This window comes from Podarcis liolepis (genome assembly GCF_965112155.1).
Source record: "Podarcis liolepis genome assembly, chromosome: W".
Lineage (NCBI taxonomy): Eukaryota > Metazoa > Chordata > Lepidosauria > Squamata > Lacertidae > Podarcis > Podarcis liolepis.
The window spans coordinates 30486006-30630184 of record NC_139568.1 but is presented as its reverse complement, the minus strand read 5'-3'; positions in this window follow the sequence as shown (position 1 = coordinate 30630184).

Below are 144179 nucleotides of genomic sequence, written 5' to 3'. Positions count from 1 at the left end.
TACGAAGAAGTTTCTGATGACCAATCCGCTGGATTACAGCTAACAGCTGTGGAGAAAAAGGAGAGAGCTCGTGCAAATTACTATCAATAACAGAAACAGTAGGGTGAGAAGGGAGCACCACCAAATGCGCCCAGGACTCACCCTTCTTTAACTGCATGGGCATGTGGCTCCAAAGTTGAACCATTATTGTGCCCACATAGTCAGGATCCAGAACTCCTGGAATAACCAGGATTCCTTCTTTTGCCGCAGAAAATTGGGGTAAAATTAAACCTGTGACTTTAGGAGGTAGTGGGCCCGCCAATTGGGTGGGCATAAGCACAATTTCACCAGGTAAAACAGTGTCTTTGGTTTCTTGATTAGTCGATGGTAAAATCAGAGCGTGTATCCTTTGAGATGGTTTTAATAGTGGAGACTAACGGCGGAGGGCTCCCTATTTGTCCTGGCCCGGGAGTGGGGCCCCTAAGGAGTTTCCCGAACCCCTGCACTGATTTGCCCAATGATAGCCTTTACCGCACCTCGGGAATTTCTTGGAAGGATTGGCATCACCATTCTTGTTTGCACCCCCGCCAGGGGCTCTGCATTGTTTAGCAAAATGACCTGGGCGCTTGCAGTTGAAGCAGTTCCCAGTGGGCTTGTTGCCAGCCTGGATGGCACCGGCAAGCAAGGACATCGCATGACTCTGGCTTCCAACATCTGCACGGGCTTGAATCATATCGGCCAGGTCATATTTAGGGTGATGTATGATCGACTGCAAAGCCTTTTTGCAGTCAGTACTTGCATTTTCGAAAGCCAATTTTTTCATCAATTCATTTTGAGCTGTAGTGTCATCAATCTGCCTAGTGACTGATTCTTTCAATCTATCTATAAATTGATGGTAGGGCTCCGAATGTTGTTGCTTAATATTAAGAAAGGAGCTAAGTGGTTGTCCTGAGACAGGGACTTTGCGAAAGGGGCGTTGCACACAGGTCGCGGTGCGACTAAAATGTAAAGGTGTTAATTGCGCTTGGGCTGGTATATTATCATACGGACCAGCAACAAAAAGTTGGTTGGCTGAATGCTGTGGATCAGCCAGGGCTACTGCGCAATGCTTAAATTCACTTTCAAAAACTACATACTGAGCCGGGGATAACAGCATGCGCATCAGATCTTTCCAATCTTGAGGTAGCATTGTATAACCAGTTGCTATTCCCTCCAGCATTCCTGTCACATAAGTGGATTTTAGGCCGGAATCAGTAACGGCTTTCCTTAATTCTCTCAGAATAGAATAAGGAAGCGTCTCATACATAATTTGTTGTTGCGCAGTGCCAGGGTTAGTATAAGAAATAGGGAAAGCAGACGGCAGTTCCCCGGCCCACCCTGCCTCCTCCTCCAAGGAAAGAATTCCTTCCTGTCTAGCCTGAAAAAGTGCAGCACGCACAGCTCCTGTAGGAGCAGGTGAAGGAGGGAGGGAAGGGGGTGGGGGGATGTGGGCTGAGGTGAAGGGGGGGTTAGAGAAAGTTGCGATGGAGGCAAAAGCTTTGGGTAAGGAGGTAGATTGTCTGTTGCGTCTAAAAGGGCAGGTGGCAGGGCAGTTGATGGGGAATTGTCTGGTGCGGGTGCCGACGGAGACACCTGGGGACCTAATCTAGCGACAGCATCCGCACACTTCTGCCAAGTGAGCAGACAATGAATCGGAGCCCTTGGTTCTGCGAAGAGGGTTTTTCTGATTTTTTGCCAAGTCTCCATCCCCAAGGACCCTATTTCTGGGTACCAGGGGCACTCACAAGCAATATGACATAACAATCGTTCAATTTCTTTCAAGGAACTATGCGCACCTGTTACTCCCTGTCTGACTAAATGAAACAGTTCTTTAGCATGCTCTTTTGGGGACTTTGTAATCTTCCCCCCCATACTCACGGTGTAGCGCGCTGAGACTTTTCCAGTCGAGTGAAGTATGAGGCTGCGTAAAGGGATCTGGCACGTCAAGGGTCACCAGATGTTGGGTTGAAATGAACGACAGACGAGTAGGTAGGTGTCATACGGGAGGCGTCTCTCGAGCAAGCCTCGGAGACTCCCTTTTATTGGATATTATACAGCGTTTGCCACGTGTGTGCTTGTTGCTGATTGGTTAACATAAGCACAAAGCAAGAGTTGCATATAAGACATTAATTATTGCATATAAGACATTAATCATAGACAGGTTAAAGGTTGGGAAAAGGAACGGGGAGTTTACACAGGCATGGTTTCGGACTGCCCGTACCAGAGTGGTACGAAAAGGAATGTACAAGGAGGGGTAAGTACAGATTGATATGGTGTGAACTCAAGGTGAACAGAACGTACCAGGGTGATGAGGGAATGTCTTAGCATCAGCACGGTTTGTGCAGCATGAGCAGAACAAAGCTTAGAAGCAAGACTTCCCATCATGCCACAGTTATGTGCAGAAGCAATGCTTCCCATCATGCCATGGTCATGTGCAAAAGCAATTCTTTCCTTCAACACCCTTTTTGGGTGGCATGGCCATCTTAATTATGGGAAAATAAAGACGCATAGGAGTTTTTCAAATCATATAATAAGAAATGCTATATATAAGGTATGGGCAAAATACAAAAGATATTTGGAACAGAAAACCCCAAGATGGAACTCCCCACTAGAAGCAATCGCTGTTAAAAAAAGCAACAACATCAAAGAGAACTGGATAACGTATAACACAATATTACGGGGGGAGGAGGAGGGTCAGCTAATATTGATAAGTTATGAGAAAATAAAAGATCACTTTTCTAGTTGGCTAGATGACTTCCAGGTGAATGAAGTGTTCAGACAGGATAAGCAGATAGGTTTTGAAAAGGAGCCTTCAAGATTTGAAAGAGAACTACTGAATAGTAAAACCAAAATAATCGCAAAAATGTATAGACTTCTTTTAGACTACAAAGTAATGGATGTGGAGGTTAAGGCTTCAGTGATAAAGTGGGCCCAAGATGTGGGCCATCCAATTATGCTAAAAGATGGGGAAAACTGATGGAATGTGTCAGGGAACTGCCATCGGAGGGACAGTTGGTGGAAGGGCTCACGGAGGTTGGGAGAGACCCAGCAGCGGAAGCAGGAACCAGCAGGGGGAGAGGTGGGTGTCTGAGGGAAAGCGAGCAAGAGGGAGGGCTCAGGGACACGTCCAGCGAGAACAGTGGGGAGGTTTCTGGACCTCCCATAGGGAGACCCACTCCTCGCCGGAAACTGTCACACCGTGAGTCCAGAAGACGTGTTTCCGTTAAGGAGCTTTTATGTTGGAAGCGATTCCGAAAGCAGCCACTGTCGGAATCTGTGAGTGACTAGAGGAGCCATGTCTGAGGGGCTCCGTCACAGACAGAGGTTTGTGGACTTGAACAAACTCTGAGGGACTACGATTTTACGCACAAGCAGCTCATCATCCCATCACAGCATTCCGACAGTCTTTGAAAGCAGCTTGTGCAGGAGAAGGCATCATGAGCAACCCAGCCGGAACCGGAGAAGCAGGAGCAGGGGCGAGTCCAAGCCTGGAGGAAAGGTACCGGGTGTTGGAGGTCCAGCTAGCGCTGCAGACGGCGAGGCTTGAGGAGAGGAGGGCTCAGGATGCAGACAAAAAGGGGAAAGCCACCCAGCTCGCCAGAAAGGTACCAGGATTGGTGCAGAAGTTTTGGGGGGAGCCCAAGGACTATCATGCCTTTTGGACAGAGATGCAATATGCCCTCAATCTGCAGTTTGATGAATTCCCTGACGAGGAATCACGAGTGGCTTTCGTGATTGGGCATCTTGAAAAGGGGGCGAGAGACTGGGTTAGACCCCTGATGGCAGCGAATAGTGACGTCCTAAAGGACACGATGAAGTTCTTTCGCGCCATGGATCTGATGTTTTCCAGCGATATTGAGCAGGGAGTGGTGCGCAGACAGTTAATGGCTTGCAAACAGGGGAGCCGATCTGTCCGTGAGTACTGGACTGAGTTCACCATGCTGGTTTACAGATTGGGGTGGGACTTATCGGCGGAACCCATTCAAATGCTATTTGAAGAAGGGCTTTCTTCGGCTGTGAAAGACGAACTTTCCCGGGGCCCCAGGGCGGATTCTATGGACCAGCTGACCAAATCTGCGCTGACCATAGGAGCGCGCCAGGAGGCGAGAGCATTGGAGAGGCGGGAAGGGAAGGGGGAACGTTGGAAGGAGTTCCGCATTCCAGACATTCCAGAGCCAACTTTCCCGCCGGCAGAGCCGATGGAAATCGGAACAGCGCGCGCGCGCGCAGTTTCAAAGCCCAGTAAGGGGGGGAAGAAGGAGGGAAAAGGCGCCCAGAAATGCTATCTCTGCCAACAGCCAGGTCACTTTGCCAGAGTCTGCCCCCAGAGGAAGGAATGGCAAGGGATGGTGGGAGCTGTGGAGGGAAGAGAGGAAGAAATACCGGAGCAAGTAAAAGCCAACGCCTGGTTGCCACCGTCGGGGCACAGCAGCCAGGCCAAAGAGCAGTGAAAGTGCCCACGCCAGAACCTCCTAAACCCGCCCTAGTGATAGAAGTGGCGCTAGAGCTGCCAAACGGACACCCTCTAAAGATAAAGGCGCTGTTGGACTCGGGCAGCTCCTGCAATTTCATGAGCAAAGAGTTTGCAGCTGAACACCAGATACAGACGATCCCTTTAAGCAACCCCCTGCAGGTGACCACGATCGATGGCAGGGAGCTGTTGGGAGGAGAAGTCAGCTTGCAGACCGTCCCAATGATAATGAAGGTGGCAAGGCACACCGAACTGATAGCGTTTAATGTGGCCACCTTGGGAGGAGCTCCCATTATATTGGGGATGAGCTGGCTAGCGTTACATGATCCGCTGGTGGGCTGGCATCAGAGAGTGGTTTCCTTTGGTTCAGCACATTGCTTAGAACACTGCAAAGAGGGAAAGGGTTTGGCAGGGGCCCAAGCCACCCTAGCAGGGACTGAAGTAACGGAGAATGTGAAGGTACCACGACAATACGCAGATCTCCGCGACGTCTTCAGCGAAAGGGAAGCTGACCAACTACCCCCGCATAGACCCTTTGACTGTCAAATCAATTTACTCCCTGGGGCACAGCTCCCAGTAGGCAAGTTGTATGCCATGTCAGACAGGGAGATGTTAGAACTAAGGGAGTTCATTGACAAAAATCTGAAGAGGGGTTTCATCCGAGAGTCCAGAGCGGTGGGAGGCAGCCCAGTGTTTTTTGTGGATAAAAAACACACGGACAAGCCGAGGCTGGTGTGTGACTTCAGGGCCTTGAACGCAGTGTCAGAACCAGTGGCCTTCCCTATGCCCAGGATTGACGACATTTTGACAAGGGTGCGGAAGGGAAAGATTTTCACAAAGCTGGACCTAAGGGGGGCGTACAACCTGATACGAATAAGGAAGGGGGATGAATGGAAAACCACCATGTTCACCCCTTTAGGGGCATTTGAATATCTCGTTATGCCCTTCGGCCTACAAGCAGGCTCCGCGTGCTTTCAATCGTTTATGAACCACGTCCTGGGGCCTTTGCTTTACAAGAATTGTGTGGCCTTCTTAGATGATGTGTTGGTGTATTCTGAGAATGAGGAGCAGCATGTGAGAGACGTCAGAGAAGTGTTGAGCAGGCTGCAAGCCAACCAGCTGTGGGTGAAACTGGAGAAGTGTCAGTTTCATACCAAGGAGGTGGAATTCCTGGGGTATCGCCTGTCAGACAAGGGATTGGCCATGGATCCCGGCAAGGTCCAGGCGGTGCTGGAATGGAAAACACCCAAAACAAGGAAGGATGTGCAGAGGTTCCTAGGGTTTGGGAACTTCTATCGTAAGTTCATCCGAAACTTTGCCCACCTGACGGCGCCCATTACGGACTGTCTCAGCAGTAAGAAGAAGTTCGTTTGGACTGAGGAGGCGGAGCGAGCATTTGAGGAACTAAAAAGGGCCTTCGCCTCGGAAGAACAACTCCTGCATGTGGATTTACAAAAACCGATGAGAGTGGAAACTGCCGCATCAGACAGAGCGATTGGGGCGGTGCTTCTGCAGCCAGGGAAGGAGGAGTCAGAGTGGAGACCGTGTGCCTTTTTTTCGCGAAAGCTGAACAAATCTGAGAGGAACTACACGGTGTATGACTGAGAACTACTTGCCATTCATGAGGCGTTCCGGAGATGGAGGCACCTGCTAATTGGCGCACAACATAAGGTGCAAGTGTGCACTGACCACAAGAACCTAGAGTATTGGAGGACGGCACGAGTGCTCAACCAACGGCAAGTGAGATGGGCCCAGGAGTTCTCCAAATTTAACTTTGAGATTTGTTACGTGCCAGGCCCAGAGAACATTAGGGCGGACGCTCTCTCACGCAAACCTGAATATTTGGAGGGGGAGGGAGCACCCGAAGAGAGACATGTCATTCCAGAGGACCGCTGGGTGTGTGGGGCGGCATTGGTGGGACAAAGAGAACTGGTAGAGGGAACGGAGAATTATGAATATGCCCAGGACAAACTCAGGGGTCTCAGGAGGGAGGGAGACAAACCCGGAGGTTTTGAGGAGAGAAACGGGGCGTTGTATTACAAGGGAGCGCTGTATATACCTGAAGGAGAGTTGAGGGGGAAGGTACTCAAGCAGCTGCACGATAGCCCCACAGCGGGGCATTTTGGGCAACACAAAACTATGTGGTTGGTTACCAGGGAATTTTGGTGGCCCAAGGTCAGGGAAGATGTACGGGAGTATGTGAGAGGTTGTGACCAATGCCAGCGAGCCAAAGGGGAGAGGCGGGCGCCGGCGGGGTTATTAGAACCGCTACCCACACCTGAAAGACCATGGGAAGCAGTGTCAATAGATTTCATGACTGATCTGCCAAAGTCCAGAGGGAAAACAGCCATCATGGTTGTGGTAGACCTGTTAACCAAAATGGGCCACTTTATAGCCTGCTCACATGCTGTCACGGCAGAAGAAACAGCAAAATTGTTTGTAGAAAATGTGTTTAGGTTGCATGGCGCCCCCTTGAGGGTGGTTTCAGACCGAGGGAAACAATTTACTTCCAGGTTCTGGAGGAAGCTCATGAGCTTACTGCATGTAGAGGTCAATTTTTCGACTGCCCGGCATCCTGAAACCAACGGGCAGGCGGAAAGAGCCAATGGCATCCTCCAGCAATATCTGAGGTGTTATGTCAATGACAGAGAGAATGATTGGGTGGAGAAGCTGGCGTTGGCGGAATTTGCCTACAACAATGCGGAGAACGTGTCCACAGGGATGAGCCCCTTTTTGGCTAATTACGGGTGCCATCCCAGGGCTTTCCCAGGGGGGGAAGGGGAGAGATGGAGCGTCCCGGCTGCCGAACAGTTCGTAGAAGAAATAGAAACTTTCCATCAGAGGTTCCCACGTAAACCTCAGCCTGTAGCGAGGTTCCGGAGGGAATACTTTGCAACCACAGATGAGGAAGAGGAGTTGGAGGGGTTCACAGATTCCGAGGAGGAGGATGATTCAGAGACCCGGAACAGCAACCGATGGAGGGAAATGTTCGAGACGTCTGAAGATGAAGAGGATTCCTTTCGGGGTTTTACCTCCTCACCGCCCAGAGGAGAGGGAATGGGAGGGGGTGACGGGGGCCCTGGAGGGGAGGTGGATGTCAGGGAACTGCCATCGGAGGGACAGGTGGTGGAAGGGCTCACGGAGGTTGGGAGAGACCCAGCAGCGGAAGCAGGAACCAGCAGGGGGAGAGGTGTGTGTCTGAGGGAAAGCGAGCAAGAGGGAGGGCTCAGGGACACGTCCAGCGAGAACAGTGGGGAGGTTTCTGGACCTCCCATAGGGAGACCCACTCCTCGCCGGAAACTGTCACGCCCTGAGTCCAGAAGACGTGTTTCCGTTAAGGAGCTTTTATGTTGGAAGCGATTCCGAAAGCAGCCACTGTCGGAATCTGTGAGTGACTAGAGGAGCCATGTCTGAGGGGCTCCGTCACAGACAGAGGTTTGTGGACTTGAACAAACTCTGAGGGACTACGATTTTACGCACAAGCAGCTCATCATCCCATCACAGCATGTAAATTTGAAATTTAGAGCCAGCTATAATATAAGAGAGAACATGATGAAAATGGCTCATAGGTGGTACCTCACTCCTTCCAGATGATCAAGAATGTATAAAAATTTGGCGAATGCTTGTTGGAGATGTGGAGCAGATAACGGTGACATGAGCCACATGTGGTGGACGTGTGAAAAGATAAAGATTTTTTTTGGGGGGGGGGGAATATACCATGAATGAAAAAAGATGATGGGGATAACTTTTACGAAAAAACCGGAGGCATTTCTGTGAAGTATTTTAGATAAAGAGATCCCCAAAAAATCTAAGAGAGGTATTCTTGTATGCAACCGCAGCAGCTCGTATACTTGTGGCCAAGGGATGGAAAGATCACGAGGCTCCAAAAATAACAGATTGGCAAATCAAATTACAGGAATTGGTGGAGACGGCTCAATTGACTAGGAAACTCAGAGGAATCTCAAAGCAAAAATTTGCAGAAAAATGGGATGGTTATACAAGATATGTTCAAAAATACAATAATAGTTTTGACTCCGTGCTAGCATTCGAGTGATAAAGGAACTAAAAGGAGGTGGACAACAATTAAGGATTTATTATGTTTTCAGAATGTATTGGAAAATTTATATAGAAAGGATTATTGTTTTGTGTACATTCCATTGTAAGAATGGAAACAGAGCCAGAGCCAGAGCCTCAGCCTAAGTCTGAAAGAGTCCTTGATAGAGTGCCAGAGCCAGAGCCAGAGCGAGACCCTGGATCAGTGCCAGAACCAAGCCCTCATTCAGAACCAGAGCCTGAGAAAGAGCCAGAACCAGAGCAACAGCCACAACCACAGCCTGAGTCTGAAACAGCCCTTGATAGAGAGCCAGAATCAGAGAATCAGAATCAGAGTCAGAACCAGATCTTCGGTAAAGAATGTGGAGTTTGGAACTGACAGGGTTAAAACTCCGTGGTGTCCTGTATCTGGGAGGAGCTTGTCGCAGAGAAGTGCGTCACAGTCTGTGTCACTGTTCAGACTTGCTTTCGCTTCTGCGTAAGACGCAGCTCAGCTCAGAGGCTGCGTGTGTGCTTTTGGAGCACAGAGAATGTCGGGAGTTTCTGATGGATTTACTGCTTGTAAATAAACGCTTCTAGAGATAAGAACCGAACTGTCTCCTGACGTGATTTATCCCTTATCTCACACGGACGCAGGACCGCTGCTACTCTGCTCTTCCTGCCAGGTCAGCTCCCAAACAGAGTTGCGCAGGGGAAGCCTGACTGGACGCAGGATTAATTTTCCCAAAAAGAGGTGGTCTGGTCTTAGCGCAACTGCTCCTCCCACCCGCGATAACAGAGATTGGGTGTTCCAATACATCCCCCCGTAGGGAATCTGCCCCAGCAGCCCTGACCCTTTCCCCATAAAATGCAAAATACAAACTATACAATAACCTAAAAAAATAGTAAAAGAAAAACAAAGCAAGAAACAATTATGCTAAACTTAAAATAATCCCCGCCCCAACTAAACATTTCTCCCACCCCAGAAAGAAAACAACAACAACAACAACAAACCACCGTTTGAGGTGCAACAGAGACACAGCCAGAGAGAGAGAGAGACCCTGAATCAGTGCCATAACCAAGTCCTCATTCAGAACCAGAGCCTGAAAAAGAGCCACAGCACGAACCAGAGCAACAGCCACAGCCACAGCCTAGAGCCACAGCCTGAGTCTGCAACAGTACTTGATACAGTGCCGGAGCCTGAAACAGAGACACAGCCTCAAACAGAGCCTGAGCCTGAAACAGAGGCAGAGCCACAGCCACAGCCTGAGTCTGAAACAGTCCTTGATCGAGTGCCAGAGCCAGAGCCAGAGTGAGACCATGAATCAGAGTCAGAGTGAGACCATGAATCAGAGCCAGAGTGAGACCATGAATCAGAGCCAGAGCCAGAGCCTCATTCAGAGCCAGAGCTGAAAGAAAGCCAGAGCCAGAGCCAGAAATAGGGCTTGATACAGGGCCGGAGCACAAAACATAGCTGCAGCCACAGCCTAGAGCCACAGCCTGAGTCTGCAACAGTACTTGATACAGTGCCGGAGCTGGAGCCCTTGATAGAGAGCCATGTTCGGTAGATTTATTGCTTTATTGTTCGGTACCCAGCCACGCTTCCCCTGGGAGCCTCTGTAGATCGTAAAGCAATTAGCAGAAGTACACAGCGGCGTGTGTCGAGAGAGCAGTAAACAAGTCCCACACGTTTCTTCTGTCCTACTATCCCCTTATTTGCTCAAATATAGTGTGTTTACAATTCACAAAGACCATCAGATTCAAGCTGCATTTTCTCTGCATCCTTCTCTCTCAGTGCAGCGGCTGAACTGCTTTCGGTTCCCACTCAGCTCACAGCACTCCAAGCTGCTTTCGTCACGTCCTGGCTTACTTCCCTTGTAAGCGCCTCCTCTCAGGCTTGAGGCACAGGAGGTTAACCCTTCACTACACCCAACAAGCCAGAATCAGAGAATCAGAATCAGAGTCAGACCAGATCTTCGGTAAAGACGTGGTCTGGTCTTAGCGCAACTGCTCCTCCCACCTGCGATAACAGAGACTGGGTGTTCCAATACATCCCCCCGTAGGGAACCTGCCCCAGCCATTCTGTTGGCTGAGGCCCCCTCCCAGGCAGCCCTGACCCTTTCCCCTTAAAAAGCAAAATACAAACTATACAATAACCTAAAAAAGTAAAAGAAAAACAAAGCAAGAAACAATTATGTTAACTTAAAATAATCCCCGCCCCAACTAAAGATTTGTCCCACCCCAGAAAGAAAATAACAACAACAACAAACCACCATTTGAGGTGCAACAGAGACACAGCCAGAGCCAGAGCGAGACCCTGAATCAGTGCCATAACCAAGCCCTCATTCAGAACCAGAGCCTGAAAAAGAGCCACAGGCCAAACCAGAGCAACAGCCACAGCCACGAGCCACAGCCTGAGTCTGCAACAGTACTTGCTACAGTGCCGGAGCCTGAAACAGAGACACAGCCTCAAACAGAGCCTGAGCCTGAAACAGAGGCAGAGCCACAGCCACAGCTTGAGTCTGAAACAGTCCTTGATAGTGTGCCAGAGCCAGAGCGAGACCCTGAATCAGAGTCAGAGTGAGACCATGAATCAGAGCCAGAGCTGAAAGAAAGCCAGAGCCAGAAATAGGGCTTGATACAGGGCCGGAGCGCAAAACATAGCTGCAGCCACAGCCTAGAGCCACAGCCTGAGTCTGCAACAGTACTTGATACAGTGCCGGAGCTGGAGCTGGAGCTGGAGCTTCGTAATCTCTTATGCTAAACTTAAAATAATCCCCGCCCCAACTAAAGATTTGTCCCACCCCAGAAAGAAAATAACAACAACAACAAACCACCATTTGAGGTGCAACAGAGACACAGCCAGAGCCAGAGCGAGACCCTGAATCAGTGCCATAACCAAGCCCTCATTCAGAACCAGAGCCTGAAAAAGAGCCACAGGCCAAACCAGAGCAACAGCCACAGCCACGAGCCACAGCCTGAGTCTGCAACAGTACTTGCTACAGTGCCGGAGCCTGAAACAGAGACACAGCCTCAAACAGAGCCTGAGCCTGAAACAGAGGCAGAGCCACAGCCACAGCTTGAGTCTGAAACAGTCCTTGATAGTGTGCCAGAGCCAGAGCGAGACCCTGAATCAGAGTCAGAGTGAGACCATGAATCAGAGCCAGAGCTGAAAGAAAGCCAGAGCCAGAAATAGGGCTTGATACAGGGCCGGAGCGCAAAACATAGCTGCAGCCACAGCCTAGAGCCACAGCCTGAGTCTGCAACAGTACTTGATACAGTGCCGGAGCTGGAGCTGGAGCTGGAGCTTCGTAATCTCTTATGCTAAACTTAAAATAATCCCCGCCCCAACTAAAGATTTGTCCCACCCCAGAAAGAAAATAACAACAACAACAAACCACCATTTGAGGTGCAACAGAGACACAGCCAGAGCCAGAGCGAGACCCTGAATCAGTGCCATAACCAAGTCCTCATTCAGAACCAGAGCCTGAAAAAGAGCCACAGCCCGAACCAGAGCAACAGCCACAGCCTGAGTCTAAAACAGTCCTTGATAGAGTGCCAGAGCCAGAGTCAGAGGGAGAACATGAATGAGAGCCAGAGCCAGAGCCAGAGCCAGAGCCAGAGCCAGAGCCAGAGCCAGAGCCAGAGCCAGAGCCAGAGCCAGAGCCAGAGCCAGAGCCAGAGCCAGAAATAGGGCTTGATACAGAGCCGGAGCGCAAAACATAGCTGCAGCCACAGCCTAGAGCCACAGCCTGAGTCTGCAACAGTACTTGATACAGTAACGGAGCTGGAGCTGCAGCTGGAGCCAGAGTCAGAGCCAGAGACACAGCCAGAGCCAGAACAAAACCCTAATTCAGAACCAGAGCCTGAAAGAGAGCCAAACCCTGAAACATAGCTGGGTGAGAGGCAGAGGAAGAGACATCATGAGACCCTGAATCAGAGTCAGAACCAGATCTTCATTCAGAACCAAAGAGAGCCAGAGCCACAGACAGAGCCACAGATGGAGCCTAGAGCCACAGCCGAGATGCACAGCCTGCGTCTGAAATAGTGCTTGATAGAGTGCTGGATCCTGAAACAGAGACACTGTCTGAAACTGAGCCTGATGCTTAAAGGTAGCCAGGGGCAGAGGGAGAGGCAGAGCCTGATACAGTGCTTGATACAGCATAGGAGCCTGAAGCAGAGACACAGCCAGATCCAGAGACACAGCCAGAGCCAGAACAAAACCCTAATTCAGAACCAGAGCCTGAAAGAGAGCCAGAGCCAGAAACAGTGCTTGATAGAGTGCCAGAGCCTGAAACAGAGGCAGAGGCAGATACAGGGCTTGAAACAGCATCGGAGCCTGAAACAGAGAAACAGCGTGAAACAGAGACAAAGGCTGAGACACAGGCCGAGCCTGAAATAGAGCTAGAATAAGTGCTAGAGCCAAAGACTGAGACAAAGCCTAATAAAGAGCTGAAGCCTGAGCCTGAAACAGTGCTTGATACAGTGCCAGAGCCTGAAACAGAACCAGAGCCACAGCTACAGCCATAGTGCCACAGCTTGAGTCTGCAACAGTGTTTGATACAGCGCCAGAGCCTGAAACAGAGACACAGCCTGAAACAGAACCTGAGCCTGGTTATTAGCATGGCAATTAAAGAAGAGAGAGGCAGAAAGGCTTATAAATAGAGTTAAGTGCAAAGGCAAAATAATAAACAACCCTAAAGAAATAGAGAAACGATTTCTCGAATTCTTTAGAATAATCTATAAGGAAGGAAATGAAACAACAGAAGAAGTTAAAGAACATTTAGAACAGAACTGTCTTCCGAAACTTAATAAAAAACAAAAAGAACTGTTGAATGCCCCTATTACATCGTACGAAATGCAAAGAGCAATTAAGGAAGCAAAGATAGGAAAGCCACCAGGGCCAGACGGCCTACCGGCAATATATTGCTTAAAAGACGGAACCATGCCGGATTCTTGGAAAGACAGCCTTATTGCATTAATACCAAAACAGGGAACGGACAATCTACTTATTAACAACTATAGGCCTATCGCACTTCTAAATAACGATTATAAATTCTATGCAAATATTTTAGCCGAAAGATCAAAAAAAGGCTTCCAGATGATGATACACAATGACCAAGCTGGCTTTTTGCCCGGGAGGCACACTTATAGCAACACTAGAAACATTATAAACTTATTAGCGTATTTAGACTTAAGAATAGAAAAGAAGGCAGTCTTAATGGCTATAGATGCAGAAAAAGCTTTTGACAGGGTATCCTGGAAATTTATGAAAGGTCTATTACACCATATGGATTTTGGTATACAGTATATAAAAGTGATTGAAGCAATATAATCAAAACAAAAAGCTAAAATCAATGGAAATTTATCACAGGAGTGTGAAATCAGTAAAGGGGTCAGACAATGTCGCCCACTATCCCCCTTAATTTTCATATTAACATTGGAAGTTTTATGTAAACAAATTAGGGAGGAAAAAGAAATAAAAGGTATTATGCTGGGAAATAGAAGTTAGAAAATGAGGGCATTTGCTGACAATTTAAATATAACTATGGAGCAACCAAAACAGAGTTTAAGAAAGGCGTTGGAAATAATATATGGCTACGGTAAAGTTGCGGGGTTCAAAATGAATTTAAACAAGATGAAACTATTAGTTAAAAATATGTCGCCAGATGAAAAAGCAGAATTAGAACAAATAATACACATTAAAATCTACCCCAAAATCAAGTATTTAGGTTGGCAATGTCAGGTATTCTTGGACCTTGTTGGTCTGACGTGACTCCCGCTAATTGATTTGCGATCCTCAATTAGCGATTTATGGCCGCCCGGCACACTTCCGCTCCGCAGCTCTCAGTCACGCCTCAGCAGAGTTTCACACAGCGGTGTAAAACTGTCACGTAACTTGGCTCAGCTTTCAGACAAACACACAGAGTACAGGTTTGTCTATTTACAGTCGTTTATTCCAACATATCTCCGGAAAATCCAGGACTGCTTGCAGCCATTACAAAACTGCTCCTTTCCCCTCACAGCATAGAGTGAGACTGACAAACTCCTCCCAAACTCCTCCCAGCTTCGAAAACTGACGTCAGAATGGTGTGGCATCATGGGAACAACTTAACCTGTTAAGTTCCAAATCCAACACCCCCCTTTGCCGCACATTCTGACAAGACCCTTTTGAGTTCAACACCTTCCCCTTTACCTTGTGCCCCTTCCCGGCATCTTTCCCAGGCACCTGTTGAACCCCTTCAACACTCCCAGAATCACACTGTGTGAATCTTGCCCACGCACTTGTTGCCTGGTATCTTTCAGGTGGAATGCCCTTTGTTGTGCGACTAGACCTTCTGGGCACAAACTCAGATGTTACCTCTGACTCACTGCCACCAGAAAATGTGTCCTCAGCATCACGGGATTCCCCCTCTGACTTAAAACGTTTTCGAATCCTCTCCATTACACTCACAGGAGAACTGGGCTCGCTTTTGGGTGTTCTCTTAACATCTTGTGGAGAAACTACAGATACCTCCTCCTGTTCCTGACTTTGGTCAGTTACCTGATCGTCATCATCGGATTCTGAATCCTGATCTTGGACCTGGTCCTCATCACTGGGATCAGCCTCTTCCTCCCTTTCCTCCTCAGAATCAGATAGACATTCTGAGAGCACATCACGCATGACAGCAGTTTGTGACTTTTTATCCTGCTCATAGAACTCAGCGTGTTTACTGATCAGTAACTTACTCTGATCACCTGATGGAAATGCAAACCTCCATGCACGTGCTTCTGGCTCATACCCGCAGAAAATCATTTTCCGGAACTTGGATCCATCTGGCCCCTGCAGAGCAGCAGGTACTGGCACAGATGCACCTGACCCAAACATACGCAAAAAATGGATCTGGGGTTTCCTGCCATGCAACAACCTAAACGGTGTGTCACCTACCATGGAATTGTAGGTACGATTCCAGGTGAAGCTCACATACTTGATTGCCTCCAGCCAAAACCTTGGAGGTAACCCAGAATCTTTCAGCAACACCTGTGCAGCCTGGACCAGAGCCTGACGTCTCAGCCCTGTCACCTCCCACTGATTGGGTGAAGTCACTGTGTGACGTATCCCTTTCTTGCGAAAGAACTTTTGCAAAGCAGAACCTGTAAACTCAGCTCCTCTGTCACTTGTGACAGCTTGCACTTTGGTGGAAAACCTTTGTTCCACCTCCTCAATCCAACCTTTGATCAGCTGTGCTGCATCTTCCTTGGATTTGAGACCGTGCGTCCAGGAATTCTGTGTAAAATTATCCTGCATCGTCAGCAGAAACCTGGCCCCTCCCAGACTTGGTTCCTTTACAGGACCCCACAAATCTATGTGAACCAGTTCGAAAGGTTTTGTGGCTACCCTCTCCACTTTTGGATAACTGCATCCCTTTACCTTTGCCAGTTTGCAAGTTTCACAACTCATGGCACATCCACATTCTGCAATGTGACAACCTTTGGAAACCTCAGGCAGCACCTGTAGTTCTTCTAGAGAACCATGAGCTGTTCGTGCATGCCAAGCATGGACACATGAATCATGATTGGGAATTGTAGCACGCAGTGCTTGTGCTTTCTCAACCTTCCCATCACCCTCCAGAGACGTTTTAAGAATGAAGAGATCATTCTGCCCCTTTTTAACCTTGACAAGCATCCTTCCTCCTTTGGAGATTGTGCAGATTTCATCCTGAAAACAAACCTTAAACCCCTTTTTCAGTAAATAAGGCACAGATAAAAGACAGTGGTGCATCCCAGGAACAGTACAACACTGCAACGTCTCCTGTAAAATAGAAAAATGCACATTTACAGCATTAGTCACATTTCTTTTCTGTCCATTTGCGAAAAGTACAGTCTTCCCAGCCGGAATTGCCTTGCAATTCCACATCTCGACAGCAGGTGTCTCTGGAATCAAATTGCAATTAGCTGCAGAGTCAATAACAAAACTTAGCTCTGAGCTTGTCTCACAGCTGTCTTCAGACAAAGCTAGACTAGCCGTGATCTGATACGTCTCCTCACGTTGTTTTCCACGTCCTTCTCTTGCGTTCCCACGCTGGCCTCCTCTTCCAGACTGGTTCCCATGGAAACCCGACTGATTCCCATGGTAGGTGTCCTTGAAGCCTTCCTGTGCAGCTGCCCTCGCTTTCTGTGGGCAGTCTCTTTTGAAATGACTGTTGGATCCACACACGTAGCACCGACGAGTGGAAAAAGCCTGAACAAAGCTCTCATCTGGCCTGGCCCCCCCCTTTTTCCCGGTGGAGCTCCCTGCGCCAGACTTGCTCTCCCTGAGGCGCCTCTCCTGTTCGTCAGCCAAGCGTCCTGTGACGTACGCCAGAGTCAGATCCTGCGGACTCATAGACTCCAAAGTTAGACATAAATTGTCATAACTTTTGTCCAGAGAGCTTAGCAAAATATAAACCTTCAGCTCATCTGTAAAGTTCACCTGCAACAGCCGCAGCTCATTAAACACAGAGAGCATCTCTGTAACATGCTGTCTTATGTCCCCACCTGGACGCAGCTTCATCTCAAACAAACGCCTGGTGGTGTGGATTTTTGCACCAGCCGTGGTCCTGTGGTGCACTCTTTCAAGAGCAGCATAAGCTTCATGCGCAGTGTCCAAACCCTCCACATGGGGCAACTCTGAACCCTCCAAACTGAGCACTATAGCTCCCAGGGCTTTCTGATTTTTCCTCTGCGAAGCATGCGCATCTGCAATTGCTGCAGCTGCAGCTCCGGCGGCTGGTTGAGGCAGTGGAGGCCTTAAGACCGCCTCCCACAGACCCTTGGCTACCAGCCAGGCCTTCAGCTTTCGACTCCATTCCGCCCAATTCTGGCCGTTTAACTTTTCGAAAGGCACGGAGAATGAATCATGGCCATCCGCCATCTTCTTCCGTTCTCCCAAGGGGCCCCAAGCTGTACTCACAAAATCACCAGCTCCTCCGGCTCCTGTCCATGGAGAAACGATCCCCTGCTGCTCTCAGCTCTTGGCTCCACAGCATTCAGCAAACCTCTGCGTCTTTCAGCTAGCTTGCTTCAGATTCCGGCCTTCGCCTCCTGCCGTGCTTCTCTGCTCGAAACCGCAGATCAAAGCTTTCGACAGCCTCCCGTGACAGCTTTACGATCGGTGATTAAGGTTACCCATAACCTCTTGGACCTTGTTGGTCTGACGTGACTCCCGCTAATTGATTTGTGATCCTCAATTAGCGATTTATGGCCGCCCGGCACACTTCCGCTCCGCAGCTCTCAGTCACGCCTCAGCAGAGTTTCACACAGCGGTGTAAAACTGTCACGTAGCTTGGCTCAGCTTTCAGACAAACACACAGAGTACAGGTTTGTCTATTTACAGTCGTTTATTCCAACATATCTCCGGAAAATCCAGGACTGCTTGCAGCCATTACAAAACTGTTCCTTTCCCCTCACAGCATAGAGTGAGACTGACAAACTCCTCCCAAACTCCTCCCAGCTTCGAAAACTGACGTCAGAATGGTGTGGCATCATGGGAACAACTTAACCTGTTAAGTTCCAAATCCAACAGGTATCACTTCTGCTGATGGTCTAGTTTCCACTCCAACCACTTCTTTAAGAAGGTCTTCTTTGTTATCTCATAGAAATAGCTCCTTGTCATTCACAGATTTGATTTTTATTTTCCTTTCCTTATACTTGAAAGATAGGCCTTGAGGAAATTCCCACCTGAAAAGTATTCTGTTCTTTTTCAGTAGGTCAACCAGATCTCTGTAGTGGGCTCTGACATCTAAATTTTCAATTTCCAACGTCCTTTGATAATGCAGGTTCAATATTTTATCTCTTCTTTTGATCTTAAAGTTATCAGACAATCCCTTGGTTTCTTCTTGTTCTGTCTTCTACCCAATCTGAAAGCAGCCTCTATTTTAAATTCTTCTTTCCCCAGTTCCTGTTGCCAAAAGTCCAAAAATTCTTTTGTAAGAAAGTCCGCCAAGCTATCTTTCTCACTTTCAGGCACTGCTCTTATTCTCAAATTCCTCTCTTTCCTTTGCATTTCGAGCATAGACAAAGCAAGCTCGTGTTCTTCCAATTTCTTGTGAACTGGTGGTATCTTTTCCTGAGTTGTAACAGCAATCTCTTTAGCTGCTTCAGCAATCTTTCGAGTTGTAGCCGATTCGTCTAACAACTTCCCAATAGACTGTGTGTTAGAATTCACCTTCTCACCTAGGTCATTTATACTTTTCGTATTCAAATCAAGCTTTGCTGCAACTTCAGTCAATTGTTTCCTAGATTCCGCCAATTGTTTACTGGATTCCTCACCTTGTTTTGTCAAATGTTCCAAAGATTCATTTATCTTACAAAGAGCTTGCGTTACAGCATCAGTAGACATAGCTTTTGGTTTTGTCTGTTCAGCTACAGCTGTTACTGTACCAGAAACCGAGGCCCTTCTTCGGTGTGAGGCGTCAGTCCTCTGTTGTTTACCCGATCTAGTTCCATATGCCATAACACTCTCACACCAGCCAAGGTCGTTCCCACACTTGTAAGTTGTTTTCCAGTGGAAATTTCCAATGGCTTAATTTCTACAGTCTCATTTGCAGCTATTTCAACCAAATCCTCTAGAGGGGGAACTCTCCAGAGTTCTTGCAACAAAATGTCTCTTTAAAGTAATTCCAACTTTCCTGTTGTAACAATTCCCCCCAAGTCTTATAATCCAGTAACTCTGTAACTTTCACAAAGTTAAGTTAAGTTGAGTTAAGTTTCAGTTTAAACAAAGTGACAGTCCTCTGATTGGCTTCCCTGTCAAGGCAGTCCGTTCCCAGGGTTTTAAGAAAGCAAATTGTATTTCCAAAAAAGTTCCTTTTTCATGCAGGTATATCAAATAAATCTTCCTCCCCCTCTGCTCCTGCATGCATGAGGGGGATTTCAAATTCAATGTCAGGTTTGCTAATTTTCAAAGTAATCCTCTTAGGTTACGCTTTGCACTCTCTTTGCTTTGATCTCTCTGCAGTCCGGAAAGGCAGACTTCCTTATTTTTTGCCTTTCCCGTTTCCGGCCAAATTGTCCAATTTATTTGTTTCAATTTCAATTTGTTATTTGTATCCTACTCACGGGTAGTTGTTTTCAGTCCGAATTGCAGGAAGGAATCAGCGCTCTCCGACAATGGCGATGCGGCTTCACTCCACGGGCTTGAATGACGACTCTCAGCACCGCTCCTCACCCCGCTGCTGTTTCGGAGCCTTTAAAAAGGCTCCTTCGCGATTTCGAGGGGGGGCAAAGGTGCCCGCCGAGTCTCCTTGTTCACAGGCTTCCGTGCCTGTGACTTTTAAGGGTCTCCGCTTCGCCGTAGCGGTCAGACCTGAACTCGCGGAGCAGACTCCCTCCGGAGCTCAGAGGAGAATCCGCCATTAATCGCTGGCGCTGACCGGAAGTCCTCTATCATTCGGACTGAAACTACCGATTACTGACGAACAACTACTCGGAGCGGCAGGAGGGACAAGTAAATAACTGTAAGATGGCTCTGCAACTTCTAAGCTGGAACTGCAATGGTCTCAATCTTCCCCGAAAGAGGAGAAATGTGTTTCATATATTGAAAAAAGAACATTTGGACTTGATTTGTTTACAAGAAATGTATGTGACAATGTTACATAGAAAATTACTTATTAACAAAAGGTTGGGACAAGAATTTATTTCCTCTGACAAAGTTAAGAAAAGAGGAGTTGTGATTTATGCAAAGGAAAAATTGCTACCAAAATTGATGTTTAAGGATGAACAAGGAAGATTTCTGGCAATCAAAATTCAAGCTCAAGGAGAAAAATTTCTGATCGTGGGAATTTATGCACCAAATGAGGGGAAATCTGAATTTTTTAAGAAGCTGCATGAGATCCTACTGGAACATTTGGATTACAATTTAATTCTGATGGGGGACATGAACGGAGTAGTATCTACAAATATGGATAAAGCACAAAGACAGGTAATCTCTAAAGATGGGAGACTACCAAAGACTTTCTTTGAAATGACTGAAAATATGGACTTGATTGACATTTGGAGAACAAAGAACCCTCTCGAGAGAGAGGGAACTTTCCTTTCTGAAGCTATGAAGACATGGACCAGAATCGACCAAATATGGGTTACTAGTGGGATGGCCCCAAAGATAAAGAAAGTGGAAATCTGCCCAAAAACCTGCTCCGACCATAATGCTGTAAAGATGGAGATGAAGTTAACAACAGCTGGCTCCTTCAGATGGAGGATGAATGACACCTTATTTAGAGATGAAGAAGTTTACAAAAAGGCCCAAAAAACCTTGAGAGACTATTTTGAAATAAATTTAAAAACAGAGGTTGAAAAAAGAGTAATCTAGGACGCAAGTAAGGCTGTTATGTGAGGATTTTTGATACAACAAAATACAGTAAAGAAGAGAAGTCAAAATGAGAAAAAGGACAAGATTTTGGAAAAGATAAAAGAAGGAGAAAAGAAATTAAGATCTAAACCAAAGTCCCAAGAGATTTTGAGAGAAATTAAGTTATACCAGACACAATATGTGGAATTGATGAATCAAGAAATAGAATGGAAGATTAAACAAACGAGACAAAGGACATTTGAATCTGCAGACAAATGTGGTAAACTTCTGGCTTGGCAATTGAAGAAAAGACAAAAATTAAACACAGTTACAAGCCTAGAGGTTGAAGGAAAGAACATTTATAAGCCAAATGAGATTAGAAACTGCTTCCAGAGTTATTTCAAAAAATTATACTCACAAGGGTCGCAGAATGAAGGGGATATAGATGAGTTTCTCAAGAAATATGGATTACAAAAAATCTCTCATCAAAGGAAAATAGATCTAAATCAGAAAATAACTGAACAAGAGATAGAAGATGCCATTCAAAACATGCAACTGGGCAAATCTCCAGGACCAGATGGGTTGACTTCCAGATATTACAAAGCTTTGAAGGAGTGGCTGTTACAACCTCTGAAGGAAGTCTGTAATGAAATTTTGGAGGGGAAAAAGGCACCAGAATCGTGGAAAGAAGCTTATATTACACTCATACCGAAAACAGAGACTGAAAAGACTCAGCTTAAGAACTACCGCCCTATATCATTACTTAATGTGGATTATGAAATTTTTGCAGACATTTTGGCAAAAAGATTGAAAAAAGTACTGATGGAAGAGATTCATAAGGACCAAGCAGGCTTTCTCCCAGGAAGGCATTTGTCAGATAATGTGAGGAATATAATAGACATTTTGGAACTACTAGAAGTGAACATAAATACTAAAGCAGTACTGATATTCGTGGATGCGGAGAAAGCCTTTGACAATATTTCTTGGAGTTTTATGAAGAAGAATCTACATGGGATGGGGGTAGGACAAGGATTTGAGAATGGTATGGGTGCAATATATTCAGAACAAAAGGCTAAATTAATTGTAAATAATGTGATAACGGAAGAATTTAAAATAGAAAAAGGAACACGACAGGGGTGCCCAATTTCCCCATTACTTTTCATATCAGTCCTGGAGGTTTTGCTAAATATGATTAGAAGGGACCAGCTGGTTAAAGGGGTACAGGTCAGAGCTAAACAGTACAAACTGAGGGCTTTTGCAGATGATTTGGTACTTACGTTACAAGAGCCAGACACTAGTGCAAAAAGGGTTTTAGAATTAATTCAAGAATTTGGTCAAGTTGCAGGATTCAAGTTGAATAAAAAAAACTAAGGTATTGGAGAAAAACTTAACAGCTATCGAAAGGGAGAGGTTCCAAAATGAAACAGGGTTGACCGTGGTTAAGAAGGTGAAATACTTGGGGATTAATATGACATCCAAGAATGTGAATTTATTTAAAGATATTATGAGAAATGTTGGACAGAAGTTAAAAAAGATCTAGAAATATGGTCAAACTTAAAGCTTTCCTTGTTAGGCCGAATTGCTGTTATTAAGATGAATGTATTGCCTAGAATGTTATTTTTATTTCAAGCATTGCAAATTGTTGACAAGATGGACCGTTTCAAGAGGTGGCAGAAAGACATTTCGAAATTTGTCTGGCAGGGCAAAAAAACCAGAATAAAATTTAAAATTTTAACGGATGCAAAGGAAAGAGGGGGATTTGCCCTGCCGGACTTTAAACTTTACTATGAATCAGCAGCTCTTTGCTGGATGAAAGATTGGTTGCTCCTCAAGAATACAGATATTTTGGATTTGGAAGGTTTTAACAATGTATTTGGATGGCATGCATATTTATGGTATGACAAGGTCAAAGCGCATAAAGCTTTTAAAAATCATATTGTTCAGAAAGCATTATATAATGTCTGGATTAGATATAAAGACCTGTTGGAAAACAAAACCCCAAGGTGGCTGTCGCCGATGGAGGTGAAGGCAGTGAAAAAGATCAATATGGAGGCCAAATGGCCAAAATATTGGGAAATTTTGGAACAAGAGGGGGATAAACTGAAATTACAGAGTTATGAGAAGTTGAAGTTTAAAGTACGAGACTGGCTCCATTATTACCAAATAATGGAGGTTTACAAACAGGACAGGAAAATTGGCTTTCAGGTGGAGTAAACAAAATTAGAAACAGAACTGTTAGAACCCAATACTAAGAATCTGTCAAGAATGTATAACTTGTTGCTGAAATGGAATACGCAAGATGAAACAGTGAAATCAGCTATGATTAAGTGGGCACAAGACATTGGTCATAACATCATGTTTGCTGACTGGGAAAAGTTGTGGACCACCGGTATAAAGTTTACGGCATGTAATGCCTTAAGAGAAAATATTATGAAAATGATTTACAGGTGGTACATGACCCCAGTCAAGCTTGTAAAGATCTATCATTTGCCCGATAATAAATGTTGGAAATGTAAAGAATCTGAAGGTACTTTCTTCCACCTTTGGTGGACGTGCCCGAAGATTAAGGCTTTCTGGGAAATGATATATAATGAAATTAAAAAGGTACTTAAATGTACTTTCCCTAAGAAACCAGAAGCCTTTCTCTTGGGCATTGTCGGCCAAGTGGTGCCAAAGAAAGATAGAACTTTTTTTATGTATGCCACAACAGCAGCAAGAATACTCATCGCAAAGTATTGGAAGACACAAGATCTACCCACTCTGGAAGAATGGCAGATGAAGGTGATAGACTACATGGGACTGGCTGAAATGACCGGCAGAATCCGTGACCAGGGGAAAGAGACGGCGGATGAAGACTGGGAGAAATTTAAAATTTATCTCAAGAAACATTGTAAAATTAATGAATGTTGAGGTTTTTGAAAAAAGGGGATTACAGCTGTAAAAGATTAAGTAAAGGAAAAGAATAAGGGAAAATTTGATAAAATCAAGGGGCAGGATTTGCTGAAACAAATTTGGAAATTGGGATGCAGAAAGGGGAGGTATGGGGAAGTCGGTGAAGTAAGGTTTAAGAAAAAAGGATTTGAAATTATACATGTTTGTTTATGTGTTTGTTTGTTTCTATTGTGTAATGTTTGTGTTTATAAAAACTGTGAAAAACCAATAAGAATTCTATAAAAAAAAAAACAAAATCAAGTATTTAGGATTATGGATAACACCAAAGAATATTAACTTATATGAAGAGAATTACCGTATTTTTTGCACCATAACACTCACTTTTTTCCTCCTAAAAAGTAAGGGGAAATGTCTGTGCGTGTTATGGAGGGAATGCCTATGGGTGGCATGCCTTCGGATTTTCCTCCTCTAAAAACTACGTGCGTGTTATGGTCGGGTGCGTGTTATAGAGCGAAAAATACAGTATACCAATTTTTGGAAAGATATCAAAAGACAGTTGGAGACATGGACAAGGTTAAATTTATCATACCTGGGCCGTATTTCAGTAATTAAAATGATAGTTTTACCGAAGCTACTCTTTCTATTCCAAACGATTCCAATTACAGGAAAGACCAGCAGTATCAACAAGTGGCAAAAAGAAATTTCTAAATTTTTGTGGAAGGGTAAAAGACCAAGAGTAAAGCATAAGATATTAATAGATACTGTAGAAAGAGGTGGCTACGGGTTACCGGATTTGAAGCTATATTACGAAGCCTCATGTCTTCTCTGGTTGAAAGATTGGTATTTATTAAAAAATTGGGATATTTTAGATCTAGAAGGTCATGACACCCTGTTGGGTTCAAATGAACGACAGACGAGTAGGTAGGTGTCATACGGGAGGCGTCTCTCGAGCAAGCCTCGGAGACTCCCTTTTATTGGATATTATACAGCGTTTGCCACGTGTGTGCTTGTTGCTGATTGGTTAACATAAGTACAAAGCAAGGGTTGCATATAAGACATTAATTATTGCATATAAGACATTAATCATAGACAGGTTAAAGGTTGGGAAAAGGAACGAGGAGTTTACACAGGCATGGTTTCGGACTGCCCGTACCAGAGTGGTACGAAAAGGAATGTACAAGGAGGGGTAAGTACAGATTGATATGGTGTGAACTCAAGGTGAACAGAACGTACCAGGGTGATGAGGGAATGTCTTAGCATCAGCACGGTTTGAGCAGCATGAGCAGAACAAAGCTTAGAAGCAAGACTTCCCATCATACCACAGTTATGTGCAGAAGCAATGCTTCCCATCATGCCATGGTCATGTGCAAAAGCAATGCTTTCCTTCATCTCCCCCTTTCTTTTCTTATTTGCGAGGTGTTCTGGGTGAATAAGACAAAAATACATCGGGATACGTGGTATGCCAGCGCATGCCCAAAATAAGTTCGCCACATCTCCCCTAATGTTTACTGCTGGTGCTGCAATTTCGCAAAGTAGGCAGCAATGATTTTATTGGGTGGCTGAGTGGGAGAGAGAAGCCGAGACAAAGACTTATGAGTCCAGGAATGCATTGGAGGAAGCAACATAGCAAAATCAATATACATATTATAATAATGGCATATTGAAAGAGATCACGAAGCCAATTCAGGTTTGGCAACCAGCCAGTGAGCCACTGGGTGAATGAGTCCCACAGGCCAGAAAGTCCAACGTCCTGTTTAATGTGGTGTGTAAGATTTTGCAAATGAGAGATTTGCTTTTGGATGGCTTTGGAATGATCAGTAATATTAAAACAACACATGTTGAAGCATCAATAGATAATCGATAGCAGCGCAGTTCTGCAGAAGAGCATGCTGGAGTTCACTCTGCTCTTTATTTAGAAGATGAAGCGCTTGAGAAGTAAAATTCAGGGCTTTTGCTGCAGAACAAGCTAAAGATTTAATGTTCCTACTATTGCGTACAGCCAATCCAGGGACTCCTAGGAGAGAAACAGCTAAAGAGATATATTCAGACCTACTGGGAAGAGAAATTGGAAGAGGTTTGAGGTCCACCTACACCCCAAACTGCAGAGGCAGACGCAAGGGGCCACGTGGGGTCCCAGCAACTACTGGAAATTACAGAATTGTCCGCGCCTGTGTCAATCAAGCCTTCCAGAACCTTGCCATTTATCTTGTACTTACGGAGAGGTTTCTGATGACCAATCCGCTGGATTACAGCTAACAGCTGTGGAGAAAAAGGAGAGCGCTCGTGCAAATTACTATCAATAATGGAAACAGTAGGGTGAGAAGGGAACACCACCAAATGCGCCCAGGACTCACCCTTCTTTAACTGCATGGGCATGTGGCTCCAAAGTTGAACCATTATTGTGTCCACATAGTCAGGATCCAGAACTCCTGGAATAACCTGGATTCCTTCTTTTGCAGTAGAAAATTGGGGTAAAATTAAACCTGCGACTTTAGGAGGTAGTGGGACCGCCAATTGGGTGGGCATAAGCACAGTTTCACCAGGTAAAACAGTGTATTTGGTTTCTTGATTGATTAAGTCGATGGTAAAATCAGAGCGTGTATCCTTTGAGATGGTTTTAATACTGGAAACTAATGGCGGAGGGCTCCCTATTTGTCCTGGCCCGGGAGTAGGGCCCCTAAGGAGTTTCCCAAACTCCTGCACTGATTTGCCCAATGATAGCCTTTATCGCACTTCGGGCATTTCTTGGAAGGCTTAGCCTTATTGGCATCACCATTCCTGTTTGCACCCCCGCCAGGGGCTCTGCATTGTTTAGCAAAATGACCTGGGTGCTTGCCGTTGAAGCAGTTCCCAGTGGGCTTTTTTAAGCCTGGATGGCACCGGCAAGCAAGGACATCGCATGACTCTGGCTTCCAACATCTGCACGGGCTTGAATCATATCGGCCAGGTCATATTTAGGGCGATGTATGATCGACTGCAAAGCCTTTTTGCAGTCAGTACTTGCATTTTCGAAAGCCAATTTTTTCATCAATTCATTTTGAGCTGTAGTGTCATCAATCTGCCCAGTGACTGAGTCTTTCAATCTATCTATAAATTGATGGTAGGGCTCCGAATGTTGTTGCTTAATATTAACAAAGGAGCTAAGTGGTTGTCCTGAGACAGGGACTTTGCGAAAGGCGCGTTGCACACAGGTCGCGGTGCGACTAAAATGTAAAGGTGTTAATTGTCGGATCTCAAGCCTTATCAGAGGAACTGGCCACTCTCCAGGCACCCGGCTTGATCTCCTTGTTGACCTCCCCGTCTGCATTCCCGGCAGGATACAGGCTAAGTCACTATCGGCGATCCTCCTCAAGCGTGAGGAGAACACACCACTCTTCCCTGCTCCCTGCCTCCCCCAGGGAGGGGAAAGAGATAGACAGAAATGTATTTACATGCCTTTATTTCTGTCTTTGCAGCATTACAGGGCAAGTACAGATTGATATGGTGTGAACTCAAGGTGAACAGAACGCACCAGGGTGATGAGGGAATGTCTTAGCATCAGCACGGTTTGTGCAGCATGAGCAGAACAAAGCTTAGAAGCAAGACTTCCCATCATGCCACAGTTATGTGCAGAAGCAATGCTTCCCATCATGCCATGGTCATGTGCAAAAGCAATGCTTTCCTTCAACACCCGTTTTGGGTGGCATGGCTATCTTAATTATGGGAAAATAAAGAGGCATAGGAGTTTTTCAAATCATATAATAAGAAATGCTATAAATAAGGTATGGGGAAAATAGAAAAGATATTTGGAACAGAAAACCCCAAGATGGAACTCTCCACTAGAAGCAATCGCTGTTAAAAAAAGCAACAACATCAAAGAGAACTGGATAACGTATAACATATTATTAAGGGGGGAGGAGGAGGGTCAACTAATATTGATAAGTTATGAGAAAATAAAAGATCACTTTTCTAGTTGGCTAGATTACTTCCAGGTGAATGAAGTGTTCAGACAGGATAAGCAGATAGGTTTTGAAAAGGAGCCTTCAAGATTTGACAGAGAACTACTGAATAGTAAAACCAAAATAATCGCAAAAATGTATAGACTTCTTTTAGACTACAAAGTAATGGATGAGGAGGTTAAGGCTTCAATGATAAAGGGGGCCCAAGATGTGGGCCGTCCAATTATGCTAAAAGATGGGGAAAACTGATGGAATGTAAATTAGAAATTTACAGCCAGCTATATTATAAGAGAGAACATGATGAAAATGGCTCATAGGTGGTACCTCACTCCTTCCAGATGATCAAGAATGTATAAAAATTTGGCGAATGCTTGTTGGAGATGTGGAGGAAATAACGGTGACATGAGCCGCATGTGGTGGACGTGTGAAAAGATTAAGATTTTTTTGGGGGGGGATATACGATGAATGAAAAAAGATGATGGGGATAACTTTTACGAAAAAAACCGGAGGCATTTCTATGAAGTATTTTAGATAAAGAGATCCCAAAGAATCTAAGAGAGGTATTCTTGGGTGTATTGAGTGTTCCAATACATCCCCCCGTAGGGAACCTGCCCCAGCCATTCTGTTGGCTGAGGCCCCCTCCCAGGCAGCCCTGACCCTTTCCCCTTAAAAAGCAAAATACAAACTATACAATAACCTAAAAAAATAGTAAAAGAAAAACAAAGCAAGAAACAATTATGCTAAACTTAAAATAATCCCCGCCCCAACTAAACATTTGTCCCACCCCAGAAAGAAAATAACAACAACAACAACAACAACAACAAACCACCGTTTGAGTTGCAACAGAGACACAGCCAGAGACAGAGCGAGACCCTGAATCAGTGCCATAACCAAGCCCTCATTAAGAACCAGAGCCTGAAAAAGAGCCACAGCCCGAACCAGAGCAACAGCCACAGCCACAGCCACGAGCCACAGCCTGAGTCTGCAACAGTACTTGATACAGTGCCGGAGCCTGAAACAGAGACACAGCCTCAAACAGAGCCTGAGCCTCAAACAGAGGCAGAGCCACAGCCACAGCCTGAGTCTGAAACAGTCCTTGATCGAGTGCCAGAGCCAGAGCGAGACCCTGAATCAGAGTCAGAGTGAGACCATGAATCAGAGCCAGAGCCAGAGCTGAAAGAAAGCCAGAGGCAGAGGCAGAGGCAGAGGCAGAGGCAGAGGCAGAGGCAGAGGCAGAGGCAGAGGCAGAGCCAGAGCCAGAGCCAGAGCCAGAGCCAGAGCCAGAGCCAGAGCCAGAGCCAGAGCCAGAGCCAGAGCCAGAGCCAGAGCCAGAGCCAGAGCCAGAGCCAGAGCCAGAGCCAGAAATAGGGCTTGATACGGAGCGCAAAACATAGCTGCAGCCACAGCCACGAGCCACAGCCTGAGTCTGCAACAGTACTTGATACAGTGCCGGAGCTGGAGCTGGAGCCAGAGCCAGAGACACAGCCAGAGCCAGAACAAAACCCTAATTCAGAACCAGAGCCTGAAAGAGAGCCAGACCCTGAAACATAGCTGGGTCAGAGGCAGAGGAAGAGCCATCTTGAGACCCTGAATCAGAGTCAGAACCAGATCTTCATTCAGAACCAGACCCTGAAAGAGAGCCAGAGCCACAGACGGAGCCACAGACGGAGCCGAGAGCCACAGCCGAGATCCACAGCCACAGCCGAGATCCACAGCCTGAGTCTGAAATAGTGCTTGATAGAGTGCTGGATCCTGAAAAAGAGACACTGTCTGAAACTGAGCCTGATGCTTAAAGGTAGCCAGGGGCAGAGGGAGAGGCAGATACAGGGCTTGAAACAGCGTCGGAGCCTGAAAGAGAGAAACAGCGTGAAACAGAGACAAAGGCTGAGACACAGGCCGAGCCTGAAATAGAGCTAGAATAAGTGCTAGAGCCAAAGACTGAGACAAAGCCTAATAAAGAGCAGAAGCCTGAGCCTGAAACAGTGTTTGATACAGCGCCAGAGCCTGAAACAGAGACACAGCCTGAAACAGAACCTGAGCCTGGTTATTAGTATGGCAATTACAGAAGAGAGAGGCAGAAAGGCTTATAAATAGAGTTAAGTGCAAAGGCAAAATAATAAACAACCCTAAAGAAATAGAGAAACGATTTTAACTATTAGTTAAAAATATGTCGCCAGATGAAAAACAGAATTAGAACAAATAATACACATTAAAATCTACCCCAAAATCAATTATTTAGGATTATGGATAACACCAAAAAATATTAACTTACATGAAGATAAAGAAAGATTGGTATACTGGTTGAAAGATTGGTATTTATTAAAAAATTGGGATATTTTAGATCTAGAAGGTCATGACACCCTGTTGGGTTGAAATGAACGACAGACGAGTAGGTAGGTGTCATACGGGATACATCTCCCCTAATGTTTACTGCTGGTGCTGCAGTTTCGCAAAGTAGGCAGCAATGATTTTATTGGGTGGCTGAGGGGGAGAGAGAAGCCGAGACAAAAGACTTATGAGTCCAGGAATGCATTGGAGGAAGCAACATAACAAAATCAATATACATGTTATAATAATGGCATATTGAAAGAGATTACGAAGCCAATTCAGGTTTGGCAACCAGCCAGTGAGCCACTGGGTGAATGAGTCCCACAGGCCAGAAAGTCCAACGTCCTGTTTAATGTGGTGTGTAAGATTTTGCAAATGAGAGATTTGCTTTTTGGATGGCTTTTCTGTTGGAGATGTGGAGGAAATAACGGTGACATGAGCCACATGTGGTGGACGTGTGAAAAGATAAAGATTTTTTTTGGGGGGGGATATATGATGAATTAAAAAAGATGATGGGGATACCTTTTACGAAAAAACCGGATAAAGATAGGTAGCCGTGTTGGTCTGCCATAGTCAAAATAAAAAATTCCTTCCAGTAGCACCTTAAAGACCAACTAAGTTAGTATCTGAAGAAGTGTGCATGCACACGAAAGCTCATACCAAGAACTAACTTAGTTGGTCTTTAAGGTGCTACTGGAAGGAATTTTTTATTTTGAAAAAAACGGAGGCATTTCTATGAAGTATTTTAGATAAAGAGATCCCAAAGAATCTAAGAGAGGTATTCTTGTATGCAACCGCAGCAGCTCGTATACTTGTGGCCAAGGGATGGAAAGATCATGAGGCTCCAAAAATAACAGATTGGCAAATCAAATTACAGGAATTGGTGGAGACGGCTCAATTGACTAGCTAACTCAGAGGAATCTCAAAGCAAAATTTTGCAGAAAAATGGGATGGTTATACAAGATATGTTCAAAAATACAATAATAGTTTTGACTCCGTGCTAGCATTCGAGTGATAAAGGAACTAAAAGGAGGTGGACAACAATTAAGGATTTATTATGTTTTCAGAATGTATTGGAAAATTTATATAGAAAGGATTATTGTTTTGTGTACATTCCATTGTAAGAATGGAAACAGAGCCAGAGCCAGAGCCACAGCCTAAGTCTGAAACAGTCCTTGATAGAGTGCCAGAGCCAGAGCAAGACCCTGAATCAGTGCCAGAACCAAGCCCTCATTCAGAACCAGAACCAGAGCCTGAGAAAGAGCCAGAGCCAGAGCCAGAACCAGAGCAACAGCCATAGCCACAGCCTGAGTCTGAAACAGCCCTTGATAGAGAGCCATGTTCTTTTTTTAAAAAAGATATTTTATTAGAGTTTTCCAAATTATAACAAGAAAAATGAAAAATAATAAGAAAATACAAAAAAGAAAAACATACAAAATAAAAACAGTTAAAAACACATTAATTTTCATAACATATCTTCCATACACTTATTTTCCCAGACCTCCTCATACCTCCCTTTTTTGAATTCCAGTTCAATTTGTTAGTTCAGCAAATCCTTACCATCAAGTTTTTACCCTATTCCAATCTTTCATTACATTACCTTACTCTATTCTCCTCATTGTCCTATAAAAACCTTAACCTAAATCTTATTTTTAATAACTTCTCTTAACCATTATATTCTTTCCTAAGAAAGGAAAGAGGAAGAATTAGAGCAAGCCAGGCCAGAAGGAATGGCTGCAGGAGGGGATTCCCCCTCAGTACTTGATAAATTTTTTGAAAAATTGGAAGGCCTGAGCAGGCAAGTATCTGAACAATCTTCCAAAATTGATCAAAACACAGCTAGTGTTAACAATCTAACCCAACAAGTGGCTTTAAACGCACAATCAATTCGGAAGTTATTTGAAGCTACCACAGAAAATCGTAAAATAGCTGAGGAGGCTAAACAGAAAGCAGAGGCCGTACAAGAGGAAGTTAAACCCATGCGCAAGCAGATTGGTGAACATCAGGCCTATCCGTCTATGATAGAATTACGAAGCAAGGAGAATAATTTGAGATTGAGGTCAGTCCCAGAACTTGAAAAAGGGGACTTAATTGATTACTTGACAAAAGAATTTACAAAATTTTGGCCTTTGGAAGAAGATAAAGATTTTAAAATTGTAAGTGCATTCAGACTTGGAAAAGTAGTGAAGAAGGGCAGGCCCAGAGACTGCCTGATTTCTTTGAGAACGAAGGAGGAAAGAGATAAAATACTGAGTGCACATTTCCAAAAATCACTTGAAATTCAGGATTTGAGAGTGGAAATCTACAAAGATATTCCGAAACATCTACTGGAACTTAGATCTTGCTACGCAGACCTTGTTAAATTGCTGAGAAGCAACACAATCGCTTTTAGGTGGGAATTCCCCCAGGGACTATCTTTTACCTTTAGAGGGAAGAAAGTGAAAATCAAAACAGCTGAAGATAAGGAAAAGTTTTTGAGTGATCACGGAGAAGACCTTCAGAAAGGGACTGTAGAAGAACTGGGAGCCTCAGGTTCTGTGCTACCAAAATTGTTACCTACACCTTCGGGGCCTGAAGACCAGGAGAAAGAGACACCACCACAAAAGGGAGAATAGAACTATCCAGGATGTCTCTGCAGCTTTTAAGTTGGAATATTAACGGCTGTAATTCCCCGGAAAAAAAGGAGGAGGATCTTTCATTTATTAATAAAGGAACAATTAGATATTATCTGTCTGCAGGAAACACATGTGATCAGGCTCCACAGAAAAGTGTTAATTAATAAGAGACTAGGTCAAGAATTTATTTCATCGGACCGAGTGAAGAAGAGAGGAGTTGTGATATATGCAAAGGAGAGCCTGTCACCAAAATTCCTTTTTAAAGATGAGCAAGGAAGAATTTTGGCAATTGAAGTGCAAACACAAGGGGGGAAATTTTTAATTTTGGGAATTTACGCACCGAATGAGGGGAAATCGGAATTTTACAAGAAGCTGCATGAGGCAATGTTGGACTTTATGGACTATAACAACATCATTATGATGGGAGATATGAATGGGGTGGTGTCTACGAACATGGACAAAGCCCAAAATCAAAGTATAACAAAAGAGGGCAGACTGCCAAAAACCTTTTTTGAACTAACTGACAATATGGACTTGGTGGACATTTGGAGGACAAAGAACCCCTTGGGAAGAGAGGGGACATTCTTTTCTGAAGCCAAAATGACATGGACAAGAATCGACCAAATCTGGATAACTAGAGGACTGGCACCTAAGACTAGAAAGGTGGAAATCTGCCCAAAAACCTGCTCCGACCATAACGCAGTAAAGATGGAAATGAGACTAACTACAACCGGCTCCTTTAGATGGAAGATGAATGACACCTTATTAAGAGACCAGGAGATTGTTAAGAAGGCCCAAAAGACTCTGAGTGACTATTTTGAAATAAATTTGAAAACTACAGTGGAAAAAAGAGTAATCTGGGACGCAAGTAAGGCGGTTATGAGGGGGTTTCTGATACAACAGAATATGATAAAGAAAAGAGCTCAGAATGAGAAAAAAGATAAGATCTTGGAGAAAATAAAAGAAGGAGAGAAAAAGCTGAGACTGAAACCAAAGTCACAGGAGATTCTGAGAGAAATTAAACTCTATCAAGCACAATATTCAAAATTGATAAATCAGGAAGTTGAATGGAAAATCAAACAAATGAAACAAAGGACTTTTGAATCGGCAAATAAATGTGGAAAACTGCTAGCATGGCAGTTGAAAAAGAGGCAAAAATTGAATACGGTTACGAACCTAGAGGTTGAAGGGAGAAATATTCAGAACCCTGTGGAGATCAGAAAATGTTTCCAGAGATACTTTAAACAACTTTATATCCAAGGGCCGCAAAAAGAGACTGAGATAGACCAATTTCTAAGAAACAACGGATTACCAAAACTATCTCAAGAAAATAAGACAATATTGAACTATAAAATAACAGAACAAGAGATTGAAGGTGCCATTCAGAATATGCAACTGGGCAAATCTCCAGGGCCGGATGGGCTTACCTCCAAGTATTATAAGACTTTGAAAGACTATCTGATTCAACCATTGAAAGAGGTTTGCAATGAGATTATGGAGGGGAAGAAGGCACCGGAGTCGTGGAAGGAAGCTTTCATCACACTGATACCTAAATCTGAAACTGAAAAGACACAACTCAAGAACTACCGTCCCATCTCCCTTTTAAATGTGGATTACAAAATTTTTGCAGATATTTTAGCAAATAGATTAAAAAGAGTGTTAAATGAAGTGATTCACAAAGACCAGGCAGGCTTTCTCCCAGGTAGACATTTGTCTGACAATACAAGGAACATTATTGACATTTTGGAACTTTTGCAAATGAACACCAATACAAAAGCAGTATTGATCTTTATTGATGCGGAGAAGGCCTTTGACAATATCTCATGGAATTTTATGAAGAAAAATCTTAAAGGGATGGGAGTGGGACGGGGGTTTGAAAGCGGTATAGAAGCTATTTACTCAGAACAAAAGGCAAAATTGATAGTTAATAATGTGGTGACAGAAGAGTTTAAGATTGAGAAAGGAACACGACAGGGTTGCCCTATCTCCCCACTGTTATTTATTTCGGTCCTGGAGGTGCTCCTGAACATGATCAGAGGGGACCGGTTGGTTGAAGGAATTCAGGTCGGAGCTAAACAGTACAAACTTAAAGCTTTTGCAGATGACTTGGTTTTGACATTACAGGAGCCAGAATCTAGTATGAAAAGGGTGTTAGAATTGATTCAAGAATTTGGTCGGGTGGTGGGATTTAAATTAAATAAGCAGAAAACTAAGGTTTTGGAAAAAAACTTGACAACTTTAGAAAAAGAAAGGTTTCAGAAGGAGACAGATTTAAATGTGGTTAAAAAGGTGAAATACCTAGGGGTTAATATGACGGCTAAAAATTTGAATTTATTTAAAGATAACAATGAAAAATGTTGGTCAGAAATCAAAAAGGACTTAGAAATTTGGTCAAAACTGAAGCTTTCCTTGTTGGGTCGAATTGCTGCTATAAAGATGAATGTATTGCCAAAAATGTTGTTTTTGTTTCAGACCTTGCAGATTGTGGACAAGATGGAATGTTTCAAGAGGTGGCAGAGAGATATCTCTAGGTTTGTCTGGCAGGGCAAAAAGCCCAGAATAAAATTTAAAATACTAACTGATGCTAAAGAAAGAGGGGGGTTTGCCCTGCCAGACATGAAACTGTATTATGAATCAGCAGCTTTCTGCTGGTTGAAAGATTGGCTACTTCTAGAGAACACTGATATTTTGGATTTGGAAGGGTTCAACAATGTATTTGGGTGGCATGCATATCTGTGGTACGACAAGGTTAAAGCTCACAAAGCTTTCAAGAACCATATTGTCAGGAAGGCAGTGTTTAATGTCTGGACAAGATATAAAGATTTATTAGAAAGTAAGACCCCAAGGTGGTTGTCACCAATGGAAGCTAAGGCTCAGAAAAGACTCAATATGGAGGCCAACTGGCCAAAATATTGGGAGATAGTAGAAAAAGATGGAGATACATGGAGATTGCAGAGTTTTGAGAAACTGAAGGATAAAGTGCGGGATTGGCTACACTATGGTCAGATCAGGGAGGTTTTTAATAAGGACAAAAAAATAGGCTTCCAGGTGGAAAAATCGGAACTAGAAACAGAACTGTTAGAACCAAAAACTAAGGTACTTTCAAGAATGTATAACTTGCTGTTAAAATGGAATACCCAGGATGAAACGGTTAAATCAGCTATGATAAAATGGGCGCAAGACATTGGCTATAACATTATGTTCGCTGACTGGGAACAGTTATGGACCACCGGTGTGAAATTCACGGCATGTAATGCCCTGGAAGAAAATATTATGAAAATGATTTACAGGTGGTACATGACCCCAGTCAAGCTTGCAAAGATATATCATTTGCCAGACAATAAGTGTTGGAAATGTAGAGAAACTGAGGGAACATTCTTTCACCTTTGGTGGACGTGTCCCAGAATTAAGGATTTCTGGGAAATGATATATAATGAACTGAAAAAGGTATTTAAATATACCTTCCCTAAGAAACCAGAGGCCTTTCTTTTGGGCACTGTTGGCCAAATGGTGTTAAAGAAGGACAGAACCTTTTTTATGTATGCAGTAACAGCAGCAAGGATACTCATCGCAAAACATTGGAAGACACAAGATTTGCCCACCCTGGAAGAATGGCAGATGCAACTGATAGACTACATGGAACTGGCAGATATGACTGGCAGAATCCGAGACCTCGGAGAAGAGACAGTGGAAGAGGACTGGAAAAAAATTAAGGACTATTTGCAAAAGTATTGTAAATTGTATGAATGCTAGAATGATGCAGGATATTAAGATAACATAGCATTAGTGATTTAGCGGAAAGGAGCATGAAAATAACTGAACTATAAGAACAAAGGTGAATTTTGAATAATATTATGTCAAGCTTAAATATTCAAATATTTGATAACAAAGGGCAAACTGGAGACATAATAGTTGAAACGTATAATTTAAAATAAGTTTTGAGAGAAGGTGAAGTACTGCTGAACATGATTTTATAAATGGGAACACAGAAAAGGGAGATGTGAGGGAGTCAGAAAAGAGGGTTATGGAAACTTGGTTTATGAAGTTTAACTATGTTTTATGTCTTTCATATGATTTTTTGTCGGTTGTTTTTTCTTTTTTTGTATGTTTTTTCTCACTTTGGTGATGGTGTTTTTTATTGCTTTTGGGTTGTGTATGTGTATGGTGTTATATTGTTTAAAACCTTTAATATATATATATATATATATATATATATATATATATATATATATATATATATATATGCAGGTTTTGGTGTCTTCGGGTGTCTTCCCGTGTAAGAGTTGGGGTGTCTAGGCGACGTTTCGACGAGGTCTCACTCGTCATCTTCAAGCTGGAAGGTTTCCTCCCCGTAGAGGTGAGATATTTGCTTTCGTAGATTTTCACGGGTACAGGAATGCAGGTTTTGGTGTCTTCGGGTGTCTTCCCGTGTAAGAGTTGGGGTGTCTAGGCGACGTTTCGACGAGGTCTCACTCGTCATCTTCAGGCTGGTGCTTTCGGCTTCTTGTTACTGGAACAGAGCAGGATCTCAGTGTTTGAGTTCCTATAAATACTGTTGAGGGGGTGTGGTGTATAGCCTCCGACGTTCTGGGCAGAGAGGAAGTTCCCAGGTTAGTGTGACTTTTCTTCTTTTGTTCCTTAATTACTTGAGGGATATCTTGAGTGATTTCTTGAGTGATATTCTGAGTACCACTTAGGAGGGTCATTAAGTGTGGATTAGTTGCTAAAGCTTTCGTGTCTTGACCTCTTGAGCTTGTGAAGAGTTTTTCTGAGAAGATGGCTGTACTGCACTTAGTTGTGCTCTGGCTTGGCTTCGTGTATAGGGGCGAGCTGTGGTTTTGTGCCCTGTGCCAGCCAGATCTGTGTAGGGATTGCAGGGGGGTGCAGCATCCGGAGGTGCCACTATGGTTTGGCTACTGGATGGTGTCTGTAATTTATCTGTGGCACAAAACCACAGCTCGCCCCTATACACGAAGCCAAGCCAGAGCACAACTAAGTGCAGTACAGCCATCTTCTCAGAAAAACTCTTCACAAGCTCAAGAGGTCAAGACACGAAAGCTTTAGCAACTAATCCACACTTAATGACCCTCCTAAGTGGTACTCAGAATATCACTCAAGAAATCACTCAAGATATCCCTCAAGTAATTAAGGAACAAAAGAAGAAAAGGCACACTAACCTGGGAACTTCCTCTCTGCCCAGAACGTCGGAGGCTATACACCACACCCCCTCAACAGTATTTATAGGAACTCAAACACTGAGATCCTGCTCTGTTCCAGTAACAAGAAGCCGAAAGCACCAGCCTGAAGATGACGAGTGAGACCTCGTCGAAACGTCGCCTAGACACCCCAACTCTTACACGGGAAGACACCCGAAGACACCAAAACCTGCATTCCTGTACCCGTGAAAATCTACGAAAGCAAATATATATATATATATATATATATATATATATAATTTTCTTTCCTAATCCCTTAAACTTTTATACCAGAGCCAAGCAGTTTCATTTCATACATCCATCTAGTATCCATCAATTATGTAGGATAATCCTAATAGTAAAAAAGAAAAAAAAGAAAAAGAAAATCATCATCCAACGTCCCATCCCCCAGGTCCCGGGTTTGTCAGTCCATTTATCCCATTAAACTGGCACATTAACCTGGTGATCTTATATCCGAGGCTCTTAAATCTCTTCCACGTCCCTTCCACTGTTTTTCTTCATATTTTCTTTTCACTCGTGTGATCTCCAATTTAATAATGCTTTTGTCTCCTTCCAACCAAAAGGTCCCTTTTCCAAAGTCCAAACTGAGCTCCATGTAGTACTTAAAAGCATGTTTCAAAGCCCCTCCAGACTTTGGAATCCCCATATCTCCAAGCCTCTCACAGTCCACTACCAGACTCGGAAAGTCCATATGTCCCTGCTCAGGGGGGTCAATCCAACCCCCCATTTCCAGTCCAATCCAAACTTCTTCTTTCCGAGTCTGATTTTTTTGAAAGCCAGTTGCCAATTCCAAAGATTCATGTTCCTGCAGGGCCGCAACCTCCGTCTGTGGCTCCATTTCTGACTCCCAAGGTTCAGCAGAATCCTCTTCTTTCATCTGTTCTAACAAGGCACAATCTTGGTATACATCCTGTGTAAACTCCATACTTTTTTCTACTGCCTGTCCAAGATTTCCCACAGTCTGCTTAAGATTCCCAACCAAGTCAGTCATCAAATTCATTCCCTCATGGAATTCCTCCAGTAGAGCATTTGTTTTGAGAAAAGCGCACAACAACATTTCTGAGTACATTGTCCTTCAAGGTCACCATTCAATTCCCACAGGTTATACTGTAACGGCTGGAAAATCCCTAGTTACAGTTTCACTATCTCCCCCTAGAGGGAAAACTTCTGTTACAAATCCAGCCCCAAAGTTTCTTTTACTTTTAGATACTTTGTCAATCGTTGTTATTTTTAAGTTGCAAAAAGAAACAGTGGAATCGCAGCTTTTTTTTCTTCTTTTAACTATCTGTCAAACAGCTTCTGTCCTGGTCAATGAGCTTCAAATGTCAGTCCTGACACCCCGCTCCCTGGGTCAGGACAGTGGAAAATTACTTTGTTTTAAACTTACTTCTGCAGGATACAACAGTCCAAAGAAAGCACCCCCTTCTCCTTCTGCTGCCGAAGGGGGGGGGGTTCACCTATTTTAGATGATGAAATCCACTCCTTTAAAATGATTTTCAAAACTCTAGTTTACTTTGTCTTTGCTTTGTTCAAATTACAAAAAAAGGAAGGTTGACTTCCTGTTAGACCTTCCCGTTTCAGTACCGAATTGTAATGCATTTTTAAGTCCAATTCCTTTCTTTTCCCAGTTCCTTAAATTGTGGTTCGATTTCCCCTAGTTTAGGTACTCACGGTGGTTGTTTTTAGAATCCAAATTGTCCAAGAAGAAGGCAGCGCTCTCCGGCAGCGGCTGTGTGGCTTCGCTCCACGGAAATAGCGGTAGACTCTCAGCACCGCGCCTCTTCCCCCTTCTTCGCTTCGGAGCCCGTTATTGGGCTCCTTTGCGGGTTGGGGGGGCGCTAAGGGTGCCCGCCGAGTCCCAAGGTCACAGGCTTCGTCCGCCTGTGATTTCTAAAGGGTCCCCGCTTCGCCGTAGCGGGACAGACCCGTTTCGAGCGGAGTTTTTCCCTCCGTTTCAGAGGGGTCCGCCATTGCCGGTGGCGCCACCCCAGAAGTCGATAGAGAGCCATGTTCGGTAGATTTATTGCTTTATTGTTCGGCGCCCAGCCACGCTTCCCCTGGGAGCCTCTGTAGATCGTAAAGCAATTAGCAGAAGTACACAGCGGCATGTGTCGAGAGAGCAGTAAACAAGTCCCACACGTTTCTTCTGTCCTACTATCCCTTTATTTGCTCAAATATAGTGTGTTTACAATTCATAAAGACCATCAGATTCAAGCTGCATTTTCTCTGCTTCCTTCTCTCTCAGTGCAGCGGCTGAACTGCTTTCGGTTCCCACTCAGATCACAGCATTCCAAGCTGCTTTCGTCATGTCCTGGCTTACTTCCCTTGTAAGCGCCTCCTCTCAGGCTTCAGGCACAGAAGGTTAACCCTTCACTACACCCAACACCCCCTCTTGCCTCGCGCCTGAGGGGAGAATCGACCCTTGGTCGTCCCAAACCCAGACCTTCGCAAAACTCCCCATGTCTTTGGAAGGTGAGTGGCTTCGGGAACCCATCAGCTAGGTTCTTGGCAGAGGGACAATACTTCAGCGCAACTAATCCCTCCTGAACGCTCTGGCACACATTCCGAAAGCGAATGTCTAGGTGTTTAGTTCTAGCCTTGAACTTTGAAAAAGGAACACGCCAGGGGTGCCCCCTATCCCCCCTACTATTTATATCAGTCCTGGAGGTTTTGCTGAACATGATTAGGAGGGACAGGCAAATACAGGGGATCACGGTCGGAGTGAAACAATATAAACTGAAAGCATTTGCAGATGACTTAGTAATAACATTACAGGAGCCAGAATCTAGTACAAAAAGAGTTCTGGAACTGATACAAGAATTTGGTCGGGTGGCAGGATTTAAGTTGAACAAACAAAAGACTAAAGTTCTGGGGAAAAACTTGACGCCTTTAGAAATAGAGGGGTTTCAGAAGGAAACAGAGTTAGTTGTGGTTAAGAAGGTGAAATACCTGGGGGTAAACTTGACGCCTAAAAATTTGAACTTGTTTAAGGACAACTATGAGAAATGTTGGTCAGAAATTAAGAAAGATTTGGAAACATGGTCGAGACTGAAGCTTTCCTTGCTGGGCCGAATTGCTGCTGTTAAGATGAATGTTCTGCCAAAAATGTTGTTTCTATTTCAAACCTTGCAGGTCGTGGACAGAGTGGAATGTTTTGGAAAGTGGCAGAGGGACATCTCAAAGTTTGTCTGGCAGGGCAAAAAGCCCCGAATAAAGTTTAAAATACTAACTGACGCAAAAGAAAGAGGGGGGTTTGCCCTGCCAGACTTAAGGTTATACTATGAGGCGGCAGCCTTCTGCTGGTTGAAAGATTGGATTTTATTAGAGAATACAGATGTCCTAGACCTGGAAGGTTTTAACAATTCGTTAGGATGGCATGCTTATCTGTGGTACGGCAAGGCAAAAACACATGGAATGTTCAAAAACCATATTGTCAGGAAAGCAATTTTCATGGTCTGGCTGAAATACAAAGACTTACTTGAAAGTAAGACTCCGAGGTGGTTATCACCAGTGGAGGCTAAGGCGTGGAAAAAACCCAATATGGAGACCGGCTGGCCGAAATATTGGGAACTAATAGAAAAAGTTGGTGACAATTGGAGGATGCGGAGCTTTGAAAATTTAAAGGATAAGGTGCAAGATTGGTTTCACTATGCCCAAATTAATGAGGTTGTTAAGTTGGATAAAAAAATAGGATTCCAGGTGGAAAAATCGAAACTTGAGACAGAGTTGTTAGAACCAAAGACCAAGGTTTTATCGAGAATGTATAACTTGCTGCTTAAGTGGAATACACAGGATGAGACAGTTAAATCAGCCATGATAAAGTGGGCTCAAGACATTGGTCACAATATTATGTCTGAAGACTGGGAAAGGTTATGGACCACCGGTATGAAATTTACGGCATGTAATGCCTTGAAAGAAAACATTATGAAAATGGTATACAGGTGGTACATGACCCCAGTCAAGCTTGCTAAGATATACCATTTGTCTGATAACAAATGTTGGAAGTGTAAGGAGGCTGAAGGAACATTCTTCCACCTTTGGTGGACTTGCCCGAGAGTGAAGGCCTTTTGGGAAATGATCTACAACGAGTTAAAAAAGGTGTTTAAGTACACCATCCCTAAAAAACCGGAGGCCTTCCTCTTGGGTATTGTCGGCCAAAAGGTGTTAAAGAAGGATAGAACGTTTTTTATGTATGCTACTACAGCAGCAAGAATTCTGATCGCCAAATATTGGAAGACTCAAGACCTTCCCACGCTGGAAGAGTGGCAAACGCAACTGATTGACTATATGGAGTTGGCTGAAATGACCGCCAGAATCCGAGACCTGGGAGAAGAAGCCATGGAGGAGGATTGGAAAAAATTCAAGAACTATTTGCAAAAACATTATAAGTTACATGAACTATAAAAGACGCATAATTTAAATTTCCAGCCCCAGCAATGAGAGTGTAATATTTATGAAATTGGATAACAATATTGAAAGAATCAAGTTTAAATGTTAAAAACGCTAATATGGTATGTTTTTAGAGTAAATGGACAATAAGGGATTTAAACTTAAATTGCAATTGAAAGTACAAAGAAACATACGAAACAAGGTTACAATTTGCTGATAAATTTATTGTTAAGAATGCATTGTGCGGGAGATGCGGGGAAGTTCGCTGGAATGTGGAAATAAGTTGTTGGAAGGACATGATTTTCTTTATCTTTTTTTCTGTTTCTTTTTTCTTTTCTTGCTTTATGTCTGAAAAAATGCAATAAAAATTATTTTAAAAAAAATAATAGTTCTAGCCTTGAACTGACCTGACTCTGCCAAACGCAGGCATGGTTGATTGTCCTCGAAAACACGTATCGGCAGACAATCCACTTCGCAGAGTTCCTGCACTAAGCAAGCATAGAACTCTATTTCTCTGCACACCTCTGAAAGAGCACTAAACTCAGTCTCAGTGGATGAGAGCGCTATAAGACTTTGCTTCTTAGACCTCCATCCAACTACTGAGTTCCCAAACTTCACCACTAGGCCAGACACAGACTTGTGATCCTCAAGATTAGCCCAATCCGAGTCTACAAGACAAGTCAGTTTGACTTCTCCTTGTGCCGGCAACCTAAGACAAAAGTCTTTGGTTTCCTGCAAATACCTCAGAACTCTCTTGATGCCATTCCTAAAAACCTAAAAAAAATAGTAAAAGAAAAACAAAGCAAGAAACAATTATGCTAAACTTAAAATAATCCCCGCCCCAACTAAACATTTGTCCCACCCCAGAAAGAAAATAACAACAACAAACCACCGTTTGAGGTGCAACAGAGACACAGCCAGAGACAGAGCGAGACTCTGAATCAGTGCCATAACCAAGCCCTCATTCAGAACCAGAGCCTGAAAAAGAGCCACAGCCCAAACCAGAGCAACAGCCACAGCCACAGCCTAGAGCCACAGCCTGAGTCTGCAACAGTACTTGATACCGTGCCGGAGCCTGAAACAGAGACACAGCCTCAAACATAGCCTGAGCCTGAAACAGAGGCAGAGCCACAGCCACAGTCTGAAACAGTCCTTGATAGAGTGCCAGAGCCAGAGCCAGAGCGAGACCCTGAATCAGAGTCAGAGTGAGACCATGAATCAGAGCCAGAGCCAGAGCCTCATTCAGAGCCAGAGCTGAAAGAAAGCCAGAACCAGAGCCAGAGCCAGAGCCAGAAATAGGGCTTGATACAGGGCCGGAGCGCAAAACATAGCTGCAGCCACAGCCTAGAGCCACAGCCTGAGTCTGCAGGAGTACTTGATACAGTGCCGGAGCTGGAGCTGGAGCCAGAGCCAGAGACACAGCCAGAGCCAGAACAAAACCCTAATTCAGAACCAGAGCCTGAAAGAGAGCCAGACCCTGAAACATACCTGGGTCAGAGGCAGAGGAAGAGCCATCATGAGACCCTGAATCAGAGTCAGAACCAGATCTTCATTCAGAACCAGACCCTGAAAGAGAGCCAGAGCCACAGACGGAGCCACAGACGGAGCCTAGAGCCACAGCCGAGATCCACAGCCACAGCCGAGATCCACAGCCTGAGTCTGAAATAGTGCTTGATAGAGTGCTGGATCCTGAAACAGAGACACTGTCTGAAACTCAGCCTGACGCTTAAACGTAGCCAGGGGCAGAGGGAGAGGCAGAGCCTGATACAGTGCTTGATACAGCATAGGAGCCTGAAGCAGAGACACAGCCAGATCCAGAGACACAGCCAGAGCCAGAACAAAACCCTAATTCAGAACCAGAGCCTGAAAGAGTGCCAGAGCCAGAAACAGTGCTTGATAGAGTGCCAGAGCCTGAAACAGAGGCAGAGGCAGATACAGGGCTTGAAACAGTGTCGGAGCCTGAAACAGAGAAACAGCGTGAAACAGAGACAAAGGCTGAGACACAGGCCGAGCCTGAAATAGAGCTAGAATAAGTGCTAGAGCCAAAGACTGACACAAAGCCTAATAAAGAGCAGGAGCCTGAGCCTGAAACAGTGCTTGATACAGTGCCAGAGCTTGAAACAGAACCAGAGCCACAGCTACAGCCATAGTGCCACAGCCTGAGTCTGCAACAGTGTTCGATACAGCGCCAGAGCCTGAAACAGAGACACAGCCTGAAACAGAACCTGAGCCTGGTTATTAGCATGGCAATTAAAGAAGAGAGAGGCAGAAAGGCTTATAAATAGAGTTAAGTGCAAAGGCAAAATAATAAACAACCCTAAAGAAATAGAGAAACGATTTCTCGAATTCTTTAGAGAAATCTATAAGGAAGGAAATGAAACAACAGAAGAACTTAGAGAACATTTAGAACAGAACTGTCTTCCGAAACTTACTAAAGAACAAAAAGAACTGTTGAATGCCCCTATTACATCGTACGAAATGCAAAGAGCAATTAAGGAAGCAAAGATAGGAAAGCCACCAGGGCCAGACGGCCTACCGGCAATATATGATAAAAAAATGGAGGACTACCTGTCTGACCCATTAAGAAGTATCATGAACAACATCTTAAAAGACGGAAGCATGCCGGATTCTTGGAAAGACAGCCTTATTGCATTAATTCCAAAACAGGGAACGGACAATCTACTTATTAACAACTATAGGCCTATCGCACTTCTAAATAACGATTATAAATTATATGCAACTATTTTAGCCGAAAGATCAAAAAAAGGCTTCCAGATGATGATACAAGGTGTAAACAGGAAGTCCACCTTCCGTTTTGTATATAGATTAAAGCAAAGACTGACTAAGCTAAGACCGGGAGAGGTGCGTTAAAAGTCTCAAGCCCAAACGTCAAATAATAAAGAACTCCCTCCCTGAATTCAGAGGGGAGGGAAGAAGGGAAAGTATTTTCTGCTTGTAAAAAATAAGAGAGGAAGGAAAAGAAGGAGGGATATAAGGCCACCACTCAATCCCTGGGATCGGATTGCCAAGACAAATAGAACAGTCGTTCTGAGAACCGCACTATTTATGGACAATGTAACTTTTTGGACAGCTAACTCTGCATGTGAGACACTTTGGACTAGAAATTGGTATTAACTTTCTTGTAGGGGGCCTCTTGAAGAGCTGTGAAGTTACTTTATTGCACTATTTCTGACTGTTATTGTGTCCCCCTAGAGGCTCACTGAAATTGTTACAATTGGCTGGGGAATTTTCCACTTCTAACTACAAAACAAGTTCGACTGTGGGAGCGACCTTGACTCGTTGATAAAGTGTTATGGAGGAAAGGACAACAAGATCGGGCAAAGTTAGAATCCAACAGACCAGCGCAGCACTGCAACAGCGCAGAGCATCTGCATCTGGCCCTTCTGTTCCACAAGGGGAAGACCCGGCACAGGCGGGGGTAAAAGGTATGACATCGGAAGAAGGATTCACTTCAGTTTTAAGCAAAATATGTGAAACCTTAGATAAATTAAGTAAACAAGTTACTGAGGCGACAAATAAAATTGGCCAGAACACCATAAGCATTAACAATTTGGGGCAGAAGGTAAATTCAAATACAGAATCTATTGAAAAATTGCTGCAAGAATCTGCATCAAATCAAAAGACAGCTGAGGAAGCAAAAGAAAAAGCAGCCGCTGTAGAGGAAAAGATAACACCGATATGTAAACAGCTTGGAGACCACCAGTCACAGCTTGGGACCCACCAGGCACTTTTGTCTACGATTGAATTGAAGGAGAAACAGACCAATTTGAGAGTCAGGGCGGTACCTGAACTTGAGAAAGATAACCTAAGTGACTTTTTGACACAGGAATTTGCAGGCTTTTTGAAACTGGATGACAAGCAAGACTTTAAGATAGTAAAAGCTTTTAGACTTGGAAGAGGAGGGAGAAAGAACAGGGTGAGAGACTGTTTGATCACCCTTCGATCAAAAGAGGAGAGAGATAAAATATTGAGCCTGCATTACCAGAATACTCTGACAATACACGAATCAAGAGTGGAGATATTTAAGGATATTCCGAAATAGTTGCTGGACCTTAGGTCTAACTACGGAGATTTGGTGACACTGTTGAAAGGTAATAGAACCATCTTTAGGTGGGAATTCCCCCAAGGCCTATCTTTTACCTTTAAAGGTAAAAAGTTTAAAATAAGATCAGTGGAGGAGAAAGAAAAATTTCTGAGAGATCACGAAGAAGACCTGCAAAAAGGAGTGGAAGAAGATCCAAGGGCCTTACGACCAGGAACATTAGACAAAGTACCACCACCCTTAGGATTGGACAAGTTACAGAAAGTGATACCACCGTCAGAACAAGAGGAGTTACTGGGAGCAGTTGGAGGAAAATAATTCAAATACACCATGTCTCTGCAACTATTAAGCTGGAACATTCATGGACTTAATTCCCCGGAGAAAAGGAAGAAAGTTTTTTATTTATTGAAAAAGGAACAATTGGACTTAATTTGCCTACAGGAAACACATGTGATAAGGCTACATAGGAAAATATTGATCAATAAGAGACTGGGCCAAGAATTTATTTCATCGGACAAGGTTAAAAAGCGAGGAGTAGTTATCTATGCAAAAGAGAGCCTATCACCGAAATTTGTTTTTAAAGATGATCAAGGAAGATTTATAGCAGTTGAAATTCAAACACAAGGAGAAAAATTTCTGATAGTAGGAGTATATGCACCGAATGAGGGGAAATCTGAATTCTATAAGAAGTTGCATGAGACTTTGTTGGACTATATGGACTACAACATTATTTTGATGGGAGATATGAATGGAGTGGTATCGACAAACATGGATAAGTCGCAGAGACAGGTAGTCACTAAGGATGGTAGACTACCAAAACCTTTTTTTGAATTGACTGACAATATGGATTTGATTGATATTTGGAGAATTAGGAATCCCTTGGGTTGAGAGGGAACCTTCTTTTCTGAAGCCCAAAAGACTTGGACAAGAATTGACCAAATCTGGATAACTAGAGGACTGGCACCTAAGACTCGAAAGGTAGAGATCTGCCCTAAGACGTGCTCCGACCATAATGCCGTGAAAATGGAGATGAAACTAACACCAACTGGTTCCTTCAGATTGAGGATGAATGACACCTTGTTTAGAGATCAAGAGGTTGTTAAGAAGGCCCAAAAAACCTTGAGAGACTATTTTGAGATAAATTTGAACACTACCGTGGAAAAAAGAGTAATCTGGGACGCAAGTAAAGCAGTTATGAGGGGGTTTCTGATTCAACAGAACTCATTGCGTGGCAAGGCTCCCCCCCCCATGTGAAATGAAGACACTGGACACAATGTTTTAGGTTAATGGGCATAAAAAGGCCACAACTTTATTGATTACAGAATTGAAAGGTATTGGCTTTAGGCATTGGCTCCTATCGACTACCCGGCATGGAGACCGGGAAGGGTTGTCCACAAACCGTGGGGGTCCTGTTGAAGTACGCCAACTAGGATCCCACGGGTGTCACCGCTCGGGGGCGTGCCGGAGGCCCTTACCTCCCTAGGTTTTGGACAAGGCAACGCCCCCCGGAGTCCTCTACCGGACTACCCCTTTCATTGGGGGAAGGTGATGGCGCTTCCTTCCCCCCTTTCATTTGCATAACAATTCCCCGTGCCAATGCCTAACCGCCACCCGAGTGAAGCTCGTCGCCAATACCTTTAACCCTGCAACCAATTCCTAATCCCTGCCATGATGTCCCCCAACCAAATGTCGTTTGCCGCATCTGAGAGATGCACGCCATCACCTCTGTAGAGGGCCTCGTTGCTGTACTGGATGCTTGGGTGGCCAATGACGCCCCCGCCCAGAGCCGCCACTCTACGCTCCACAGCCCGCTCCAAAACCTTTCTTGCTTTATTTATCCCAACCGGGCTCACACAATCCCTCCATGTCCTCCTTTCAAGCAGTGAGGACCACAATATCGTAATGTTTGGGTAAACCGCCATCAAATCAGCCAGATCGTCAAATATATTCCATCTCAAGTCAATAGCTTTGCGGTATGCAAGGTCGTTTTCCCCCAACTGAATAACCAAAGCATCCGGGGGGCCCTCAAAGGCAGCTCTCGCCATCACAGCTGGCTTGAATTCGCTCCAGCGCATCCCTCTTCGCGCCATCCATGACAGCTCGACATTCGCAGGTAAATTTAAGTTTGGCCCCAGCCCGGTAGTCATGGCCCGATTCTTGGCCCAGTGCACAATGCTGTGGCCCACCAACTAAATGTGTACCTTTTGTAATTCTGAAAAGAAAATAAATAGAAAGACCAAGGTCAGGTGTATGCCACTATTCACAATTAGCTTCTTAAGTAGGCCCTGTATGCGTTAGACTTCCACCGGCCCAGATCCTTTATCCTTTCCATGGAGAGACCGAGGTGCACCGCGGTAGTTGCCACACCAATACGGAAGGAGTGGGCCGCGAATTCGGCCTCGGGCAGCCCACAAGCAGCCAAAGCTTTGCGCATCACTTGAGTAAACTGGTGTCTAGCCAAAGGTGATCCATCAGCATGGATTAGGAAGGGGCCTGGGCCACTGGGTCTTAAGTAGAGGAAACGCCTTGTATCCCTAACCGGGCAGGGGCCACTGCCTTGTGCGGCTGGTAACCGCAAGAGTGCCCCCCTGCCCTGCTGATCCGTCTTAGAGCTCCGCACTTGAACTATGAGCTCGCTTGTTGATAGGGTCAGATCACTTAGGAGGATGCCCCTCCGGCCGTGGGCAACCCCTACCTCGCAGACCACTTCCCCTATGCGGAGGGCACCAAAGAAGGCTATGGAATAGGCTGCCGAAAATAGGCGAGCCTCGTATTTTGACCAACAAATTGCACGTAATTTTTTATGTATCTGGGTCAGAACATCAAAAGTTATGGGCCTCCTCCTGTCGGAGCTGGGGGGCTGGAGCCGGCGCCACCCCTCTAAAGTCTTGCGCACTATAAACTTAGCACACGGGTCGGTGCCAAAAATGGTTTTGCAAAAATATGAAATCCCTGAGCACTGAATATTGAGAGTTTTAGGTGCCCTGCCCAGTTCCTTCAAGTGTGCCAAATAGTGAAGGACCTCCCTCGTAGAGGGGACAGAGTTCCGACTCGCGCTGGGTAATTTAATGCGGAACTTTAAAAAGTCGGCCCACGCTTTTTTGTAAGATCTCATTGTGGAAGAGGCGACTGCGCCGAATACTCCCTTCATCACTTCTTGCTCCCAAGACTCCAGAGATGCTCCAGGAAAGGCATCGATGACTGCTCTGCCTCCGGTGCTAACGAGCGGAAGCGCTCCATCTGAAGGCGAGACAGAGCATCCGTGATGTCATTATTAATGCCGGGTACAAATTTGGCTGAGAAATATATGTTCTGCTCGAGACATAGGAGGACGAAGGACCGTAACAAGCTTCCAACCCTGGGGGAGCACGCGGACTGTCTGGAGAGGACTGCTACCACAGCCTGGTTATCTGTGTTGAAACAAACTCTATGATTGCGGAACTGCTCTGTCCAAAGATGAACTGCCACTACGATAGGGAAGAATTCCAAGAACGTAAGGTCCCGAGAAATGGGCTGGCCCCGCCAATCTTCAGGCCAACTTCTTGCACACCATTGACCCCTGAAATAGACTCCGAAACCCAAGGACCCTGCCGCATCTGACTGGACTTGGAAGTCAGCATTGAGTGCCATGGAATCTTGCCACAAGGAAATACCATTGTATTTTTCGAGGAATTGTAACCAGACTTCCAAGTCTGCTTTGACCTCCTTAGAGAGGCGCACTCTATGCTGGGGTGCCCTAAGACCTGCTGACAGTCTGGCTAGCCGGCCACAAAAAGGTCTACCTGGTGCCACTACCCTACAAGCGAAATTTAGGTGGCCTAATAGTGATTGAATTTGCCTTAAGGTGACCTTCTTGAGGGGCAGTAGCTGTTGTATCAATTCCTTAAGGCTTAACAGCTTTTCCCGGGGTAGTTTGGAGGTTTGGGCCACAGTGTCTAATTCGATGCCTAAATAAACTAATGAAGTAGCGGGACCCTCCGTTTTCTCGGAGGCCAATGGCACCCCAAGCTCGCCTGCCAAATCATCGAGGTAATGGGAAACGCCCAACGATCCTGTCCTAAAGCGTAGGGCCCAGTCAAGAAAGGTACTGAAGCACTCGAAGGCTGAGCAAGCCACGGAGCAGCCCATGGTCATCGCCTTCTCAATGAAATACGCCCCCCCCCAAACCGGAAGCCTAACCAACGGAAGTCCGCTGGATGGACAGGAAGCAAACGAAACGCTGACTCAATGTCGCATTTTGCCAGGAGTGCCCCCTGCCCAAATCTGTGAATCATTTTTACTGCTTGGTCGAAGGAGGCGTATTTCACCGTGCAAAGCTCCTGGGGAATCGAATCGTTGACCGAGCCCCCCCCCCCCTTGGGTAGGAGAGGTTGTGGATCATGCGAAATTCCCCTGGGGACTTTTTGGTACGATGCCCAATGGGTATAAGTGAAGACCTAGTGGGGGCTCTGCAAAAGGACCTGCTACCCTACCTGCGCGGATTTCCTTCTCTATCTTTTTTTTGACAGTCTCTGGCCTTTCCCTAACTGATTTTTGATTTTGTGGGTCCCCGGTGTTAGGGGGGCAGCCACGGGGATTCTAAACCCCTTGGAGAACCCCTCCCAAAGGTATTGTGCCGCTTTTCGGTTGGGATATTGTTCCAGCAAAGTTTTGAGGGGCTGAAGTTTGATGGGGGAGGAGGCTAGACCCAGGTGCAAATTACTGGCGGTTACCTGATCTCTGGTGGGTGGATCCGGGGGCACCCCTGTTATTGTTGTGGAAGAACCCCCGCCCCCCGAAAGGGCTGCTGTTTGTTCTTGAAGCAGGCAGAGGCGGGGTGGTTACCCCAGCACCGCTCACATTCATGCAGATACTTACAGGAGGGTCGCGAGCATACACCCCTGTTGTACTCCCAGCACTGGCGGCGCCGCTTCGCCTCTGTCTTACCCGCCTTGGAGGATTCCTGATTTTTCTTTTCGATGTAGGGATTGACGTCCTCTCCCCAGAAATTAGGATCCGTTAGATCCCAGCGGGTGGAAGGTAGGAGAGATGCGTTTCTACGGAAATTCTCATCATACGTTAGAGCGGCATTTTCTCCCGAAAGGGCATGCGCCCTCCTGACGTGAGCCAAATAAGCAACCAAATCCATGGAGTGCCGAGGATAAGCTGCGCACACAACTCCCATGAAAACCTGGTACCCGTCCAACCAATTCTCAAAAGTGCGCTCCGCCCTAGGCGTCCTATACCTCCGCTTACCATAGGAGCGCCTCTTCTCCCCTTTCCCTGTCAACTTGGTCGGAGGGAGAAGGGTAAACATGTCCACGTAGTCCCCATTGAGGATCTTATTCCTCTTCTTCTGGGACAAATGGTATCCCAAAATAAAATCAGTGGATTGGTTGGTGGCAACTTTTACATCCTCCACCAATGCCCCATCCTTCCATGCCAGTACACCATTGAAGGTCTTGCGATGGGAATTGGCCCTCCTTTCATGAGCCCAAAGTGGGAGCCCATGATTATCCTCCCCTAGACCCCAATAGCTATCCATGGGGCCTTCTTAGCAGTGGCTGCCTGGGCACGGGTGTTTGGGCGACCTATATTCATCGTTTCTGACTGGTTGCTGTCCCCTGCAATGGCGGGGATGACCTGCTGAACTTGGCAGCTAGGAGGAGTGTCGGGTATCACCTCCTGCGAAGGTTCTGGGGCTGGCAGTGCCAAAGCCCCCCTAGACCTACACTGTTTGTAAAATGTTTCAAATGCCATGAAAAATTGGGCGAAGGCTTGTGGGTCGCAAGGCATGGCCGGCACTTGTGCGCTGCCATTGCCTGCGGGAGGTGCCTGCTGATTGGCGGAAGTGGATGCCTGCTGGTCTCCATCGGAAGCCATTTCGTAAAGAATTGGGAACTAACCACCAAGTTGTTGGTCTAGAAATTTAGAATTGCCCGCCTAGAAGGTCCGTGTACCCCTTTACCAGTTCAGATCACCTAGGCTGACTTAAGACCCACCGCTAACAGCAACACGGCCTCAAGTCGAACCCAGCTCGGGATTGTCAACCCTGTCTCAGCTTGCGCTTGACTCTAGAAATGCTGATCAACACTGGCCTAGCTATTACCTACCCTAGAAGGGGTTGCCAACGCTGTCTTAGCTTGCGCTTGACTCTAGAAATGCAGATCAACACTGGCCTTGCTATTACCTACCCTAGAAGGGGTTGACTAATCTTCTAATCTTCAGTATTATCCACACTGCCACGGTCAGTATTAACCACAATGACTTAGGGCTAGCTTAATTTTAACAAGGCTCGCTGTCCGTATTAACCACACTGACTTAGGGCTAGCTTAATTTTAACAAGGCTCGCTGTGATCTAATTGGTAATATAAGATATTCAAGCTCTAGAGGAAGAATCAAAATAGTTCAAATAATCAGACCAGTTCAACTGTAACCTAAACCAAATAGACTAATAACCCCACAACCCCCTCTTCTTCTTCTTCTTCTTCTTCTTCTTCTTCTTCTTCTTCTTCTTCTTCTTCTTCTTCTTTAATATATTATTTTTATATTTATTTTATTTTTTATTAGTATTTTTTGTATTTTTATATTTATTTATTTATTTTATTTTTAAAGTATTAATTATATAGATATTAATATTGTTATTAAATAGATTATTATTGTAATTGTTTATAGATCCTTATCTATTTTATGTCAATTATCTTGAAAATTCCAATAAATACCGCTTAGTTGTACGCTCCCTCTACCGACTGGTCACCCAGCAGCAGGAAGGCAACTTGAAAAGATTAAGAAATAAAGCACACCGCGCTTAGCCGACAGTTGAAAGAAACCAGGAAAAACAAGAGTAATAAAATCCCTCCACCTTCTGTTTAGCAGCCGAGATAAAGACACAATAGACCTGCTTAATTAAAAGGCTAAAGTAAAACGCTCTCGCGCGCCACACCTAAAATGGCCGCCGGGGCTTCAACACGTAGACCTACCAAGATGGCGGCCACTATCAGCCTTTTCCCCCTGCGTACACTAAAATGGCCGCTCACGGCACCACACGAGTGCCCTCAATGATGGCGCTTATTCTCTGCCCTTACCCGACCCCTTAACATAAATGGCGGCCACGGCTTCTGAGTGCTATGTCCGCAGCAACCCGGCAGAAGAATTCCGGCAAAACAACAACAATGAAAAGGGAAGCGCGATCGGCAATGCCCGGGAGCTGGGGGGGGGGGTTTAAGGATGGAGGAGGGCAGATCAGGGCTACCTATCTGCAGCTCTAATCCGGCGCTAGCAAGGAGGAAAATGAGGAAAAGCAGGGGAGGTAGCTGAAGAAAAGGGAAGCAGAGATGGAGGCGGGGGAAAGGCGGCCCGGGAGGCAAACAGCGGCACGCAGGGGAATGAAGGAGCGAAAGGTGGCTGCTCCGGTACTTTACCCCTCTTCCTCTCCTGGCGCAAGCGCGACGCTCCCGGTGGTGACCATGCCTCCGTTATTGGCTAGGGACGACTTGTCCGCTGCTCCGATCCCCCTGCCTCTCTGCAGCCGACCAGGTTGGAACGAAGCAAAAGCACAAAATTGCTGCGCAGCTGCTCGCGTCTCTCGGCCTTCTTTTGCCGGCACACCCCCGCGGCACCAGTGATTTCAGCTCGGGAGGAGACCGTGGTCTCTACAGTGATTTCAGCTCAGGCGGGGAGAGGCGCGTGCGGCTGAAGGTGAGGTTTGTAGCGGCTAAACGCAGAAGCGAAGAAAAAAAAACCTCTGTGCTGCCCAGGTGGAAAGAGGGCGGTCTCCGGGCGTGCCTGGCCTTAAATAGGCCAGGCCCCACCTCCCCGGCACGCTGATTGGGGGCCGGCTCAGTGACACGCCCGGGGATTCCCTGCTCGCGCGGGGGCAAAGGCCAGCCCCCGCACGCGTGTGGGAGGAGTCCGCCCGCAACCCCATCTCCTCCAAGGCGGAAATGGCTTTAAAGAAGAGAGCCCAAAATGAGAAAAAAGAAAAAATAATGGAAAAAATTAAAGAGGGCGAGAAGAAACAGAGTGAAACCCAATTCACAAGAGATTCTGAGAGAAATAAAGCTACATCAAGTGCAATATATGAAGATAATTGTCAGGGAACTGACATCGGAGCAGAGTGGAGAGGCTAGGCTCCCAGATTCTGCCGGAGAGGGAACCAGTAAGGGAAGAGAGAGAACGTCCTCTGGGGATGGAAGTCCAGGTGACACCAGGAAGAAGGGAGAGGCAGAGAGCACTTCGGAGGGGAGGCTCCGAGACTCTTCCAGTGAAGCCAGTGAGGAGAGTGGAGGACCACCGCGTGGCACGCCCACTCTGCGCAGAAGGCTTCTGCGCAGAGAGGCGAGGAGGAGGTTGTCCGTTAAGGAATTCTTATGCTGGAGGAAATTTAGGAGACACCCACTGACGGATTCTACCAGCGACTGAGGCAGCGGCGTAAAAGGGCTGCTCAGCCAGGGAAAGACGCAACCACCCCTAAGCAGTTGGAACAACTGGAGGTTTACACACAAGCAACCCCAATTCCCATGATAGCAATCCGTCAGTCCTTTACGTTGCTTGTGTGCAAGAGGACAGGGGCACAGTCATGAGTCAAACCGGAGGAGCCGGCGCAGGAGAGGGGGCCAAAGGAGGACAGAGTCTGGAGGAGAGAAACCGAGACTTGGAACAGCAACTGGCTCTACTAGCGGCGTGGCTGGATGAGAGGAGGACCCATGATGCCCAGGGGAAGATTACCCCCATCGCAAGAAAGGTACCGGGACTAGTACAGAAGTTTGGGGGCAACCCCAGAGATTATAACGCTTTTAAGACGGAAGTGCAGTATCCGCTGGATCTGCAGTATGATGACTTTGCCGACGATGGGGGAAGAGTCGCTTTTGTGGTGGGGCACCTGGAAGGGAGGGCCAGAGATTGGGTCTGACCCTTAATGGTGGCGGAGAACGCGGCTCTGAAGGACTTGAGAAAGTTTTTTAGCGCCATGGACCACATGTTCTCGAGTGATGTTGAGCAGAGTCTGACTCGTAAAGAACTGATGGGGTGCAAACAAGGGAACCAGTGAGTGAGAGAGTATTGGTCGAGACGAGATTTGCGATGTTGATCCATAAACTTGGGTGGGATCTGAGTTCCGAACCAGTACAAATGTTATTTGAGGAGGGCTTATCCTCTTGGGTGAGAGACGAACTTTCCCGCTCACCCCGCCCGGAGTCGATGGACCAGCTGACCAAGTTGGCGCTCGCTGTAGGAGTCAGGCAAGAGACGCGCGCTCTGGAAAGGCGGGAAGGGAGAGCAGAGCGTTGGCATGACGACCGCATTCCAGACACCCGAGGAGCCAATGGAGATTGGAGGAGCGCGCGCGCGCGGGTTTTCAAACTCCAGCGTGGTGCGTAAGAAGGAGGGGAAAGCAAGTAATAAGTGTTTCCTATGCCAGCAGCCGGGACATTTTGCCAGAGTATGCCCTCAGAAGAAGGCGTGGCAAGGAATGGTGGGGGCAGTGGGGAGTGAGGAGGAAAGGAAAGAGGCGCCGGGAAACGGCAGTGCTTGGCTGCAGGAAGGGGGGCACAGCAGCCAGGCAAGCAACCAGTAGAAGTGCCCAAACCAGACCCTCCCCGAGCAGCCATCGCCATATTTATTTCATCAGACAAAGTTAAGAAGAGAGGAGTTGTAATATATGTGAAGGAGAAATGGGCTCCAAAAATGATATTCAAGGACGAACAAGGGAGATATCTGGCAGTGGAGTTACAAATACAAGGAGAAAAACTTTTAGTGGTTGGAATTTATGCACCAAATGAAGGCAAATCTGACTTCTTTAAGAGACTCCATGAAACCCTCACTGACTATCTGGACTACAATATGATAATCATGGGAGACATGAATGGCGTGGTCTCCACTAACATGGACAAGGCACAAAGACTAACAGTTAGCAAGGAAGGGAGACTCCCTAAGACTTTTTTCGAAATGACAGAAAATATGGACTTGATAGACATATGGAGAACAAGGAACCCTCTGGAGAGAGAGGGAACTTTCTTCTCCCAAGCAATGATGACCTGGACCAGAATCGATCAAATCTGGGTTACTAGTGGAATGGCTCCAAAGATCAAGAAAGTGGAAATCTGCCCAAAAACTTGCTCCGACCATAACGCCGTGAAGATGGAGATGAAACTCACAATAACTGGTCAATTTAGATGGAAAATGAATGACACCCTCTTTCGAGATAAGGAGATTCTCACGAAGGCCCAAAAGACCCTAAAAGACTATTTTGAAATAAATTTGAGGACCGACGTGGAGAAAAGAGTGATCTGGGACGCAAGTAAAGCGGTTATGAGAGGATTCTTGATTCAACAAAATTCAATAAAGAGGAAAAAACAAAATGAGAAAAAAGAGAGGATTTTGGAAATGATAAAGGAAGGAGAGAGAAAATTAAGAACAAAACCAAAATCTCAGGACATTTTAAGAGAGATCAAGTTATATCAAACACAATATATGGAATTGATGAACCAAGAGATTGAATGGAAGATAAAGCAAATGAAGCAAAAGACTTTTGAATCAGCAAATAAATGTAGCAAACTTTTGGCATGGCAACTGAAGAAAAGGCAGAAACTAAATACAGTTACAAGCCTAGAGGTCGATGGAAAGAATATATCTAAACCTAATGAAATTAGAAATTGCTTTTTAAGTTATTTTAAAAAACTCTACACTCAAGGCCCGCAAAATGAAGAAGATATAGACAAATTTCTTGGAAAATATGGATTACAAAACATCTCTCATCAAAGTAAGATGGACTTGAACCAGAGAATCTCAGAACAAGAGATAGAGGCTGCCATTCAGAATATGCAACTGGGCAAATCTCCGGGACCAGATGGACTGACTTCCAGATACTACAAATCGCTGAAGGAATGGTTGACTCAACCACTAAGAGAAGTTTGTAATGAGATCCTTGAGGGAAAAAGGGCACCTGAATCATGGAAAGAGGCATATATTTCACTCATACCAAAGTCAGAGACTGAAAAGACCCAACTCAAGAACTACCGCCCAATATCACTCCTTAATGTGGATTACAAAATTTTTGCAGACATTTTGGCAAAAAGATTTAAAAGAGTCTTGATGGAGAAGGTTCATAAGGACCAAGCAGGTTTTCTCCCTAAAAGACACCTGGCAGACAATGTAAGGAATGTAATAGACATTCTGGAAAAGCTAGAGGTGAATATAAACACTAAAGCAGTATTGATTTTTGTGGACGCGGAGAAAGCCTTTGACAATATTTCTTGGAGTTTTATGAGGAAGAATCTTCATGGGATGGGGGTAGGCCAGGGTTTTGAGAATGGTATGGCTGCAATATATTCTGAACAAAAAGCTAAACTGATTGTAAACAATGTTGTGACTGAGGAACTTAAGATAGAAAAAGGAACACGACAGGGGTGCCCGATTTCCCCATTACTTTTTATTTCAGTTCTGGAGGTGTTGCTGAACATGATAAGAAATGACCAGCAGGTCAAAGGTGTGCAGGTCGGAGCTAAACATTATAAGTTAAGAGCGTTTGCAGATGACCTAGTATTGACTTTGCAAGAGCCAAACACTAGTACGAAAAAGGTTTTAGAAATAATACAACAGTTTGGCCAGGTAGCTGGATTTAAGTTGAACAAGCAAAAAACCAAAGTTTTAGGGAAAAACTTAACAGATATGGAAAAGGAGAAATTTCAAGAGGAAACAGGTTTGACTGTGGTAAAGAAGGTGAAATATCTAGGGGTTTACTTAACATCTAAGAATGTGAATTTGTATAAGGACAACTATGAAAAATGTTGGTCAGAAATTAAAAAAGATCTAGAAATATGGTCAAATTTGAAATTGTCAATGTTAGGCCGAATTGCAGTAATCAAAATGAATGTATTGCCTAGAATGTTATTTTTGTTTCAGACCTTGCAGATTCTTGACAAGATGGAATGTTTTAAGAGGTGGCACAAAGACATTTCGAAATTTGTCTGGCAGGGCAAAAAGCCCCGAATTAAATTTAAGATATTGACAGATGCTAAAGAAAGAGGGGGTTTTGCCCTGCCGGACCTAAAATTGTACTATGAGGCAGCAGCTTTTTGCTGGCTGAAAGAATGGATGCTCCTCGAGAACACGGACATCTTGGATCTGGAAGGTTTTAATAATGCTTTTGGTTGGCATGCATATCTTTGGTATGATAAAGTTAACAGTGCCTTTAAAAATCACATTGTTAGAAAAGCATTGTTTAATGTTTGGATAAGATATAAAGATCTATTGGAAAACAAAACCCCTAGATGGGTCTCACCAGTGGAGGCTAAAGCAGTGAAGAAACTCAATATGGAGGTCGGATGGCCGAAGTATTGGGAAATTTTAGAACAGGATGGAGATAAGTTCAAACTACAAAGTCAGGAGAAATTGAAGCATAAAGTAGAAAATTGGTTCCAATATCGTCAAATAATGGAATTTTTTAAACAGGACAGGAAAATCGGTTTCCAGGTGGAAAAATCAAAATTAGAAACCGAACTGTTAGAACCCAATACTAAGAATTTATCTAGAATGTACAACTTGCTGTTGAAATGGAACACACAGGATGAAACAGTTAAATCGGCTATGATTAAGTGGGCTCAGGATGTTGGACATAACATTATGTCAGCTGACTGGGAATGGTTATGGAACACCGGTATTAAATTTACGGCATGTAATGCCTTAAAGGAAAACATTATGAAAATGGTATACAGGTGGTACATGACCCCAGTCAAGCTGGCAAAAATCTATCATTTGCCCGATAATAAATGTTGGAAGTGTAAAGAGACTGAAGGTACCTTTTATCACCTTTGGTGGACATGCCCAAAGATTAAGGCCTTCTGGGAAATGATCTACAATGAAATGAAAAAGGTACTTAAATGTACCTTTCCTAAAAAACCAGAGGCCTTTCTCTTGGGCATTGTCGGCCAATTGGTGACAAAGAAAGATAGAACTTTTTTTATGTATGCCACAACAGCAGCAAGAATACTCATCGCAAAGTATTGGAAGACACAAGATTTACCCACTGTGGAAGAATGGCAGATGAAAGTGATGGACTATATGACATTGGCCGAGATGACAGGCAGAATCCGTGACCAACGAAAAGAGACGGTGGAAGAGGAGTGGAAAAAATTTAAAAGCTACCTTAAGGACTACTATAAACTTAATGAATGCTAAAATGTTGTGGTTTCCAGAAGCAAAAGGGTACAGGGATATAAGGTTAGACTATAAAAGAGGACTAAGATGATAGAGATTGGAAAGTAACAATTGGGAGTTGCTAGTTGAATTATGGACATTGGGATGCAGAGAGGGGGGGTATGGGGAAGTCCAAGAAAAGAGGTTTATGAAAATATGTTTGAAATTATACGTGTATGTTTGTCTTTTTTAGTGTTTGTTTGTTTTTCTTAAAAATGTTGTAAAACCAATAAAAATTTTATAAAAAAAAAAAGAGCAGCCATCGCCATAGAGGTGGTGCTAGAACTCCCAAACGGACACCCCATCAAAGTGAAGGCGCTGCTGGATTCAGGCAGCTCTTGCAACTTCTTTAGCAAGGATTTTGCGCTAGAACACCAGCTACAGGTGGTGCCTCTAGAACATCCCCTGCAAGTAACCACTATTGATGGGAGAGAACTCTTGGGAGGGGAGGTGACCCACCAGACCCTGCCCATGAAAATGACAGTTTCTAGACACACAGAGACAATTGCCTTTCACGTAGCCACCTTAGCAGGACCACCCATCATACTTGGAATGAGTTGGCTGGCACTGCACGACCCAGTAGTAGGGTGGCATCAGCGGACAGTCACCTTTGGGTCGGCCCACTGTGTAGAGCACTGCCATGGAGGGGAAAACCTGAGGATGGCAGTAGCCAGGGTGGCAGGGATGGCAGTAGGGGGAAAGGGGAAGGTACCACCTCAGTATGCGGACTTGGAAGAAGTCTTCAGCGAGAAGGAGGCAGATCGGCTACCCCCCCACAGGCCCTTTGACTGCCAGATCAACTTACTCCCAGACGCTCAGCTGCCAGTGGGTAAGCTGTACGCCATGTCAGATAGGGAGATGCAAAAATTGCGGAAGTTTATTGACAAGAACCTGAAGCGAGGGTTCATAAGGGAATCAAGGGCGGTGGGGGGTAGTCCAGTGTTCTTTGTGGACAAGTGAGACTCCAAGGAGCCCAGGCTCGTAGTGGATTACCGTGGATTGAACAGGGTGTCGGAACCAGTGACCTTCCCAATGCCCAGAATTGATGACATCTTAGCCAGGGTAAGGAAGGGGAAGATTTTTACCAAGCTGGACCTTCGGGGGGCGTACAACTTGATAAGGATGAGGGAGGGGGATGAATGGAAAACCACCATGTTCACCCCTCTGGGAGCCTTTGAGTACTTAGTTATGCCCTTCAGACTCCAATCAGGCTCTTCCACATTTCAAAGTTTCATGCACCATGTGTTGGGGTCCCTGCTCTACAAGAATTGTGTAGCTTTCCTGGACGACGTCCTAATCTACTCAGAGAACGAGGAGCAGCATGTAAAAGACGTCATGGAAGTGCTGAGGAGACTGCAGGAGCACCAGCTGTGGGTCAAACTGGAGAAGTGCCAATTCCACGCTCGAGAGGTGGAGTTCCTTGGCTATCGGTTGTTGGACAAGGGCTTGGCCATGGACCCGGGCAATTTGCAGGCAGTGCTAGAATGGAAGCCTCCCAAGAACAGGAAGGACGTACAGAGGTTCTTGGGGTTTGGAAATTTCTACAGGAAGTTCATCAAGAACTTCGCCCATCTAACGGCACCCATAATGGATTGTCTCAGTAGTAAGAAGAAGTTCGAATGGACGGAAGAGGCCCAGCGGTCTTTTGAAAAGCTTAAGAGGGCTTTCGCGTCGGAAGAGCAGCTTCTACATGTAGATCTGCGGAAGCCGATGAGGCTAGAGACGGATGCGTCAGACAGAGCGGTAGGAAGCATATTGCTCCAGCCGGGAGATGGGGGACAGTGGAAGCCGTGTGCCTTTTTTTCCAGGAAGCTGAACAAGTCAGAGCAAAATTACACGGTGTATGATCGAGAACTGTTGGCAATTCACGAGGCCTTTAGACGCTGGAGACATTTTCTAATAGGGGCACAGCACAAAATCCAGGTGTGTACTGACCACAAGAACCTGGAATATTGGAGAACGGCGAGAGTACTGAACCAACGACAGGTGCGGTGGGCACAGGAGTTTTCCAAGTTTAATTTTGAGATTAGGTACGTGCCTGGGAAGGAAAACGTCAGAGCAGATGCCCTCTCCCGCAAGCCTGAATACTCGGAAGGGGAGGGAGGGCCAGAAGTACGTTATGTCATACCCGAGGACCGATGGGTGTGTGGGGGAGTGTTAGTAGGGAGGCAAGAGCTGGCCGGTTTGACGAGGGATGACCAGTATGCACAAACCAAGCTTAGGGAAATCCGAAGTAACGAGGAAGATCAGGGGGGATTTGAAGTAAAGGGCGGGGCATTGTACTATAAGGGTGCATTGCACATACCTGAGGGGGATTTGAGGAGCAGAATACTCAAACAACTACATGACAACCCCACGGCGGGACATTTTGGGCAACACAAAACAATGCTACTGGTCACCAGGCAGTTTTGGTGGCCACGGGTGAGGGAAGATGTGAAGGAATACGTACGCGGGTGCCAGCGCTGCCAGAGAGCTAAGGGGGAGAGGGCAGCACCTGCAGGGTTACTGGAGCCCTTACCCACACCAGAGAGACCATGGGAGGTGGTATCAATTGATTTTATGACTGATTTACCCAAGGCCAGGGGGAAAACGGCAGTAATGGTGGTAGCTGACTTAATGACCAAAATGTGCCATTTTATTGCGTGCTCGCATGCGGTGTCTGCAGAAGAAACAGCCAAACTGTTTGTAGAGCATGTTTTCAGGTTGCATGGCGCCCCCTTGAGGATTTTATCCGACAGAGGCCGGCAATTTACGTCCAGATTCTGGAGGAAGCTGATGAGTCTACTGGACGTCGAGGTGAGTTTCTCGACGGCACGACACCCAGAAACCAACGGACAAGCAGAGAGAGCTAACAGCATACTTCAACAATACCTACACTGCTACGTCAACGAGAGGGAGAATGATTGGGTGGACAAATTAGCGCTGGCTGAGTTTGCATACAATAACGCGGAACATGTGTCCACGGGGATGAGTCCGTTTATGGCAAATTACGGGTGTCACCCCAGGGCTTTCCCCGGGGGAGGGGAGGGAAGGTGGAGTGTTCCTGTGGCTGAACAATTTGTGGAAGAGATGGAGGCTTTACACCAACAGCTTAAGATCAACCTGGAAAGGGCAAAGGAAGAGTACAAGAGGCAGGCAGACAAGCACCGCAGAGAGGGGGAAAACATAAGAGTGGGAGACCAGGTGTGGTTGTCTACCAAAGGGTTACCGTTCAAAGGAGGGTGTAAGAAACTACGGCCCAAGAGATTAGGACCGTTCGAAGTAGCCCAGCAAGTAAATTCGGTGGCCTTTAGGCTCAAATTGCCATCTCACATGAAACTGCACCCAGTGTTCCACAGGTCCTTACTCTCACTGTTCAGGGAGGGGAGGGAATTTCTGGGTCAGCAAAGTGAAACACCCTTGCATCCACAGATGGAGGAAAGGGAACTCAGTGGCCATGCAGCTGAAATTCTCGATTCCAGGTGGAGAGGGGGGCGAGTGGAATACTTGGTGGCGTGGGAGGGGGAGTCAGAAGAGGAAAACGCATGGGTCCCAGCAGAAGAGATTAGGGATGAGTATCTGCAGGAGGAGTTTCATAGCAGGTATCCGAGAAAGCCCAAACCACCCGAGAGGTTCTGGGGGGAGCAATTTGGCACCACCGATGAGGAGGAAGAGTTTGTGGGGTTTCCCGCCTCCGAAGAGGAGGAAGAGGAATTATCAGAAGGAGAAGAATCCGACTGGGGAGATTGGGGAGCGAGAAGAGACAGCAGTGTATGGAGAGAGGTACTTGAATCATCAGATGGAGGGGGGAGTTCCTTCCGGGGGTTTCCTGCATCACCGTCCAAGGAACGGACGGGGGAGGGTCCTGGGAGGGAGGTGGATGTCAGGGAACTGACATCGGAGCAGAGTGGAGAGGCTAGGCTCCCAGATTCTGCCGGAGAGGGAACCAGTAAGGGAAGAGAGAGAACGTCCTCTGGGGAAGGAAGTCCAGGTGACACCAGGAAGAAGGGAGAGGCAGAGAGCACTTCGGAGGGGAGGCTCCGAGACTCTTCCAGTGAAGTCAGTGAGGAGAGTGGAGGACCACCGCGTGGCACGCCCACTCTGCGCAGAAGGCTTCCGCGCAGAGAGGCGAGGAGGAGGTTGTCCGTTAAGGAATTCTTATGCTGGAGGAAATTTAGGAGACACCCACTGACGGATTCTACCAGCGACTGAGGCAGCCGCGCAAAAGGGCTGCTCAGCCAGGGAAAGATGCAACCACCCCTAAGCAGTTGGAACAGCTGGAGGTTTACACACAAGCAACCCCAATTCCCATGATAATAATGAATCAGGAAATTGAATGGAAAATTAAACAAATGAGACAAAGGACTTTTGAATTGGCTAATAAATGTGGGAAACTGCTAGCTTGGCAGATGAAAAAAAGACAAAAGTTAAATACTATTGCTAATTTAGAGGTGGATGGAAAGAACATTCAGAATCCAGTGGAAATTAGAAAATGCTTCCAGAGGTATTTTAAACAACTATATACACAAGGGGCTCAGAAAGAGACTGAGATAGACCAGTTTTTGAAAACAAATGGATTGCAAAAGATCTCTCAAGAAAATAAAATAATGTTGAGCTACAAAATTACGGAACAGGAGGTAGAAGAATAGAACAGAATATGCAGTTGGGAAAATCTCCAGGGCCGGATGGCTTAACCTCAAAATACTATAGAACCTTGAAGGACTGGATAATTCAACCACTAAAGAAGGTTTGCAATGAAATTTTGGAGGGGGGAAAAGCGCCAGAGTCGTGGAAAGAAGCATATATTACACTTATACCGAAAACTGAGTCCGAAAAGACACAACTTAAGAACTATCGACCCGTATCCCTGTTAAATGTGGATTACAAAATATTTGCTGACATTTTGGCTAAAAGGCTGAAAAAAGTACTAGGGGAAGAGATACATAAGGACCAAGCTGGCTTTCTCCCAGGCAGACACTTGTCTGACAACACGAGGAATATAATTAACATTTTGGAGAAGTTGCAAGAGGACATTAACACTAAAGCAGTTTTAATCTTTGTGGACGCCGAGAAAGCCTTTGATAATATTTCTTGGAGTTTTATGAAGAAAAACCTCCAGGGGATGGGGGTCGGTCAAGGGTTTGAAAATGGTATAAGTGCAATTTATTCAGAATAAAAGGCTAAATTAATAGTTAATAATGTGGTGACAGAGGAATTTAAGATAGAGAAAGGGACACGACAAGGCTGCCCGATTTCCCCATTACTCTTTATTTCGGTCCTGGAGGTTTTGTTAAATATGATCAGAAGGGACCATCTCATTAAGGGTATAAAGGTCGAAGCCAAACAATATAAATTGAAAGCCTTTGCAGATGACTTAGTATTGACATTACAGGAGCCAGAACCTAGTACTAAAAGAGTATTAGAACTGATCCAAGAATTTGGTCATGTGGCAGGATTTAAGTTGAATAAGTTAAAAACTAAAGTCCTTGAGAAAAACTTAACAACGAATGAGAAAGAGAGGTTTCAGAACGAGACAGGTTTAACAGTGGTTAAGAAGGTGAAATATTTGGGGATTAATATGACAGCCAAAAATGGGAATTTATTTAAAGACAATTATGAAAAATGTTGGTCGGATGTTAAAAAGGATTTAGAAATATGGTCAAATCTGAAGCTTTCCTTGTTGGGTCGAATTGCTGCTATAAAGATGAATGTATTGCCAATAATGCTGTTTTTATTTCAATCATTACAAATCTTAGACAAAATGGACTGTTTCAAGAAGTGGCAGAGAGACATTTCTAGATTTGTCTGGCAGGGCAAGAAGCCCAGGATAAAATTTAAAATATTAACGGATGCAAAGGACAGAGGTGGATTTGCCCTGCCAGGCAAATTTGATTCACTTTACTATGAATCAGCAGCATTCTGCTGGTTGAAAGATTGGCTGCTTCTTGAGAACACAGACATTTTGGATTTAGAAGGTTTTAACAATGTTTTTGGGTGGCATGCATACTTGTGGTACGACAAGGTTAAAGCACATAAAGCATTTAAAAACCATATTGTCAGGAAAGCATTATTTAATGTCTGGACAAGATATAAAGACTTACTTGAAAACAAAACCCCAAGGTGGTTGTCACCGATGGAGGCAAAGGCCCAGAAAAAGCTCAACATGGAGGCCAAGTGGCCGAAATATTGGGAAATTTTGGAGCAGGAAGGCGATAATCTGAAATTGCAGAGTTTTGAGAAACTAAAAGATAAAGTGTGAGACTGGCTTCACTATTACCAAATAAGAGAGGCCTATAATTTAGACAAAAACATTGGCTTCCAGGTGGAAAAATCAAAGTTGAAAATAGAATTGTTAGATCCTAAAACAAAGATACTTTCAAGAATGTATAACTTGCTGTTAAAATGGAACACTCAGGACGAGACGGTTAAATCTGCTATGATTAAATGGGCACAAGATGTTGGACATAACATTATGTTTGCTGACTGGGAACAGTTGTGGACCACAGGTATGAAGTTTACGGCATGTAATGCCTTGAGAGAGAATATTATGAAAATGATTTACAGGTGGTACATGACCCCAGTCAAGCTTGCAAAAATCTATCATTTGCCCGATAATAAATGTTGGAAATGTAAAGAAACTGAAGGTACATTCTTTCACCTTTGGTGGACGTGCCCAAGGATTAAGGCTTTCTGGGAAATGATCTATAATGAAATGAAAAAGGTATTTAAATATACTTTCCTGAAGAAACCAGAGGCCTTTCTTCTAGGCATTGTCGGCCAATTGGTGCCAAAGAAGGATAGAACTTTTTTTATGTATGCTACAACAGCAGCAAGATTACTTATTGCAAAGTATTGGAAGACACAAGATTTACCCACTCTGGAAGAATGGCAAATGAAGATGATGGATTATATGGAATTGGCAGAAATGACTGGCAGAATCCGAGACCAGGGAGAAGAAATGGTGGAAGAAGACTGGAAGAAATTTAAAGACTATCTGCAGAAATACTGTAAAATTAATGAATGTTAAAGCGATATTGGACTGAAAATAAATGGTTTTGGTATTAAGGCTTATAAGAATATGTAAATATAGATAGTTATTTGGATGAGAAATTATAGTTATAATAGGTTAAGAATATAGAGTAAAGAAAAATGAAAGAGGGTAAGGATTTGCTGAAAGGACTTTGTAAACGGGAATACAAAAAGGGGAGGTGTGAGGAGGTCAAGGAAATAAGCAAATGGACCTAAAGATATTGAAAAATGAATTCTTTCTTTTTTTTAAGATATTTTTTCTTTTTCTCTCTCTTCTTTTTCTACTTTTTTGAATTTTTTTGGTATTGTTTGTCACACTGTTTTTCTTTTGTGTAAAATCTCAATAAATATTTTATTAAAAAAAAAGAAAGAAAACCCCAAGATGGAACTCTCCACTAGATGCAATCGCTGTTAAAAAAAGCAACAACATCAAAGAGAACTGGATAACGTATAACACAATATTAAGGGGGGGGGAGTGTGAGGAATCAAGCCTTTATCAGGAGAAACTGGCAACTCTCCCAGGCACCCGGCTTGGTCTCCTGTTGACCTCCCTGTCTGCTTTCCCGGCAAGATCCAGGCAGAGGTCGCGATAGGCGATCCTTCTCAGCGTGAGAAGAATACCCCCCCTCTTTCCTGCCCCCCCCCCCGGGCAGGGGAAAGAGATAGACAGAAACGTATTTACATGCCTTTATTTCTGTCTTTGCAGCATTACAGAAAACATGACTGCTCTCTTCATACTCCTGCAGTCGAGAGAGAACAAACACTTCCTGTCCAGCTCATATTACACTCTGAGCTAATTCCGGTGCCCTCTGCACTGTGAATTGACTGTCCCTCTGTTTCCCACGGAACAGTCCCAACATTCCCATTATGTTTTGTTTTCAAGCTACCAGCAGCTCGTGGCTGCATTGCTTCAATATCATAACATACTCCCCCATATGAATCAATGTGTGCTGCGAGCAAAGCGTGATCCAGAGAAGAAAACAAACAGTTGTTATACATATAACACTCCCCTGTTGTTTCAGTTCCACCCTTGGAACTACCCGCCACTGGTTTCCCCAGTGTACCTCTCTGGTTGTCTGACTTCCAAGGAATGAGTGCATCTGCATTTAACTGGCTAGGGAATGTAGTGTTACGCTTAGCAACTCTCTGTTGTGTCTTTGTCTCTGACTTAGACACAGCTTCATTTATTTTTTTTATAAAAAATTTATTGGGTTTTCACAATTTATATAAACACACATAATACACGATACAGACATACAAACACAAAAACAAACACATATAATTTCCAATCCTTAATTTCTTAACCACTTTCCCTGACTTCCCCACACCTCCACTTCTTGCATCCCAATTCCATAATTAACTCAGCAAGTTCTTATCTCCTACTTTTATCTTATTAATATTTTACTTAATTCTTCTTAGTTAACCAAATTTAACTTATAAACCTCCATTAAACAACAATACCCATCTTTTACCTCCTTTTCTAAGGTCAACCCAAGTTCCCTTCCACAAATTTCCCAATTTTTATATTAATTTTTAAACAAAACAACAAAAAACAACTGTCATGGGCTCAGGGGCTGAGCCACAGGGGAAGGAGGAGATGGAGAGCGAAGGGGAACAATCTGAGGGGAGTTCAGGAGGGTATGCCAGTGATCAGAGAGATTCCATGAGTCTCTCCAGCGAATCAGAGGATTCCCAGAAGGGGGCCCCCAAAGGCAGGGCAAGGGGGGCCAGTGGGGAGTCTCCAAGCGGCAGCTGGAAATCAGGGATAGCTTCCCCACCAGAGCGTAGCGGGGGGGAAGAATCCCAAGGGTTAAAACAAGAGCCTCCTGCAGGAGGAGAGAGAGAGGCTGGACTGACCACGCCTCCGTCAGAGAGTGGAGGGGCGGAGGGAAGAGCAGGTCCGGCCAGCCTCCCTGAAGGAGAAAGCAGTGGGGGGAGCAGTGTAGCCGTTAGGAGGAAAGTAGGCGGCTGGGCGCGCGCGCCAAGTTCAAATGTGGAGGCGCGCGGGCCAGCAGAAAACCAGGATTGGGAGCCAGGTCCTAAAGCCCGCCGGAAGGGTGGGGAGGAGTCAGAAGAATCCGCCTCCGAAGAGAGTAGGAAGGAGGTAACCCCAGAGGGCAGGAGGACCCGGAGGAGAAAGGAGCAGAAGGATAAGAGGAAAAGGTGGAGCAAAGCTCGGGTCTTGAACTGGTGTATGGGCGGGGAGGAGTCAGACGGAGCTTCGCCGGTCTAAGGACTCAGACATAGCGCTGCGCGCCACGGATGGCAAACCAACAATGAACCACAATAAAGACTTTTGTTTATAAAGAGCAACTGGCGTTGGTCCTCTGTGAGCTAGGACCTGAGGCAGCGCTGACAACAACATATAATTGTACACCCTTTGGATTCCAAAACTCTCACCCCCCCTTTCCCGGTTTCGATCCCCAAAGAATATCCATCAGTCTATCAGTTCTCAGCCTGGATCCCTCACGTCCAAGGCCCTCAAATCTCTCTCAGTCCCTCTCTGCCGGTTTTGTTGGTATTCCTTTATGTTGGACATCGAGTCTCGGAGAAGCTCTGTCCCAATAGGGTCTATGTTTCTTCCAGCCAGACCTCCATATTCAAGAGTGGAGCCCAAATTGTGTTTCTTGTTCCTTTTAAGTCCAAATGTCCCAAATGTCCCAAAAGCTCCAACTTTCGTCTTAATAAAATTTGTAATCCATAGATCTTCCGATCTCCCCCTGGAGAGATCTCTCCAATCTTCATTCTCAAATTCATACCAAATTCTCATCATCCAGGTCTTGTTTCCCTTGTAATCCATTTTTACAGGCCTCTGGTTGATCTTTTCCACTTGCGGCATTTCAGCTCCTCCTTCCCACTCCTCTGAATCAGCACATATCTCCTCTTGTTCAGCTGCAGAATCTTCTTGAGTCAAGTCCTCGGCACAATCAACAAGTTTATTTACTTTAGAGTTCAAGGTCGTTACTTCTGTAGCCAGAGCTTCACTCTGATCTTGTAATTTTCCCAAGAGAAAGAACATTCTATTCAGCTCAGCCTGTACTTTTCCATCTGCAGCCATTGTAATGTCTCAAAACCCCCTCTAGAGGGATTTTAGTTACTTAGTATTCTTTCTCCAACAGTCTAGTTACTTTGTTTTTATTTCTTCTTTATTTTCCACAACTTAAAGTCAAATGTATCAAAATTAACCAGCAGAAATAACGAAAGGCGATTTTTTCTATCTTTGACAGCTCATTTGACAGCTGTCAAACTCTTTATGTCTTCTCAACAGGCTCTCTTACTGATCGCTCCCGGATCCCGGGGGGTTGCACGTCAGCTCCTAAAAATCAGTTCTTATCCTTCGGCAAAATACTTCTAATGCCAAATCGTGAAATTAATAACTTTTGCCTCACGAAGAGAGAAGTAGTCTCTCGACCTTAGTTATCCAATTCTTGCTTTAAATTGTCTGCAGGACGGGGGGGGGGGGCAGACTTCCTTTTGACACCTCCCCCGATCGTACCGAATTCAAAGGAAAAATAAATTTTTAAGTCCAATTTCCGTACTACTCACGGGTTGTTACTTTTGAAATCCTAATGTTCAAAGGAAGAAGTCAGCGCTCTCCGGCCATGGCTTGCGGCTTCACTCCGTAGAAGAAGCGGTCTACTCACAGCACCACGCCACTCTCCGGCCCCCACTCCAAAGCCTTTAAAAAGGCTTCTTCGCGGGTCAGGGGGCGCAAATGGTGCCCAAGTCCACAGGCTTCAGTGTCTGTGGTTTCTGAGGGTCCCCGCGTCGCCGTCGCGGCAGGACCCGTCTTCCACGGAGCCGATTCCCTCCGGAGCTCGGAGGGAATCCGCCATTGGTCGCGCTAACCCGGAAGTCCCCTAGACACAGCTTCAACCTGTCTTGAGTTGTCAACAATAGCAACACATGCAACAGCTGAGTTAGCAAACTCTTTTGAATACCTCTTGGGCGGTACACCCTTTGTAACTCTCTCAGACCTACGTATGAGGTGCTGATCCTCTCTGCTCACTGGTTCAGTCTCAGGACTCTTTGGAGAACCAGTTCCAATAGTAAACAGTGGTTCATCCTTCACCTGTGAAGGTCTAGCCATTGTGTGAGACTTCCTCTCAATGACTGTGTCAACTGAGCTCTCCGAGCTATCACTGTTACTCTCAGTACCACTGTAATCAGTAAAATCACCATCATCATCTGAATTGTCCTCTGTGGGAAATGTGGGAACAATTACTCTCTCCTGTTCAGGAGCACTCTCTAGAAATTTTGTGAGAATCACCTGACCAGATTCAGACAAAATTACTCTGTAGAGACCCTTTTCATAACCCACAAAAATGCGTCTAGCATTCTTTACTCCACCTGGAGCTTCAGTCTTTACATGAGACCCAAAAACTTTAAAATGGGCAACAGAAGGTTTTCTGTGGAATAGCTTTTCAAACGGAGAACTTCCTAAATCTTTTGAAACCTTTCTCATCCAACTGTAACAAAAACACATTAACGACTCCGCCCAATACTCATGTGGCAAATGTGAACTCAGCAACTGCGCCTTCATGCCATATTGCAATTCTTTGTTCACTTGCACACAGACACTTTTGTTCCATGCATCTGCTGAAACAGCTGTCTTGTGCCTTATCCCTTTCTTATCCAGGAAATCCTGAAAATCCTGTAAAAGAAAAACTGGCTTTTCATCTGTGAAAAGACAATCAATGTTAGCATCATGAACATTCTTAACTTTGTCACAAAACTCTTTAAACCTTTCTAAGGCTTCTTGTGGTTTCTGCAATATATATACCCACACATAATGAGAGAAATAATCCACACACACAAGATAATATCTTGCATTGCCTCTAGATGGTGCTAGACTACCAATCACATGAGCATACACTCGCTGAAATGCCCTGTCAACCTCGGTCGCCTTCTTGACGTCCTTCGTCATACCTGCAAGAAAAATCATGTTAGATTCAGATGCATTACAATTTATGTAATCACTTTGATCAAAAGTCAACAAATACAGTCCATCTTTCTCTCTGGCAGAAAGATACAGCTCTCCATCTTTGAAGATTTTGCAGCTTTCTCTATCATAGGACAAAGTCAGTCCTTTCTTTGTGATCTGCGAAACACTCAGCAGATTGAACTTTAAATCAGGAACCAAATACACATTTTTAATAGTCAAGTTCAGACTCTCAAGATACACAGTTCCAAACCCGGTCGCTTTCAGCTCCTGGCCATTGGCCTGTTTCACAGTGAAGCTTTGCTTCTTAAACGTTGAAAACAGATCTCTGTGCGACGTCATGTGTTGCGTGCATCCCGTGTCAAGAACAAAAGCGTTCTCCGTTGAAAATGCGGCTTTTGTTGACAGCAATGCTTTTGCAGGTTTCACCTGGGACTTGGTATGACTTTTGCCTGACGCCTCAGGCTTTGCAGAGCTCCCCTTAGCTCCTTTCTGTTGACGTGGCTTCTTACAATTCCGCTGAAGATGCCGTCTGTCCACAATTGAAACAACGGACAACGTTCAAAGCAACAGCCTGTTCTTCACTTGCAATAGCAGCGGGGGTGCTTGAACTCCGAGCTTCTCTCCCCCTGTCTTTGACATCTATTGCAGCAAGTCTGTCTTTCTCATTGAGAAGCACGGCACAAATTCTCTCTGTCGTAAGAGCTCGAGCAGGTAGAGAACCCAGCTGACTTGCAACTGTTTTATAAGTCCGATTAAGGACTTCCGGAGGCAGCGCGAACGGCAATGGCGGTCTCCTTCGCGCTGTGAAGGGGAAGCTCCGCAGAAACGGGTCGTCCGCTATGGCGAAGCGGAGACCCAAGTCGGAAACCCACAGGCAGCAAAAGCCTGTGGTCGTGGGACTCGGCGGGCATCAGAAGCGCCCCCCGAAACGAAGAAGGGACCTCGTAAGGGGTTCCGGACCGTGGAAGGGCTGGCACGGTGCTGTGAGTCGATCGCTCTTTCTGTGGAGTGAAGCCGCATAGCTGCTGTCGGTGAACGCTGACCTTTTTTCCTGGGAATATTTGACTACAAAAGTAACAACCCGTGAGTAAGAGGGACTGAATGAATTTGGGACTAAATTAACTTAAAATTCGGCTAAAGCGGGAGACATAACCAGGAAGTCCGTCTCCCGGCTCTGCTTAAAGATTTAAAGCAAAGACTTTGAGCTGTCTGGTGCCTTTGAAGCGGCGCCCAAAGGAGCTAATCTGTGCATTACCTGAACTGACTTTGCTGATATTAGTGGATTTAATTTTTCTGGTTGTGGACTTTGTCTTTACCTCTTCCTTTGGATTTACAAATTTATGAAGGAACCTAGGCAGTCGGACTGCCAGACTGTTAGAACTGTCAGATTGTGGACTTTGTTATTCTGAACTGTTACATTTGAGTGCTACCTGAACTGTTACATTGAAACACTGTCTCTGGCACTTTTTAGAGACACTGTTCTACTTTAAAGATTAACTCTGCTAAAGAGATCTGAAGGTCTTTTGGAATTTTGAAGCTGTTTTGACACTGTTTTAAAAGTTTTGAAGCCTTGGAACAACTTGAGAAAAAACTTTTTATGAACAACAAATTTGCTGTTTCCCTCAAGATATGTTTGAACTCCCCCTAGAGGATTTTGGATTTACAACTCTCTGGGACTTGTTTTTTCTTTTCTCCTTTCCTTTTGTTTATTCTCTGGGCTTGTGGATTCCCATGGGAATTGTATACAGTTTGACCTTGGCACGTAGACAGAAGTGGAATGAGCGGCTCTGGGAAAACAAGATCGGCCAAAGCTAAAGCTAAGCAAACAACTTTAACTTCACAGCTGCGTAGATCATCTGTTCCTGCTATTTTGGTGACACAAGAGGAAGAAATTGAGCAAACTTTGCCGGAAGGTATGGCTACAGGAGGATCTTCTTCAGTATTGGATAAAATTCTTGAAAAATTGGAAAGTTTGAACAAAAAAGTGGATGAGCAATCGGCTAAGATTGACCAAAATACAGCCAGTGTTAATAAATTGACCGAACAAGTTGCTCTGAATGCACAATCAATTGGGAAACTATTTGAAGCCACCACAGAAAATCGTAAATTGGCTGAGGAAGCTAACCAAAAAGCTGAAGCATTAAAGGAGGAGGTAAAACCATTGCACAAGCAGATTGGTGAACAGCAGGCCTATCTGTCTATGATAGAATTACGAAGCAGAGAAAACAACCTGAGATTGAGGTCAATCTTAGAACTTGAACAAGGGGACTTAATCGAATACCTGACAAAAGAATTTACAAAATTTTGGCCTCTGGAAGAAGATAAGGACTTTAAAATTGTGAGTGCTTTCAGACTTGGAAAAGTAACAAGGAAAGACAGGCCCAGAGACTGTTTGATTGTTTTGAGAACAAAGGAGGAAAGAGACAAGATATTGAGTGCACATTTCAAAAACTGACTTGGACAAGAATCGACCAAATATGAATAACTAGAGGACTGGCACCTAAGACTAGAAAGGTGGAAATCTGCCCAAAAACCTGCTCCGACCATAACGCAGTAAAGATGGAAATGAGATTAATCCCAACCGGCTCCTTTAGATGGAAAATGAATGACACCCTATTAAGAAATCAGGAGATTATTAACAAGGCCCAAAAGACTTTGAAGGACTACTTTGAAATAAATTTGAACACTACAGTGGAAAAAAGAGTAATCTGGGACGCAAGCAAAGCCGTTACGAGGGGGTTTCTGATACAACAGAATACAATAAAGAAAAGAGTGCAGAATGAGAAAAAAGATAAGATTCTGGAGAAAATAAAGGAATGCGAGAAAAAGTTAAGATCGAAACCAAAGTCACAGGAGATTTTGAGAGAAATCAAACTTCATCAAGCACAATATTCTAAAATGATAAATCAGGAAATTGAGTGGAAAATTAAGTTAATGAAACAAAGGACATTTGAATCGGCAAATAAATGTGGAAAACTGCTAGCATGGCAGCTGAAAAAGAGACAAAAATTGAACACGGTTACTCATCTTGAGATTGAAGGGAGAAATATTCAGAACCCTGTGGAGATTAGAAAATGTTTCCAGAGATATTTTAAACAACTCTACACTCAAGGGCCGCAAAAAGAGATTGAGATAGACCAATTTTTAAGAAGAAATGGACTACCAAAACTATCCCAAGAAAATAGGACAATATTGAACTATAAAATAACACAACAAGAAATTGAAGGTGCCATTCAGAACATGCAACTGGGCAAATCTCCAGGGCCAGATGGGCTTACCTCCAAGTATTATAAGACATTGAAAGATTGTTTGATTCAACCACTAATGGAGGTTTGCAATGAGATTATGGAGGGGAAGAAAGCACCGGAATCGTGGAAAGAAGCTTTCATCACATTGATACCTAAATTGGAAACTGAAAAGACACAACTTAAGAACTACCGTCCCATCTCTCTTTTAAATGTGGATTACAATTTTTTTGCAGACATTTTAGCAAATAGACTAAAAAGAGTGTTAAACGATGTGATTCATAAAGATCAGGCAGGTTTTCTCCAAGGTAGACATTTATCTGACAATACAAGGAACATTATTGACATTTTGGAGCTTTTGCAAATGAACATTAATACAAAAGCAGTTCTGATTTTCATAGATGCGGAGAAGGCCTTTGACAACATCTCATGGAAGTTTATGAAGAAAAACCTTGAAGGGATGGGAGTGGGACGGGGGTTTGAAAATGGTATAGATGCAATTTATTCAGAACAAAAAGCTAAATTGATAGTTAACAATGTGGTGACAGAAGAGTTTAAGATTGAGAAAGGAACACGACAAGGTTGCCCTATTTCCCCATTGTTATTTATTTCGGTCCTGGAGGTGCTCCTGAACATGATTAGAAGGGACCAGTTGGTTGAAGGAATACAGGTCGGAGCCAAACAGTATAAACTTAAAGCTTTCGCAGATGACTTGGTTTTGACATTACAGGAGCCAGAATCTAGTACGAAAAGGGCATTAGAACTGATTCAAGAGTTTGGTCGGGTGGCGGGATTTAAATTAAACAAGCAAAAAACTAAGGTTTTGGGGAAAAAACTTGACAACTTTAGAGTCAGAAAGGTTTCAGAAAGAGACAGATTTAAGTGTGGTTAAAAAGGTAAAATACCTAGGGGTAAATATGACAGCCAAAAACTTGAACCTATTTAAGGATAATTATGAAAAGTGCTGGTTAGAAATTAAAAAAGACCTAGAAAGTTGGTCAAGATTGAAACTTTCCTTGTTGGGCCGAATTGCTGCTATAAAAATGAATGTACTGCCAAAAATGCTGTTTCTGTTTCAGACCCTACAGATTGTGGATAAGGTGGAGTGTTTCAGGAGGTGGCAGAGTGATATTTCTAAATTTGTCTGGCAGGGCAAAAAGCCCCCCCAAAAAAATTTAAAATATTAACTGATGCTAAGGAAAGAGGGGGGTTTGCCCTGCCAGACTTAAGGTTGTATTATGAATCAGCAGCTTTCTGCTGGTTGAAAGATTGGCTGCTTCTGGAGAACACTGACATTTTGGGTTTGGAAGGGTTTAATAATGCTTTTGGAAGGCACGAATATTTGTGGTATGACAAGGTTAAAGTTCATAGAGCTTTCAAGAACCATATTGTCAGGAAAGCAGTGTTCAATGTCTGGACAAAATACAAAGACTTACTAGAAAATAAGACCCCAAGGTGGCTGTCACCAATGGAAGCTAAGGCTCAGAAAAGACTCAATATGGAGGCCAAATGGCCGAAATATTGGGAAATATTAGAAAAAGATGGTGATATCTGGAGATTGCAGAGTTTTGAGAAATTAAAGGATAAAGTGCGAGATTGGTTACATTATGCTCAGATCAGGGAGACTTTTAATATGGACAAAAAAACAGGTTTCCAAGTGGAAAAATCGAAACTAGAAACAGAACTGTTAAAACCAAAAACTAAGGTACTTTCAAAAATGTATAACTTGCTGTTAAAATGGAACACTCAGGATGAAACGGTTAAATCAGCTATGATAAAATGGGCACAGGACATTGGTTACAACATTATGTTTGCTGACTGGGAAAGGTTATGGACCACTGGTGTGAGGTTCACGGCATGTAATGCCTTGAAAGAAAATATTATGAAAATGATATATAGGTGGTACATGACCCCAGTCAAGCTTGCAAAAGTATACCATTTGCCAGACAATAAATGTTGGAAATGTAAGGAAACTGAAGGAACATTCTTTCACCTTTGGTGGACCTGCCCAAGGGTTAAGGCTTTCTGGGAAAAGATTTATAATGAGTTAAAAAAGGTATTTAAATATACCTTTCCTAAGAAACCAGAGGCCTTCCTTTTGGGCATTGTCGGCCAAAGGGTGTTAAAGAAGGACCGAACTTTCTTTATGTATGCGACAACAGCAGCAAGAATACTCATTGCAAAGTATTGGAAGACCCAAGATTTGCCCACTTTGGAAGAATGGCAGATGCAACTGATAGACTATATGGAATTGGCAGAAATGACTGGCAGAATCCGAGACCTGGGAGAAGAGATGGTGGAAGAGGACTAGAAAAAGTTTAAGGACTATTTGCAAAAACATTGTAAATTGTATGAATGCTAAGATGATGCAGGATAAGAAAATAATTTGACACCAGTAAATTAGTTGAAAAAAGTATGAAAATAAGTGATTATAAGAACAAGGATGAAACTTTACTTAATATTATGTCAAATTTAAACATTTAAGTATGTGAAAATAAAAATTAAATATTGAAGACATAATATTTGAAAACTACAAAGTAAGACTTGAAAGAAGGTGAAGCATTGCTAACTTAACTTTATAACTGGGAACGCAGAAAAGGGAGATGCGAGGAAGTCCCAAAGGAAGGCTATGGAAATATGGTTTTTTGGAAGCTAATTATGTTGTATTTTATCTATTTTTTGTTAATTTTTTTTGCTTTTTTCTCTTCTGTTTGTTTTATGTTGCTGATGGTGTTGTATGTGTTTGGTGATATATTCTTTAAAACCTTTAATAAATATTTTATATATATAAAAAAAATATAAGTCCGATTAAGGCTGTTAATAATCATGAAGCAGAATATCTCTTCCTGTAGAGGGAAATTGCATTCCGCCATCTGCTGGCGTAAGAATTTCATCTCTGTCAGATGCGCTCGTACATCTCCATCAGGCACAAGCCTCAAATTGGTCAGTTTTTTCAAAATGCAGCAACGCTGAAGAACCAGCATCTCTCTGATGTATTCTACGCAGCGTTTGCCAAATCTCACGTGCGTATTCCAAATCCTGAATATGCACGAGTTGATCATCTGAGATACACAGAATTATGGCCGTCCTGGCTCTCACATTCTGTGAATTCCAACCTGGCGTTGGTGCAGCAGGGATGGGGTTATCAATCACCCCAAAAATCCTCTGATTCTGAAGCAGGGCTTTCATCTTTACAGACCATGAGGAATAATTGTCATTAGTCAGTGGAGGTGGGTAAGGTAAGCCTCCCCCCTTCTTGGTATCCATTTTGAATCCAAGCCTCAGCTCTCACTCTCAAACCTGTAAAATTCCAAGAGTCTATTGGCTGTTCACTGCGTTGCACTTTGCAGCTAAACGCAGGCTGTTTCGAAAGTCCCTCCAAGAGCAGTGAGATAGCAGACAAAACAAACGCTGGAATTTTTGCCAGTGTTTTTCCAGCCTTTCACAGCCCCAGCCCCTTTTCCGTTGGCTAGTAACTTTCCACTTTACTGACGTTTCGTTGCTTAGCAACTGGCTTATCAAGACTCAGGAATGCGAAGAATGTGGCTTTCTCTCAGTGCTGTTTTCATCCAAAAGCAGACACTCAGTGAACCGAAGAATGCTTCAACTCGCGTTCACTCTCACAGCCATAAAATCACCATACCTTGAGGGAATCCGTTGCTCAGCAAAAACACCTCCTCTGGTGCTCAGCCGTCCTTGTAGCTTCCATCCGCACGCTACCATATCTTCCTTATCTCCTTGCAGAGGATGAAGTACGATCCATCAACCTCTCTTGTTGCTTTCATGGATCAAAACCATCGGCTACATGCTACCAGATGTCGGAAATCAAGCCTTTATCAGGAGAAACTGGCAACTCTCCCAGGCACCTGGCTTGGTCTCCTGTTGACCTCCCTGTCTGCTTTCCTGGCAAGATCCAGGCAGAGGTCGCGATAGGCGATCCTTCTCAGCGTGAGAAGAACACCCCTCCTCTTTCCTGCCGCCCCCCCGGGCAGGGGAAAGAGATAGACAGAAACGTATTTACATGCCTTTATTTCTGTCTTTGCAGCATTACAGAAAACATGACTGCTCTCTTCATACTCCTGCAGTCGAGAGAGAACAAACACTTCCTGTCCAGCTCATATTACACTCTGAGCTAATTCCGGTGCCCTCTGCACTATGAATTCACTGTCCCTCTGTTTCCCACGGAACAGTCCCAACATTCCCATTATGTTTTGTTTTCAAGCTACCAGCAGCTCGCGGCTGCATTGCTTCAATATCGTAACAGGGAGGAGGGTGAACTAATATTGATAAGTTATGAGAAAATAAAAGATCACCTTTCTAGTTGGCTAGATTACTTCCAGGTAAATGAAGTGTTCAGACAGGATAAGCAGATAGGTTTTGAAAAGGAGCCTTCAAGATTTGAAAGAGAACTACTGAATAGTAAAAGCAAAATAATCGCAAAAATGTATAGACTTCTTTTAGACTGCGAAGTAATGGATGAGGAGGTTAAGGCTTCAATGATAAAGTGGGCCCAAGATGTGGGCCGTCCAATTATGCTAAAAGATGGGGAAAACTGATGGAATGTAAATTTGAAATTTACAGCCAGCTATAATATAAGAGAGAACATGATGAAAATGGCTCATAGGTGGTACCTCACTCCTTCCAGATGATCAAGAATGTATAAAAATTTGGCGAATGCTAGTTGGAGATGTGGAGGAAATAACGGTGACATGAGCCACATGTGGTGGACGTGTGAAAAGATTAAGATTTTTTTGGGGGGGGATATACGATGAATTAAAAAAGATGATGGGGATAACTTTTACGAAAAAAATGGAGGCATTTCTATTAAGTATTTTAGATAAAGAGATCCCAAAAAATCTAAGAGAGGTATTCTTGTATGCAACCGCAGCAGCTCGTATACTTGTGGCCAAGGGATGGAAACTCCCCATGTCTTTGGAAGGTGAGTGGCTTCGTGAACCCATCAGCTAGGTTCTTGGCAGAGGGACAATACTTCAGCGCAACCAATCCCTCCTGAACGCTCTGGCACACATTCCGAAAGCGAATGTCTAGGTGTTTAGTTCTAGCCTTGAACTGACCTGACTCTGCCAAATGCAGGCATGGTTGATTGTCCTCGAAAACACGTATCGGCAGACAATCCACTTCACAGAGTTCCTGCACTAAGCAAGCATAGAACTTCTCTGCACACCTCTGAAAGAGCACTAAACTCAGCCTCAGTGGATGAGAGCGCTATAAGACTTTGCTTCTTAGACCTCCATCCAACTACTGAGTTCCCAAACTTCACCACTAGGCCAGACACAGACTTGCGATCCTCAAGATTAGCCCAATCCGAGTCCACAAGACAAGTCAGTTTGACTTCTCCTTGTGCCGGCAACCTAAGACAAAAGACTTTGGTTTCCTGCAAATACCTCAGAACTCTCTTGATGCCATTCCAGGCTTGCACACTAGGGTTTGAAGCTTCCCTGCTGAGCAGATTGACAGCAAACGCTGTATCAGGTCTGCTCCACTGGGACAAGTACAACAAACTCCCTAGGGCTGACTGAAACACTTCAGTATTTTCGAACGCAGCACGTTCTGCTTGCTGGCTGTCCTTTACAAAACTAGTCTCCATAGGACTTCTCACTCCTGCACAATCACTCATCCTCATGTTCTGAAGCAATTGCTCAATTTTGCCTCTCTGGCTGAGCAAGAAGCTTCCATCCTGAGCACGCTCAACACTGACACCTAGGTAGGTTTTGACGGCACCAAGCTGTTTAAGCTTGAACCGTTTCCCTAGCTGTTTGGCAAACTTCTCTGCCTGTTCATCTGTCTCTGAGAAAAACAACAAGTCATCAACCCAGATCTGCAAATACACTTGTGCTGCCCCTGATCCTCTCAAATAAAAGCAACTATCAGCAACACTTCTCCTGAAACCTAGCTCTTCTAAGGCTTCATTCAGGCACATGTTCCAGTTTCTGGCAGATTGACGTAATCCATTGATGGATTTGTGCAATTTCCACACAACATCCTGCCTTAAGTTCTCAAACCCTGGAGGAGGAATCATGTACAGCTCCTCCTGGAGATCTGAGTTAAGGTAGGCAACATCCACATCAAAGTGGTTTACCTTCCAGCCTCTCTGTGCTGCACAAGCTAAAAGCGTTCTCAGAGTCTCCGCTCGTGACGTTGGCGAATACACCTTCGTGAAGTGTATTCCCTTCCTCTGAGTAAATCCTCGAGCAACTAACCTGGCTTTATACTGTGGTTCTCCAGCGTCAGTGGGTTTCAAGCGGTAAACCCACCTGCAACTCACAGCCTGCTTGCCCGGTGGCAACTCTGTGAGTGAGAACACACCTAGATCTTTCATGGACTTCATCTCTTTGTCCATTGCCCTGTGCCACTTGCCTGCTTCTTCCTCAGGTAAACTCTGAATATCCTCGAAGGATTCAGGTTCACATCTGGCTGAACCTACCCAGACGCCTGAAGCGTTGTACCTATCAGGAGGCCTCCTTGTCCTCGCTGATCTCCTCAGTGTGAATCCTGGTGACCCTGCTGCTTCACTGGGTCCAGCTAAATCATCTTCAGTGTCTTCCCCCTCTGACCTGCTGCGCCTCTTGGGCCTTACAGCTGGTCCAGCAGGTGAGGAAGGCTCACTCTTTGGCTCAAATTTGACACTTGCCTGAGGAGGTGTTCTAGGTTCTGCCCTCTGAGGGATCCTGAGCTGTCCCTGCCTTGGACTCTGTCCCTGTGGTGGACCCTGTTGCTCTGGACCGTGGTCCCCAGCAACAAGTTCCTCTTCCTCCTCAACATCTGAGTCATAGAACTGCTGCGAAATCACGTCTGGATTAGCGTGCAGACGTTTCCAACCAGCTTGCTCACAGAATTCAGCGCTATTGCTGATAACCAACCTAGACTGGTTTCCACTTGGGTACGCAAACCGCCAGGCCTTTGAGCCAGGCTCATACCCTACAAAGATCATTCTTTTAGATCTTGGCTCACCTTTCTTGCGTAGAGCCTTTGGAATAAGAACCCAAGCCTCACAACCAAACACACGGAGGTAGTGTACCTTGGGCTTCTTTCCATGCAGTAAGAAATACGGCGTATTTCCTACACTAGAGTTGTACACTCTATTCTGCGTATGAACAACGTAGCGCCAGGCCTCAGACCAATATTTCTGGGGTAGCCCTGCGTCCCAAAGGATCGCAGACACAGCTTCCTCCACCGTCCTGTTCCTTCTCTCTGCGACCCCATTCTGTTGCGGAGAGTAAGGAGTGGTCAAACGGTGGCTAATCCCCTTCTCCCTAAAGAAATCCTGTAAAGCAGAACCAGTGAATTCAGAACCTCTGTCACTTTGAAAACCACGAACTTTGGTGGAAAAGGTTACCTCAACTGCGGTGATCCAATCCCTGATCATTTTAGCCGCCTCCCCTTTCGTTTTCAGAGAGAAGGTCCAAGCAGACCTCGAAAAATCATCAATCAAAAGCAGAGAATACTTTGATCCTCCCAGTGACTCAACTGACATGGGTCCACACAAATCTGAATGAATTAATTCAAAGGGTTGTGTGGTCTGCCTCTCTGACTTTGGATATGAGCATGTCACAATTTTTGCCTGTTTACATGCATTGCAATATAAAGATTTGTCACAAACATTAAATTTGCACCCTTGTGTCAGCTCTGGTGCTTTCTGAAGATATCTCCAATTCAAATGGGCGAAGCGTCGGTGCCAAATATGTGAACAACCATGGTGAGACGCCACATTCACACATTGGCCCTTCGCATCTTCGGTGTCATCTTCTCCTGTGGAAAAAGGCACATTTACAGCAAACAATTTATCTTTAGACTGCACTGTGTACACGTGTTTCCCATCCTTGGAAAATTCACATTTGTCACCTGCAAAAGAGACATGAAAACCATCAACTAGTAGGTCATGCACACTTAACAAACAGTTACCGCAAAAGCTTTGACTTCATGCTTAAGGAAGGGACAGAAGAAAAAGCCTGTCTCTGTTAGTCTTTTTCTGCTTCCATCCGCGATCGTCACAAATTTCTGAGTTTTTACTGTCCTGCAATTTCTCAAAAGACTGCTAGATGGCACCAGCGAGTTGGCGGCTCCACTGTCGATTATTACAGTAAGAAAGTCTTGTTGTTGACATTCCTGGGTCGTCAGGGCAACAATTTTCTCACTACCCCCCTCCTTGGGGCTTCTGCAGATGTCCTCTCTGGTTGTCACGGCAACAGACTCCCCCCGGCAGGAAGACTTGCCCACGACCTTCACAGCTTCCGTAGATGCAACTCTCTCAGTTGCCATGGTGACCGGACTTGTCTCGGCGTTCCCACACAACTCCACAGCTCTTATCTCTATTTGCTGCAGGTGGCCGGCCTTGAAGCCTTTAGCTCTTTTCAGCTTCCCAGGCTCCGACTCACGGCGTAAACAACTCTTAACAGCTTTTGGAGAAAGAGGCGTCTCTGAGCTTTCACTGCTCACTGCCCCCCCACTGCACACGCGGCCTCCAGGACGTTTTTCTGCACCCCCTCTGGTGGGTAAAGGGCTCCCAACACTTGGCCACTCTCCTGGCTCCTCACAAAGACACGTTGCAGCATCCAAACAGCTCCCAGGCTCAGCAAAAGCACCAGCAGCATTGCCAGCAACAGCAACAGTCCCTTCGCCCCCCTGGGGGGGCTCCCAGCTCCTCCCCGCTGTGTATCGGCTCTCAAGAATGTGGCCGGCGCCATCTTGCCTCTCCCTTTCGGATGCAGCCACTTCTCGGCCCTTGTTTCCCACCCCAGCTCCACAAGCTTCTCGGAGTGCTAGCCAAGCGGCCTCTGGCCTTTTTGCACCCAGGACAACTGGCACCAGCTGAGCATCCACATTTTCTGTCAAAAAAGCAAGCACACGCTTCTCAACTTCACTTTGCTCTGCAGCCCTCTTAGCCTCTGCTTTCTCAGCTGCATTCTGTGGAGGCTGTAGTACGTCCCAAAGCTGCTCCCCCACCAGCAAAAGCTCCACTTGAAAGCTCCACTGCAGCCAATTTTGGCTAGTCAGTTTCTGACATGGCAGTTTAAACTCAAAGCCATGTGCACGGGGCTGAGCCATTGCTTCCCTTCCCTTCTGTTGGCCTCTTGCAAAAGTACTCACTCTGCAGCCAAACCGGGCACTCCGGACGACGTGGCTCCCAGCTCCCACTCCGTCAGCCTCCTCCGATCTGCCCTCTGCTCTCTTTGAAGCCTTGGCAGTCGATCAAGCTGACGTTCAGTCCTTTTAAAGTCTTCCAAGCCCTTTCTCACACGCTTCACGTTGACCCATAACCATGTTTGGTAGATTTATTGCTTTATTGTTCGGCGCCCAGCCACGCTTCCCCTGGGAGCCTCTGTAGATCGTAAAGCAATTAGCAGAAGTACACAGCGGCGTGTGTCGAGAGAGCAGTAAACAAGTCCCACACGTTTCTTCTGTCCTACTATCCCTTTATTTGCTCAAATATAGTGTGTTTACAATTCATAAAGACCATCAGATTCAAGCTGCATTTTCTCTGTGTCCTTCTCTCTCAGTGCAGCGGCTGAACTGCTTTCGGTACCCACTCAGCTCACAGCATTCCAAGCTGCTTTCGTCCTGGCGTACTTCCCTTGTAAGTGCCTCCTCTAAGGCTTGAGGCACAGGAGGTTAACCCTTCACTACACCCAACAAGCCAGAATCAGAGAATCAGAATCAGAGTCAGATCCAGATCTTCGGTATGGTCTTAGCGCAACTGCTCCTCCCACCCGCGATAACAGAGATTGGGTGTTCCAATACATCCCCCGTAGGGAACCTGCCCCAGCCATTCTGTTGGCTGAGGCCCCCTCCCAGGCAGCCCTGACCCTTTCCCCTTAAAAAACAAAATACAAACTATACAATAACCTAAAAAAATAGTAAAACAAAAACAAAGCAAGAAACAATTATGCTAAACTTAAAATAATCCCCGCCCCAACTAAACATTTGTCCCACCCCAGAAAGAAAATAACAACAACAACAACAAACCACCGTTTGAGGTGCAACAGAGACACAGCCAGAGACAGAGCGAGACCCTGAATCAGTGCCATAACCAAGCCCTCATTCAGAACCAGAGCCTGAAAAAGAGCCACAGCCCGAACCAGAGCAACAGCCACAGCCACAGCCACGAGCCACAGCCTGAGTCTGCAACAGTACTTGATACAGTGCCGGAGCCTGAAACAGAGACACAGCCTCAAACAGAGCCTGAGCCTCAAACAGAGGCAGAGCCACAGCCACAGCCTGAGTCTGAAACAGTCCTTGATCGAGTGCCAGAGCCAGAGCGAGACCCTGAATCAGAGTCAGAGTGAGACCATGAATCAGAGCCAGAGCCAGAGCCTCATTCAGAGCCAGAGCTGAAAGAAAGCAAGAGCCAGAGCCAGAGCCAGAAATAGGGCTTGATACAGGGCCGGAGCGCAAAACATAGCTGCAGCCACAGCCACGAGCCACAGCCTGAGTCTGCAACAGTACTTGATACAGTGCCGGAGCTGGAGCTGGAGCCAGAGCCAGAGACACAGCCAGAGCCAGAACAAAACCCTAATTCAGAACCAGAGCCTGAAAGAGAGCCAGACCCTGAATCATACCTGGGTCAGAGGCAGAGGAAGAGCCATCATGAGACCCTGAATCAGAGTCAGAACCAGATCTTCATTCAGAACCAGACCCTGAAAGAGAGCCAGAGCCACAGACGGAGCCACAGACGGAGCCTAGAGCCACAGCCGAGATCCACAGCCACAGCCGAGATCCACAGCCTGAGTCTGAAATAGTGCTTGATAGAGTGCTGGATCCTGAAACAGAGACACTGTCTGAAACTGAGCCTGACGCTTAAACGTAGCCAGGGGCATAGGGAGAGGCAGAGTCTGATACAGTGCTTGATACAGCATAGGAGCCTGAAGCAGAGACACAGCCAGATCCAGAGACACAGCCAGAGCCAGAACAAAACCCTAATTCAGAACCAGAGCCTGAAAGAGAGCCAGAGCCAGAAACAGCGCTTGATAGAGTGCCAGAGCCTGAAACAGAGGCAGAGGCAGATACAGGGCTTGAAACAGCGTCGGAGCCTGAAACAGAGAAACAGCGTGAAACAGAGACAAAGGCTGAGACACAGGCCGAGCCTGAAATAGAGCTAGAATAAGTGCTAGAGCCAAAGACTGAGACAAAGCATAATAAAGAGCAGAAGCCTGAGCCTGAAACAGTGCTTGATACAGTGCCAGAGCCTGAAACAGAACCAGAGCCACAGCTACAGCCATAGTGCCACAGCCTGAGTCTGCAACAGTGTTCGATACAGCGCCAGAGCCTGAAACAGAGACACAGCCTGAAACAGAACCTGAGCCTGGTTATTAGCATGGCAATTAAAGAAGAGAGAGGCAGAAAGGCTTATAAATAGAGTTAAGTGCAAAGGCAAAATAATAAACAACCCTAAAGAAATAGAGAAACGGTTTCTCGAATTCTTTAGAGAAATCTATAAGGAAGGAAATGAAACAACAGAAGAAGTTAAAGAACATTTAGAACAGAACTGTCTTCCGAAACTTACTAAAGAACAAAAAGAATGCCCCTATTACATCGTAAGAAATGCAAAGAGCAATTAAGGAAGCAAAGATAGGAAAGCCACCAGGGCCAGACGGCCTACTGGCAATATAGTATAAAAAAATGGAGGACTTACTGTCTGACCCATTAAGAAGTATCATGAACAACATCTTAAAAGATGGAACCATGCCGGATTCTTGGAAAGACAGCCTTATTGCATTAATTCCAAAACAGGGAACGGACAATCTACTTATTAACAACTATAGGCCTATCACACTTCTAAATAACGATTATAAATTATATGCAAATATTTTATCCGAAAGATCAAAAAAAGGCTTCCAGATGATGATACACAATGACCAAGCTGGCTTTTTGCCCGGGAGGCACATTTATAGCAACACTAGAAACATTATAAACTTATTAGCGTATTTAGACTTAAGAATAGAAAAGAAGGCAGTCTTAATGGCTATAGATGCAGAAAAAGCTTTCGACAGGGTATCCTGGAAATTTATGAAAGGTCTATTACACCATATGGATTTTGGTATACAGTATATAAAAGGGATTGAAGCAATATAATCAAAACAAAAAGCTAAAATCATAATGGAAATTTATCACAGGAGTGTGAAATCAGTAAAGGGGTCAGACAAGGTTGCCCACTATCCCCCTTAATTTTCATATTAACATTGGAAGTTTTATGTAAACAAATTAGGGAAGAAAAAGAAATAAAAGGGATTAAGCTGGGAAATAGAAGTTACAAAATGAGGGCATTTGCTGACGATTAAATTATAACTACGGAGCAACCAAAAGAGAGTTTAAGAAAGGCGTTAGAAATAATATATGACTACGGTAAAGTTGCGGGGTCCAAAATGAATTTAAACAAGACAAAACTATTAGTTAAAAATATGTCGCCAGATGAAAAAGTGGAATTAGAACAAATAATACACATTAAAATCTACCCCAAAATCAAGTATTTAGGATTATGGATAACACCAAAGAATATTAACTTATATGAAGATTGTTCGGATATTTCCCTTCCACCTTAAAAGGGAGCAGGATATTTGTGTCACAGCCTGCGTACTTCCTGTTTTCGCAGGATGTTTCTGTTGTGTCTTTTGCTTTCGTTTTCTCACTCTCTGTGTCTGGAGACACTGACGCAGGCAGTCATGTCTTTCTTTGTTCTGATCAACGCTGAATAAAACTTGTAAATAATGCTCTCCTGAGTGCGACTTTTGCTGTGCATTATCTGCTGATAGAGTGTGCATGAGCTCTAGAATGTGGCAAGATATTTTCTAGAAACTCATGTCGCTAATTGCTGATACTGCGTGTCTACGGGAGATCGATGGATCGTCCGGCAGACGGCTTGGGGCCATGATGGACTTTGTCTCCCTGGCAGTATCCCAACAACAGGTTATGGGCCCAGATTCACGGCACTTACAGGAGAGTAAGACTGTGACAGACTGCTGAAAGGTATGTAGAGGAAAAGCGAAAGTGAGGCTTTTCGTTTGCTGCGGCAAGAGCTTTTGATGTCCGGCAGGCCTAATTGGCCTGGGAGCCGAGCCAAGCAGGCTTCGTGATTAATGGGCTGCTGAGATAAGAAGCCTCTGAAGTGAATAAGATTCATGGCTCAAGTAAAAAGCTGGAATGGAGTTTTTCCAAGCTTCTGAGGCTGCTGAGTGCCCAAAGTTAAATCGGCATAATTATAAAACCTGGGCAAAATGGTGTGAGAGTTTGCTGCGTCAGTTTGGAGTGTGGCATACTGTGTCTGAAGCCCCTCCAGTTCCTCTGACAGATAGATGGAGAGCCCAGAATTCGAGGGTCATTGACGTAATAGTCTTGTCCGTCTCTCTGGAGGAAATTAAAACGTTAGCTGGCAACGTGACTGCACGTAAGATGTGGAATGCTTTGAAGATAGCCCACCTGCCAGTCATCCCAGCCCAGAGTTTGACTGCATCGGAGGTCCTGGCTGTTTCCCAGAATGCGAGTGAATGCAGGGATGCTGAGGGCACCGGTTGCAAGCTGCAGGGGGAGCTGACTGTGATGTCATCCCAGGCAGCATTCCAGCCTCCAGGGGGAGCCAAGGAGTTGGCAGCTGAGAACTCTGTTTCTCATGGGAGCCAAGGTCATCCTCACAGATACCGGAAGGCCAGAAGTAAACAGAGGCAGATGCCTGCAGATGGCCAGAAGCAGAGGGAGGGTGAAGAGCCCACGCCAGTGGAAAACAAGGCTTTGTTTGCTGGCACAGCTTCACCAAAGGCTAAAGGCATGTCTGATGGCCAGGAGCAGGGGGGCAAGCTGCAAAAGCCCACGCCGGTGGAAAACAAGGTTTTGCTTGCCAGAAAGACTGCTCCAAAGGCCCAGGGCAGGTTTGTTATTGATTCGGGGTGTACCCGCCATGTCTCAAAAGACCGCCATCTCTTTATCTCCTTCAAACCTCAAGAAGGTGAGATCCACCTGGCTGATGGAAAGACGTTGCGAATCGCAGGAGAAGGGACTGTGAGACTGGCAAGTCTGCACACTACCATCAAAGATGTACTATATGTTCCAGGTGCTGCAGACAATTTGCTCAGTGTCCCACACCTTACTGGGCGTGGTTTTGAGATTTCCTTCAAGAGGAGCGTCTGTGTCATCAGAAAAGGCAAAGAGGACATTTTGCATGCAAAGTTTATAGATGGTTTGTTCTGTATAACTTATGATGACAATGGTGCTGTTGCTGTGTCTAATGCTGATTCTTGTTGTGTTGCACAAACTAACAAAGTTCTTCATGCAGGATGCATTCACGATGCACACAGAAGGTTTTGTCACCTCTCTTGGAAGGCACTGGCCAAGATGCCAGAGATGGTTGAGGGTTTGAACATCAAACCCTGTAAGTTTCACATGAAATGTGTATCTTGTGCAGAGAACAAGGTGAAGGTTGCTCCAAAAGGCAAGGAGTCTAGCAGGCAGGCTTCCAAACCCTACCAGCTAGTGCACGCAGACCTGGTTGGTCCACTTGCGCCCTCTTTGGGTGGAGCAAGGTACTTCATGGTTCTAATTGATTCTTTTTCCAGGTACATTCATGTGTTTATGCTCGAGCAGAAATCGCAAGCGTTTCCTAAGTTCAAGGCATTCTGTGCTTGGTTGGAGAATGTTCACGGTAAACGTATTGGCTGTCTCTTTACTGATCGGGGCGGGGAGTTCACTTCTCAGCAGTTTGAAGCTTTCCTGACTGAGAAGGGAATCCAGCATGACTTGTCAACGCCTAGATCGCCATGGATGAATGGACTTGTGGAGCGAGCAAATGAAACGTTGCTGCAAGGACTGAAAACTTTGTTGCTGTTGGGATTCAGGCTGTTATCAGAAGAAACTGGCCACTCTCCAGGCACCCGGCTTGAATCTCCGGTTGACCTCCCTGTCTGCATTTCCCGGCAGGATCCAGGCAAGGTTGCAATTGGCGATCCTCCCCAACGTGAGAAGGACACACCACTCTTTCCTGCCCCCCCCCGGCAGGGGAAAGAGATAGACAGAAACGTATTTACATGTCTTTATTTCTGTCTTTTGCGGCGTTACAGAAAACATGTCTGCTCTCTTCAAACTCCAACAGCAGAGAGACAAACTCCTCCTGTACTTCCTGTACAGCTCATATTACACTCTGAGCTAATTCCGGTGCTTCGCACTGTGAATAGACTGTTCCTTTGTTTCCCACGGAACAGCCCCAACATTCCCATTTATGTTTTCCTTTCAAGCCAGCAGCTCGCTGCCACATTGCTTCTATATCGTAACATACTCCCCCATATGAATCAATGTGTGCTGCGAGCAAAGTGAGATCCAGAGAAGAAAACAAACAGTTGTTATACATATAACATTCCCCTGTTGTTTCAGTTCCACCCTTGGAACTACCCGCCACTGCTTTCTCCAGTGTACCTCTCTGGTTGTCTGACTTCCAAGGGATGAGTGCATCTGCATTACCTTGGCTAGGGAATGTAGTGTTACACTTAGCAACTCCCTGTTGTGTCTTTGTCTCTGACTTAGACACAGCTTCAACCTGTCTTGAGTTGTTAACAATAGTAACACATGCTACAGCTGAGTTAGCAAACTCTTTTGAATACCTCTTGGGTGGTACACCCTTTGTAACTCTCTCAGACCTACGTATGAGGTGCTGATCCTCTCTGCTCACTGGTTCAGTCTCAGGACTCTTTTGAGAACCAGTTCCAATAGTAAACAGTGGTTCATCCTTCATCTGTGAAGGTCTATCCATTGTGTGAGATTTCCTCTCAATGACTGTGTCAACTGAGCTCTGTGAGCTATCACTGTCACTCTGAGTACCACTGTAATCAGTAAAATCATCATGATCATCTGAATTGTCCTCAGTGGGAAATGTGTGAACAATTACTCTCTCCTGTTCATGAGCACTCTCCAGAAATTTCGTGAGAATCGCCTGACCAGATTCAGACAAAATTACTCTGTAGAGACCCTTTTCATAACCCACAAAAATGCCTCTGGCATTCTTTACTCCACCTGGAGCTTCAGTCCTCACATGAGACCCAAAAACCTTAAAATGGGTAACAGAAGGTTTTCTATGGAATAGCTTCTCAAAAGGAGAACTTCCCAAATCTTTTGAAACTTTTCTTAACCACGTGTGACAATAACACATTAACGACTCTGCCCAAAACTCATGTGACAAATGTGAACTCAGCAATTGCGCCTTCATGCCTTTTTGCAAATCTTTGTTCACCTGCACACAGACACCTCTGTTCCACGCTTCTGCAGAAACAGCAGTCTTGTGCCTGATCCCTTTCTTATGCAGGAAATCCTGAAAATCCTGTAAAAGAAAAACTGGCTTTTCATCTGTGAAAAGACTATCAATGTTAGCATCATGAACATTCTTAACTTTCTCACAAAACTCTTTAAACCTTTCTAAGGCTTCTTGTGGTTTCTCCAACACATATACCCAGACATAATGAGAGAAATAATCCACACACACATGATAATATCTTGCATTGCCTCTAGATGGTGCTAGAGGACCAATCACATCAGCATACACCCGCTGCAATGCTCTGTCGACCCTGGTCGTCTTCTTGACGTTCTTCACCACACCTGCGAGAGAAATTATGTTAGAATCAGATGAATTACACTTCATGCAATCACTTCGATCAAAAGTCAACAAATACAGTCCATCTTTCTCTCTGGCAGAAAGATACAGCTCTCCATCTTTGAAGATTTTGCAGCTTTCTCTATCATAGGACAAAGTCAGTCCTTTCTTTGTGATCTGCGAAACACTCAGCAGATTGAACTTTAAATCAGGAACCAAATACACTTTGTTGATAGTCAAGTTCAGACTCTCAAGATACACAGTTCCAAACCAGGTCACTTCCAGCTCCTGACCGTTGGCCTGTTTCACAGTGAAGCTTTGCTTCTTAAACGTTGAAAACAGTTTTCTGTTCGACGTCATGTGTTGAGTGCAACCCGTGTCCAAAATAAACGTGTTCTCCACTTCTGGTGTGGCTCCTTTCGACATCAAAGCCTTTGCAGGTTTCACCTGGGACTTGGTATGACTTTTGCCTGATGCTTCAGGCTTTGCAGAGCTGCCCTTAGCTCCTTTCTGTTGACGTGGCTTCTTACAGTTCCCCTGAAGATGCCCAGTCTGTCCACAATTGAAACAACACAGAACGTTCAAAGCAACAGCCTGTTCTTCACTAGCAATAGCTGTGGGGGTGTCAGTACTCTGAGCTTCTCTCCCCCTGTCTTTGACATCTATTGCAGCAAGTCGATCTCTCTCATGGAGAACCACGGCGCAGACTCTCTCCGCCATGAGATCCGCGGCAGGTAGAGATCCAAGCTGACTTGCAACCGTTTTATAAGTCCGATTTAGGCTGTTTATAATCATGAAGCAGAATATCTCTTCCTGTAGAGGGAAATTGTGTTCTGCCATCTGCTGGCGTAAGAATTTCATCTCTGTCAAATGCGCTTGTACATCTCCATCGGGCGCAAGCCTCAGACTGGTCAGCTTTTCAAAATGCAGCAACGCTGAAGAACCATCATCTCTTTGATGTATTCTACACAGCATCTGCCAAATCTCTCGCGCGTTATTTAAATCCTGGATATGCACGAGCTGGTCATCCGAGACACACAGAATTATGGCCGTCCTGGCTTTCACATTCTGTGAATTCCAACCTGGCGTTGGTGCTACAGGGATGGGGTTCTCAATCACCCCCAAAATCCTCTGATTCTGAAGCAGGGCTTTCATCTTTACAGACCATGACGAATAATTGTCATTAGTCAGTGGAGGTGGGTAAGGTAAGCCTCCCCCCTTCTTGGCATCCATTTTGAATCCAAGCCTCAGCTCTCATTCTCGAGCCTGTAAAATCCAAGAGTCAATTGGTCGTTTACTGCCGCACACCTGGCAGTTCAACGCAAGCTGTTTGAAAGTCTTTCCAAAAGCAGCTTTGTAGACAAAACATTCGCTGTTTCCCAGCCTTCACACTGTGCCAGCCCCTTTTGCCGTTGTTTGCCAGTAACTTTCCACTGCACTGATGTATCATTGCTTAGCAGCTGCACATTCTAGGCATACCAAGATAAGCGAAGTATGTGGCTTTCTTACAGTGCTGGTTTCATACAAACGCAGACACTCAGTGAACCGAAGAATGCTTCAATTCATGTTCACTCTCTCAGCCATAAAATCAGCATACCTTAGGGGTTCCGTTGCTCAGTAAACACCTTCGTCGGTGTCCAGCTGTCCGTGTAGCTCCCAGCTGCACGTTACTGTTTTTCCCTTCTCCTGGTGCAGAGGATGAAGCACGATCCATCAACCTCTATTCCAGTTTATATGGATCAAAACCATCCTCTGCTACCAGATGTTGGGATTCAAGCTGTTATCAGAAGAAACTGGCCACTCTCCAGGCACCCGGCTTGAATCTCCGGTTGACCTCCCTGTCTTCATTTCCCGGCAGGATCCAGGCAAGGTCGCGATCGGTGATCCTCCCCAACGTGAGAAGGACACACCAACCTTTTCCTGCACCCCCCCAGGCAGGGGAAAGAGATAGACAGAAACGTATTTACATGTCTTTATTTCTGTCTTTTGCAGCGTTACAGAAAACACGTCTGCTCTCTTCAAACTCCAACAGCAGAGAGACAAACTCCTCCTGTACTTCCTGTACAGCTCATATTACACTCTGAGCTAATTCCGGTGCTTCGCACTGTGAATAGACTGTTCCTTTGTTTCGCACGGAACAGCCCCAACATTCCCATTTATGTTTTCCTTTCAAGCCAGCAGCTCGCTGCCGCATTGCTTCTATATCGTAACAGTTGCATGATGCCAATCTCCCTGATAAGTTTTGGGGGGAGGCTCTGTCGAATTTTGTTTACACTTTTAATCGCAGATTGTCATCACCTATTGGTTGTACCCCCTATGAGAAGATGTTTGGTAAGAAACCCAACATCAAGCACATGAGAATATTTGGTTCTGACATGTGGGTACACACCCCACAGAGCAACAAGCTTGGGAAGCGTGGGGCACATGGTTTGTTCATGGGGTACGAAAAAGGTGCATACAGGGTATGGTTGACTGAGTCTAAGTCCATTAAGTTCACAAAGAGTGTTGAGTACAATCCCAAGTGGGGGGTATGGCAACGCAGAGGCTAAAGTTGCCATGAGTGCCAAGAAAAACAAACATGGAGTCCAGCACGCTTCCCTGCGCAGCTCTGCAGCCTGTCCGTGCTGATCCAAAAATCCTTCCTGCCTCTGCCTCTTGCCGGTAGCAGAGATAAACACAGCCGTGAAGCAATTGCAGGATGTGGGTAATAAATCCAGACACACAGGCGTTCTTCTCTTCTTAGCCTTTAATCATGAAGTAAAACAGCTCTTAAATCAACCTGGCGAGAACTGACACATCTTGCGTCCTCTCTCCGCAAAAGCGAAACCAGACAGAAACACTCGGCGTCAAACCACTCCCCGTATGTGTTTCTAACCACGCCTCAGGAAAGAGACGTCACCAGAACTCTTTAACCCTGTGAGTTCTGAAACCAATAACACCCCCTCTCGTCTCGAACCCTGAGGGAAACTGTGAACCCCTGTTTACAGACCTCTTTGAGTTCAACTCACCTCCTATTGCCTTTTGCCTCCCACTGGCATCTATCCCAGGCAATTGTTGAATCCCTTCCACACTCCCAGAATCACACTGTGCGAAACCAACCCACGCACTGGTGACCTGAAACCTCTCCGGTGGAATCCCCTTTGTGGTCCGAGTTGACCGCCGGAGCACAACCTCGGGCGCTCCTCCTGACCCACTGGGGTCAGCAAATGTGTCTCCCAGCACAGAGGACTCCCCCTCTGACTTGCTGCGTCTTCGGGCCTCCTGCACTTGGCTAACAGCAGATGAAGGCTCGCTTTTGGGTTCTCTCTTTAACTTGTGGAGAAACCCACCCCTGTGCTTGACCATCATCAGCAACCTGGTCTTCAGCAACAGGCTCCGCCTCTGACTCTCCTTCCTCCCTTTCCTCCCCCTCAGAATCGGACAAGCATTCTGAGAGAAAATCAGAACCATACCTAGGCTGTGACCAACCACCCTGCTCAAAGAACTCAGCATGCTTGCTGACCAGCAGCTTGGTCTGATCACCCTCTGGGTATGCAAACTTCCACCCATTTGTTGCAGGATCATACCCACAGAAGATCATGTCCTGGTACCTAGGACCACCCTCCTTCCATTGCGCTGTTGGTATCGGCACTGAAGCCCTGGAACCAAACGAACGGAAGAAATGCACCTGTGGCTTCCTCTTGTGCAACAGAAAAAATGGTGTGTCACCTACATCGTGATTGTAGGACCTGTTAAAAACAAAGCTGGCAAATTTCCAAGCCTCACTCCAAAAGCTCTGAGGCAGCCCAGAGTCACACAGCAAAACCCTGACAGCTTCAGCCAGTGCTTCACTCCTGTGCTCTGCCACGCCTCTCTCTTGAGGAGACTTTGCACCCGTCACCTGGTGACGAATTCCCTTTTGCTTGAAGAACTCCTTCAGAGCAGACCTAGTGAACTGTGACCCACGTGTTGGGAAACTGCCAGGGAGATAGTGTCCATCATGAGCCCCCAAGCCGGAGTTCTGGACGTCCATCGGCCTCCCGTACTCACGCAGATCCAACAGTTAGGGGCACAAAGCCTTTGGAAATTCTTAGCCACATTCCTAGGCTGGTGCACCCTCTTTATCAGCAGAAACGCAGCCGAAAGCTTGCATCACAGAAGAGCAGAAGAGCATAATTTACAGACTTTATTTAGCGTTTAACAGAACAAAAGAAAACACGTCCATTCTGTCAGCGTGTCTGAGCCGACTGAGAAAACGAAAGGAAAAAAACAGCAAGCATAAACATCCTGTGAATAGGACATGCGCAGACTCTGTTGCTTACAAAGCCTGCTCCCTTTAAGGTGGAACGGGAATATCCTAACATCCTCCCCCTTTCCGTGTAACCTGTTGTACCTGTGGTTCACCCAATTGCAACTTTTGTACATAAACCTTAAGTTGTTCTCTGTTAACAACCTTCGACAACAGATCAGCAGGAATTTCATTTCCTGCCATGTAGGACACCTGAATCAGTCCTTTCTGGATACACTCTCTTGCACGATGTAACTTAATCTGCAAGTACTTGGTTCTCTGCTTGCAACTCTCGGAGTTCAGCAAAGCCAAACACGATCTATTGTCTTGATACACTTGTACAGGACATTTCACAGACACCCTGATGTCCTTAAACAGTTGCATCAACCATTCACAATCCATGAGTGAAAATGACAGAGCATTGAGTTCTGCTTCACAGGAACTTAGGCTCACTGTTGTCTGCTTCTTGCACAACCAGTCAAACAGGCAGTGGTTGTACATGTAGCATACTCCAGAAGTGCTTGTACCATCCGTGGTGTCACTTCCAAAACTTGCATCAGCAAAGATTTCAAGACCTCCAGTCTTCTGACTGGTGAACCTCAGCCTGTAGTGCATAGTCCCTTTCAAATAGCGGGCTATGCGCTTCAGAGCTTTCCAATCCTGAACCGTAGGATTGTTGGCATGTCTGCTAAGCAGATTACAGCTTACAGCTATGTCAGGTCTTGAACATCTGGCAATGAAATTCAGCTTGCCTAGAATGCATCTGTATAGCGTTGTGTCAGAAAACGCTTCAGCAGTACTGTCTACCTGGTAACCTGTCACCATCGGTGTGTCTGCTGGGTTTGCATCAACCAAATTCAACCTGGTTAATACATCAGCAATTTTCTGTGTTTGGTGTACCAGAAAATTACCTGCTTGGTCCCTCTCCACCTGCAGAGAAAGATAGTTGGATACCTCACCAAGATCCTTCATGTCAAAGTGCTCCTTCAGTTGAGCTAGGGTGCTTTGGTAAAAGGCCTGATTCTTCCAAAACATCAGAAGATCATCAACAAAACATAAACAATACAGTTTGTTTTGCCCCTCCTCCTTGACAAACACACATGGATCAGCTTTGCCCTGGTGAAAACCTAGAGAAAGCAATGTCTCAGTGAGTTTTGTGTTCCAACACCTGGCACTCTGCTTGAGACCATATAAGGATTTCCGCAGTTTACAGACCATACCCTTCTGTATCTCCATCCCATCAGGTGGAAGCATGTACAGCTGTTCATTCAAAATCCCGTACAAAAAAACTGTATTAATGTCGTGGTGGGAAACATGCAGTTTCTCCTCCGCAGCGACCTTGAGCATCAGCCGAATGCTCTCATATTTGACTGTGGGAGAGTAGGTCTCGTGGTAATCCTGCCCTGGTACCTGTGAAAAACCTCTGGCAACTAATCTGGCTTTGTGTCTGACTACCTTGCCATTCTGGTCTGTCTTGGCCTTGAAGACCCATTTGCTGCCAACCAGTCTCATTCCTGGGACTACCGGTACCAATTCCCAAGTTTGGTTCCTGTTCAAGGAATCAACTTCAGCCTTCATGGCATTAAGCCAAGGCTCAGCATCTTTAGAGGTCAACTCCTGAACCTCTTTGAAGCTTGAAGGTTCCCATACCTTCTCTGAGCTACTAAGAACAGCTGTTGCTGTCTTAGCAAACTCATCAGCATACCTCTTTGGAGGTCTGCCTTTGGTCGCCCTTTCAGATCTGCGTACTAGACGCAAGTCTTCTGGACTCATCTCCTCTTTCTTAGGAGAAAAGTGACCAATGGTGAACAGTGGTTCTTCCAGTTCATTGTCAGACGCATCTGATGGTCTGACTGAGGCCTTTGCGCTCTGGTAGTCTGCTGTGTCATCACTTTCACTGACATCAGCAGCAGCGCCGCCCACTGAACTGGAATCCGAACTCTGATCATCATCATCATCATCCTCATCATCATCCTCATCCTCATCATCAGCAGCAGCATCCTCAGCTTTAGCTGCTTGCTTGACATCACCTTCATCCTCTTCTGGGTAACACTGGAAAATTCCCACATTTTCCCCCCACTTAGGATTGTACTCAACACTCCTTGTGAACTTTATGGATTTAGAGTCAGTCATCCATACCCTGTATGCACCTTTTTCGTACCCCATGAACAAACCATGTGCCCCACGCTTCCCAAGCTTGTTGGTTTGTTGTGTGCGTACCCACATGTCCGAACCAAAAATTCTCATGTGTTTGGTGTTGGGTTTCTTGCCAAACATCTTCTCATAGGGGGTACAACCTATGGGTGATGACAATCTGCGATTATAACTGTAAACCAGATTCCCCAAAGCTTCCCCCCAAAACTTATCAGGGAGATTGGCATCATGCAACAAGGTTTTGATTCCTTGCAGCAATGTTTGATTTGCTCTCTCCACAAGCCCATTCATCCATGGCGATCTGGGCGTTGACATGTCATGCTGGATTCCCTTCTCAGTCAGGAAAGCTTCAAACTGCTGAGAAGTAAACTCCCCGCCCCGATCAGTAAAAAAACAAGAAATACGTTTACCGTGCACATTTTCCAACCAAGCACAGAATTCCTTAAACTTCGGAAACGCTTGCGATTTCTGTTCGAGCAAATACACATGAATGTACCTGGAAAAAGAATCAATCAGAATCATGAAGTACCTTGCTCCTCCTAAAGAGGGCGCTAGTGGCCCTACCAGGTCTGCATGCACTAGCTGGTAGGGTTTGGAAGCCTGCCTGCTAGACTCCTTGCCTTTTGGAGCAACCTTCACCTTGTTCTCTGCACAAGATACACATTTCATGTGAAATTTACAGGGTCTGATGTTCAAACCTTCAACCACCTCTGGCATCTTGGCCAGTGCCTTCCAAGAGAGGTGACAAAATCTTCGATGTGCATCATGAATGCAACCTGCATGAAGAACTTTGTTAGTTTGTGCAACACAACAAGAATCAGCATTAGATACAGCAACAGTGTCATCATAAGTTATATGGAACAAACCATCCATAAACTTTGCATGCAAATAGTCTTCTTTGCCTTTACTGATGACACAGACGCTCCTCTTGAAGGAAATCTGAAAACCACGCCCAGTAAGCTGTGGGACACTCAACAAGTTGCTTGCAGCGCCTGGAACATACAGTACACCGCTGATGGTTGTGTGCAAACTTGCAAGTTTCACAGTCCCTTCTCCTGCAATTTGCAACGTCCTTCCATCAGCCAGGTGGATCTCACCTTCTTGGGGCTTGAAGGAGATAAAGAGATGCCTGTCCTTGGAGATGTGGCGCGTGCAGCCTGAATCAACAACAAAGCTGCCTTTGGCTGTTGGAGCAGTCTTTACAGCAAGCAAACCCTTGTTTTCCTTCGGTTTGGGCTTCTGCAGCTTGCCCCCCTGCTGCTCCTGGCCACCAGACTTGCCTTTAGCCTTTGGTGAAGCTGTGCCAGCAAACATCGCTTTGTTTTTCCCTGGCGCTGCGGACTTTCCACCCCCCTTCTGCTTCGGGCCACCTGCAGGCTTTTTCCTCTGTTTATTTCCAGTGTTTGGACAAAACCTCTGAGTATGACCTTGGTTCCCACAGTTCCAGCACTTCACAGCTGCCAACGCTTTGGCTCCCCCTGGAGGCTGGAATGCTGCCTGGGATGACGTGACGGTCAGCTCCCCCTGCAGCTTGCAACCGGTGCCCTCAGCATCCCTGCACTCATTCGCATTCTGGGAAACAGCTAGGACCTCCGATGCAGTCAAACTCTGGGCTGGGATTACTGGCAAATGAGCTTTTTTTAAAGCAGTCCACATTGCACGTGCAGTGGTGTTGCCAGCCAGCGTCTTAATTTCCTCAAGAGATACGGATAGGACTATTATGTCAATCGCTCTCGAATCAGCTGATCTCCATTTCTCTGTCAGAGGAACTGGGGGGGTTTCAGAAACAACATGCCACACCCCAAACTGACGCAGTAAACTCTCACACCATTTTGCCCAGGGTTCATAATTCTGCCCATCCAACTTAAGGGACTGAGCATCCCCAGAAGCTTGGAAAAACTCCATTTCAGCTTTTGGCAGTAGCTGTGAGTCTTCTATGCCTACAAAGACTCCTTATCTTGGCAGCCCATTAATCACGAACTCTTTGGCTCGGCTCCCAGGCCAATTAAGCCTTGCCGGAGTTCAAAGGCTCTTTGCCGAGGTATAACAGAAAAAGCGTCCGTCCCTTTCGCTTTTCCCCCCTTCATACCTCTTACGCAGTCTGTTGCAGCTTTACTCTCCTGTAGGTGCCGTGAATCTGGGCCCGAAACCTTGTTGTTGGGAAACTGCCAGGGAGATAGTGTCCATCATGAGCCCCCAAGCCGGAGTTCTGGACGTCCATCGGCCTCCCGTACTCACGCAGATCCAACAGTTAGGGGCACAAAGCCTTTGGAAATTCTTAGCCACATTCCTAGGCTGGTGCACCCTCTTTATCAGCAGAAACGCAGCCGAAAGCTTGCATCACAGAAGAGCAGAAGAGCATAATTTACAGACTTTATTTAGCGTTTAACAGAACAAAAGAAAACACGTCCATTCTGTCAGCGTGTCTGAGCCGACTGAGAAAACGAAAGGAAAAAAACAGCAAGCATAAACATCCTGTGAATAGGACATGCGCAGACTCTGTTGCTTACAAAGCCTGCTCCCTTTAAGGTGGAACGGGAATATCCTAACACCACGGTCGCTCCTGAACTCTTGCACCTTGGTGGAGAACCTTAGTTCCACCTCCGCAACCCAATCCTTGATCAGTTGCGCCGCCTCTCTCTGCGTCCTGAGAGAGAAACACCATAAATTCTGAGAAAAATCATCTGCCATCGTTAGCAGAAACCTGGCCCCACCCAGACTCTCACACTTCATTGGCCCTGTAAGGTCTGTGTGAACCAACTCAAAAGGTTTTGTGGCTACCCTCTTTACTCCGGGAAACCTGCACCTTTGAACCTTGCTGCATGCCCTGCACACTAGGGACCTCCCACATTCTCGGAGTTTGCATCCTTCAGTGCAGCTGGGTTGCTTCTTAACATCTTCCAAACAAGCATGAGACATTCTCTTGTGCCATATATGAACACATGAATCATGGCTGGGAACACTAGCACACTGCGCCTGTGCTTTTCCTGCATTCCCACCACCCTCCAGAGGTGTCTCCAGAACAAAGAGATTGTCCTTGCCCTCCACGTTGACAAGCAGCTTCCCCCCTCTGGAAATAGAACAGGTGTTATTTTCAAAACAAATTTTGTACCTCTGCTTCGCAAGAGCAGGTATCGATAACAGGCAACACTTCATCCCTGGTACAATGAAGCACTCCAGCTCCGCCTGCAAAACAGAAACATAAACATTTCCAACATTAGAAACATTCTTTTTTGTGCCATCAGCTAATGTAACAGTCATTCCACTTGAAACAGCCCTGCAATTCCGCAGCTCCCCAGCAGATGGCGTTATCAGGTGATGACTGGCACCCGAATCCAACACCCACTTCACAGCTGTGTCCCTGCCGGCATTGCTCTGTAGCGTTGCCATGCCAACAAACGTCTTGCTGCACCTGTCCTTGGCAGCGTCCGAAACCGCAACTTCTCCCGTTGCTCCGAAGACTGGACTTATCTCAGAGTTCCCAGACAGCTCTGCAGCACGTATCTCCCTCTGCAGCAGATGGCTGACCTTGAAGCCTTTAGCTGTGTCCTGTTTCCCAGGCTTCGACTTACGACGCAAACAACTCTTGGCAGCCTTTGGAACAAGAGGCTTTTCTGTGCTTTTACTGCTCACCGCCCCCCCACTGCTCCCAGGGCTCCCAGGATGCTTTCCTGCACCCCCAGTGATGGGTAAAGGGCCCCCAGCAGCTTGCCTCTCTCCAAGCTCCTCACGCAGACACGTTGCATCACCTGCGCAGCTTTTAGACTCTGCAAAACTGGCAGCAACAGCACCTTCGCCCCCCTCAGGGGTCCCACAGCCTTTCCCAGCTGTGCACCGGCTTCCACGAAAGTGATCAGTGCTCTCTTGCCTCTCCTGTTCTGATGCAGCCATCTCCCGGCCCTTGCTTCCGCCCCCAGCTTTGCACACTTCCTGGAGAGCTAGCCACGTGGCCTCAGGCTTCCTTGCATCCAGAACTACAGGCCTTAAATCAGCACTTACATTCTCAGCCAGAAACGCCAGAACACGCTCCTCAGCTTCACGTTGGCTTGCAACTGCCCCAGCTGATGAAGACATCGGCTTGACCAATTCCCAGAGCTTGGCTCCAACCAGGGACAACTCTGCTAAATAACTCCACTCCAGCCACGTTTGGATTGTTAACTTCGCACATGGCAGCTTAAGCTCAAAGCCATGTTCCTGGGACTGAGCCATCTCCTTCTCCCCCGGGGTAAGCGTACTCACGACAGCATCAGCTTCCTCCGGCCTCCGGCAGATCGGCTCAGGCAGACCGCTTCTTCCCAGCGAGCTCCTTCCAGCTCCAAAGACAGCAAAGCTCCGGCTGGCCCCAGCAACTTTCCTGCTGGCTTTCCCCCACACGTGGGACGTTCCTGCAATGCTTCAAAGCGTTGGCAAACAGGACCCATATCCTATGGCAACGCAGAGGCTAAAGTTGCCATGAGTGCCAAGAAAAACAAACATGGAGTCCAGCACGCTTCCCTGCGCAGCTCTGCAGCCTGTCCGTGCTGATCCAAAAATCCTTCCTGCCTCTGCCTCTTGCCAGTAGCAGAGATAAACACAGCGGTGAAGCAATTGCAGCATGTGGGTAATAAATCCAGACACACAGACGTTCTTATCTTCTTAGCCTTTAATCATGAAGTAAAACAGCTCTTAAATCAACCTGGCGAGAACTGACACATCTTGCGTCCTCTCTCCGCAAAAGCGAAACCAGACAGAAACACTCGGCGTCAAACCACTCCCCGTATGTGTTTCTAACCACGCCTCAGGAAAGAGACGTCACCAGAACTCTTTAACCCTGTGAGTTCTGAAACCAATAACAGGGGGGAAATGTGGGAATTTTCCAGAGTTACCCAGAGGAGGATGAAGGTGATGTGAAGAAAGCAGATAATGTTGAGGAAGCTGAGGAAGCTGAGGATGATCAGAGTTCGGATTCCAGCTCAGTGGGCGGCGCTGCTGCTGATGTCAGTGACAGTGATGACACAGCAGACATAAGAGCGCAAAGGCCTCAGTCAGACCATCTGATGCGTCTGACAATGAACTGGAAGAACCACTGTTCGCCATTGGTCACTTTTCTCCTAAGAAAGAGGAGATGAGTCCAGAAGACTTGCATCTAGTACGCAGATCTGAAAGAACCACAAAGGGCAGACCTCCAAAGAGATTTGCTGATGAGTTTGCTAAGACAGCAACTGCTGTTCTTAGTAGCTCAGAGAAGGTATGGGAACCTTCAAGCTTCAAAGAGGTTCAGGAGTTAACCTCTAAAGATGCTGAGCCTTGGCTTAATGCCATGAAGGCTGAAGTTGATTCCTTGAATAGGAACCAAACTTGGGAACTGGTACCGGTAGTCCCAGGAATGAGACTGGTTGGCAGCAAATGGGTCTTCAAGGCCAAGACAGACCAGAATGGCAAGGTTGTCAGACACAAAGCCAGATTGGTTGCCAGAGGTTTTTCACAGGTACCAGGACAGGATTACCACGAGACCTATTCACCCACAGTCAAATATGAGAGCATTCGGCTGATGCTCAAGATAGCTGCAGAGGAGAAACTGCATGTTTCCCATCATGACATTAATACAGCTTTTTTGTACGGGATTTTAGGGGAGGAGCTGTTTATGCTTCCACCTGATGGGATGCAGACACAGAAGGGAATGGTCTGTAAACTGCGGAAAACCTTATATGGTCTTGTAATGGGAATTGGGGTTGCTCATGCGTAAAGGATGCTGAAGTTCTAGGCAACGTTGCCTGGCTAAACCTTTCCCTGGCTGGACAGCCCTTTCTCCATGGCTGTATCAGTCGCTGGCAGAATCCGTCAGTGGGCATTTCCTGAATTTCTTCCAACATAAAAATTCCTTGACGCCCAGTCTCCGCCTAGCCTCCCTGCGCGGAAGCTTTCTGCACAGAGTAGGCGTAGCCAGCGGAGGTCCTGGACTCTCCCCGCTGGTCTCTGTGGAAGATTCTTGGAGCCCTCTCTCCTAAGTCCTTCCCTGATCCCCTTCCTCCCCAGTGTCACGCTGATAACCTTCCCCAAAGGGAGTGTTCTCTCTCCCTCTACTGGTCCCTTCTCCTGCATGGTCGGGGAGCCTTACCTCCACTCTTGGCTCCGATGGCAGTTCCCTGACAGGTCTGAAGCAGAGTGCCAGGTGTTGGAACACAAAGCTCACTGAGACATTGCTTTCTCTAGCTTTTCACCAGGGCAAAGCTGATCCATGTGTGTTTGTCAAGGAGGAGGGGCAAAACAAACTGTATTGTTTATGTTTTGTTGATGATCTTCTGATGTTTTGGAAGAATCAGGCTTTTTATCAAAGCACCCTAGCTCAGCTGAAGGAGCACTTTGGCATGAAGGATCTTGGTGAGGTATCCAACTATCTTTCTCTGCAGGTGGAGAGGGACCAAGCAGGTAATTTTCTGGTACACCAAACACAGAAAATTGCTGATGTATTAACCAGGTTGAATTTGGTTGATGCAAACCCAGCAGACACACTGATGGTGACAGGTTATCAGGTAGACAGTACTGCTGAAGTGTTTTCTGACACTACGCTGTACAGATGCATTCTAGGCAAGTTGAATTTCATTGCTAGATGTTCAAGACCCGACATAGCTGTAAGCACTAACCTGCTTAGCAGACATGCTAACAATCCTACTGTTCAGGATTGGAAAGCTCTGAAGCGCATAGCCCGCTATTTGAAAGGGACTGTGCACTACAGGCTGAGGTTCACCAGTCAGAAGACTGGAGGTCTTGAAATCTTTGCTGATGCAAGTTTTGGAAGTGACACCACGGATGGTACTAGCACTTCTGGAGTATGCTACATGTACAACCACTGTCTGTTTGACTGGTTGTGCAGGAAGCAGACGACAGTAAGCCTAAGTTCCTGTGAAGCAGAACTCAATGCTCTGTCATTTTCACTCATGGATTGTGAATGGTTGATGCAACTGTTTAAGGACATCAGAGTTTCTGTGAAATGTCCTGTACAAGTGTATCAAGACAATAGATCGTGTTTGGCTTTGCTGAACTCAGAGAGTTGCAAGCAAAGAACCAAGTACTTGCAGATTAAGCTACATCGTGCAAGAGAGTGTATTCAGAAAGGACTCATTCAGGTGTCCTACATGCCAGGAAATGAAATTCCTGCTGATCTGTTGTCTAAGGTTGTTAACAGAGAACAACTTAAGGTTTACGTACAAAGGTTGCAATTGGGTTGAACCACAGGTACTACAGGTTACAAGGAAAGGGGGAGGATGTTAGGATATTTCCGTTCCACCTTAAAAGGGAGCAGGATGTTTGTGTCACAGCCTGCGTATTTCCTGTTTTCACAGGATGTTTCTGTTGTGTCTTTTGCTTTCGTTTTCTCACTCTCTGTCTCTGGAGACACTGACGCAGGCAGTCATGTCTTTCTTTGTTCTGATCAACGCTGAATAAAACTTGTAAATAATGCTCTCCTGAGTGCGACTTTTGCTGTGCATTATCTGCTGATAGAGTGTGCATGAGCTGTAGAATGTGGCAAGATATTTTCTAGAAACTCATGTCGCTAATTGCTGATACTGCGTGCTTACGGGAGATCGATGGATCGTCCGGCAGACGGCTTGGGGCCATGATGGACTTTGTCTCCCTGGCAGTATCCCAATTGTTGGAAAGATATCAAAAGACAGCTGGAGACATGGAAAAGGTTAAATTTATCATTCCTGGGCCGTATTTCAGTAATTAAAATGATAGTTTTACCGAAGCTACTCTTTCTATTCCAAACAATTCCAATTACAGGAAAGACCAGCAGTATCAACAAGTGGCAAAAAGAAATTTCTAATTTTTTGTGGAAGGGTAAAAGACCAAGAGTAAAGCATAAGATATTAATAGATACTGTAGAAAGAGGTGGCTACGGGTTACTGGATTTGAAGCTATATTATGAAGCCTCATGTCTTCCCTGGTTGAAAGATTGGTATTTATTAAAAAATTGGGATATTTTAGATCTAGAAGGTCATGACACCCGTTTTGGGTGGCATGGCTATCTTAATTATGGGAAAATAAAGACGCATAGGAGTTTTTCAAATCATATAATAAGAAATGCTATATATAAGGTATGGGGAAAATACAAAAGATATTTGGAACAGAAAACCCCAAGATGGAACTCTCCACTAGAAGCAATCGCTGTTAAAAAAAGCAACAACATCAAAGAGAACTGGATAACGTATAACACAATATTAAGGGGGGAGGAGGAGGGTCAACTAATATTGATAAGTTATGAGAAAATAAAAGATCACTTTTCTAGTTGGCTAGATTACTTCCAGGTGAATGAAGTGTTCAGACAGGATAAGCAGATAGGTTTTGAAAAGGAGCCTTCAAGATTTGAAAGAGAACTACTGAATAGTAAAACCAAAATAATCGCAAAAATGTATAGACTTCTTTTAGACTGCGAAGTAATGGATGAGGAGGTTAAGGCTTCAATGATAAAGTGGGCCCAAGATGTGGGCCGTCCAATTATGCTAAAAGATGGGGGAAAGTGATGGAATGTAAATTTGAAATTTACAGCCAGCTATAATATAAGAGAGAACATGATGAAAATGGCTCATAGGTGGTACCTCACTCCTTCCAGATGATCAAGAATGTATAAAAATTTGGCGAATGCTTGTTGGAGATGTGGAGGAAATAACGGTGACATGAGCCACATGTGGTGGACGTGTGAAAAGATCAAGATTTTTTTTTGGGGGGGGGAATATACGATGAATTAAAAAAGATGATGGGGATAACTTTTACGAAAAAACCGGAGGCATTTCTATGAAGTATTTTAGATAAAGAGATCCTAACAAATCTAAGATTTGTATGCAACCGCAGCAGCTCGTATACTTGTGGCCAAGGGATGGAAAGATCACGAGGCTCCAAAAATAACAGATTGGCAAATCAAATTACAGGAATTGGTGGAGACGGCTCAACTGACTAGCAAACTCAGAGGAATCTCAAAGCAAAAATTTGCAGAAAAATGGGATGGTTCTACAAGATATGTTCAAAAATACAATAATAGTTTTGACTCCGTGCTAGCATTCGAGTGATAAAGGAACTAAAAGGAGGTGGACAACAATTAAGGATTTATTATGTTTTCGGAATGTATTGGAAAATTTATATAGAAAGGATTATTGTTTTGTGTACATTCCATTGTAAGAATGGAAACAGAGCCAGAGCCACAGCCACAGCCTAAGTCTGAAACAGTCCTTGATAGAGTGCCAGAGCCAGAGCGAGACCCTGAATCAGAGTCAGAGTGAGACCATGAGACAGAGCCAAAGCCAGAGCCAGAAATAGGGCTTGATACAGGGCCGGAGCGCAAAACATAGCTGCAGCCACAGCCTAGAACCACAGCCTGAGTCTGCAACAGTACTTGATACAGTGCTGGAGCTGGAGCTGGAGCCAGAGCCAGAGACACAGCCAGAGCCAGAACAAAACCCTAATTCAGAATCAGAGCCTGAAAGAGAGCCAGACCCTGAAACATAGCTGGGTCAGAGGCAGAGGAAGAGCCATCCTGAGACCCTGAATCAGAGTCAGAACCAGATCTTCATTCAGAACCAGACCCTCAAAGAGAGCCAGAGCCACAGCCGAGATCCACAGCCACAGCCGAGATCCACAGCCTGAGTCTGAAATAGTGCTTGATAGAGTGCTGGATCCTGAAACAGAGACACTGTCTGAAACTGAGCCTGACGCTTAAACGTAGCCAGGGGCAGAGGGAGAGGCAGAGCCTGATACAGTGCTTGATACAGCATAGGAGCCTGAAGCAGAGACACAGCCAGATCCAGAGACACAGCCAGAGCCAGAACAAAACCCTAATTCAGAACCAGAGCCTGAAAGAGAGCCAGAGCCTGAAACAGTGCTTGATACAGTGCCAGAGCCTGAAACAGAACCAGAGCCACAGCTACAGCCATAGTGCCACAGCCTGAGTCTGCAACAGTGTTTGATACAGTGCCGGAGCCTGAAACAGAGACACAGCCTGAAACAGAACCTGAGCCTGGTTATTAGCATGGCAATTAAAAAAGAGAGAGGCAGAAAGGCTTATAAATAGAGTTAAGTGCAAAGGCAAAATAATAAACAACCCTTAAAGGGAAGTTCTCTCTCTGCACATAACTGTCGCATTATGGGAAAGTATTGCTTCTTTTCTCTTGCATTCTGGGAAGTCTTGCTTCTAAGCTTTGTTTTGCTCACGCTGCACAAACCGGACTGATGCTAAGACATTCCATCATCACCCTGGTACGTTCTGTTCCCCTTGAGTTCACACCATATCAATCGGTACTTACCCCTCCTTGTACATTCCTTTTTCGTACCACTCTGGTACGGGCAGTCCGAACCCATGCCTGTGTAAACTCCGCGTTCCTTTTCCCAACCTTTAACCTGTCTATGACTAATGTCTTATATGCAATAATTAATGTCTTGTACGCAACCCTTGTTTTGAACTTATGTTAACCAATCAGCAACAAGCACACGTGGCAAACGCAGTAATATTCAATAAAAGGGAGTCTCCAAGGCTTGCTCGAGAGACGCCTCCCATATGACACCTATCTACTCGTCTGTCGTTCATTTTCAATCCAACAAACCCTAAAGAAATAGAGAAACGATTTCTCGAATTCTTTAGGGAAATCTATAAGGAAGGAAATGAAACAACAGAAGAAGTTAAAGAACATTTAGAACAGAACTGTCTTCCGAAACTTACTAAAGAACAAAAAGAACCGTTGAATGCCCCTATTACATCGTACGAAATTCAAAGAGCAATTAAGGAAGCAAAGATAGGAAAGCCACCGGAGGAGGAGCCAAGATGGCGACGGACACTGCAGCCTAGTCAGACTCCTCTGCTTTTAGTTAAGCTTTTACGTAGTTTTTAAAGTAGTTTTTAGCCACTTCCTAGTTTTAAACTCTCAGTTTTAACGTCTTATAAGCTGTTTTATCACCTCCTCGCTTCCCTTTGCTTTTAGTTTATTGTTTTATTGGTTTATTGGTTTATTGTTTTACTGGAGTACGGCGGAGCAGAGCAGTGGGTTGAAGGAAGCCACTATCTACCTCCGAACAGAGCGCTGGCCGAACAGAGGAAGAAAGTCAAACCAACACTACTGGTGAGGCCTTTGGGAGTTTCCCTTTTATCTGAGACCGACCCGCGGTGGCCCTGCGATAAGCTCCGAAGGAGAATTTTTATATTAGTCTTAGTCCTGGTGGGAGTAGGACTTCAAAGGAATGGTCTGTGTTGCTTACCGGTAGTCTCCTTGTAGAACTAAATTGCCGGACTGTGAGGGTGAAGGTGAAGACGCCGACTTTCATATGAACAGGCAGTGAAATATACCCCCACTGCAAGTGCTGGCAGGCTTGAAGGAAATATTTATCACCTGAGTTGACGTTAAAATACTATCCCCCCTCTACTCGATATCTGAATTATGGGATATGGGAAACGTCTTAGAGATTCTGAGGAGACAGTCCCCGTTCCCTTTCCGAGATCAAAGCAAACAAGGGTGGAACCATGTCACTTTAAGGAAGGGAGTAATCTACTGGATTGTTCCTACACGGTAGAAACTCAGAACCGTTTTAACCCTCTGATTGATTGCGTGTCAGCACTTAAAGACGAAGAGCGAATAATACCTCAAATAACAAGCGATGTGGGCAACAGTAAGAGTGTAGTCTCTCCTCAGAAGGAGGAACTGGTCCTTGGCACGGCCAATCATATGACATTTGAACAGTCCCATTTAATAATCAAAACCTTGCACTGTATATTCAAAAGACTAGATGATCTTTCGTCCCAGCTGCACAGCCTCCAACAAAAGATAGTTACTACTTCTCCAGCGTCAGCCGGTGTTAAGTCTCTTGAAGAGAGGAAGGGGACGAGGAGTTTGTCCTTAAATAACAAACATACTGACAAATTTAAATACAATCTTAACCTTCAATTAGGTCATCAATCCTTGATTTTAACACCAAGGAAAGTGTGCCTAACTATACAATATGGGGACCCAAGATGGAGAACTCTGGGCGGTGCCATGGAACTCCTAATGGGGCTTTTAGATATGGAGGCAACACAAATTGACCTCTGTGCAGTCCTCCCCCTTGTCTATCATCATAAATCCCAGAGAGTCCTGCTTGCGTTCCAATCCACAAAAATTCCCACTATCATATTACGAAGGAAAGCATTTTTGTTTCGCTGTGGGATAGCACCAACGAGAGCCTTTATAGACCCTACGCCTAAACCCCTACTGTTGGAGGCAATAACCAAAGAGGGCTTAAAATCTGCTAAACCCGATCCACCAGTGGACACCGGAGTGGGTGTTCTACCCCAGGAGATGAGTTATGTGGCCTCCACTCCCCTAGCAAAGAACAATGACCATCCGGAAAGTGGCCTGACCCCACCAGAAGAGATCGAACTCATTGCCTCCTTTGCAGACTTACCAGCGGTGGAACAAAAAGAAATTATTAATAGGCTCGAATCGCTTAAAACCCAACTTATCAGGAAGCTCAGCAACAGAATACCCATGTACAGCGATCATGACATCCTAGAAGAACCAGTTCATATGGATCTCGCAATATCTAATGCTAAATGTATGTCGGTAATGGAGGATAAGATACAACCCCAAGAAGCAACTACCAGTCCTTTCCTCCAACCAGAACAACCCTTCGTGCTCTTAATAGATTTACATGACCGTCCCTTGATAAACATACCTGAAGAAAGCAGCACACAACAGGAAAAATCCCCTTCTACACATTCATCGATGCCGGACCTGGAACCCTCTTATAGCACTGACCAATCAAGAGAAGAGGTGCCTTTGCCAACCTTCCCAAATAGCCCACTCGCTCAGCCTCATCCCTCTTTGCGGAGCATTATGGATTCAACAGCAAGACCAGTGACGGAACTGACTGAAGATCCAACAGGCCACATAAATCAAGTAGCCCAAAAGACCAGTAGCAGGCTACAGAGAGACCAAACTTCTGACGAGATAGATGGACCACACCGGGTGGCCCACCAAACTCTTTTGGAAAAGGGGGCCGCCCCTGCTCAAGGTCATACTCCTAGTAGATCGAGTGGCCAAGTTCAACAGTCAGACAACCTTGTAAATCCTCCCACTCAGCTTTTACGAGAGGTTTTTCATCAGAGGAAGATAAGTGATTTCTTCCCGTATTAAAGTTGAGCCAACCTTCCGAATGACAGTCAATTGGAGGAACGAGGAAACCCCAGCCTTCAATATTAAGTTGGAACATTGCTGGATGGAAAAGTAAAAAATCAGATCCAGAATTCCAAAAATATATTAATTCCTTTCTTATCATTCTATTACAAGAAACTTGGGTGGAGGAGGAAATTGAGTTAAATGGCTTTGAGTTTATATGTCTGCCTGCTAGCCCGTCAACGAATGGTGGCCGCCCTAAAGGTGGCCTTACAATTGGTATCTCCCTTAAACTTCGGGCTAAACTTTCACTAGTGCACACATTTCCGCCTTATGCTATTACCGGACTGATCTCTGGTGGAAACTTCTCTTTATTGGTTACAAATGTCTATTTTCCCCCGGGAGGGTTAGCAGCTGATCTTACTTCTAGATGGGAATCCCTAGAGGATTTTTTACTTTCTTGTTATCTTAAATATCCTAATGTCCCCTCCATTACCGGAGGCGATTTTAACGCTCGGATAGACTCAAATCCGGAGGCTCTTATAAAGTCTAAATGGTGGGTCGACCCCGGCGCTCAAACCTATGATCTAGTATATATCCCCACTAGAATATCAAAGGATGCAAAAGTCAATAAGGCGGGAGTGATGCTTTATCAGATGACTTTACGCCTTAATTTAATTATATTAAATGGCAGGTGTCCTCCAGATATACCAGGAGAGTTCACCCACCTGGGGTTAAAATCAAACAGTGTTCTTGACTATGTATTGGTTTCCCGGGATCTATTTTTGAATGTCACCTCTTTTAAAATTGATAATGCCCAATTTAGTGACCATCTTCCCCTGACAACCAAGTTATGTGTTGACTGGCAGCTGCTCGAGCGCTCCCACCCAATCCCGGTGATTGTGGAGCCGTCCACTAAAACAAAGGGGATTAGATGGTCCCCTGCCCTCGCCCATAGATATACAGATTTTATCCGAGAAAAGTTTCCTGGTGATCAGCCGGACGTAGGAATAGTCCCGCGTGATCCTATTACCTGTATGAATTTTTTTTCTTGCCTGATAGAAGTTTTAACTCGCTTTTTTACTTCTTCAACCTATGGAGTTAAAAACGATTATTTTAAATTTGGCGCCCCTTGGTTCAACTCTGCTTGTAAACTAGCCAGACTCCATCTACATACAATATATAATGACTATAAACTTTCCGGCGCTCTGGCCTTACCTCCATCTTATTCCCTGGCTAAAAAAGCATACAAACAGGCCCAGAAATCGGCCAAACGGGAATGGCATTTAAATCGCTGGCAGACTATAATTTCTGCCTCAAAATCTCATAACTCCCGGAAATTTTGGTCCTTAATAAAGGGAAGAAACACGAAATTCCCCTTAACGGTGATCCCGGCCCCTACATGGGAGCAGTTCCTGAGAAAATATTTCTCAGTGGCAGAAGCTCCGGCCACTCACTGGAGACCTTCTAATCCCCTTCCCGTCTGGCCCAATTCCGACCCTGCTGAAATCCTAGAATTGATAGCTGAGCTGAAAACTGGTAAGGCCTCTGGGCCAGATTTGGTCCCTGATGAGGCTATAAAGCTACATTCTGCATGGTGGGCAGGGATTTTAGCTAAAACGTTCGACGCAATAAATGCCACGGGCTTAATACCAGGAACGTGGAAGGAGGCCATTATAATTCCTATCTACAAAAAAGGCCCTCCCGGTGACCCAGGGAATTACCGGAATATCAGTCTGCTATCGTCCATTGGGAAAATATATGCCCGTTTTTTGCTGGCAAGGTTGATGAAGTGGTCAGTTGAGGCTGACCGGATTGGGCATGAGCAAGCTGGATTTAGATTAAACCGATCCACAACAGACCAGGCAATTATTCTTTATCACTTAGCCCGGAAATACTCAACACCTCCACGGGGCCAACTTTGCACAGCTTTCATAGATTTGAAAGCTGCGTTTGATAGTATTCCGAGGCAATTACTATGGGATAAACTTGCCTGCTGGGGAATAGATAGAAGGCTCCTGTGGCTTATCTCCCAACTTCATGCCGGGTCCGTGGCCAGGGTAAGAATATCCCCTGCTGGAGACCTAACTAACCCAGTGCCAGTAAATAAGGGTGTACGCCAGGGTTGTATTTTAGCACCACTTCTTTTTAACTTATTTATCAGTGATCTGAGGAACCCATTAATCGACTCACAAAAATTTATCCACACCCCCCCCGTATAGCAGATTATCGTTGTCCTTTACTTCTCTACGCAGATGATGCGGTACTACTCTCTTACTCCAGAGTGGGTTTAAGGAGGGCACTAAAGATTTTTGCATCATATTGCCATTCTAATCATCTGTCTATCAACCACACCAAGTCCAAAGTACTGATATTTTCAAGGAGTCGAAAATTATATTCATGGAAATTGGAGGGCACGAAAATCGAACAAGTACATAAATTTAAATATTTAGGAATTTATTTTCAATATAATTTAGGGTGGAAAGCGCACGTTGAATATCTTCAAAACAAGACAAAAGCCCTATCGCACTCCCTCCTCCGTTTTTTCTACTCTGAGGGGGCCTTATTCATCCCTGCGGCCTTGAAAGTGTATAGCATCAAAGTGATGGCCACAATGGCCTACGCTGCACCTTTATGGGCTGCCTTTGCAAACCTCTCACCTTTAGAGTCGCTTCAAAGCCAATTCTTACGCCGACTTTTAAAACTACCAACATGCGTAAGTAATGCGGCTATTCGCTTAGAAATGAAGATCCCCTCAGTGGAGTTAGTTTTATGGAGGAGAGTTTTGATTTATTGGATATCCCTATGGCATAAACTCCCGAACCACTATCTCATTCAATGCATGTGGCGGGATGACTTCACAAATTTGTGGTCAGGAAAAATCCATGCCAAATTGCTGTCGTATGAGATCTCGCCCACTGAATTGCTCAAACTGGATCTAAACGTGGCAAAAAGGTGTATAAATCAAAGGCTGGATGATGCGGAGCTATACCAAAATTTCTTAGCTGGTGGTGGAGCCTGCTCGCCGTTAAATCTCAGCATAACCCCTATCTACCGTGCTCCGTCCTACTTAACATCGCTTATGGCCGCATCTCACCGATATGCCTTCATTAGAGCTAGGTTCAATGTTTTTCCAACAAACATGCTGAGACATAGATTCACTAAGGGCCAAGTCCCTTCAATGTGTGCTTGTGAAATGAAAACATCTGAATCTCTACATCATGTTATGTTTATCTGCCCTATGTACAGTTCAGCTCGTGCTAGTATACTAAACTCCATAATCCAGCCTATGGCTGACAAACCAGTAGACCTACAGCTTGCCTGGGTTCTTCAAGATGTGGATCCTTATATTACCCTACAGGGTGCTAAATTCCTAACAGCCGTCCTCTCGTACAAGAGACGGAATGGAATGTTACCTGATTATTGATAGTTATAAGAATTTTCAGTAATGACATCAGATATTGATTTTAGTGTAGTGTCTAAATTTTTAAATCTTAATCTTAAATTTTTCTTTTGAATTGCCAATATTTGTCCTTGTGAGCTGTGAATTGTGTTATATTACTTGTGGCTTGTACGAGACCGCTGTTTTATTTGATTTGTTCTGTGTGTTGTGCTTTATGATGGGCGTAAAGCCGAATAAACATTTTTGTTGTAGCCCTGTAAAGCCACCAGGGCCAGACGGCCTACCGACAATATATTATATAATATAAAAAAATGGAGGACTTACTGTCTGACCCATTAAGAAGTATCATGAACAACATCTTAAAAGACGGAACCATGCCGGATTCTTGGAAAGACAGCCTTATTGCATTAATTCCAACGGGAACGGACAATCTACTTATTAACTTATTAACAACTATAGGCCTATCGCACTTCTAAATAACGATTATAAATTCTATGCAAATATTTTAGCCGAAAGATCAAAAAAAGGCTTCCAGATGATGATACACAATGACCAAGCTGGCTTTTTGCCCGGGAGGCACATTTATAGCAACACTAGAAACATTATAAACATATTAGCTGTCAGGGGTTTAGGAGCAGAGGCACGGGCAAGGGAGGAAACAGAGAGCGAAGGGGAGGAGGCAGAAGAAAAGATGAGTGATGACGACGACCCGAGATCTCCTAGTCTTTCCAGTGAATCAGAGGATTCACAGAAAGGAGCACCAGTGGCCAGGGCAAGGGGGGAGTCTAGGGGGGCACCCCAGGAAGATAGAGCCAGAGGGGACTCAGGGGGGAGCAGCTGGAAATCGGGACCAGCGTCACCGCCAGGAAGCAGGGAAGAGGAAGGGAGCCAGGGGGGAAGCGCTGGCAGCTCACCACAGGAGGGAGGGCATGAGTCAGGAGTGGCCACACCTCCATCGGGGAGCGAAGAAACGGTTAAGAGGAAAGTGGAAGGTTGGGCGCGCGCGCCAAGTTCAAATGCAGAGGAAGGCGGCGCAGTAAGCAGCCCCGAAAGGGAACCAGGTCCTAAAGCCCGGCGCAAGGAGGCAGGAGGGTCCGGGTCAGCGTCAGAAGAATCCCGGAAGGAAGAAGCCCCGGGGGGTAGAGGGACCCAGAGGAGGACAGTCAGGCGGAAAAGGTGGAGCAAGGCTAGGATATTAAGTTGGTGCACACGGGGCGGAGACTCAGACGGAGCTTCGCCGACCTAGCTACTAGACGTAGAGTTGCGCGCAGCAGCGTGAGAATGGAAACTGTAATTCAATAAAGACTTTTACTTAATGATCGCTGGCTAGCGTGATCCTCTGTGAGCTAGGATCTTCAAGCAGCTCTGACAGTAAGCTCCGTCTGCCTCTTGTGGGCATCTACAGCCTCGAGGAGGGGAGAGAAACAGGTGCCTACTAGCGAGCTCACGAACGGCAGACGACATGACGGCTGAGCAGCAGATAGAGGAACTCAGAAACGCAGTGGCACAACTGAACGCCGAGGCTCTCGCATCCAGGAAGAGAGAGGAGGAGGCAGCTGCCGCCTGCAGGGATCTCCAGGTCAGGTTAGACGTGCTGACAAAGCAGACACCCCGGCAGGAGGGAATTGGGTTGGCGAGACGGACAGGCGGGCTGGTCTCTCACTTCGATGGGAACCTGCAACAGTATCCCAACTTTAGAGCCGACGTACTGTGCGCACTGCAACTGCTGCATAAAGACTTTAGAGATGAACAAGAGAGAGTGGGGTTCATCATGTCCCATTTGCATGGGGATGCGAAAGCATGGCTACGCAATTTATGGAGAGATAAGGATCCGGCGCTCCAGAATGCAGATGCCTTTATTAAAGCGATGGATGGGTGTTTTTTATCAAGTATTGACGTGGATCTTGCACGGAAGGAGGTGCATGGGCTGAGACAAGGGAGGGCCAGCGTCAGGCAGTATCATGCCCGCTTTTTCGCCTTGGTCAGTGCCCTGGAATGGGACAGAGATTCGGCTCCTGTAAGAGACCTCTTTTGGGAGGGGCTGCACAACTCGATTAAAGATGAGATCGTGAGGGGGGAGAGACCCCGAACCACCCAGGAGGTCGTTCAGAGGGCACTGGCAGTGGGGGTGAGGCTGGAAGGACGTCCGTGGAGCAGGGACGAAGGGCGTGGAGGGCGCGAACCAGCCGGGGGCCCCTCCTTCCTTCCCAGAGAAGCAGCGCGGGCGCAATCCACGCCTCCGCCAGGAGGAGGAGCCGAACCTATGGAGGTTGGAGGTGCAAGGGCTCAGTCAGCAACCAGAGCCCTAGCACCGGCAGCAGTGAAAGCGAAGCCTCCTAGAGGGAACAGGAAGTGTTACGTCTGTGAGGAGCCAGGGCATATGGCAAAAGAGTGTCCCCAGAGGCCCCACAAGCTCACTGCAGCCTCAGCAATGGTGACTGCAGCAACGCAGCAAGGAGGACCACAGCAGGGAAACGACGCTGTCTGGCTGGAGGAAGAGGCACTGGGGCCCAGCCAGACGTGTTAGTGACGCAGTCCCCAGAGATTTTACAGCCCGTGAACCCCCTCCCGCCCAAACCAGTAGTGAGGCTCACAGCATCTCTCCAGCTGCCCAATGGAATCACCATGGACGTGCCAATCACCATTGACTCAGGCAGCAATGCGGACTTTATAGGGCAGGACTTTGTCGACAGGCACGCTGTGCAGTTGCTGCCGGCCACACTGCCCCTGCAGGTTGTCACGGTGGATGGCAGGGAGCTGCTCGGGGGGCAAGTGGTGAAGCAGACGCCACCAATGGTGATGCGACTTGGGAATCACAGAGAAATCATCAGCTTCAACGTCACTCAACTATCTGACACGCCCATTGTATTGGGCATGAGTTGGCTGGACAAGCACAGCCCAACGATGGCTTGGTACCAGAGGCAGCTGACCTTCGGCTCTTCCTTTTGTGCTGAACACTGCATCGTGCCCAGGCAGGAAGGAGAGGAAGAGGAGTCACAGCTGCTGCTAGGCACGCTGCAAGCGATTCCCCACAAGTACGCTGAATTTTTGGAAGTTTTCTGCGAGAAGGAGGCAGACAGGCTACCCCCTCACAGACCATATGACTGCAAAATTGACCTGCTGCCGGGGGCGGCGCTGCCTAAAGGGAAACTGTATTCCATGTCAGAGGACGAGCTGCAGGAACTCAAACAGTTCATAGATCATAATTTGGAGCGCGGTTTCATCCGAGAGTCCAAGGCAGCGGGGGGCAGTCCGGTATTCTTTGTTAAGAAGCGGGACACGCCCCAAAAGAGACTCGTAGTGGATTACAGGATTTTGAACAGTGTGACTAGGCCATCGGACTTCCCCATGCCCCGAATTGACGACCTCCTCGCAAAGGTACGGAAGGGCAGAGTGTTCACCAAGTTGGACCTGCGGGGGGCGTACAACCTCATTCGCATGCGGGAGGGTGATGAGTGGAAGACAGCCATGTTCACGCCACTGGGGACCTACGAATATAGAGTTATGCCTTTTGGATTGCAAAATGGCTCCCACGTTTTTCAAGCGTTTATGCATCACGTGTTGGCGGGACTTCTCTACAAGACGTGCGTCTGTTTCTTAGATGACATCCTGATCTTTTCGGAGTCGCAGCAGGAGCATGACAAACACGTCAAGGAAGTGCTGAGCAGGCTAAAGCAACATAGGCTCTACGCCAAGCTGGAGAAGTGCCAATTTGACGTGCCGGAGGTGGATTTTCTGGGCTACAAGCTGTCTGACAAGGGGCTCGCCATGGACAGCGCCAAGGTTCGAGCGGTGTTGGATTGGAAGAGCCCGCGCAACCGGAAGGAGGTCCAACGGTTTGTCGGCTTTGCGAACTTCTATCGCAAGTTTATCAAGGGCTTCGTGATGCAGACGGCGGCCATCACTGACACGCTTAGCTCCAAAAAAAAGAAGTTCATTTGGACAGAGCAGGCGGAGCAGTCCTTTCAGGCACTCAAGCGTCTCTTCGCGTCGGAAGAGCAGCTGCTTCATGTCAACCCCAGCAAGCCGATGAGGGTGGAGACAGACGCCTCGGACAGAGCCGTGGGGGCGGTCCTGCTGCAGAAAGACCCGCAGGGGGTGTGGCGACCGGGAGCGTTTTACTCCAGGAAGCTCAGCAAGTCCGAGCAGAACTACACCATATGGGACAGGGAGTTGCTGGCCATTCACGCAGCGTTCAAGGCGTGGAGGCACTTTCTGATCGGCGCCAAGCACACGGTGCAGGTTTGCACGGACCACAAGAATCTAGAGCACTGGCGCACGGCACAGTTCCTGAACCAGAGGCAGATACGTTGGGCTGAGTTCTTTGCGAACTTCGACTTCCGAATAGAGTATGTCCCGGGGGACACCAACATCATGGCAGACGCTCTCTCCCGTAAGCCACAGTATCTGGAGGACGCAACACCAGCGGCCGCCATGCACATCTTCGCACCAACAGTGTGGGCGTGCGCCGCGGCGACCGTGGACCTAGAGGCGGTGCGACGAGCGTTGCAGGGGGACTCCTTCGCACAAGCAAAGATGGCAGAGGTGCAAAGGGGCAAGGCAGCGGCCGACGGTTTCCAGCTAAGAGATGGATTGCTCATCCGTAAAGGGGCCATCTACGTGCCGGGAGACGAACTTCGAGCCAAGGTGCTGCAGCAGCTGCACGACGCGCCCACGGCCGGGCACTTTGGCAAGGAGAAGACGGTGGAATTAGTAGCCAGGGATTTCTGGTGGCCTGGAATGAGAGGGGAGGTCGCAGACTACGTGGCGAGGTGTGACACCTGCCAGAGGGCCAAACCAGTGCACAAACCGCCGGCCGGACTGTTGGAACCGCTGCAAACTCCGGTCGAACCTTGGGAAAGGGTGGCCTTGGACTTTGTCACGGATCTGCCCAGCTCAAGGGGCAAGACGGCAGTGCTGGTGGTGGTGGACCTGTTTTCCAAGATGGCGCATTTCATTCCGTGTGCTAAGGTGGCCACGGCGGAGCAAACCGCCAAACTGTTCATAGACCACGTGTTCAAGGTTCACGGTCTGCCACGGTCTATTCTGTCCGACCGGGGGCGGCAGTTCATCTCGAATTTCTGGCAGAAGCTGATGGGCTTCCTGAACGTCAAGATCAACCTGGCGTCGGCGAGACACCCGCAGACCAACGGGCAAGCGGAACGGGTCAATGCCATCATGCAGCAGTACCTGAGATGTTATGCAAATCAACAGCCTGCGACGTGGGTGGATTACCTGCCGCTTGCCGAGTTCGCCTACAACAACACGAAGCACGTGTCCACGGGGGTCACGCCGTTCTTCGCCAACAACGGGAGGCACCCCAGAACCTTCCCGGGACTGGAAAGAATGGGGGAGGGGGAGCCGCAGACAGCAGATGCGTTCGCGTCGGAGCTGCAGGAAGTCCACGATCAGCTGAGGCGCCACCTGGAGCTGGCCAAGCACGCATACAAGGTACAAGCAGACAAGCACAGAAGGGTTGGAGAAGAGCTCCACGTGGGAGACTGGGTTTGGTTAGCAGCCCACGCAGTGCCGGCCAGGTCGTTGGCCAAGAAGAAACTAGGGCATAAACAACTGGGGCCCTACCAAGTCGAAGAGCAGGTCAACCCGGTAGCTTTCAGACTGGCACTTCCGGAGGGTTCCAGAATGCATCCGGTATTCCACAGATCGGTGCTCACTCCCTACAAGGCACCGCACAGGTTCCAGGAACCCGGAACGGCGCCGAGTCCGGCCAGAGACAGAACAGGGCACGCGGGAGTGGCACAGAAGGAGCGCATCAACGAAGTCACGGAGATTTTGGACTCCAGATGGGGGGAAGAGGGGGTAGAATACTTTCTCGCCAAGGAGGGCACCCCGGCCAGTGCGAACAGCTGGGTGCCGGGCTACGCCTTAGACGAACCTCTGCTCAAAGACGAGTTTCATGCCCTCTTCCCACATAGACCTATGCCAGCAGACTTTTTCGACGACTGGCTTTTCACGCCCACGCTTTCGGCCAGCACGTTCCGGGGGTTCGACTCGGACGAGGAACCGACACGAGACGTCCGTTCCCCGGAGGGGTCACCCTCGGGATCTGCCTCAGAACCCTCGTATTGGTGGGACGATAGGCCAGAGGAGCAGTTCCGCAGAAAGTGGCTGGAATGCTCAGGACGAGCAACGCCGCCAGGAGGAAGTGAGGGAGAGACGGACATGGACATTTTCGGGGACGACCCTGGTTTTGAGCACGGCGGCACAGAGATGGAAGCGGAGGTGACCGTCGTCGACGAGAGCAGGGAGGAAGACCCGGGAGAGTTCAGATGGAGGCCCGCCACGGGAAGCGACCGATATCCGACGTTCGTCCCTTTGCAACAGCAGCCCCCAGCTCCAGCACCGGAAGGAGGGGAGGGGGGAATGGGGGGCTTCGAGGGGGGGATGGATGTCAGGGGTTTAGGAGCAGAGGCACGGGCAAGGGAGGAAACAGAGAGCGAAGGGGAGGAGGCAGAAGAAAAGATGAGTGATGACGACGACCCGAGATCTCCTAGTCTTTCCAGTGAATCAGAGGATTCACAGAAAGGAGCACCAGTGGCCAGGGCAAGGGGGGAGTCTAGGGGGGCACCCCAGGAAGATAGAGCCAGAGGGGACTCAGGGGGGAGCAGCTGGAAATCGGGACCAGCGTCACCGCCAGGAAGCAGGGAAGAGGAAGGGAGCCAGGGGGGAAGCGCTGGCAGCTCACCACAGGAGGGAGGGCATGAGTCAGGAGTGGCCACACCTCCATCGGGGAGCGAAGAAACGGTTAAGAGGAAAGTGGAAGGTTGGGCGCGCGCGCCAAGTTCAAATGCAGAGGAAGGCGGCGCAGTAAGCAGCCCCGAAAGGGAACCAGGTCCTAAAGCCCGGCGCAAGGAGGCAGGAGGGTCCGGGTCAGCGTCAGAAGAATCCCGGAAGGAAGAAGCCCCGGGGGGTAGAGGGACCCAGAGGAGGACAGTCAGGCGGAAAAGGTGGAGCAAGGCTAGGATATTAAGTTGGTGCACACGGGGCGGAGACTCAGACGGAGCTTCGCCGATCTAGCTACTAGACGTAGAGTTGCGCGCAGCAGCGTGAGAATGGAAACTGTAATTCAATAAAGACTTTTACTTAATGATCGCTGGCTAGCGTGATCCTCTGTGAGCTAGGATCTTCAAGCAGCTCTGACATTAGCGTATTTAGACTTAAGAATAGAAAAGAAGGCAGTCTTAATGGCTATAGATGCAGAAAAAGCTTTTGACAGGGTATCCTGGAAATTTATGAAAGGTCTATTACACCATATGGATTTTGGTATACAGTATATAAAAGGGATTGAAGCCATATAATCAAAACAAAAAGCTAAAATCATAATCAATGGAAATTTATCACAGGAGTGTGAAATCAGTAAAGGGGTCAGACAAGGTTGCCCACTATCCCCCTTAATTTTCATATTAACATTGGAAGTTTTATGTAAACAAATTAGGGAAGAAAAAGAAATAAAAGGGATTATGCTGGGAAATAGAAGTTACAAAATGAGGGCATTTGCTGACGATTTAATTATAACTACGGAGCAACCAAAACAGAGTTTAAGAAAGGCGTTGGAAATAATATATGGCTACGGTAAAGTTGCGGGGTTCAAAATGAATTTAAACAAGACAAAACTATTAGTTAAAAATATGTCGCCAGATTAAAAAGCAGAATTAGAACAAATAATACACATTAAAAACTACCCCAAAATCAAGTATTTAGGATTATGGATAACACAAAAGAATATTAACTTATATGAAGATAATTATACCAATTGTTGGAAAGATATCAAAAGACAGTTGGAGACATGGACAAGGTTAAATTTATCATTCCTGGGCCGTATTTCGGTAATTAAAATGATAGTTTTACCGAAGCTACTCTTTCTATTCCAAACGATTCCAATTACAGCAAAGACCAGCAGTATCAACAAGTGGCAAAAAGAAATTTCTAATTTTTTGTAGAAGGGTAAAAGACCAAGAGTAAAGCATAAGATATTAATAGATACTGTAGAAAGAGGTGGCTACGGGTTACCGGATTTGAAGCTCTATTACGAAGCCTCATGTCTTCTCTGGTTGAAAGATTGGTATTTATTAAAAAATTGGGATATTTTAGGTCTAGAAGGTCATGACACCCGTTTTGGGTGGCATGGCTATCTTAATTATGGGAAAATAAAGACGCATAGGAGTTTTTCAAATCATATAATAAGAAATGCTATATATAAGGTATGGGGAAAATACAAAAGATATTTGGAACAGAAAACCCCAAGATGGAACTCTCCACTAGAAGCAATCGCTGTTAAAAAAAGCAACAACATCAAAGAGAACTGGATAACGTATAACACAATATTAAGGGGGGAGGAGGAGGGTCAACTAATATTGATAAGTTATGAGAAAATAAAAGATCACTTTTCTAGTTGGCTAGATTACTTCCAGGTGAATGAAGTGTTCAGACAGGATAAGCAGATAGGTTTTGAAAAGGAGCCTTCAAGATTTGAAAGAGAACTTCTGAATAGTAAAACCAAAATAATCGCAAAAATGTATAGACTTCTTTTAGACTGCGAAGTAATGGATGAGGAGGTTAAGGCTTCAGTGATAAAGTGGGCCCAAGATGTGGGCCGTCCAATTATGCTAAAAGATGGGGAAAACTGATGGAATGTAAATTTGAAATTTACAGCCAGCTATAATATAAGAGAGAACATGATGAAAATGGCTCATAGGTGGTACCTCACTCCTTCCATATGATCAAGAATGTATAAAAATTTGGCGAATGCTTGTTGGAGATGTGGAGGAAATAACGGTGACATGAGCCACATGTGGTGGACGTCTGAAAAGATCATGATTTTTTTTTGGGGGGGGGGGAATATACGATGAATTAAAAAAGATGATGGGGATAACTTTTACGAAAAAACCGGAGGCATTTCTATGAAGTATTTTAGATAAAGAGATCCCAAAAAATCTAAGAGAGGTATTCTTGTATGCAACCACAGCAGCTCGTATACTTGTGGCCAAGGGATGGAAAGATCACGAGGCTCCAAAAATAACAGATTGGCAAATCAAATTACAGGAATTGGTGGAGACGGCTCAATTGACTAGCAAACTCAGAGGAATCTCAAAGCAAAAATTTGCAGAAAAATGGGATGGTTATACAATATATGTTCAAAAATACAATAATAGTTTTGACTCCGTGCTAGCATTTGAGTGATAAAGGAACTAAAAGGAGGTGGACAACAATTAAGGATTTATTATGTTTTCAGAATGTATTGGAAAATTTATATAGAAAGGATTATTGTTTTGTGTACATTCCATTGTAAGAATGGAAACAGAGCCAGAGCCACAGCCACAGCCTAAGTCTGAAACAGTCCTTGATAGAGTGCCAGAGCCAGAGCGAGACCCTGAATCAGTGCCAGAACCAAGCCCTCATTCAGAACCAGAGCCTGAGAAAGAGCCAGAGCCAGAACCAGAGCAACAGCCACAGCCACAGCCTGAGTCTGAAACAGCCCTTGATAGAGAGCCATGTTCGGTAGATTTATTGCTTTATTGTTCGGCGCCCAGCCACGCTTCCCCTGGGAGCCTCTGTAGATCGTAAAGCAATTAGCGGAAGTAGACAGCGGGGTGTGTCGAGAGAGCAGTAAACAAGTCCCACACGTTTCTTCTGTCCTACTATCCCTTTATTTGCTCAAATATAGTGTGTTTACAATTCATAAAGACCATCAGACTCAAGCTGCATTTTCTCTGCGTCCTTCTCTCTCATTGCAGCGGCTGAACTGCTTTCGGTTCCCACTCAGCTCACAGCATTCCAAGCTGCTTTCGTCACGTCCTGGCTTACTTCCCTTGTAAGCGCGTCCTCTCAGGCTTGAGGCACAGAAGGTTAACCCTTCACTACACCCAACACCCCCTCTTGCCTCGCGCCTGAGGGGAGAATCAACCCTTGACCCTTGGTCGTCCCAAACCCAGACCTTCGCAAAACTCCCCATGTCTTTGGAAGGTGAGTGGCTTCGTGAACCCATCAGCTAGGTTCTTGGCAGAGGGACAATACTTCAGCGCAACTAATCCCTCCTGAACGCTCTGACACACATTCCGAAAGCGAATGTCTAGGTTTTTAGTTCTAGCCTTGAACTGACTTGACTCTGCCAAACGCAGGCATGGTTGATTGTCCTCGAAAACACGTATCGGCAGACAATCCACTTCGCAGAGTTCCTGCACTAAGCAAGCATAGAACTTCTCTGCACACCTCTGAAAGAGCACTAAACTCAGCCTCAGTGGATGAGAGCGCTATAAGACTTTGCTTCTTAGACCTCCATCCAACTACTGAGTTCCCAAACTTCACCACTAGGCCAGACACAGACTTGCGATCCTCAAGATTAGCCCAATCCGAGTCCACAAGACAAGTCAGTTTGACTTCTCCTTGTGCCGGCAACCTAAGACAAAAGTCTTTGGTTTCCTACAAATACCTCAGAACTCTCTTGATGCCATTCCAGGCTTGCACACTAGGGTTTGAAGCTTCCCTGCTGAGCAGATTGACAGCAAACGCTATATCAGGTCTGCTCCACTGGGACAAGTACAACAAACTCCCTAGGGCTGACTGAAACACTTCAGTATTTTTGAACGGAGCGCGTTCTACTTGCTGGCTGTCCTTAACAAAACTAGTCTCCATAGGACTTCTCACTCCTGCACAATCACTCATCCTCATGTTCTGAAGCAATTGCTCAATTTTGCCTCTCTGGCTGAGCAAGAAGCTTCCATCCTGTGCACGCTCAACACTGACACCTAGGTAGGTTTTGACAGCACCAAGCTGTTTAAGCTTGAACCGTTTCCCTAGCTTTTTGGCAAACGTCTCTGCCTGTTCATCTGTCTCTGAGAAAAACAACAAGTCATCAACCCAGATCTGCAAATACTCTTGTGTTGCCCCTGATCCTCTCAAATAAAAGCAACTATCAGCAACACTTCTCCTGAAACCTAGCTCTTCTAAGGCTTCATTCAGGCACATGTTCCAGTTTCTGGCAGATTGACGCAATCCATAGATGGATTTGTGCAATCTCCACACAACATCCTGCCTTAAGTTCTCAAACCCTGGAGGAGGAATCATGTACAGCTCCTCCTGGAGATCTGAGTTAAGGTAGGCAACATCCACATCAAAGTGGTTTACCTTCCAGCCTCTCTGTGCTGCACAAGCTAAAAGCATTCTCAGAGTCTCCGCTCGTGACGTTGGCGCATACACCTTCATGAAGCGTATTCCCTTCCTCTGAGTAAATCCTCAAGCAACTAACCTGGCTTTATACTGTGGTTCTCCAGCGTCAGTGGGTTTCAAGCGGTAAACCCACCTGCAACTCAGAGACTGCTTGCCCGGTGGCAACTCTGTGAGTGAGAACACACCTAGATCTTTCATGGACTTCATCTCTTTGTCCATTGCCCTGTGCCACTTGCCTGCTTCTTCCTCAGGTAAACTGAATATCCTCAAAGGATTCAGGTTCACATCTGGCTGAACCTACCCAGACGCCTGAAGCATCGTACCTATCAGGAGGCCTCCTTCTCCTCGCTGATCTCCTCAGTGTGAATCCTGGTGACCCTGCTGCTTCACTGGGTCCAGCTAAATCATCTTCAGTGTCTTCCCCCTCTGACCTGCTGTGCCTCTTGGGCCTTACACCTGGTCCAGCAGGTGTGGAAGGCTCACTCTTTGGCTCAAATTTGACACTTGCCTGAGGAGGTGTTCTAGGTGTTCGAGAGAGCAGTAAACAAGTCCCACACGTTTCTTCTGTCCTACTATCCCCTTATTTGCTCAAATATAGTGTGTTTACAATTCATAAAGACCATCAGATTCAAGCTGCATTTTCTCTGCGTCCTTCTCTCTCAGTGCAGCGGCTGAAGTGCTTTCGGTTCCCACTCAGATCACAGCATTCCAAGCGGCTTTCGTCACATCCTGGCTTACTTCCCTTGTAAGCGCCTCCTCTCAGGCTTGAGGCACAGAAGGTTAACACTTCACTACACCCAACAAGCCAGAATCAGATAATCAGAATCAGAGTCAGAACCAGATCTTCGGTAAAGATGTGGTCTTGTCTTAGCGCAACTGCTCCTCCCACCCGCGATAACAGAGACTGGGTGTTCCAATACATCCCCCCGTAGGGAACCTGCCCCAGCCATTCTATTGGCTGAGGCCCCCTCCCAGGCAGCCCTGACCCTTTCCCCTTAAAAAGCAAAATACAAACTATACAATAACCTAAAAAAATAGTAAAAGAAAAACAAAGCAAGAAATAATTATGCTAAACTTAAAATAATCCCTGCCCCAACTAAACATTTGTCCCACCCCAGAAAGAAAATAACAACAACAACAACAACAACAACAACAACAACAACAAACCACCGTTTGAGGTGCAACAGAGACACAGCCAGAGACAGAGACAGAGACAGAGCGAGACCCTGAATCAGTGCCATAACCAAGCCCTCATTCAGAACCAGAGCCTGAAAAAGAGCCACAGCCCGAACCAGAGCAACAGCCACAGCCACAGCCTGAGTCTGAAACAGTCCTTGATAGAGTGCCAGAGCCAGAGCCAGAGCGAGACCCTGAATCAGAGTCAGAGGGAGAACATGAATCAGAGCCAGAGCCAGAGCCAGAGCCAGAAATAGGGCTTGATACAGGGCCGGAGCGCAAAACATAGCTGCAGCCACAGCCTAAAGCCACAGCCTGAGTCTGCAACAGTACTTGATACAGTGCCGGAGCTGGAGCCAGAGCCAGAGACACAGCCAGAGCCAGAACAAAACCCTAATTCAGAACCAGAGCCTGAAAGAGAGCCAGATCCTGAAACATAGCTGGGTCAGAGGCAGAGGAAGAGCCATCATGGGACCCTGAATCAGAGTCAGAACCAGATCTTCATTCAGAACCATACCTTGAAAGAGAGCCAGAGCCACAGACAGAGCCACAGACGGAGCCTAGAGCCACAGCCGAGATCCACAGCCTGAGTCTGAAATAGTGCTTGATAGAGTGCTGGATCCTGAAACAGAGACACTGTCTGAAACTGAGCCTGACGCTTAAACGTAGCCAGGGGCAGAGGGAGAGGCAGAGCCTGATACAGTGCTTGATACAGCATAGGAGCCTGAAGCAGAGACACAGCCAGATCCAGAGACACAGCCAGAGCCAGAACAAAACCCTAATTCAGGACCAGAGCCTGAAAGAGAGCTAGAGCCAGAAACAGTGCTTCATAGAGTGCCAGAGCCTGAAACAGAGGCAGAGGCAGATACAGGGCTTGAAACAGGGTCGGAGCCTGAAACAGAGAAACAGTGTGAAACAGAGACAAAGGCTGAGACACAGGCCGAGCCTGAAATAGAGCTAGAATAAGTGCTAGAGCCAAAGACTGAGACAAAGCCTAATAAAGAGCAGAAGCCTGAGCCTGAGCCTGAGTCTGAAACAGTGCTTGATACAGTGCCAGAGCCTGAAACAGAACCAGAGCCACAGCTACAGCCATAGTGCCACAGCCTGAGTCTGCAACAGTGTTTGATACAGCGCCAGAGCCTGGAACAGAGACACAGCCTGAAACAGAACCTGAGCCTGGTTATTAGCATGGCAATTAAAGAAGAGAGAGGCAGAAAGGCATATAAATAGAGTTAAGTGCAAAGGCAAAATAATAAACAACCCTAAAGAAATAGAGGAACGATTTCTCGAATTCTTTAGAGAAATCTGTAAGGAAGGAAATGAAACAACGGAAGAAGTTAAAGAACATTTAGAACAGAACTGTCTTCCGAAACTTACTAAAGAACAAAAAGAACCGTTGAATGCCCCTATTACATCGTACAAAATGCAAAGAGCAAATAAGGAAGCAAAGATAGGAAAGCCACCAGGGCCAGACGGCCTACCGGCAATATATTATAAAAAATTGGAGGACTTACTGTCTGACCCATTAAGAAGTATCATGAATAACATCTTAAAAGACGGAACCATGCCGGATTCTTGGAAAGACAGCCTTATTGCATTAATTCCAAAACAGGGAACGGACAATCTACTTATTAACAACTATAGGCCTATCGCACTTCTAAATAACGATTATAAATTATATGCAAATATTTTAGCCGAAAGATCAAAAAAAGGCTTCCAGATGATGATACACAATGACCAAGCTGGCTTTTTGCCCAGGAGGCACATTTATAGCAACACTAGAAACATTATAAACTTATTAGCGTATTTAGACTTAAGAATAGAAAAGAAGGCAGTCTTAATGGCTATAGATGCAGAAAAAGCTTTCGACAGGGTATCCTGGAAATTTATGAAAGGTCTATTACACCATATGGATTTTGTTATAAAGTATATAAAAGGGATTGAAGCAATATAATCAAAACAAAAAGCTAAAATCATAATCAATGGAAATTTATCACAGGAGTGTGAAATCAGTAAAGGGGTCAGACAAGGTTGCCCCCTTTCCCCCTAATTTTCATATTAACATTGGAAGTTTTATGTAAAGAAATTAGGGAAGAAAAAGAAATAAAAGGGATTATGCTGGGAAATAGAAGTTACAAAATGAGGGCATTTGCTGACAATTTAATTATAACTACGGAGCAACCAAAACAGAGTTTAAGAAAGGCGTTGGAAATAATATATGGCTACGGTAAAGTTGCGGGGTCCAAAATGAATTTAAACAAGACAAAACTATTAGTTAAAAATATGTCGCCAGATGAAAAAGCGGAATTAGAACAAATAATACACATTAAAATCTACCCCAAAATCAAGTATTTAGGATTATGGATAAAACCAAAGAATATTAACTTATATGAAGATTGTTCGGATATTTCCGTTCCACCTTAAAAGGGAGCAGGATGTTTGTGTCACAGCCTGCGTATTTCCTGTTTTCACAGGATGTTTCTGTTGTGTCTTTTGCTTTCGTTTTCTCACTCTCTGTGTCTGGAGACACTGACGCAGGCAGTCATGACTTTCTTTGTTCTGATCAACGCTGAATAAAACTTGTAAATAATGCTCTCCTGAGTGCGACTTTTGCTGTGCATTATCTGCTGATAGAGTGTGCATGAGCTCTAGAATGTGGCAAGATATTTTCTAGAAACTCATGTCGCTAGTTGCTGATACTGCGTGCCTACGGGAGATCGATGGATCGTCCAGCAGACGGCTTGGGGCCATGATAGACTTTGTCTCCCTGGCAGTATCCCAACAACAGGTTATGGGTCCAGATTCACGGCACTTACAGGAGAGTAAGACTGTGATTGATTCGGGGTGTACCCGCCATGTCTCAAAAGACCGCCATCTCTTTATCTCCTTCAAACCTCAAGAAGGTGAGATCCACCTGGCTGATGGAAAGACGTTGCGAATTGCAGGAGAAGGGACTGTGAGACTGGCAAGTCTGCACACTACCATCAAAGATGTACTATATGTTCCAGGTGCTGCAGACAATTTGCTCAGTGTCCCACAGCTTACTGGGCATGGTTTTGAGATTTCCTTCAAGAGGAGCGTCTGTGTCATCAGAAAAGGCAAAGAGGACATTTTGCATGCAAAGTTTATAGATGGTTTGTTCTGTATGACTTATGATGACAATGGTGCTGTTGCTGTGTCTAATGCTGATTCTTGTTGTGTTGCACAAACTAACAAAGTTCTTCATGCAGGATGCATTCATGATGCACACAGAAGGTTTTCTCACCTCTCTTGGAAGTCACTGGCCAAGATGCCAGAGATGGTTGAGGGTTTGAACATCAAACCCTGTAAGTTTCACATGAAATGTGTATCTTGTGCAGAGAACAAGGTGAAGGTTGCTCCAAAAGGCAAGGAGTCTAGCAGGCAGGCTTCCAAACCCTACCAGCTAGTGCACGCAGACCTGGTTGGTCCACTTGCGCCCTCTTTGGGTGGAGCAAGGTACTTCATGGTTCTAATTGATTCTTTTTCCAGGTACATTCATGTGTTTATGCTCGAGCAGAAATCGCAAGCGTTTCCTAAGTTCAAGGCATTCTGTGCTTGGTTGGAGAATGTTCACGGTAAACGTATTGGCTGTCTCTTTACTGATCGGGGCGGGGAGTTCATTTCTCAGCAGTTTGAAGCTTTCCTGACTGAGAAGGGAATCCAGCATGACTTGTCAACGCCTAGATCGCCATGGATGAATGGACTTGCGGAGCGAGGAAATCAAATGTTGCTGCAAGGACTGAAAACCTTGTTGCATGATGCCAATCTCCCTGATAAGTTTTTGGGGGAGGCTCTGTCGAATTTTGTTTACACTTTTAATCGCAGATTGTCATCACCTATTGGTTGTACCCCCTATGAGAAGATGTTTGGTAAGAAACCCAACATCAAGCACATGAGAATATTTGGTTCTGACATGTGGGTACACACCCCACAGAGCAACAAGCTTGGGAAGCGTGGGGCACATGGTTTGTTCATGGGGTACGAAAAAGGTGCATACAGGGTATGGATGACAGACTCTAAGTCCATTAAGTTCACAAAGAGTGTTGAGTACAATCCCAAGTGGGGGGGAAATATGGGAATTTTCCAGAGTTACCCAGAGGAGGATTAAGGTGATGTGAAGAAAGCAGATAATGTTGAGGCAGCTGAAGGAAGATGATGATGATGATGATGATGATCAGAGTTCGGATTCCATTATTTATTTTTTTTAAGATATTTATTAAGGATTTTAAACATTGAATTCACCAAACATATATAAAACCATCACCCAGATACAACAGACAAAAAAAACAAGAAAAAGCAAAAAAAAGAAAGTAACATATAATAGAAAACATACAACAAGATTCCATATTCAGCATCCATATTTTCCTAACCTTTTGGACTTCCTCACATCTCCCATTCCTGCGTTCCAAATATAAAATTATAATCAGCAAATTATCACCTTGTTTCAGCTCCTATCTTGTAATTTTCAAATATTATGTCTCCAACTTTAAATATTTTTATCAAATGCTTAAAAACTTAATTTACATAATAATACTCCAAAATTCATCTTTTTCTTAAACATCACATATTCTCATATTTCTTTCAACTAAATTGCTGATGCCATATTGTTTTCAAACCTGCATCCTTGTTAACACTCATACAATTTACAATGTTTCTGTAAGTAGTCCTTAAATTTTTTCCAGTCCTCTTCCACTGCCTCTTCTCCCAGGTCTTGGATTCTGCCAGTCATTTCTGCCAGTTCCATGTAGTCTATCAGTTGCGTCTGCCATTCTTCCAGGGTGGGCAAATCTTGGGTCTTCCAATATTTTGCGATGAGTATTCTTGCTGCTGTTGTTACATACATAAAGAAAGTTCGGTCCTTCTTTAACACCCTCTGACCAACAATACCCAAAAGGAAGGCCTCTGGTTTCTTAGAGAAGGTATACTTAAATACCTTTTTCAATTCATTATATATCATTTCCCAGAAAGCCTTAACCCTAGGGCAAGTCCACCAGAGGTGAAAGAATGTTCCTTCAGTTTCCTTACGTTTCCAACATTTGTTATCAGGCATGTGGTATATTTTTGCAAGCTTGACTGGGGTCATGTACCACCTATATATCATTTTCATAATATTTTCTTTCAAGGCATTACATGCCGTAAACTTCACACCGGTGGTCCATAACCTTTCCCAGTCAGCAAACATAATATTATACCCAATGTCCTGTGCCCACTTTATCATGGCTGATTTAACCGTTTCATCTTGCGTGTTCCATTTTAACAGCAAGTTGTACATTTTTGAAAGTACCTTAGTCTTAGATTCTAACAGTTCTGTTTCTAGTTTCGATTTTTCCACCTGGAATCCTATCTTTTTATCCATGTTGAAAACCTCCTTAATCTGAGCATAATGTAACCAATCTCGCACTTTATCCTTTAATTTCTCCAAACTCTGCAATCTCCAAGTGTCTCCATCTTTTTCTAGTATTTCCCAATATTTCGGCCATTTGGCCTCCATATTGAGTCTTTTCCGGGCCTTAGCTTCCATTGGTGACAACCACCTTGGGGTCTTGTTTTCTAATAAGTCTTTGTATTTTATCCAGACATTAAACACTGCTTTCCTGACAATATGGTTCTTAAAAGCCTTATGAATTTTAACCTTGTCATACCACAAATATGCATGCCAACCAAAAGCGTTATTGAATCCTTCCAGATCCAAAACATCAGTATTCTCAAGCAGCAGCCAATCTTTCAACCAGCAGAAAGCTGCTGATTCATAATACAGCCTTAAATCTGGCAGGGCAAACCCCCCTCTTTCCTTAGCATCAGTTAATATTTTAAACTTTATTCTGGGCTTTTTGCCCTGCCAGACAAATTTAGAGATATCTCTCTGCCACTTCCTGAAACACTCCATCTTATCCACAATCTGTAAGGTCTGGAACAAAAATAGCATTTTTGGCAATACATTCATCTTTATAGCAGCAATTCGGCCTAACAAGGAAAGTTTCAATCTTGACCAACTTTCTAGATCCTTTTTGATTTCTGACTTTTCATAGTTGTCTTTAAATAAATTCAGATTCTTGGCTGTCATGTTTACCCCTAGGTATCTCACCTTTTTTACCACATTTAAGTCTGTCTCTTTCTGAAACCTTTCTGATTCTAAAGGAGTCAAATTTTTTTCCAGTACCTTAGTTTTTTGCTTGTTTAATTTGAATCCCGCCACCCGACCAAACTCATGAATCAGTTCTAGAACCCTTTTCGTACTACATTCTGGCTCCTGTAACGTCAAAACCAGGTCATCTGCAAAAGCTTTAAGTTTATACTGTTTGACTCCGACCTGAATTCCTTCAACCAACCGGTCCCCTCTAATCATATTCAGGAGCACCTCCAGGACCGAAATAAATAACAAAGGGGAAATAGGGCAACCTTGTCTTGTTCCTTTTTCAATCTTAAACTCTTCTGTCACCACATTGTTAACTATCAATTTAGCCTTTTGTTCTGAATAAATTGCATCTATGCCATTTTCAAACCCCCGTCCCACTCCCATCCCTTCAAGGTTTTTCTTCATGAACTTCCATGAAATGTTGTCAAAGGCCTTCTCCGCATCTATAAAAATTAACACTGCTTTTGTATTAATGTTTGTTTGCAAGAGTTCCAAAATGTCAATAATATTCCTTGTGTTAGCAAACAAGTGTCTACCTGGGAGAAAGCCTGCCTGATCTTTATGAATCACTTCGTTTAAAACTTTTTAAAATCTATTTGCTAAAATATCTGCAAAAATTTTGTAATCCACATTTAGAAGGGAGATGGGACGCTAGTTCTTGAGCTGTGTCTTTTCAGTTTCCAATTTAGATATCAATGTGATGAAAGCTTCTTTCCACGATTCCGGTGCTCTCTTCCCCTCCATAATCTCATTGCAAACCTCCATTAATGGATGTATCAAGTAATCTTTCAACGTCTTATAATATTTGGAGGTAAGCCCATCTGGCCCTGGAGATTTGCCCAATTGCATATTCTGAATGGCACCTTCAATCTCTTGTTGTGTTATTTTGTAATTCAGGATTGTCCTATTTTCTTGAGACAGTTTTGGTAGTCCATTCCTTCTCAAAAATTGGTTTATCTCAGTCTCGTCTTGCGGCCCTTGAGTATAAAGTTGTTTAAAGTATCTCTGGAAGCACTTTCTAATCTCCACAGGATTCTGGATGCTTTTCCCTTCAATCTCTAGGTTGGTAACCGTGTTTAATTTTTGTCTCTTTTTCAACTGCCATGCTAGCAGTTTTCCACATTTGTTTGCCGATTCAAATGATCTTTGTTTCATTAACTTGATTTTCCACTCCACTTCCTGATTTATCAGTTTGGAGTATTGTGCTTGATAGAGTTTAATTTCTCTCAGAATCTCCTGTGACTTCGGTTTCGATCTTAACTTTTTCTCACATTCCTTAATTTTCTCCAAGATCTTGTCCTTTTTCTCATTCTGTGCTCTTTTCTTTGTGGTGTTCTGTTGTATCAGAAACCCCCTCATAACCGCTTTGCTTGCGTCCCAGATTACTCTTTTTTCCATAGTAGTGTTCAAATTTATTTCAAAATAGTCCTTTAAGGTTTTTTGGGCCTTTTTGATAATCTCCTGATCTCTAAACAGGTTGTCATTCATCTTCCATCTGAAGGAGCCAGTTGTAGTTAGTCTCATATCCATCTTTACTGCGTTATGGTCGGAGCAGGTCTTTGGGCAGATTTCCACTTTTCTAGTCTTAGGTGCCAGACCTCTCGTTATCCATATCTGGTCGATTCTTGTCCATGTCAATTGGGCTTCAGGAAAAAATGTTCCTTCTCTTCCTAGGGGCTTCTTTGTCCTCCAAATATCAATCAAGTCCATATTGTCAGTCAGTTCAAAAAAAGTTTTGGGTAGTCTGCCATCTTTTGTCACATTTTGGCTTTGTGACTTATCCATGTTTGTAGATACCACTCCATTCATATCCCCCATCATAATGATGTTGCTATAGTCCAGATAGTCCAGCATCGTCTCATGCAGCTTCTTATAAAATTCCGATTTCCCCTCATTCGGTGCATAAATTCCTAATATCAAAAACTTTTCGCCTTGAGTTTGTATTTCAATTGCCAAAATTCTTCCTTGCTCATCTTTGAATAGAAATTTTGGTGATAGGCTCTCCTTTGCATATATCACCACTCCTCTTTTCTTAACTCGGTCCGATGAAATAAATTCTTGGCCTAGTCTCTTATTTATTAACACTTTTCTGTGGAGCCTAGTCACGTGTGTTTCCTGCAAGCAAATAATGTCCAATTGTTCTTTCTTCAATAAATGAAATATTCTTTTCCTTTTTTCCGGGGAATTACAGCCATTAATATTCCAGCTAAGGAGTTGCAGAGACATCCTGGACAAATCTGTTATTCCTTTGGTGGTGGCGTCTCTTTCTTCTGGTCTTCAGGTCCCAAAGGTGTAGGTACAGGTAGTGGCCCAGGCCCTGGGAATCCTTCAATCCCTTTCTGAAGGTCTTCTCCGTAGTCACTCAAAAACCTTTCTTTGTCCTCGGCTGTTTTGATCTTCACCTTCTTCCCTCTAAATGTAAAAGATAATCCTTGAGGAAATTCCCACCTAAAAGCAATTGAATTGCACCTCAGCAGTCTTGCTAGCTCTGTATAGGTGGATCTGAGGTCCAAAAGTTGTTTCGGGATGTCTTTGTAGATTTCTGCTCTCCTACTCTGAATTTCAAGTGATTTTTCGTAGTGTAAACTCAGTATTTTGTCTCTTTCCTCCTTAGATCTCAAGGTAATCAAACAGTCTCTGGGCCTGTCTTTCCTTGCTACTCTTCCAAGTCTGAAGGCAGTCACAATTTTAAAGTCCTTTTCTTCTTCCAGAGGCCAAAACTTAGAAAGTTCTTTTGTCAGGTACTCAATTAGGTTCCCTTGTTCAAGTTCTAAAATTGACCTCAATCTCAAGTTGTTTTCCCGGCTACATAGTCCTATCATAGACAGATAGGCCTGCTGTTCACCAATCTGCTTGTGCAATGGTTTTACCTCCTTCTCTAATGCTTCAGCTTTTTGATTGGCTTCCTCAGCCAATTTGCGATTTTCTGTGGTGGCTTCAAATAGTTTCCCAATTGATTGTGCATTCAGAGCAACTTGATCAGTTAATTTGTTAACATTGGCTGTATTTTGATCAATCTTAGCTGATTGTTCATCCGCTTTCTTGTCCAAACTTCCCAATTTTTCAAAGATTTTGTCTAGTACCGAAGTGAATCCTCCTGCTGCCATACCTTCCAGCGAAGTTTGCTCGGTTTCTTCTTCTTCTGCCCCCAAAATAGCAGGAACAGATGATCTACGCGGCTGTGAAGTTAAGGTCAAAGTTGTTTGTTTAGCTTTCGCTTTAGCCGCTCTTGTTTTCCCAGTGCCACTCATTCCAATTCTGTCTACGTGCCAAGGTCAAACTGTGTATGGTCTCATGGGAACCCACAAGCCCAGAGAGTAAACAACAAGATAAGAAGGAAAGAAAGCAAAAGCAAGTCACCAGCAGTTGTAAATCCAAAGTCCTCTAGGGGGAGTTCAAAAGTATCTTGCGGGAAGAAGCAAAGTTGTTGAATAAATAATTTTTAACTCCAGTTAATTCCAAAGTTTCAGAACTTTTAAAACTTTTAAAACAATGTCCAAACAGCCACCAGTTCCCCAAAGACCTTCAGCTCTCTTGTAGTTAGCAGAGTTAGTCTTTAAAGTAGAACAATGTTTCTGAAAAGTGCCAGAAACAGTGTCTCAATGTAGCAGTTCGAATAACACTCAATTGTAGCAGTTCAATGTAACAGAGCATCAAAGTCCGCAATCTGACATTTCTATCAATCTGGCAGTCCGACTGCCTGGGTTTCTTAATAAAATTGTAGTTCCAAAGGGAGAGGTAAAACACAGTCCATAACCGAAAAAAATTAAATCCTTAATCTCAATAAAAACAGCTCCAGTAATGCATGGATTAATAGCTTTTAGCGCCTCTCAAAGGCTCCAGACATCAAAGTCTTTTGCTTTAGATCTTAAGCAGAAACGGAAGACGGACTTCCTGGTTGCATCTCCCGTTTTTAGCCGAATTTCAAATCAATTTAGTCTCTAATTCCTTGAATCTTTCTTACTCACGGGTTGTTGCTTATCAAGTCGAATGTTCCCAGGAAAAAAGGTCAGCGCTCACCGACAGCAGCTATGCGGCTTCACTCCACGGAAAGAGCGATCGACTCACAGCACCGCGCCAGCCCTTCCATGGTCCGGAACCCCTTACGGGGTCCCTTCTTCGTTTCGGGGGCGCTTCTGGTGCCCGCCGAGTCCCACGACCACAGGCTTTCGCTGCCTGTGGGTTTCTAATGTGGGTCTCCGCTTCGCCGTAGCGGACGACCCGTTTCCGCGGAGCTTCCTCTTCACAGTGCGAAGAGGACCGCCATTGCCGTTCGCACCGCCTCCGGAAGTCCCAGAGTTCGGATTCCAGCTCAGTGGGCGGCGCTGCTGCTGATGTCAGTGACAGTGATGACACAGCAGACTACAAGAGCGCAAAGGCCTCAGTCAGACCATCTGAAGCGTCTGACAATGAACTGGAAGAACCACTGTTCACCATTGGTCACTTTTCTCCTAAGAAAGAGGAGATGAGTCCAGAAGACTTGCGTCTAGTACGCAGATCTGAAAGAGCCGCAAAGGGCAGACCTCCAAAGACATTTGCTGATGAGTTTGCTAAGACAGCAACTGCTGTTCTTAGTAGCTCAGAGAAGGTATGGGAACCTTCAAGCTTCAAAGAGGTTCAGGAGTTAACCTCTAAAGATGCTGAGCCTTGGCTTAATGCCATGAAGGCTGAAGTTGATTCCTTGAATAGGAACCAAACTTGGGAACTGGTACCGGTAGTCCCAGGAATGAGACTGGTTGGCAGCAAATGGGTCTTCAAGGCCAAGACAGACCAGAATGGCAAGGTTGTCAGACACAAAGCCAGATTGGTTGCCAGAGGTTTTTCACAGGTACCAGGACAGGATTACCATGAGACCTATTCACCCACAGTCAAATATGAGAGCATTCGGCTGATGCTCAAGATCGCTGCTGAGGAGAAACTGCATGTTTCCCATCATGACATTAATACAGCTTTTTTGTACGGGATTTTGGGGGAGGAGCTGTTTATGCTTCCACCTGATGGGATGCAGATACAGAAGGGAATGGTCTGTAAACTGCGGAAATCCTTATATGGTCTCAAGCAGAGTGCCAGGTGTTGGAACACAAAGCTCACTGAGACATTGCTTTCTCTAGGTTTTCACCAGGGCAAAGCTGATCCATGTGTGTTTGTCAAGGAGGAGGGGCAAAACAAACTGTATTGTTTATGTTTTGTTGATGATCTTCTGATGTTTTGGAAGAATCAAGCTTTTTATCAAAGCACACTAGCTCAGCTGAAGGAGCACTTTGGCATGAAGGATCTTGGTGAGGTATCCAACTATCTTTCTCTGCAGGTGGAGAGGGACCAAGCAGGTAATTTTCTGGTACACCAAACACAGAAAATTGCTGATGTATTAACCAGGTTGAATTTGGTTGATGCAAACCCAGCAGACACACCGATGGTGGCAGGTTACCAGGTAGACAGTACTGCTGAAGTGTTTTCTGACACTACGCTGTACAGATGCATTCTAGGCAAGTTGAATTTCATTGCTACATGTTCAAGACCCGACATAGCTGTAAGCACTAACCTGCTTAGCAGACATGCTAACAATCCTACTGTTCAGGATTGGAAAGCTCTGAAGCGCATAGCCCGCTATTTGAAAGGGACTGTGCACTACAGGCTGAGCTTCACCAGTCAGAAGACTGGAGGTCTTGAAATCTTTGCTGATGCAAGTTTTGGAAGTGACACCACGGATGGTACTAGCACTTCTGGAGTATGCTACATGTACAACCACTGCCTGTTTGACTGGTTGTGCAGGAAGCAGACGACAGTAAGCCTAAGTTCCTGTGAAGCAGAACTCAATGCTCTGTCATTTTCACTCATGGATTGTGAATGGTTGATGCAACTGTTTAAGGACATCAGAGTTTCTGTGAAATGTCCTGTACAAGTGTATCAAGACAATAGATCGTGTTTGGCTTTGCTGAACTCAGAGAGTTGCAAGCAAAGAACCAAGTACTTGCAGATTAAGCTACATCGTGCAAGAGAGTGTATTCAGAAAGGACTCATTCAGGTGTCCTACATGCCAGGAAATGAAATTCCTGCTGATCTGTTGTCTAAGGTTGTTAACAGAGAACAACTTAAGGTTTACGTACAAAGGTTACAATTGGGTTGAACCACAGGTACTACAGGTTACATGGAAAGAGGGAGGATGTTAGGATATTTCCGTTCCACCTTAAAAGGGAGCAGGATGTTTGTGTCACAGCCTGCGTATTTCCTGTTTTCACAGGATGTTTCTGTTGTGTCTTTTGCTTTCGTTTTCTCACTCTCTGTGTCTGGAGACACTGACGCAGGCAGTCATGTCTTTCTTTGTTCTGATCAACGCTGAATAAAACTTGTAAATAATGCTCTCCTGAGTGCGACTTTTGCTGTGCATTATCTGCTGATAGAGTGTGCATGAGCTCTAGAATGTGGCAAGATATTTTCTAGAAACTCATGTCGCTAATTGCTGATACTGCGTGCTTACGGGAGATCGATGGATCGTCCGGCAGACGGCTTGGGGCCATGATGGACTTTGTCTCCCTGGCAGTATCCCAATTGTTGGAAAGATATCAAAAGACAGCTGGAGACATGGACAAGGTTAAATTTATCATTCCTGGGCCGTATTTCGGTAATTAAAATGATAGTTTTACCGAAGCTACTCTTTCTATTCCAAACGATTCCAATTACAGGAAAGACCAGCAGTATCAACAAGTGGCAAAAAGAAATTTCTAAATTTTTCTATGCATTACTGGAGCTGTTTTTTTTTATTGAGATTAAGGATTTAACTCTTTTGGCTATGGACTGTGTTTTACCTCTCCCTTTGGAATTGCAAATTCACTAAGAAACCCAGGCAGTCGGACTGCCAGATTGATAGAACTGTCAGACTGCGGACTTTGCTATTTTGTTAGTTTGAACTGTTACATTTGAGTGCTATTGAACTGTTATATTGAGACATTGTTTCTGGCACTTTTCAGAGACATTGTTTTACTTTTAAGATCAACTCTGCTAACTATAAGAGAGCTGAAGTTCCTCTGGAATTTGTGGCTGTTTGGACTTTGTTTTAAAAGTTTTGAAACTTTGGAATTAACCTGAGTTAAAAACTATTTAATTAACAATTTTACTTCTTCCCTCAAGATACATCTGAACTCCCCCTAGTGGGTTTTGGATTTACAACTGTTTGGGACTTGCTCCTTCATTCCTTTCCTCCTATCTTATTGTTTGTTCTCTGTACTTGTGGATTCCCATGGGACTATACACGGTTTGACCTTGGCACGTAGACAGGAGTGGAATGAGTGGCGTTGGTGTGGCAGCCTAGAGCCACAGCCTGAGTCTGCAGCGGTACTTGATACAGTGCCGGAGCTGGAGCTGGAGCCAGAGCCAGAGCCAGAGCCAGAGCCAGAGCCAGAGCCAGAGGCACAGCCAGAGCCAGAACAAAACCCTAATTCAGAGCCAGACCTTGAAACATAGCTGGGTCAGAGGCAGAGGAAGAGCCATCATGAGACCCTGAATTAGAGTCAGAACCAGATCTTCATTCAGAAGCAGACCCTGAAAGAGAGCCAGAGCCACAGACAGAGCCACAGACGGAGCCTAGAGCCACAGCCGAGATCCACAGCCATAGCCGAGATCCACAGCCTGAGTCTGAAATAGTGCTTGATAGAGTGCTGGATCCTGAAACAGAGACACTGTCTGAAACCTGCCCGACGCTTAAACGTAGCCAGGGGCAGAGGGAGAGGCAGAGCCTGATACAGTGCTTGATACAGCATAGGAGCCTGAAGCAGAGACACAGCCAGATCCAGAGACACAGCCAGAGCCAGAACAAAACCCTAATTCAGAACCAGAGCCTGAAAGAGAGCCAGAGCCAGAAACAGTGCTTGATAGAGTGCCAGAGCCTGAAACAGAGGCAGAGGCAGATACAGGGCTTGAAACAGCGTCGGAGCCTGAAACAGAGAAACAGCGTGAAACAGAGACAAAGGCTGAGACACAGGCCGAGCCTGAAATAGAGCTAGAATAAGTGCTAGAGCCAAAGACTGAGACAAAGCCTAATAAAGAGCAGAAGCCTGAGCCTGAGTCTGAAATAGTGCTTGATACAGTGCCAGAGCCTGAAATAGAACCATAGCCACAGCTACAGCCATAGTGCCACAGCCTGAGTCTGCAACAGTGTTTGATACAGTGCCAGAGCCTGAAACAGAGACACAGCCTTAAACAGAACCTGAGCCTGGTTATTAGCATGGCAATTAAAGAAGAGAGAGGCAGAAAGGCTTATAAATAGAGTTAAGTGCAAAGGCAAAATAATAAACAACCCTAAAGAAATAGAGAAACGATTTCTCGAATTCTTTAGAGAAATCTATAAGGAAGGAAATGAAACAACAGAAGAAGTTAAAGACCATTTAGAACAGAACTGTCTTCCGAAACTTACTAAAGAACAAAAAGAACCGTTGAATGCCCCTATTACATCGTACGAAATGCAAAGAGCAATTAAGGAAGCAAAGATAGGAAAGCCACCAGGGCCAGACGGCCTACCGGCAATATATTATAAAATAATGGAGGACTTACTGTCTGACCCATTAAGAAGTATCATGAACAACATCTTAAAAGACGGAAACATGCCGGATTCTTGGAAAGACAGCCTTATTGCATTAATTCCAAAACAGGGAACGGACAATCTACTTATTAACAACTATAGGCCTATCACACTTCTAAATAACGATTATAAATTCTATGCAAATATTTTAGCCGAAAGATCAAAAAAAGGCTTCCAGATGATGATACACAATGACCAAGCTGGCTTTTTGCCCGGGAGGCACATTTATAGCAACACTAGAAACATTATAAACTTATTAGCGTATTTAGACTTAAAAATAGAAAAGAAGGCAGTCCTAATGGCTATAGATGCAGAAAAAGCTTTCAACAGGGTATCCCGGAAATTTATGAAAGGTCTATTACACCATATGGATTTTGGTATACAGTATATAAAAGGGATTGAAGCAATATAATCAAAACAAAAAGCTAAAATCATAATCAATGGAAATTTATCACAGGAGTCTGACATCAGTAAAGGGGTCAGACAAGGTCGCCACTATCCCTCTTAATTTTCATATTAACATTGGAAGTTTTATGTAAACAAATTAGGGAAGAAAAAGAAATAAAAGGGATTATGCTGGGAAATAGAAGTTACAAAATGAGGGCATTTGCTGACGATTTAATTATAACTACGGAGCAACCAAAACAGAGTTTAAGAAAGGCGTTGGAAATAATATATGGCTACGGTAAAGTTGCGGGGTTCAAAATGAATTTAAACAAGACAAAAGTATTAGTTAAAAATATGTCACCAGATGAAAAAGCAGAATTAGAACAAATAATACACATTAAAATCTACCCCAAAATCAAGTATTTAGGATTATGGATAACACCAAAGAATATTAACTTATATGAAGATAATTATACCAATTGTTGGAAAGATATCAAAAGACAGTTGGAGACATGGACAAGGTTAAATTTATCATTCCTGGGCCGTATTTCGGTAATTAAAATGATAGTTTTACCGAAGCTACTCTTTCTATTCCAAACGATTCCAATTACAGGAAAGACCAGCAGTATCAACAAGTGGCAAAAAGAAATTTCTAAATTTTTGTGGAAGGGTAAAAAACCAAGAGTAAAGCATAAGATATTAATAGATACTGTAGAAAGAGGTGGCTACGGGTTACCGGATTTGAAGCTATATTACGAAGCCTCATGTCTTCTCTGGTTGAAAGATTGGTATTTATTAAAAAATTGGGATATTTTAGATCTAGAAGGTCATGACACCCTGTTGGGTTGAAATGAACGACAGACGAGTAGGTAGGTGTCATACGGGAGGCGTCTCTCGAGCAAGCCTCGGAGACTCCCTTTTATTGGATATTATACAGCGTTTGCCACGTGTGTGCTTGTTGCTGATTGGTTAACATAAGTACAAAGCAAGGGTTGCATATAAGACATTAATTATTGCATATAAGACATTAATCATAGACAGGTTAAAGGTTGGGAAAAGGAACGCGGAGTTTACACAGGCATGGTTTCGGACTGCCCGTACCAGAGTGGTACGAAAAGGAATGTACAAGGAGGGGTAAGTACAGATTGATATGGTGTGAACTCAAGGTGAACAGAACGTACCAGGGTGAGGAGGGAATGTCTTAGCATCAGCACGGTTTGAGCAGCATGAGCAGAACAAAGCTTAGAAGCAAGACTTCCCATCATACCACAGTTATGTGCAGAAGCAATGCTTCCCATCATGCCATGGTCATGTGCAAAAGCAATGCTTTCCTTCATCTCCCCCTTTCTTTTCTTATTTGCGAGGTGTTCTGGGTGAATAAGACAAAAATACTTCGGGATACGTGGTCTGCCAGCGCATGCCCGAAATAAGTTCGCCACATCTCCCCTAATGTTTACTGCTGGTGCTGCAATTTCGCAAAGTAGGCAGCAATGATTTTATTGGGTGGCTGAGGGGGAGAGAGAAGCCGAGACAAAAGACTTATGAGTCCAGGAATGCATTGGAGGAAGCAACATAGCAAAATCAATATACATATTATAATAATGGCATATTGAAAGAGATTACAAAGCCAATTCAGGTTTGGCAACCAGCCAGTGAGCCACTGGGTGAATGAGTCCCACAGGCCAGAAAGTCCAACGTCCTGTTTAATGTGGTGTGTAAGATTTTGCAAATGAGAGATTTGCTTTTGGATGGCTTTGGAATTATCAGTAATATTAAAACAACACATGCCGTCCACTTGTTCACGGCCGTAATTATGAAGCATCAATCGATAATCGATAGCAGTGCGGTTCTGCAGAAGGCCATGCTGGAGTTCACTCTGCTCTTTATTTAGAAGATGAAGCGCTTGAGAAGTAAAATTCAGGGCTTTTGCTGCAGAACAAGCTAAAGAGTTAATGTTCCTACTATTGCGTACAGCCAATCCAGGGACTCCTAGGAGAGAAACAGCTAAAGAGATATATTCAGACCTACTGGGAAGAGAAATTGAATCGTCACAATCGTTAGTCAATGCAATAGAGCGGCGATATCGAGAGCGGGTCAAATGATGCTTTTTGGGTAATACGATGGACAAACGGCTTAAGCAGCAGGGTGTGCCATGGCTGATGTTTGCTGGAATGTAATTAAATGTATAGCCAGGACACGTCCAGAACCAGCCAGCAGGTATTTCTGTGTATTTATATACATAAGAAATATTTACATAATTAGAGCAGTGGAAATTATCCTTGCCCATTTTCACACAGTTGGATTTTGTGCAATTGACCATACGGGCACAGGTGACATTAAAAGAAGCCACGTATGGGGTCAACAAATCAATGGCCAAAGGTGGGCGTCGGCGCACTTGGTTACCCCAGTTGTGGTAACTGGAATAACCAAGGGTGCGGAGAGAATCATTTTGGGGTAGGGATGAGAAAAACCAGGTATCATTTTGTATGTCAAAATGGTCATGGCAAACAGGGATAAGGCAGGAGCCAAGGATTTCACC